The sequence below is a fragment of the Macaca fascicularis genome, chromosome 19 (assembly GCF_037993035.2).
Source record: "Macaca fascicularis isolate 582-1 chromosome 19, T2T-MFA8v1.1".
Taxonomy (NCBI): Eukaryota; Metazoa; Chordata; class Mammalia; order Primates; family Cercopithecidae; genus Macaca; species Macaca fascicularis.
In genome coordinates, this window is record NC_088393.1 from 47401287 (window position 1) to 47523182 (window position 121896).

Sequence of the window (121896 nt, forward strand, 5' to 3'; positions counted from 1 at the left end):
CATGCCTGTTATCCCAGCACTTTGGAAAGCTGAGGCAGGCGTATCACTTGAGGCCAGGAGTTCGAGACCAGCCTGCTACTAAAAATACAAAAAATTAGGCCAGGCGCGGTGGTTCACGCCTGTAATCCCAGCACTTTGGGAGGCCGAGGAGAGCAGATCACCTGAGGTCAGGAGTTCGAGACCCGCCTGGCCAAAGTGGCGAAACCCCATCTCTACTAAAAACACAAAAATTAGCTGGGCGTAGTGGTGGGCACCGGTAATCCCAGCTAATCAGGAGGCTGAGGGAGGAGAATCACTTGAACCTGGGAGGCAGAGGTTGCAGTGAGCCAAGATCGTGCCACTGTACTCTAGCCTGGGCGAGACAGTCAGACTCTGTCTCAAAAAACAAAGGTAGATTTGAAATAGCAAAATCCTCTCACGTTATTAGGAAAAACTGAAATAATATTACCACCACCTGATCTTTTTTTAGGTCATCAAGAGGAGAAAATTTTCACAGCTGCCCAGTGGATTTATAAACTCTATTCACACTTGCCACAAGATGGCGCCACATGAACTGGCCATCCGTGCAGAAACCCAGCTGTGTCTTGCAGGCATCAAGTCCTCCTAGAGCAATTTGGGGAACCATTCTATTTTAACATTCACTGTCTAAAAGGAAGCTCTTACACGACACCTAAATGCAACATGTTAAGTTACCTGGGTGTCTCGGAAAAGATAAATAAATAAACGCAACGTGTGATCCTGAATTGGATTCCAAGCCAGAAGAAAAAACAGCAATAAGGAACGTTATTGGGACAATTGATGAAATTGGAATGTGAATTGTGCATTAGATAAAAGTATCATGTCCATGTTAAATTTCTTGATTTACCTATCTGGCTAAGTTTTGTATTTTTTGTAGAGACAGGGTTTTGCCATGTTGCCCAGGGTGGTATTGAACTCCTGAGCTCAAACAATCCACCTGCCTCTGTCTCCCAAAGCACTGGGATTACAGGAAATTTCGGAGATAAAATTAGTATCAACACTGTATGCCAGGTACTGTTTTAAGCCTTTCACACTAATTGACTCATTTAATCCCCACAACCATTCCATGGGATAGGTGCTATTATTACTCTCATCTTGGTTTGTTTTGTTTTTTTTTTGAGACAGTGTCTCGCTCTATCACCCTGGCTGGAGTGCAGTGATGCGATTTAGGCTCACTGCAACCTCCACCTCCCAGGTTCAAGCAATTCTTCTGCCTCAGCCCCGCCCCCCCACCCCCGCCGCAGGCCCTGTAGCTGGGATTAGTCACCCACGACCACGCCCAGCTAATTATTACTCTCAGTGAAGAGGAAACAGAAGAGAGGTTGAGTAAATTGTGGATCACAGAGCTGTAAGATCAAGCTCTTCATAATAACACACAATCAAGAAGGTCTAAGGATCGCCAGGATATGCTCTACTGATAATTTAGGACAAAGTACTCCGTAAAATGTCCGGAGGGAGGAAAGGCAACTTTATTTATTTAATTTATTTATTTTGAGACGGAGTCTCGCTCTGTCGCCAGGCTGGAGTGCAGTGGCGCGATCTCAGCTCACAGCAACCTCTGCCTCCCAGGTTCAAGCAATTCTCCTGCCTCAGCCTCCAGAGTAGCTGGGATTAAAGGTGCCTGCCACCACGCCCGGCTAATGGTTTGTATTTTTAGTAGAGATGGGGGTTTCACCATGATAGCCAGGATGGTCTCACTCTCCTGACCTTGTGATCTGCCTGCCTCGGCCTCCCAACGTGCTGGGATTACATGTGTGAGCCACCGTGCCCAGCCAGAAAGTCAACTTTTTTTTTTGAGATGGAATCTTGCTCTGTCACCCATGCTGGAGTGCGGTGGTGCAATCTTGGTTTACTGCAACCTCCGCCGCCCAGGTTCAAGCGATTCTCCTGCCTCAGCCTCCCAAGTAGCTGGGATTACAGGCACCTGCCACCACGCCGGGCTAATTTCTGTATTTTTAGTAGAGACAGGGTTTCGTCATATTGACCAGGCTGGTCTCGAACTCTCGACCTTGTGATCTGCCCACCTCAGCCTCCCAAAGTGCTGGGATTACAGGTGTGAGCCACGGCACCCAGCCCCAGAAAGGCAACTTTAAAGGACAACTTTGCTATGATGAATTTAGGTGTTTTTGTTTTGAGATGGAGTCTTGCTCTGTCACCCAGGCTGGAGTGTAGTGACGCAATCTCAGCTCTGCAACCTCCAGTTCCCGGGTTCAAGTGATTCTCCTGCCATAGCCTCCCAAGTAGCTGGGAATACAGGCATGCACCACCACACCCGGGTAATTTTTGTATTTTTAGTAGAGACGGGGTTTTGCCATGTTGGCCAGGCTGGTCTCGAACTCCTGACCTCAGTTGATCCACCCACCTCAGCCTCCCAAAGTGCTAGGATTATAGGCGTAAGCCACCGCACCCATCTGAATTTAAGTGCTCTGAGCCCCCTGCCTCAACCTGACACTGAAACTGATTCAAAACTCAGTCCTGAATTATGTAGTTTAACCAAAATAAAAGGGAGACATAAAGTGGCTGCTGACCATGTGGCTGAACCTACCAGCCATTATCACTGGAGGAGAAATCAGAATGTTCTTTAAACAAACCTGATTATTATTCTCAATACCCACTTTTATTTATTTGTTTGTTATTTGTTTGAAACAGGCATATAAATAAAACAGGGTCTCTTCTGTCTCCCAGGCTGAAGTTCAGTGGCGCTATCAGGGTTCACTGCAGCCTCAAACTCCTGGGCTCAGTCAATCCTCCCACCTCAGCTTCCTGAGTAGCTGGGACTACAGGTGTGCACTACCATGCCTGGCTAATTTCTTGTATTTTTTGTAGAGAAGGGTTTCATCATGTTGCCCTGGCTGGTTGCAAACTCCTGGGCTCAAGGGATCCACCCACCTCAGCTTCCCAGAGGGCTGGGATTACAGGCGTGAGCCACCGTGGCTAGCCTCAATATCCGCTTTTAAATACACAAATGTTACAAATTCAAACTTATAAAACATACAGACATTCCCTGTAACCCTGCAGTTTTAGTCCTAGGTATTTACCCTATGGATATGTTCACAGATAAGCAAAATATGGTATATACAAGAGGGACCATTTGTGATAGAAAAGGTCTTGGAAAACACTTAAGGGCCCATAATTATAAGACTGGTTAAATACATCATTATATAGCCATGTAGGAATAGAACATAACTTTTTTTTTTGACAGAATCTCACTCTGTCATCCAGGTTGAAGTGCAGTGGCATGACCTTGGCTCACTACAACCTCCGCTTCCCAGGTTCAAGCAATTCTCATGCCTCAGCCTTCCAAACAGCTGGGACTACAGACGTATGCCACTACACCTGGCGAATTTTTGTGTTTTTAGTAGAGACAAGTTTTCGCCATGTTGGCCAGGCTGGTCTCAAACTGCTGACCTCACGTGATCCGCCCACCTCCGCCTCCCAAAGTGCTGGGATTACAGGCGTGAGCCACCACACCCAGAATAGAACATTTTATAACAAGAATACACAACAAAGGCACAGCGGCTCACGCCTATAATCCCATCACTTTGGGAGGTCAAGGCAGGCAGATTGTTCAGGCCCAGGAGTTTGAGACCAGCCTGGGCAACATGGCCACATCCTGTCTCTACAAAAAATTTAAAAATTAGCCAGGCATGTGCCTGTAGTCCCAGCTACTTGGGAGGTTGAAGCAAGAGGATCACCTGAGCCCACCCAGGAGGTCAAGGCTGCAGTAAGCTGTGATCATGCCACCGCACTCCAGAGTGAGACCATGTTTCAAACAAACAAATACAAGTGGATATTGAGAATGATCAGGTTTGTTTGAAGAATATTCTGATCTCTCCTCTAGTGATAATGGCTAGTAGGTTCAGTCACATAATCAGCAGACCCTTTTTTTTTTTTTCCAGACAGAGTCTCGCTCTGTCGCCCAGGCTGGAGTACAGTGGCTCGGTCTCAACTCACTACAACCTCCAACTCCCACGTTCAAGCGATTCTCCTGTCTTAGCCTCCTGAGCAGTTGGGTTTACAGGCATGCGCCACCACGCCTGGCTAATTTTTGTATTTTTAGTAGAGATGGGGTTTCTCCATGTTTCCATGTTGGTCAGGCCAGTTTCGAACTTCCGACCTCAGGTGATCTGCTGGCCTCAGCCTCCCAAAGTTCTGGGATTGCAGACGTGAGCCACAGTGCCTGGCCTATTTCTCTCTTTTATTTTGGTTAAACCTTGCATAATTCAGGACAGATTGTTGCATCATTTGAGTGTTAAATTGAGACAGGGGCTCAGATCACTTAAACCTAAATTCATCATAGGAAAGTTGTCCCTTGAAGTTGCCTTTCCTCACCAACATTTTACAGAGTACTTGCTCCTCGGTGGCAGAGCGACCTTATCTCAAAAAAAAAAAAAAAAAAAAAAAAAAAGAATATGCAACAAAATATGCAGTTATTTTCAAAGGGAGCTTTTTCCAATAAGGACACTAAATAAAATATGCTTAACATCATTAGCTATCAGGAAATGCAAGTCAACACCACAGTAAGATGCCATTTAACACCCACTAGGACAACTATAATCAGAAAGTCAGATACTAGTTAAGTGTTGGTGAGGATGTGGAGAAAATGGGACCCTCATATACTGCTGGTGGAAATGAAAGATGATACAGCTGATGGAAAACAGTCTGGCAGTTCTTCAGATGGTTGAAAATAGAATTATCATATGACCCAACAATTCTACTCCTAGGGCATATACCCAAGAGATTTGAAAACATATGTCTATACAGAATACTTGTACATGAATGTTGATAGCAGCATGATTCACAATAGCCCCAAAGTATAAACAACCCAAATGTCCATCCAGTCATGGATAAACAAGTGTAATATCTCCATACAATGGAATATTATTTAGCCAATAAAGGAATGAAACTCTGATACATGCCTGGTGACAGAGCGAGACTCCGTCTCAAAAAAAAAAAAAAAAAAGGAATACAGGCCAGGCACAGTGCCTCACGTGTATAATCCCAGCACTCTGGGATGCTGAGGCAGGAGGATCACTTGAGCACAGGAGTTCAAGCCCAGCCTGGGCTGGAGTGCAGTGGCGCGATCTCAGGTTCAAGCGATTCTCGTGCCTCAGCCTCCCAAGTACCTGGGATCACAGGCATGTGCCACCACACCCCACTAATTTTTGTATTTTTAGTAGAGACAGAGTTTCACCATGTTGGCCAAGGTGGTCTCGAACTCCTGACCTGAGGTGATCCGCCCACCTCGGCCTTCCAAAAGTGCTGGGATTAAACGCGTTAGCCACCGTGCCCAGTGAATTGTCCACTTTAAATGGGTGAATTGTCTGACACATGAATTATATCTCAATAGAGCTGTTTTTCTAAAAGCTCTTTATGTACTAATATAAAACAATCTCCAAGGTATATGAAGTGAAAAAAGAAAAGTGTAAAACTATTAGATATGTAACCATCTGAGTAAGAAAATACAATTATGTTTGTAAATATACAACATATTTCTGGAAGAACTCATAAAACACGAGTAATACTGACTGCCTCTGGAGAGGGGAACTGGATCACTGAGGGACCCAGAGTAGAAGCAGAATTCTTATTTTTAAAATGAGATGCCCAAAAACACATAAAAAATAACACAATGAACACCATGTGCCCACCGCTCAGCTTTAAAAACCATTACGCCAGACGCAGTGGCTCACACCTATAATCCCAGCACTTTGGGAGGCCGAGGTGAGTGGACTGCTTGAGTCCAGGAGTTCAAGACTAGCCTGGGCAACATAGCAGACTCCTTCTCTACAAAAAACTGCAAAAATTAGCCAAGCATGGTGGCACACAGCTGTAGTCCCAGACACTCAGGAGGCTGAGATGGGAGGATCACTTGAGCCCGAGAGGTGGAGAGTGCAGTGAGTTGAGATTGCAGCACTGCAGTCTAGCCTGGGCGACAGAGCAAGATCCTGTCTCAAAAAATAATAATAAATAAAAATAAACACAAGACGCCCCACTGTCTCACCCCACACCTTGCTCTTTCACAGGCTCACACATCCTTCAGGTGGCAGAGTCCCTCACATGATACGATGAAGGGAGATGTGGAGTCTTGCTGGGTCACCCAGGCTGGAGTCCAGTGGCATGATCCTGGCTCACTGCAATGTCTGCCGCCCGGGCTCAAGCAACTCTCCTGCCTCAGCCTCCTGAGCAGCTGGGACTACAGGCCTATACCATCACGCCTGGCTAAGTTTTTGTATTTTTAGTAGAGATGGGGTTTCACCATGTTGGCCAGGCTAGTCTGGAACTCCTGACCTCAAGTGATCCACCTGCTTTGGCCTCCCAAAGTGCAAGGAGTACAGGCATGAGCCACCATGCCCGGCCCAATTTGCTTTTTTCACTGTGTTTAGGTTTATTCATATTGATATGTGCAGCATTAGTTCATTTTCACTGATGTACACTATCCCACATCCAATACGTAAAACATAATGCATCCAACATTAGTGTCTTATTTTCCAAGATGACCACAATGCACGTTCTCATCCCACATGCTCTTCTTACAAGGAGATGTTGACTTCCTCTTATTGAAAAATGGGATCTATCATGCCTCCTCCTGAATCTGGTGAGCCAGCGACTGTGGCAGATATGAAGCCCTGTGGCTTCCAATGCTAGGTTAGAAAAGGCCACACAGTTTCCTCTGGCTCTTGAGAAGCTCCTTCTTGAAACCCAGCTGCCATGTTGTAAGGAAGCACAGGCCACAGGGAGAAGTCATGTGTAGGCATTCTGGCTGGCAGCCCAAGCTGGGCCCCAGATAAGTGCCAGTACTGGTTAACCACTAGGTATCTGAGGAAGTTTTAAGAGGACACCAACCTCAGCAACATCTTACAAAAATCACATGAGCGCCCCCAAGTGATAACAGCCTAATTGAGTCCAGTCAACCCCTGAGACTGTAAGAGATAATAAAATGATTGTTAATTTAAGCCACGAAGTTTTGGGGTGATTAATGATGCATTAGGTAACTGGAACAACTAGGCCACAATCTGCCCATTCTCCAGTTGCTGGATATTTGTTTCCACGTTTATGCTATTACAAACAGTACTTCTATGAACATTCTCATACACGTCTTTTTGTGTGTACGTGGAAGTTTCTCCAGGGTATATTGCTAGGAGAGTAATGGCTGGGTTGGAAAGTGTGTCATCTTCAACTTTTACCACAATCTAACAAACTATTTTCCAAGATGGCGGGTACCAACTTACATTCCATCAGCAAAGTATATCCTCCCATTACTCCACATCTTCCCTAACACTTGAGACTTAAGGTTTTTGCCAGTCAACTAGGTGCACAATGGTCTTATTTCATAACCTTTTAAGGACTGGAATTTGGTACTGTTTGCATGAACTAATCCAAAATAAGTGCTTAAACCTATAGTAATAAGTTGCTTTTTTTATTTTTAATTTTTTCGAGTCAGGGTCTCACTCTGTCACCCAGGTGAGAGTGCAGTGACATGATCATAGCTCACTGCAGCTTCTTACCTGTTGCGCTCAAGTGATCCTCCCGCCTCAGCCACCGAAGCAGCTGGGACTATAGCCGTGTGCCACCATGCCTAGCTAATTTTTAAATTTTTTGTAGAGATGGAGTTTCACCATGTTGCCCAGGTCTGGAACTCCTGAGCTGAAGAGATCTGCCTGCCTGGGCCTCCCCAAGTGTTGGGATTACAGGCATGAGCCACCATGCCCAGCCCACTTTTCCTTTTTAAGGATGATTTACACATTGAGGTTCCATATTAAGGCTTCATTTTCTAAAATGGAGTTGTCACTGGGTATGATGGCTCATGCCTGTAATTCCTACAATTACAGGCAAGAGGCAGGAGGATCATTTGAGCCCAAGAGTTCAAGGCTACAGTAAGCTATGATTGTGCCTCTGCAATCTGGCCTCGGTGACAGAGCAAGACCCTGTCTCTATAATCCCAGCTACTTGGGAGGCTGAGGCACGAGAATGACTTAAACCTAGGAGGCGGAGGCTGCAGTGAGCCGAGATTACAACACTGCACTCCAGCCTGGGCAACAGAGTAAGACTGTCTCAAAAAAAAAAAAAAAAAAAAAAAAAAAAAGGCCGGGCGCGGTGGCTCAAGCCTGTAATCCCAGCACTTTGGGAGGCCGAGACGGGCGGATCACGAGGTCGGGAGATCGAGACCATCCTGGCTAACACGGTGAAACCCCGTCTCTACTAAAAAAATACAAAAACTAGCCGGGCGAGGTGGTGGGCGCCTGTAGTCCCAGCTACTCGGGAGGCTGAGGCAGGAGAATGGCGTGAACCCGGGAGGCGGAGCTTGCAGTGAGCTGAGATCCGGCCACTGCACTCCAGCCTGGGCGACAGAGCGAGACTCCGTCTCAAAAAAAAAAAAAAAAAAAAAAAAAAGTATTAAAAAAAAGAAGGGAGGCTCCAGTAGCAAACAAACACATCGCATGCCTAGATCTTGGTTTCCACCACTGTTCTGCAATTAAAAGGACCAGGCTCCTTGGAAAAATGGTTGCCTCCAGGACTGGGGCAGGGAATATACAAGATGAGCCTGCAGCATCTCCAGAGCCTGAAAGTAAGGACACAGTAAAAGCAAAAACAAGGCCGGGTGCGGTGGTTCACGCCTGTAATCTCGGCACTTTGGGAGGCCGAAGCAGGCAGAACAACTGAGGTCAGGAGTTCAAGACTAGCCTGAACAATATGATGAAACCCCATCTCTACTGAAAATACAAAAATTAGCCAGGCTTGGTTGCATGCACGTGTAATTCCAGCTACTCGGGAGGCTAAGGCAGGGGAATCACTTGAACCCAGGAAGCGGAGGTTGTGGTGAGCCGAGATCGCTCCATTGCACTCCAGCCTGGGTAACTAGAGTGAAACTCTGTCTCAAACACAAAAACAAAAACAATGGGGGTATAACAAGTCAAAGGGGCTCTGGAACCAAGTGAAAGAGCTCCCCATGGCCAAAGTCAGACTAATGTGAGTGACAAAACAAAGAAAGTAACATTGGACGATAACCTCAAGTACAAAGTAAATATCCCTGAGGCCAAACTCATAAAAATAAATGACTGAATAAGTTACTAGATGAGGAGAAGAGACACATTTCCTTTGCAGAAGAATTTCAAGTAATTTATGTAAATTCCTTGCCCCCAAGGAGGTGGAGCATAAACCACCCAACTCCTCACATGCGGGCTGTGCAGTGAATTCCTTCCAAAGAGCACAAGGTGTAAAGGGAGAAAGAAGAGTAGCTTTACAAAGTGGAGAAACTTGACAAACAGGTGATCAAGGTGAACAAAAACAGTGGTGAATCATGTGAAGAGTGTATACCCCAATATGTGATGAAACGACACTTCCCCTTTGAGGTCTTCCTCCAGAAAACACGTAACTCCACTGTAATCATGAGAAAAGTATCAGACAAATCCCAGCTGAGGGGCATCCTATGTCTGACCAGAACTTGTCAAAACTATCAAAGTAGGCATCAAAACCAAGGAAAGTCTGAGCAACTGCCCCAGCCAGGGGGAACCTAAGGAGACATGACAACTCCTTATTTGTCGATATAAGTGTCTGGAGCTAGAATGTTATCAAATTTGACAACATAATGTTATATGAGATCCTGGAACAGTAAAATACCTTAGGTATGGCCGGGCGCGGTGGCTCAAGCCTGTAATCCCAGCACTTTGGGAGGCCGAGACGGGCGGATCACGAGGTCAGGAGATCGAGACCATCCTGGTTAATACGGTGAAACCCCGTCTCTACTAAAAAGTACAAAAAACTAGCCAGGCGAGGTAGCGGGCGCCTGTAGTCCCAGCTACTTGGGAGGCTGAGGCAGGAGAATGGCATGAACCCGGGAGGCGGAGCTTGCAGTGAGCTGAGATCTGGCCACTGCACTCCAGCCTGGGCGACAGAGCGAGACTCCGTCTCAAAAAAAAAAAAAAAAAAAAAAAATACATTAGGTAAAACTAAGGCAACCTGAATAAACTATAGACTTTAATTAATACTAATGGATCGATATAGTTTCATTAATCTGTGACAAATGTACCACTCAGGAGTAACTGAGTGTGGGGTATACGGCAGCTCTTTGCATTATCTTCTCAATTCTTTCTGCAACTCTAAAACTACTCTAAGGCCAGGTGCGGTGCCTCATGCCTGTAATCCCAACATTTTGGGAGGCTCAGGTGAGTACATCGCTTGAGCTCAGGAATATTGAGACCAGCTGGGGCAATATAGTGAGACCTCATCTCTACAGGTAAAAAAAAAAAAACAATTGGCCGGGCACGGTGGCTCACACCTGTAAGCCCAGTACTTTGGGAGGCCGAGGTGAGCGAATCACCTGAGGTCAGGAGTTCGAGACCAGCCTGGTTAACACGGTGAAACCCCATTTCTACTAAAAATTAAAAAATTAGCTAGGCGTGGTGGCATGTGCCTGTAATCCCAGGTACTCAAGAGGCTGAGGCAGGAGAATCGCTTGAACCCGGGACGCAGAGGTTGCAGTGAGCTGAGATCACCCCACTGCACTCCAGCCTGGGCGAGAAAGTGAGACTCCATCTCAAAAAAGTTAAATTAAAAAAATTAGCTGAGCATGGTGGCGTGTGCCTGTAGCCCCAGCTACTCAGGAAGCTGAGGCAAGAGGATCACTTGAGCCTGGTAGGTGGAGGCTATAGTGAGCTGGGATCATACCACTGCACTCCAGTCTGGGTGACAGGGCAAGACCCTGTCTATAAATGAATAAATAAAGCTGTTCTAAAAATAAAGTCTATTACAAAAAAAAAAGAGAGAGAGAGAGATAGATTTAGCCCTGATTTTGCAGAGAAATGTCTCCTCTGCTCCAGGACCCCGACAGGCCTTCAAAGTGGGGTCTATAGTTGTAGCACTTACCAAACTAAGTTAGGTCAGATGCCCAAAGGAGGAGTGGAGATGGCTGCAGCTCAACTCTTGGCTCATCTCAGCAGCAGGGGCTTGGGCACTGGAGAAAGGGGTACTGGGGCTGGCCCGGGCCTTGGCCACCTGCCACAGGTACTGCTAGTTTGCATCTGGCTTTAGTATCCACTGATGTGGGCTACCAGAGGAAGGGATGTGTCCAGAGGTGGCCTTGTCTCAGGACGACCATTCACACAGAATCACTCTGCTGGGCTGCTGCAGGTCTGGTTCTGCAATTCAGCATGAGCCCTGGGCTCGCTGCACCACCATTTCCTCATCTGTGGTTTTTTTTGTTTTGTTTTGTTTTGTTTTTGGGGCGGAGTTTCACTCTTGTTGCCCAGGCTGGAGTGCAATGGCACGATCTCGGCTCACCGCAACCTCCGCCTCCCAGGTTCAAGCAATTCTCCTGCCTCAGCCTCCCTAGTAGCTGGGACTATAGGCATGTGCCACCAGGCCCAGCTAATTTTGTATTTTTAGTAGAGACGGGGTTTCTCCATGTTGGTCAGGCTGGTCTCGAGCTCCAGACCTCAGGTGATCCACCTGCCTCGGCCTCCCAAAGTGCTGGGATTACAGGTGTGAGCCACCGTGCCCGGCCTTCCTCATCTGTTTATGGGACAAGAATAGGAAGATCCTGCCTTTCACGGTGTTGCCTCAGGATTCAACAAGTCCAACAACTTGGCCAAGCGTTGATTTAGCACTTCCTGGCACACAGGTGGTAGTCAACGTTAGCTCTCAGCATCCCCTGACCCAGCAGTCTCCAACTGGAAGAGTCCAACTTCCTTTATGAAATGGGGTGGTCACTGTGTAAATAAATCACCTGAAGGACGCCAATCATCTTGGAGGAGAGGCTAGTTCAGATCTGCAATGGACTCATTATCAGTATTTGCACTTAAATAATGTAATGTAATAATATGTTCTTCAAATTCACCCCTGAATTGATCCCATGTGTAAGGAAAGTTGTTCGTTCTAGGACTACTTGTAATAGCACGAGGTTGGAAACAACCTAAATTTCCTTCAAACAGGAACTGGTTAAATAAATTAGACTGCTAAGACACATGTATGCTTGTACACGGGTCCTACATGCTGTTCTGTTGTGTGTTTGTGTGTGTGTATGTGTGTGTGTACTTCACTGGAAAGATTACACAAGAAATTGGTAACATTGGTAGCCTCTGAGGAAGGGTCTAGGGGGCTAGGAGAGGTGGGAAGATACTTTTCACTGTAGAGACTTTTGTATCTTTTGCATTTTGAACCATGTGAATGTATTCTTACTTTTTTTTTTTTTTTTCCCTGAGACAGAGTCTTGCTCTGTTGCCCAGGTGGCGTGCAGGGATGCAATCACAGCTCACTGCAGCCTCAACCTCCCGGGCTCAAGGGATCCTTCCACCTCAGCCTTACAAGTAGCTGGGAATACACGCATGAGCCACCAAACGTGGCTGTGAATGTATTATTTATGCTCAAAAATGCCTAACAGACAGGGCATGGTGGCTCATACCTGTAATCCCAACACTTTGGAGGCTGAGATGGGAGAATCACTTCAGACCAGGAGTTTGAGACCAGCCTGAGCACCACAGAAAGACCCTGTCCCTAAAAAACTAAAAGTAAAAAGTGCTTAATAGAGTCGGGGGGAAAAAAATCTACCCCTGTGGGTCACAGCTGTTGGGGCGAGCGTGGGAGAACTGCCAAGTCAAATGTATAACGGGTGGGCCACTGTGACTCCGGAGCAGCTGGGAGGTGGACAAGGATGTGGCTCTCAAGGCCTGCATCATCTGAGCTGCAAATGCTTTCTAGGACAAGCCAATAGGGTTGGTGCGGACTCTACACATGGACAACTCTAGAAAGTCCAAATCCACTGTCTTTTTTTTTTTGAGACAGTCTCACTCTGTTGCCCAGGCTGGAGTGCAGTGGTGTGATCTCTGCTCACTGCAACCTCTGCCTCCCGGGTTCAAGTGATTCTCGTGTCTCAGTCTCCCAAGTAGCTGGGGTTACAAGCATACACCAACACACCAATTAATTTTTGTATTTTTAGTAGAGATGGGGTTTTGCCATGTTGGCCAGGCTGGTCCCGAACTCCTGACTTCCAAGTGATCCGCCTGCCTCAGCCTCCCAAAGTGCTACGATTACAGGCGTGAGCCACCATTCTAGGTCCAAAATCACTGTCTTAAGACCCTGTCCTGCCCCTTCTCCAAAAGGGCTATGCTTCAAATCTGCAATCAAGGCAGCACAGGTGGCTGGGAGCAGTGGCTCATGCCTATAATCCCAGCACTTTGGGAGGCCAGGGAGAGAGGATCACTTGAGCCCAGGAGTTCGAGACCAGCATGGGGTACATAGCGAGACCTCATCTCCATAAAATATAAAATAAAATAAAAATTTTAAAAGGCAGCACAGGGTAGGGATTAAGGGGCATGGATCCTGAAGTCTGCTCCCTGGGGTCAAATCCAGTCCTGCCACCGCCGGCTGGGTGAGGCCTTCAGCAGTTAACTCCCCTCTCTGTGCCTCTGTAAAGCACAACAATAAGAGACTCTCCCTGGCACAGCTAAGCCCTATGTGGTAAATGACCTATATATGTTTTTATATCATTGCAGTTCCTATTACACATTGAGAAATTACCATGGCTCTTAAATTGAGCAACTGGAACTCTTCCAGTTCACCCCAGCCATTGTTAAATTTTTTTTTTTTTTTTTTTTTTTTTTTTTTTTGAGAAGGAGTCTCGCTCTGTCGCCCAGGCTGGAGTGCAGTGGCCGGATCTCAGCTCACTGCAAGCTCCGCCTCCCGGGTTTACGCCATTCTCCTGCCTCAGCCTCCTGAGTAGCTGGGACTACAGGCGCCCGCCACCTCGCCCGGCTAGTTTTTTGTATTTTTCAGTAGAGACGGGGTTTCGCCGTGTTAGCCAGGATGGTCTCGATCTCCTGACCTCGTGATCCGCCCATCTCGGCCTCCCAAAGTGCTGGGATTACAGGGTTGAGCCACCGCGCCTGGCGCCGTTGTTAAAATTATGCATGAAGTGGAATCAGAGGAAATTATTAGGAAACAAAGAAAGCTGAAGCTCAGCAGGGAAAGTGTGCATGTGTGAGCTCCTCCTGGTGGCAGTGACCTGAAGGGGTGGCCCCTGGAATCTGAGGGCCAGTATTTGCCATCCTTTGAGGTCAGGCCTCAGCCTGTCTCAGGAGGGTCTAGCCTGGGACCCCACAGGGAAAGGGGTCTATCACTCTCTCTACAGCTGTCCCTTATCCTGAAGTCCGGCCCTTCACAACCCATCCCCAGTACCTGGGACGCTGCCTGACACACAGTCGGTCTCCAATATGACATAACTGAAAAACTGAAAATAATGGATTTGGGGAAGATGAAAGAAGTTCTAGAGATGGATGGTGGTAATGGGTACACAACAGTGTGAATGTACTTAATGCCACTGAACGGTACAGTTTAAAATTGTTAAAATGGGCCAGGCGTGGTGGCTCACGCCTGTAATCCCAGCACTTTGGGAGGCTGAAGCGGGTGGATCACCTGAGGTCAGGAGTTTGAGACCAGACTGGCCAACATGGTGAAACCCCATCTACTAAAAATACGAAAATTAGCTGGGAGTGGTGGCAGGCGCCTGTAATCCCAGCTACCAGAGAGGCTGAGGCAGGTGAATCGCTTGAACCGAGGAGGTGGAGGTTTCAGTGAGCCAAGATCACGCCATTGCACTCTAGCCTAGGCAACAACAGCAAAACTCTATCTCAAAAAAATAAACAATAAAAATAAAATGGTAAAAATGGTAAATTTCACAAGATGTATATTTTCCCACAACGAAAATAAACGGATGAGATCTAGTCTCATCTTTACCTGCTCTCTCATTAGTTCTCCTCCAACCCCCGACCTTTCCTAGGCTGTCTCTTTTTGTCAGATCCTGTTCTCTAAACAGGGAAAGGGCCCCAGATTCCATCCTGGGTCCCCTCCAATCTCTGTTCCCTTTCCAGCTGGTATTACCAGGCCCTTGGCTTTTTTTTTTTTTTTTTTTTTTAAGATGGAGTCTCGTTCTTGTTGCTTAGACTAGAGTGCAGTGGCACGATCTCAACTCATTGCAACCTCTGCCTCCCGGGTTCAAGCGATTCTCCTGCCTCAGCCTCCTGAGCAGCTGGGATTACAGGCATCTGCCACCACACCTGGTTAATTTTTGTATTTTTAGTAGAGACGGGGTTTCACCATCTTGGCCAGGCTGGTCTCGAACTCCTGACCTCGTGATCCACCCACCTTGGCCTCCCAAAGTCCTGGGATGACAAGCATGAGCCACTACGTCCAACCAAGGCCCTTGGCTTTGATTCCAGCTGTACCCTGCACACTGTCAGCAGCCATGAACCCCCAGTCCAGGTGTCCCCCTGAGCCCCAGCGTGGACCTTAATTAAAAGGCACAATGTGGTCAGAACACAGCTCCCTCCTCCTTGACCTGCTCCTTCCTCCTGTCTCCCCTTCTCTGTTAACAGCTGTTCCCTCAGATGCTCAGGTCTAATATCTAGGCGGGCCCTGTGATTCTCATCTTCTCTGGCCCCAACTTCCAACACATCAGCACATCCCACAGCTCTTCCTCCAAAGTACACCCTAAGCAGCCCAAGCAGCCCTCCTCCCTGCTCCCACTGCCACGCCCTCGCGCAGCCGCTCTGGCTTCCTGCCCGGACTGCTGCAGTGGCAACCGCCCCAGCCCTCCCAGCCGTTCCTTCTCCTCGCAGAAGCCAGAGCGATGATCCTAAACGAAACTCAGCTCAGCACACCCCAGCTCCAAATCCTCCCGATCCAGCACTCCTGGGTCACTGTGCACATTCCTCCTCCTTGGTCACGACGTCCCCAGCCACCTAGCTCCTGCCCACCCCCCTCTGCCTCGTGCTGGACGTAGGACCCGCCCTCACTCACAGCCATCAGCCTTCTTCCTGTTCGTTTTCCCACCTCAGCACCTCTGCTCCTGGCTGTCCGTCTGCCTGAAAGCTCTCCTCCTGAACTTCACGAAGCCACATTCCCAGCTCAGCCTCCATGTCACCTCTTCTGAAAGGCCTTCCTGTCCCCAACCCCTGAAGTGGCCCTGGCCACTTTCTCCCACTCCTCGGATTCCTTGGCCAGCACCACCGCTTTACCTACACCCCATCCCTGGAGAGGCCCTGCTCACTGCCTGCTACCAGCTCCTAGGACAGGCCTGGCTCAGGGGCGCTGTGCAGCAGGGAGGGGTGAGCGACCGAACCAGTGGAAATTTGTGGTCTCACAAATGGAGCCCATCATTTGGAAAGATGCCAACAGGCAGAGTGGCAGAAGCAGGTGAAATTCATGGGGGGAGGGGACAGAGTGAACAAAGAACCACTACGGCTTATTGGGGGTGGGGGCAGCCTAACTGAATGGTGACCGTGGCTATTACTCCCCTCCACTCAGGGCTTGCAGCAGGGATATGGGCCACGTGTGTGCAGGAAGCCTGACCTTTAGAGACACAGCCCAACCCTTTGCCAGCACCCCCAGCCCACACTGCGCATAGTGTGAAACAGTCCTGCAACTCACCCTGAAGGAGGGGGGGAAATGATTTGAAAGTCACAAAAATATATTAAAACAGCAGCTGTCTTCACTCTAGGCACTGGCCTCCCTTCTCAGTGCCCGTTGCCCACCACCCGCCATAGACTTTCAGAGACAAAGACGCCCAGGGCAGGAAAACGGATGCGCCTCAGCCGCAGCCCAGGGTCTGGAGAGGTCCCTCCGGCCTGGGAGTGGAGGGCGGCTAACAGTCTCAACAGGCTCGACGCCACCGCCGACGAGGGGGCCGCTGGGAGGCCGGAGGTACAGGAGGGTCGGGCAGGACGCAGCGGACAGTCGGGCCTTGCCACGGGGACAGAAAACAGAAGAGAAATGAACAGAGTGAAGACAGGGAGAGAGAGAAGTCACAGCAGAGGCGCAGAGGAGTGAGGGAGGTCAGTGGGGAGTGGGGGAAGGGAGGCCCTCCAGGTGACACCCACTCAGTTGAGGGGGACAGGGAGGGCTGATAAGCTGGGGTCTGAGGCAGCAGACCGTGCTCGGGGGAGGAAGGGGAATATAGGAGAGGAAGAGGCCCCCTGGCACTTGGGAGAGGTAGAAAAGTGGGTTCTGCCAAGGCCACAGCCAGAGAAGAAAGCAAAGAGGACATGAGAGAAGGGGAGTCCTGGAGCGGGCCAGGCCAGCTGCGACGACCATCCCAGGCTAGGAGAAATGGGGTGATCCCCCGAATGCTCGGGCCTAGCTCTAGAGCCCGAGGGAGACAAGCTGTGTCATCCAGGAGCTGGTGGGAGGCGTGATGAAGCCAGGAGCCTGGGGCGGCCAGGGCAGATGCCCACGGGCTCTGCTGCCTGCACCCCGCCCACACGTGGGCTAGAAGGTCCTGCGGCCCAGTCTTTTGAACACGCTCACAGTGCCTGCGTGGTCCATCTGGGCACCAAGGCCCTCGCTGGAGCTGCTCCCCCGGGGCCCCACCAGAGTCCTCTTAATGGTGACCTTGACTTCAGCTGAGGACTTACTCTTGGTGCTGGTGACCTGGCTGTCCTGGGCCTCGGGCACAAGGGTAGCTGCGCCCAGTCTCTTGATGATGCTGACTTTAGACAAGGACTCCGGCTTCCTCTCCAGCCCGGACCGTGAGGAAAGCGCCAGGCGCCGCAGTGTCGGGGCAGCGGCCGTTGTCGCTGAGCTCGTGGCCTTGGCTTTGACAGTCAGTGCTGGCTGGGGACCGGCCTTGGCTGGGCCCCGTCCTAGCTTCTTCAGGACCCCGGCATACTGCAAGACAGAGCTGCTGCTGTCATTGTCGCTGTCCCAAGCCAGATCCTCGTCCGTTTCTGGGGTGGCCCCCAGGCGGCTGAAGACTCCTGTGGGCTGCGGAGGTCAGAGACAGGATGAATGAGTCACTGAGTCACTCAACACACATTCATGGAGAGCTGCTTCCTCTGTGCCTGGCCTCCTGGGACTCACAGTTGGGAGAAACACCCATCACTGACACCCCAGATAGTGGCGAGAGCCACGAAGTGGGGAGTCCAGGGGACTGGAGGAGCCCAGAGGAAGTACCTGACCTTCCTAGAAGTTCAGGGAGGGCTCCCTGAGAGAGGGCACATCTGAGCTGGAAGTGGGTCTAATAAAGAGGGAAGAGGAAGGGAATGCCGCACAAAGGGAAGGTCATTTGCAAGGTCAGTAGATGGGCATGAGTGGAGTGGAGAGATTAATCTGGTCATTCACTCCACAGATATTTTGAGTCCCAACTCTATATTGTAGCTGGTCCTAGGCCGGCAGTGCTAGGGACACAGTGATGACCAAGACAGCCTCAGCTCTGCCCTCATGGGGCTCACAATCCAGTGGGGAAGACAGGCTTGGCATCAGAAATGACACAAATAATTCTGCAAGAACAACAGTAACGCCTTCTAGATGGAGAAGGAGAGCTGGAGGGCAGAAGACAGGGGTGGCTCCTCATCAGTCCAGAGGAACTTTCCCTGAGGCACCAACTTTGAAGCCAGGCCCTCCAAGATGAATTAGCAAAAAAAAGAGCATATGCTTTGCCCTGAAGGCAGGAAGCATAATCCTATGTATGGAGCACTCACTATGTGCCCAGCTCTTCATAGGGCTGGAACTTCCAGCCACATGATCCCGAGTGTTCCCATTCTCCTCATGGTAAGATTCTTGGAAGTGAGCAAGCCAGAGTTGCTGCACCCTGTGGAGCAGGACAGGAAACACAGCTGGGGAGCTCTGCAATAGTTCACCAACAGGCACCGCACAGCCCAGTGCCATGCAGGGATGATCTTAACCCTGCAGCCGTCCTTGGAGGTGGGTCTATACAGATGAGGAGGCTGAAGTACAAAGGACCTAAGTGACATGGCCAAAGCCACGCAGTCAGGCCCCTGTGGGCTTCAGGGTGTACTCTGAACTACACACCATGCCTGGGGCCTGTGGAACTGCAGGCCGTGGCAGGAAGTGCAGGCTGCATCATGGGCACAGTGAAAAGCCTCCGCAGGCCTTCCAGTTGGGGGACAGGCCCTGTCCTGTGGGCCGCACACACTGCTGCTGTGGGGACAGGGGGCTGGGGTCCATGGTAGCTGTGCGAGACCGTTCAGGAGGCTACCGTCCTATCCGGACAGGGAGAGGTGGCAGAGGAGGGAGAGAACAGTAGAGTCATCAGACCCACTGACAGACTGCAATGGGGAGGGCAGGCAGCCCTCAGATGGGGGCCCAGGAGAGGACTAACTTGGGGAAAGACGCTAGGACCAGTTGGGGACATGGTGGGTGGGAGGCATCCAGGAGTCACTGGACCCCCAGGGCTGGAAATTGAGAGAGAAGCCAGGGCAGAAGACAGATGGGAAAGCCACCAGTGCAAAGCCAGGAACTGAGGCTGGAAAGGAAGGTTAGACGGCCCTGGGCTGAGTGAGGTCGAGATGTGTCAAGAGTCAGGAGCACTGCTCAGGGAAAACAAGAGCTCGCACGCCCAGGATCGCTCCCCCATCCCCACTCACTTTACTCCCCGTTGTGGTGTCTGCCTTGGTCTCGGCGCCGAGGCGGTCAAACACAGACGTCCTGTGGAGACCTGGGAGGGAAGTGAAGCCATCAGGGAGAGGCCCTGGTGGGCCAGGCCTAGGCTGAGCTCTGTACAGATACCAAGGCAGCCCAGACACCAGTAGCTCTGGGATAGGCAGGGCCAGACTGTGCTGAGTTGGGTGTTATGTCTACACTGTTGGCTCACACTGACCTTCACCCAGCCCTATCTGGCTCGAGTCAAATGTGGGAAAGACCAGCTACAACTGGCAGATTCCCTACACCTCAGCACTAGTTCATGACTTATGTGCACGGGAAGAGTTCTCAGTCCCTGCATGTTCCTTTCAATTCTTGGGGTCAGGGACCTCTGAGAGAATCCGATGAGCAGTAGTGCCTCCTCCCCTAAATTATAACCTAATAGCCATCAATAGAATGGTTACTAAATTATGGTATATAAATACTCTGGAAATAATAAACAACCATTAAAAAAAGAATGAAGAAGATCTACCTGCATTAATATGAGAAGATCTCAACAAAAAAGTTATAGAACATGGGCCAGGCGTGGCAAGGTGCACCTGTAATCCATTTGGGAGGCTGAGGCAGGTGGATCACCTGAGCTCAGGAGTTTGAGAACAACCTGGGTAATATAGCGAGACCCCATCTCTAAATATATATATATGAACAAAAAAGTTATAGAACAGGCCAGGAGTGGTGGCTTATGTCTGTAATCCCAACACGGTGGGAGGCAGTGCCGGGCAGATCGCATGAGCCTAAGAGTTAGAAACCAGAATTTAAAAATTAGCTGGGCATGGTGACCCACATCTATAGTCCCTGCTACTGGGGAGGTAAGGTAGGAATCCAGGAGGTCAAGGCTGCGGTGAGCCATGTTCGTACCACAGCACTCCAGCCCAGGCAACAGAGCAAGACTCTGTCTCAAAAAAAAAAAAAAAAAAAGAAAGAAAAGTTAAGTCCAGGCACAGTGGCTCATGCCTGTAATTCCAGCACTTTGGGAGGCCGAGGCAGGTGGATCACCTGAGATCAGGAGTTTGAGACCAGCCTGGCCAACATGATGAAACCCCATCTCTACTAAAAATATAAAAATTAGCCAGGCGTGGTGGCGCACACCTGTAATCCCAGCTTCTTGGGAGATTGAGGCAGGAGAATCGCTTGAATCCAGGAAGCGGAAGTTGCAGTGAGCCGAGATTGTGCCACTGCACTCCAGCCTGGGTAACAGATCAAGACTGCGTTTCAAAAAAAAAAAAAACAAAAAAGTTGTAAAACAATACTTACATTTTAAACACAAATACTATTGTGTTACTATCCAAGGCCTAGCTTTGGACTGTATCTCCACTCGTCTCCTCTGGCTCATAGTAATGGTGCCACTTTGGGATAACTGCCCTTGGCCAAGCACAGCCACTCATTTTACAGCAGGCTATCACTCCATCCTTGCTCCTGCCCCTTAGGGAAGAGGTGCCAAGGAGACCAGCTACACTAACTGCAGGATCAGAGGGCAGAAGTGATGTGTTTCCCTCCTCTGTGGCCACCATCACTGTTCCCTTGGCCTATGGCTCCTGCATCCCCGTTAAAGCCTGCTTCTCAGCCACTGTAAGATATGATGGGCCCTGTGTGATGCAGAGGGAGGGACATGGTCCCCACAGGGAAGTGTGCCCCTGATGGGCCAGTACCTTTTGCAGCCTGCTGCTGCTCCAGGATCTTACGGGTACGGGGTGTGGTGCCTTTGGGCATGTTGATGACGTACTTCCCCTCCATCTCAGCAGTGACCCGGCGCCGCTTGGCAGGAACAGCCAGGCTCTCCTCCTCCTGGCAGGCCAGGGCTGCTGGGGGAATAAAGCAGGGGTATCGCACTCTTTGAGACAAAACGTTCTCTCAGGATGGAGGCTGGACACTAGGTATCCTTTATCTCCACACATTCACGACTGGAATCCCTTATCTTCCCAACCACCCACATCACCACTGACCGAACCACTGAGAAACTCAGGTCTGCGCAACATGAGGTCACAGAAGGTGCTCAGAATCCCCAGGTCCCCAGGCTGTGGCAGGCCTCCCAGGCTTTCTGTGGCTCTGTCCCTGTTCCAAGCAGGTTCCTGGCCCAGCCCAGCCCACGTCCCCTCGGATGGGGAACCTGCTGGGTGGTGGAAAGGTTCTAGAGCTCCAAGCAGGCAGTGTTTTATGGCTGCACTCACTTTTCAACAAGCACTTGAGCTGTGTGTACACTTATGAGTGGTGGATTGTGCATAAGTTACACCTCAATTTAAAAAATGAATCCCCCCCAAACGTGTTAAGGGTTAAAAGAGCCAATTCCTCCCGGGCTCACCATCTTTGCAATGCTTTGTTACACTGATTTTAACTTTTTTTTTTTTTTTTAAAGACCGAGTTTTCGTTCTTGTTGCCCAGTCTGGAGTGCAATGGCACGATATCAGCTCACTACAACCTCTACCTCCTAAGTTTGATTCTCCTGCCTCAGCCTCCCAAGTAGCTGGGATTACAGGCATGCACCACCACACCCAGCTAATTGCTGTATTTTTGGTAGACATGGGGTTTCACCACATTGGTCAGCCCGCTCTCAACCTCCCAACCTCAGGTGATGCACCTGCCTCGGCCTTCCAAAGTTCTAGGATTACAGGTGTGAGCCACCACGCCCGGCCAATTTTTTTTTTTTTTTTTTTTTTTTTTAATGTAGAGACAGGGTTTTGTCATCTTGTGCAGGTTGGTCTTGAGTTCCTGGGCTCAAGGGATCCTCCTGCCTCAGCCTCTCACAGTGCTGGGATTGCAGGCGTGAGCCATCACACCCAGCCTGATTTTAACTTTTTTGCTCATGGCACACAAATCAAAGGCCAGAAGAGGGTGAGGCATTTCCAAACCTGCAGGACAAAGGGGAGATTTTGTGATGGAGGTGCACGGGACGTGATGGTAGTGGATGTCAGAAACATGAAGTGCCCTGGGCCTCAATTTCTACATTTGCCTTATGACACCATGAAGTCATTGCTGTGGGGATGGGTCCAGCAAAGGCATAAAAGCATGGTGGATGGAAAGGCCTGGGAGCCCAGGGACTGCAGGCCCATTCCCAGCTCTCAAGCTGAGACCTGGAGGAGGACAGAGGCCAACATGGAGCAGTCTGGGAAGGGAGAGTGCTCAGGCCAAGGGGTCACCAGGGGCAAAGGCCCCATGATGGGAAGGAGGCTGAAGCGGAGCAAGTGGGCATGCAAAGTGGGGCGATGCAAGAGCTAAATCCACATGATGCAGGGCCCTACAGACCGTGTGGGGAAGATGCCCTTTATTACTGGAATAATGGGGAACCCCGGAGAATTACAGCCCAGGGAGTTACAGGATCAAACTGAAGGGTTTTCAAGGATCCCTTGGCTGCTAAGAGGCGGCAAGAGGTTCTTTACCTTTGACCCCAGGCATCAAGCACAGAGCTGGGCACAAGCTGGGGGCTCGGTGAATACTTGTTCACAAATCCTGAACCCCTGAGTGAGAAGGCAATGCACACATGCCTCAACATATCAACTCAGGTGCTTCTGTCCATCCTCCTGGGTGGGGTATCGCCACCCCCCATGCTACAGATGTAGAAAGTGAGGCCCACAGATGTATGGCAACTTGACCAAGTTTACAGAGGTAATTCAGGTTCAAATGCTTTGTATACCTTGTGGCCTTCAAAGCACTTTACAATATTGGAAGCATGACCCCCAGCACCTCCTACCAACCCATGTTCCCCTCCAGCTCCTCCTACTATCTGCCTGTGTTCCCTCACCAGTGGCCTTGGCACTCTTTGCTGCCATCTTGTTGGACACGGTGACCGAGATCTTGGAGGTGCTGGTGTCTGGGCGCCTGGGGGGTGTGCTGGGTGGGGAGTCATGGTTCAGGCTGTTGGTAATCATTCGGGAGGCAGCTGTGGGGAGAAAAGGAGAGTCCAGTGGGGTTGGGGCCTGGAAGACAGGCCTCAATCCAGCAGTCTCAGGATCAGGATGGACAAGGTGAGGCTTGGGACTGAATGAGGTCAGCAGGTGTCACCTGTGGCTGCACAGTCCTCGTGATGGGGATGCTTGGGGGCAGGGTGGGCTGCATCTCCCCAGGAACTAGCCCATCCCTCCCTACCCTGGGAGTCTTTCCTGAGGCTCTAGACCACACTAGTTCCCATCACACTGCACCCATCAGTCACCCAGCCTCGTGCTGAGTTCACTTCGCCTCTCGCAGAGCTGCTTCAGCTATGCTGGTCTCCAGGATCTTCCTCACCCAGCAAGCAGGCGCCTCCTCAGGGACCATGCTGTTCCTTCTGCCTGGCATGCAGTTCCCCGAGCACAGCAGGATTGCTGCGTCTCATCATTCAGGCCTCCTCTCTGATGGCAACTCCTAGAGAAAACTTCCCTGACCACCCCATTAAAAACAGCACCTCCTCGGCCGGGCGCGGTGGCTCAAGCCTGTAATCCCAGTACTTTGGGAGGCCGAGACGGGTGGATCACGAGGTCAGCAGATCGAGACCATCCTGGCTGACACAGTGAAACCCCGTCTCTACTAAAAAATACAAAAAAACTAGCCGGGCGAGGTGGCGGGCGCCTGTAGTCCCAGCTACTCGGGAGGCTGAGGCAGGAGAATGGCCTGAACCCGGGAGGCGGAGCTTGCAGTGAGCTGAGATCCGGCCACTGCACTCCAGCAAGGGGGACAGAGTGAGACTCCGTCTCAAAAAAAAAAAAAAAAAAAAAAAAAAACAGCACCTCCTCAACCTGTATCACCCTTACCCACTTTCATTTTCTTCACAGCCCTTACAACTGCTTGACATTAAACTCTATTTGTTTACTGGTAAACTCACTCACAAGAACGCAAGCTCCACGAGGAGGCCGTGTCTGTTTACTGCTGTATCCCAGTGCCTAAAGTGGTTTCTGAGGACAGGCACGAGGGCGCATGCCTGTAATCCCTGTACTTTGGGAGGCCGAGGAGGGTGGATCACTTGAACCCAGTTCAAGACCAGCCTGGGCAACATGGCAAAATCCCGTCTCTACCAAAAATACAAAAAAATTAGCCAGGCGCAGTGGCATGTGCCTGTAGTCCCAGCTACTCAGGAGGCTGAGGTAAGGGGATCACTTGAGCCCAGGAGGTCAAGGCTGCAGTGAGCTGTGATCGTACCACTGCACTCCAGCCTGGGCAACAGAGAGAAACCCAGTCTCAAAAAAAGGAGGAAAACAAAAAAAAGAAAGAAAGAAAACTACATTAAACCATAACAGACCATTTAACAAAACATGACCCCCAAGTACCCATCACCCAGGTCAGGCATCAGGATGTTGTTGGAACCCAGAAGTCCCAGGACAGATCCTTCCCTATCAGACCTCCTCCCTCTCTGCAGGAAGAAATTCTTGGTGGTTTTTTTGTTGTTGTTGTTGTTGTTGTTGTTTGAGACGGAGTCTCACCCTGTGGCCCAAGCTGGAGTGCAGTGGCGCAATCTCAGCTCACTGCAAGCTCCACCTCCCGGGTTCACAGCACTCTCCTGCCTCAGTCTCCTGAATAGCTGGGACTACAGGCGCCCGCCACCACGCCCGGCTAATTTTTTGTATTTTTAGTAGAGATGGGGTTTCACTGTGTTAGCCAGGATGGTCTCGATCTTCCGACCTCATCATCTGCCCGCCTCAGCCTCCCAAAGCGCTGGGATTATAGGCGTGAGCGACTGCACCGGCCAATTCTTGGTTTTCAGGCCTGTTCTTTCTCCTCTGTTAATGATATACCCCAGTGCTTCTTCAGACATCTCTCAGGTTGGACGGGAGGCTTTATGTCTAGTGGCTGCAAACTCTCTGGCTATGCAGAATCTGTCCTGTGAGAGCCTCCATTCACAACACTCTTCACCTAGCTGAGTGCAGTAAGAGCAGGATTTTCTGCTATAAAAAGCAAGCTGTTAAGAGGGCCCTGCCTCTCGTGCTGTACCCAGAGGGAAATGTGCAGCTGAAAAGATGTCAGGAATGTGATGCTTTATTGTCATGACAGGCAAGCCCCATTTGGGTGGCGGTTAAGCAACCAACTCTGTCTTTACTCTGTTGCATTTGAGTTGCAGTCAGGATATCAGAGTACAAAGAACTGTGCTCTTTCCCCTTCCTGACAGACACACATTCGATGTTCTAAAGTGTGTAAAAGTGATCTCAGGAATGTTGTTTTTGGAGCATTCTTCCCATCCCTTTCCTTCTTTGCCTGTTTCCCCTTCTCATTTACTTGTTTTCATTTATTTTCTCTCGTTTTTTTTTTTTTTTTAGACGGAGTCTGGCTCTGTTGCCCCTGCCTGGAGTGCAGTGGCACGATCTCTGCTCACTGCAAGCTCCGCCTCCTGGGTTCACGTCATTCTCCTGCCTCAGCCTCCCGAGTAGCTGGGATTACAGGCGCCCGCCACCACACCCAACTAATTTTTTTGTGTATTTTTAGTAGAGACGGGGTTTCACCATGTTAGCCAGGATTGTCTCCATCTCCCGACCTCTGATCCACCCGCCTCGGCCTCCCAAAGTGCTAGGATTACAGGCGTGAGCCACCGCGCCCGGCCCTCTTTTTTTTTGAGACAGGGTTTCACTCCGTTGCCCAGGATGATGGAGTACATTGTTGCCATCATAACTCACTGCAGCCTCAAAGTCCTGGGCTCAAGCAATCCTCCCACCTCAGCCTACCAGGCCTCCCACAGCTAATTTACTAATTTTTGTAGAGACAGAGTCTCACTATGTTGCCCAGGCTGGTCTCAAACGCCTAGCTTCATGTGATCTTCCCATCTGGGCCTCCCAAAGCGCTGGGATTAAAGGCATGGGCCACCATACCCAGTTGAAAATTTCACTTATAAAGATTTGAAAGACTGGTAAAACTAATGTGTGCTGTTAGCAATCAGGGTAGTGGGTACCCTGGAGATGATGTGGTGGCTGGGAGAGGGTCCAGGAGGATTCTGGCAGGCTGGTCATGTTTCTGTTGCTGGATGTGGGTGCTGGCTACATGAGTGTCCCATCTGTGAAAGGTACCCACTGTACTATTATGATTGAACCCTTTTCTGAATGTACGTTATGGGGGAGCGTTGCAGAAACGAACCCTAATTTGCTCAGCCTCTTTACATCCACATCTTTGGGTAAGCCCTGCCCACAATGACTCTGGACTTCTCCATGTAACTTGCTTTGGCCAACAGGACGATAATAAATGTTGTGCAAGCAGTGGCTTAAGAGGTGCTTTGTACACTGGGGCTAGCCCTCTTTTGCTGCTTTTAGGAACCCTGCAACCACCACTGTGAACAAGCCCAGGCTAGCCAGCTAGATGATTATGGACACGTAGCCAAGTCACCCTCTGGGCCCAGATAACATCAGGACAACCATCAGATATGTGAATACGGCCATCAACCTGGCTTCAACCTAGCTGCCAGGTGACCATTAAAATCAGCTGAGCTGGCCTAGAGCAGAACTGACCAGACAACCCATAAAATCATGAGAAATAAACACTCATGTTTTAGCAAGGCATGGTGGCTTGTGCGTGTAATCCCAGCTATTCAGGAGTCTGAGGCGGGAGGATCACTTGAGTCCAGGACTTTGAGGCTACAGTGAGCTATGACTGCACCACTACACTCCAGCCTGGGCAACACAGCGAGACTCCCATCTCAAAAAATGAAAATATATGTCTGTGTTTTGAAGTACAGTTTTGGGCGGCTTATTTATCAGCAAAGGGAAGCTAATGTGTATATTAACATTTAAAAGTTTTTTTTTTTTTTTTTGAGACGGAGTCTCGCTGTGTCTCCCAGGCTGGAGTGCAGTGGCGTGATCTCGGCTCACTGCAAGCTCCGCCTCCCGGGTTCACGCCATTCTCCCGCCTCAGCCTCCCAAGTAGCTGAGACTACAGGCGCCCGCCACCACGCCCGGCTAGTTTTTTGTATTTTTAGTAGAGACGGGGTTTCACCATGTTAGCCAGGATAGTCTCGATCTCCTGACCTCGTGATCCACCCGCCTCGGCCTCCCAAAGTGCTGGGATTACAGGCTTGAGCCACCGCGCCCGGCCAAAAGTTTATTTTTAAAAAATGTATCGGCCGGGTACAGTGGCTAACAGCTGTAATCCCAACACTTTGAGGGGCCAAGCCGAGTGGATCACCTACGGTCAAGAGTTCAAGACCAGCCTGGTCAACATGGCAAAACCTCATCTCTACTAAAAATAACAAAAATTGGCTGGGCATGGTGACAGGCACCTGTAATGCCAGCAACTCAGGAGGCTGAGGCAGGAGAGTCGCTTGAACCCAGGAGGTGGAGGTTGCAGTGAGCCAAGATCACGCCATTGCACTCCAGCCTGAGCAACAAAAGGAAAACTCCATCTCAAAAAAAATATATATATATATATGGTATCATATGGCTTTTAAAAACCAAAAATAGCCAGGTGCAGTGGCTCATGCCTGCACTTTGGAAGGCTGAGGCAGGTGGATCGTTTGAAATCAAGAGTTCAAGACTAGCCTGGCAAATGTGGCAAAACCCTGTCTCTACTAAAAATATAAAAATTGGCTGGGCATGGTGGCACACACGTGTAATCCCAGATACTTGGGTGACTGAGGCACAAGAATCACTTGAACCTGGGAGGCAGAGTTTGCAGTGAGCTGAGGGTGCCATAGCACTCCAACGTAAGCAACACAGCAAGACTCTGTCTCAAGAAAAAAAAAAAAAAAAGGTCAGGTACAGTGGTGGCTCACGTCTATAAGGCCAGCACTTTAGGGGGCTGAGGCGGGTGGATCACCTGAGGTGTTTAAGACCAGCCTGGCCAACAGGGTGAAATTCTGTCTCTACCAAAAATACAAAAATTAGCCGGGCGTGGTGGCAGATCCCAGCTACTCAGGAGGCTGAGGGAGGAGAATTGCTTAAACCCGGGAGGCAGAGGTTGCAGTGAGTCGATGTCGCGCCACTGTACTCCAGCCTGGGCAACAGAGTGAGACTCCATCTCAAAAAAAATAAAGAATAAAAAAATAAATACAGTCGATACTCATCATTCATAGATTCCATATTTGCAAATTTGCCTACTCATTCAAATGCATTTGTAACCCCAAAATCAATACAGGCAGTGCTTTCACTGTCATTCACAGACACACACAGGGAACATTTTGAGTTGCTCCAGACATGTTCCCAAATGAGGACAGAGAAGGCATTGTCACCCGCTTGTTTCACGCCCCGCTCTATAAACAAGTGTCCTTTGCCCAGTCTACTTGATGTCATGAATGTGAACATTTTTCACATTTTTGTTGGTGATTTTTGCTGTTTAAAATAGCCCCCTGGACGGGAGCAGTGGCTTACGCCTATAATCCCAGCACTTTGGGAGGCCAAGGCAGGCAGATCACTTGAAGTCAGGGGTTTGAGACCAGCCTAGCCAACATAGCGAAACCCTGTCTCTACTAAAAATAAAATTAGCCAGGCGTGGTGGTGGGCGCCTGTAATCCCAGTTACTAGAGAGACTGAGGCAAGACAATTGCTTGAACCCAGGAGGCGGAAGTTGCAGTGAGCCAAGATCATGCCACTGTACTCCAGCCTGGGCAATCAATCAATCAATAAAATGGCCCTCAAAAAATAGTATTGAAGTGCTGTCTGGGTTCCTAAATGCAAGAAGGGTATGATGTACCTGATCAAAAAAAATGTGTGTGTGAGATAAGCATCATGCAGGAATGAGTTACAGTGTTGCTGGCTATAAGTTCCCGGTTACTGAAATCAACATGATATATTAACTACAGTGCCTTTAAAAGGAGACACACATAAAATAAAGCTATATATTTGACTACGGGCTTGCAGGAATCTAACCTAGTATTTTCCACAGGAGCAATGGATTCTCCACTGCTCTGTATTTCGTCTAGGAGCTAAGAATTCACTAAGTGTACACGTTGACTTTACAGAACTTAACGACTACGGATGACAATTGACTGTGTGTATATCCATTCACTACCCAGTTTATTTTTTCCCCTAAGAGAAGAGTAAGAGTGCCTCCAATGGCTTTGTTTCTACCTTTGCAAATTATGGGCAGGGATGGGACGGCCAGACGTGTCCCCTTCACTGACAGGGTAAAAGAATCAAGGAAAAGAGGCCTGAATGGTTAGGACTCACCACTAGTGCCACGGCGAATCTCGCCTGCAAGGGGGCTGGGGCTGCAGGGCACTGACTCAGTGGCAGCTTTGCACATGTCCTATAAAAAAAGAACAGGCACCTGGGTCACCACAGAAGAATCATGCATGGACCTAGAGATCTAAGCAACACCACGAGGATCAACACCTGACTGCTAGAGAAGATTCTAACACATTTTACTCCTAACCATAAGAAAGCATCAGACACCTCCAAACTGAGGGACACTCTATAAAATATCTGACCAGTACACTGCAAAACTATCACAGTCATTGAAAAAATAGGCCAGGTGTGGTGATTCACACCTGTAATCCCAGCACTTCGGGAGGCCAAGGTGGGTAGATCACCTGAGGTCAGGAGTTTGAGACCAGCCTGGCCAATAGTGAGACCCTTATCTCTAGAAAAATTAAAAAATTAGCCAAGCATGGTGTCACGCACCTGTAGTCCCAGCTATTCAGGGCCTAAGGTGGTAGGATCACTTGAGCCCAGGAGTTTGAGGCTGCAGTAAGCTGTGATTGTACCACTGCACTCTAGCCTGGGTGACAGACGACTGAGACCCTGTCTCAAAAATAGATGAAAGATGGCCAGGTATGGTGGCTCACACCTGTAATCCCGACCTTTTGGGAGGCTGGGGGAGGCGGATCACCTGAGGCCAGGAGTTCAAGACCAGCCTGGGCAACATGGCAAAACCCCATCTTTACTAAAATTATAAAAAAGAGCTAGGCATGGTGGCGCATGCCTGTAATCCCAATCACTCAGGTGGCTGAGGTACAAGAATCTCTTGAACTCAGGAGGTGAAGGCTGCAGTGAGCCAAGACAGCACCACTACACTCCAGCTTAGGCAACACGGTGGGATTCTGTCTCAATAAAAAAAAATAAAATATGCCGGGCGCGGTGGCTCAAGCCTGTAATCCCAGCACTTTGGGAGGCCGAGATGGGCGGATCATGAGGTCGGGAGATCGAGACCATCCTGGTTAACACGGTGAAACCCCGTCTCTACTAAAAAATACAAAAAACTAGCCGGGCGAGGTGGCGGGCGCCTGTAGTCCCAGCTACTCGGGAGGCTGAGGCAGGAGAATGGCGTGAACCCGGGAGGCGGAGCTTGCAGTGAGCTGAGATCCGGCCACTGCGCTCCAGCCTGGGTGACAGCGCGAGACTCCGTCTCAAAAAAAAAAAATAAATAAATAAAAATAAAAATAAAAATAAAAAAAATAAAATAAAATAAAATAAAATAAAGAGGCCAGGCGCAGGGGCACACGCCTATAATCCCAGGTACTCAGGAGGCTGAGATGGGAGAATCACTTGAACCTGGGAGGCAGAGGTTGCAGTGAGCCAAGATCGTGCCACTGCACTCCAGCCTGGGCAATGGAGTGAGACCCTGTCTCAAAAATAAATAATAAACAAGTGAAGGAAGGGAGGGAGGAAGGAAGGGAGGGAGGGAGGAAGGAAGGGAGGGAGGGAGGAAGGGAGGAAGGGAGGGAGGGAAGAAAGAAGGGAGGAAGGGAGAAAAGAAGGAAGGAAGGAAGGAAGGAAGGAAGGAAGGAAGGAAGGAAGGAAGGAAGGAAGGAAGGAAGGAAGGAAAGGAGGGAGGGAGGGAGGGAGGGAGGGAGGGAGGGAGGGAAGGAGACAGTGCCTGGCAGGCCACAGCAAGTACTTGGTAAGTGTTAGTTATTATATTAATCATTTAATGAGTCCAACACTCCAGGTCTGGTGCTCAGGGCCACATATACTATCTGGTAGGTGGCCACAGCCACACTAGCAACAGGGCTGTGTGAAAAGCCCATTTCAAAGAGATCCAGGAAGGGTCACTATAAGCGGAGAGGTCAAGACTGGAACATCCAGGTTGTGAGCCAGGCTGCCATCTGGGTCCCACATAGGAAGCTGCTATCCTGGAGATAATAATTATCACAAAGAAGATGTGAAGCAGCAATAAGTTATTATAGAGGGACCCGAATACAGGCAGTTTCCACTGTGCTAGTACTTCACATAACTTAATACTCACAATCAGGGCTGGGCGCAGTAGCTCATGCCTGAAATCCCAGTATTTTGGGAGACTGAGGCAGGAGGATGGCCCGAGCCCGGGAGTTCGAGACCAGCTTGAGCAACATGGCAAGACACTGTTTCAAAAAAAAAACAAAAATACAACCACCCTTTCAAGATAGGTTTGTCTCTCTTTCTTTTTTTTTTTTCCTCTCAAGACAGAGTCTCGCTCTGTCGCCCAGGCTGGAGTGCAGTGGCACGATCTCAGCTCACTGTAAGCTCTGCCTCCCGGGTTCATGCCATTCTCCTGCCTCAGCCTCCCAAGTAACTGGGAGCCTCCCAAGTAACAGGTGCCAACCACCATGCCTGGCTAATTTTTTGTATTTTTAGTAGAGACGGGGTTTCACTGTGTTAGCCAGGATGGTCTTGATCTCCTGACCTTGTGATCCGCCCGCTTCGGCCTCCTAAAGTGCTGGGATTACAGGCATGAGCCACCGCGCCTGGCCAGGTTTGCCTCTCTTTCACAGATGCAGAAAATACAGCTCAGAGAGGTTGGGCCATGTGCCCAGTGTCACACAGCAAATGGCCAAACCAGCCCTGGAACCCAGGTTGGCCTGCCTCTGCTGCCAGGCCTCCCATTGGCTCTGCAACTGAACCTCCACCTCCATGCCAAACCCAGAGACAGAGGGGCTGGGCACAGCACCCACCTGACGGTGCACCACTTTGGCATGCTTGAGAATGGCAATGATGTCGCCCACCACGGTCACGCCCAGCTCATTCATGATCTCCTTATTGAGATCCAGCAGCATGCTCTTCTGAATCCTGCAGGGGAAGGTCAGTGGTAAAGCCCCAGGCGGGCCAGTGGGTGGGCCAGTCAGCTCCCCACCACCCCATCCCCAAGTTCAGCCTCCTCACCTATTATCCACAAACATCACGGCATAATTGACAGCAGGTCCTGGAGGAATGCCAGCTTCCTTAAAGAACTGGATCCACTCGGAAGTGGCTGTGGGGTTGGACAGGGCTCATTATTCACACCATCCTCTTTAGAGAATAGCATTAGCAAAACCACAATCACAGCAGCTCCCACAAATTAAATGCTCCTCCCATGCCCGGCCCTGTGTGGAGTGCTCCACACACACATGATGGAACTGAGCCTTCCTGACCCTGTGAGTTAAGCAGTATTAAGACTCCCCTGAGTTGCCGAGGAAAATGAGGCAGGGAAAGGTTGGGCAACAATGCTAAATAAGGGGCAGAGCTCCCAAACCCTTACCACAGCCTTTCTCCTTACAGCTCCACCCCGCCCCAGGGCTGGCTCTCTGCATCACCACACATGCTGGGCCCATGACTGATGTAGGGTAACTGGGACTCTGGGTTCTCTGCCCTAGTCTCCATCAGCCAGCCTAGGCCCAGAGGATGACAAGATCCACAGGTGGTTGGAAAGAAGTGTCACAGAGACAGCCCATGAGCCTTGGCAAGCCCCCTACCCGCCACAGTAGCACACCTCCCTCAGAGAGAGGCACAGAACTTACTAACACGGACTTCGGAGCTTGGGTTTGAATCCTAACCCTGCGATTTCCCTATGGAGGGACTGTGGGTAAGTTACCTCTTGGTGCCTTGGTTTCCTCATCTGTAAACCCAGGATAACAGATTTGACAAGTGTTTACCCAGCATTTGGCAAAGGACAGGTCCTGTCCTACGCACTGGGGATACCACAAGGCACAAGATGAAGTCCCAGCCCTTGTGTAGCTGAGATTTTAGTGATAACAGCACCAGTGTCCTTGGATCACTGTGCAGACTCAATGAGAAACTCCATATAAAAGGCTTCAAATGATGCTTAACCCAGAGGATATCCTCAAACCATGTCAGCTATTATTATTATTATTATTACTACTATTACTCCCATCACCACTAAACACGGAGCCACAGCCAAGACCAGGCAGACCCCACCTATGAAACTTTATTCTTTCTAAATTTTCTTGGCTTCTTGGTGGGTTTGACCCTCAAACTGACCCCAGCCTGCCAGGCCAGGAGGTAGCTAAGATCACTGATTCAAAGCAGAACTTTTTTTTTCACATTTTGACATCTCTGAAACTAGGATCTACTTCATGACTGATGGTGTGCCATGGTTTAATTAGCAAACTGTTTTTCTTTCTCAGTACATCCAACAATCCATGCTATTTTAGAATAGAAGAAACCTGTTATTACCTCACCCATTTTGCTTTTAAGACAATAGAGACTCAGAGCAGGGAAACAGACACACTGTGGGTCAGGTGTTACATGAGTGGCAGTGCGGGGCTCAGGTGAAGCCCCATGGGTCACATCTCCAAGGAGGCCCCTGCCCAGCCAGCCACAGGCCAGATACCCAGGGTGCTGATTGGCCCTTGGGGACTGAGGTTGGCGAGGAGCTCATGTCCTTAGGATTTCCTCTGCCAGGCCACAGGAAAGAGGTACCATTTCCCTATGTTGCACAGGCACTATCCACCTGCTAAGCCATAGGGCCCTGGGTCCCACTGGCCAGAAGCATGCACCTCTAACTATCAAAAAGCACCACATAATGATTCCATGTATATGAAATGTCTAGAATAGGTAAATCTAAAGAGAAAGTAGATTAGTGGTTGCTAGGAGGACAGGGGAAGTGACTGCTAATGGGTATGGGGTTTTAATTTTTTTGAGACAGGGTCTCCCTCTGTCGCCTAGGCCAGAGTGCAATGGCACAATCATAGCTCACTGCCGTCTCAACCTCCTGGGCTCAAGCAATCTTCCCACCTCAGCTTCCCAAGTAGTTAAACTACAGGTGCGTGCCACCAGGCCTAGCTATTTTTTTGTATATATACACATACAAGTTACACATATATACACACTTTTTTTTTTTTTTTTTTTTTGAGACGGAGTCTCGTTCTGTTGCCCAGGCTGGAGTGCAGTGGCGGGATCTCAGCTCACTGCAAGCTCCGCCTCCCAGGTTCACGCCATTCTCCTGCCTCAGCCTCCCGAGTAGCTGAGACTACAGGCACCCATCACCTTGCCCGGCTAGTTTTTTGTATTTTTTAGTAGAGACGGGGTTTCACCGTGTTAGCCAGGATGGTCTCGATCTCCTGACCTCGTGATCCGCCCGTCTCGGCCTCCCAAAGTGCTGGGATTACAGGCTTGAGCCACCGCGCCCGGCCATATACACACATTTTATTTTGAGATGGAGTTTCACTCTGTCACCCAGACTGGAGTTTAGAGGTGCAATCTCGGCTCACTGTAACCTCCACCTCCGGGTTCAAGCGATTCTCCTGCCTCGGCCTCCCAAGTAGCTGGGATTACAGGCACGTGCCACCATGCCCGGTTAATTTTTGTATTTGTAGTAGAGACGGGGTTTCACCATGTTGGTCAGGCTGGTCTCAAACTCCTGACCTCGTGATCCACACTCCTCGGCCTCCTAAAGTGCTGGGATTACAGGCGTGAGCCACGGTACCCGGCAATTTTTTATATTTTTTATAGAGACAGAGTTTCACCATGTAGCCTAGGCTGGTCTCAAACTCCTGGACTCAAGCGATTCACCTGCCTCAGCCTGCCAAAGTGCTGGGATTACTGGCGTGAGCCACAACACCCAACACCCTGCTAAGGTATGGAGTTTCCTTTTTTTTTTTTTTTTTTTTTTTTTTGAGACGGAGTCTCGCTCTGTCGCCCAGGCTGGAGTGCAGTGGCCGGATCTCAGCTCACTGCAAGCTTCGCCTCCCGGGTTCCCGCAATTCTCCTGCCTCAGCCTCCCAAGTAGCTGGGACTATAGGCGCCACCACCTCGCCCGGCTAGTTTTTTTTGTATTTTTTAGTAGAGACGGGGTTTCACCGTGTTAGCCAGGATGGTCTCGATCTCCTGACCTCGTGATCTGCCCGTCTCGGCCTCCCAAACTGCTGGGATTACAGGCTTGAGCCACCGCGCCCGGCCTAAGGTATGGAGTTTCAAGAGAGAGTGATAAAGATGTTTTAAAATTGATTATGGTGATGGCTGCACAACTCTGTGAACAGAGAATATAAAAACCATTGAATTGTACACCTTAACTAGGTAAAACGTATGATAAATGAATTATACCTAAACTAAGGTGTTATTAAGGGGAGAAAAAAGTACCACGTAGGCTGGGGGTAGCTCTCTGTGCCAAAGCCTGTGATTGATTAATTGACTGACTGATTTTAAGGTTAGTCAAGTGAAGCAGTGGCAAAAGAGAAGGAACAAATAAATCTGTAACTGGTTGTGATCAATTAGTTGTAAAGACCAATCAGTTCACAGGGACCAGCCAAAGCCTCTGAATTTAACCAAGAGATTACTGAAATCCAGTGTTTGAGGAATGGAAAGAGTCCCCACATTCAGCACACACCATCATTTCATGTATTGCTAAGGAAGGAAAATATGCAGTCAACTAAACTGTCATAAGGCACCGGCAGTAAAATATACCCCTACTTCAGAAATGTTAAGTTGTGCAATGATATGAGTCTTGGAATCAATGAGATGTGGCTTTTTGCACACACCAGGAGACACATACAAGAATATTCACAGTAGTTTGTCTGTGATAGCTCCAACCCAGTAATAATGCAATATCCACTGACAGCAGCATTGATAAACACATGGTGGTCACTCTCAAGGTGAAATACTATACAGCAGTGAAAAGAAAGTCAACACAGATGACCCTTAGACATTATGTTGAGCAAAAGAAGCCAGATACAAAAGAACACAAGGTATGATTTCATTCATGTAATTTCAAAACCAAAGTCTATAGAATAGGAATGTCCCATTGATAATACAACTATAAAGGCAAGGAAGGCCGGGAGCAGTGGCTTACACCTGTAATCCCAGCACTTTGGGAGGCGGAGGCAGGTGGATCACCTGAGGTCAGGAGTTTGAGACCAGCCTGACCATCATAGAGAAACCCCATCTCTACTAAAAATACAAATTTAGTGCGGCATGGTGGGACATGCCTGTAATCCCAGCTACTCGATCCGGAGGCTGAGGCAGGAGAATCGCTTGAACCCAGGAGGCAGAGGTTGCGGTGAGCCAAGATCACGCCATTGCATTCTAGCCTAAGCAACAAAAGCGAAACTCCATTGTAAAAAAAAGAAAGGTAGGTAAGGCAAGAAAAGACGTTCACAAAATGGTTTATTCCATATGGAGAAGGGAGGGGAGTGTGATTGGGGTAGGACTCTCATGGGGCTGACAATGTTCTCTTTTTTTGATCTGGATGGGTAACAGGGTTTGGATTTTTCAATCTTTTTACGGAACTATAATGTACATGCAAAAAAAGTGCACAAGTCAATAGATGTTCCTAAATCAGACACACCTATGTAAACAGCACCCAAATCAAGAAATGAGATATTTCTAACACCTCAGAACCCCTTATATTCCCTTTGGAGTCTCTACTCACTCCTTCCCGGATACAACCACCACCTTCTAACAAAACAGACTGATTTTGCCTGCTTCTATGCTTTATATGAATGGAATTATAAAGAATACAGACAGCTAGGCACGGTGTCTCCCGTCTGTAATCCCAGCACTTTGGGAGGCCGAGGCAGGTGGATCACAAGGTCAAGAGATCGAGCCCATCCCAGCCAACATGATGAAACCCCATCTCTACTAAAAATACAAAAATTAGTTGGGCGTGGTGGTGTGCGCCTGTAGTCCCAGCTACTCGGGAGGCTGAGGCAGGAGAATCACTTGAACCCGGGAGGCAGAGGTTGCATTGAGCCAAGATCGTGCCACTGCACTCCAGCCTGGTGACAGAGCAAGACTCTGTCTAAAAAAAAAGGAATACAGGCCAGGCGCGGTGGCTCACCTGTGTAATCCCAGCACTTTGGGAGGCTGAGGCAGGAGGATCTCTTGAGCACAGGAATTCAAGACCAGCCTGGGCAACATGGCGAAACCCCATCTCTACAAAAAATATAAAAATTAGCCGGGCATGATGGTGCGTCCCTCTAGTCCCAGCTACTCAGGAAGCTGAGATGGGAGGATCACCTGAGCCTGGGAGGCGGAGGGTGCAGTGAGCCGAGATTACACCACTGCACTCCAGCATGGGCAACAAAGTGTGAGCCTGTCTCAAAAAAAAAAAGGATATACTCAGACTTTGCTTCTTAATCACTCTTAAAACTATACAAATATATTTTATGGGCCAGGCATGATGGCTCATGCCTGTAATCCCAGCACTTAGGGAGGCCGGAGAGGGCAGATCACCTGAGGTCAGGAGTTCGAGGCCAGCCTGGCCAACATGGTGAAACCCTGTCTCTACTAAAAATACAAAAATTAGCTGGGCGTGGTGGCACACGCCTGTAATCCCAGCTATTTGGGAGGCTGTAATCCCAGCTATTTGGATTCTCAAGGAGAATCGCTTGAACCTGGGAGGTAGAGGTTGCAGTGAGCCGAGATCGTGCCACTGTACTCCAGCCTGGGCAACAAGAGTGAAATTCCATCTCAAAAAATTATATATATAAAATATATTTTTCTACATTATAATAAATGTCAACATTTTTCAAAGCCACCAACTAATATCTGTGCCTTAGCAATCCCCAAATACAGAGCTTAAGGCTTGTGATAATAACAACACCTAAGGTTTGTTTAGAACTACACCCAAGCTTTTACGTACTATAATCTCCTTAATCCCAGGATGTGGGAATATCATTTCCATTTCACAGGTGAGAAAACCAAGGCTCTGTGAGGCCACGTGGGAGACCTGCTGGACTTCATAACCCACGTTCTTCACAGCTAAACTATACAGTCAGGAGAGAGATCCGGCAAGGAGGCGGGTAGGCCTCAAGCAGTTCCAGCCCCACCCTGCCACAGTCCTCAGAGTACAGCTGTTCCTGCCAATGACCCAGCCCTCCCTCCCCCACCCCCTCGTCCCCCACCAAGGCCATACCTCAAAAAGGGCAGTGGGGAGAGGGGGCCCTGGAGAGAAGGCCACAGACTCACCCATAGTCACGGAGACCATCGTCTCCCTGGCCCTGACACTGCTCCCTGGAGCCTGAAAGAGAAGAGAGGAGAGGGCCCATGAGTTGCTGCCGGCTGTGAGTGTTTGTCCCTCTCCTGTGCCTGTCTGCCTGCATGCCAGAGGAACGTTCCTGGGCTACAGGCTCACCGCCCAGGAATAGCCTGGAGCAGCTGGCAGGAAGTCAGCCTGGGACAGAGCTGCCACCACCATCATCGCTTGTGCCTGAGACAAGGCCCAGGGACAGCAAATGTCCACAGTTCCATTCCCACACACCCCAAAAGGTTGGCTGGAAAAGGAGTGCAACAGAAATAAGACACTTCTGGCCAAAACTTTAACGATAAATACCAACCAAGCGTGCTGGCTCATGTCTGTAATCCCAGCACTCTGGGAGGCCAAGATGGGAAGATCAATTGAGGCCAGGAGTTCAAGACCAGCCTGGACAACATGGCAAGACCCTGTCTCAAAAAAAAAAAACAGGCTGGTCCAAAGGTAATGAATTATCTCAATTGACTGTTCATAGTCCCTTACAGAGGGAACTCCTTATTCTACTCTTTCTCCCTTTCTCACTACTGCACTTGACTAGTCTTCAAACAAATAAACCCAAAGCCCTATTCACTGAGAACCTACTATGTGTAAGGCACTCTTAGGGATACCAAGGTGAACAAAGCCATGGAACTTAGCAGCTAGCTGGGTACAGGCGACAGGGGAGACAGAGAGTAAACAAGCCAAACACTTAGTAGAGTACATTAGGAAGCCTTTAGTGCCATGGAGAAGACATGGAGGACCTGGGAAGGGAGTGGTTGTAATTTTCAACAGAGTGACCAGGGAAGACCTAAAGCAACATTTAGAGAGCTAAAGGGAGGGAAGCAATGAGCCATGTGGTTTTACAGAGAAAAAGTGTTCCAGAAGAAGGTACAGCAAGTCCAGCGCCCTGAGCCAGTGGCTCACCTGGCATGCTGGAGGGAAAGCAAGGAGCCAGCGTGGCTGCAGTGGAGCGAGCAGGGAGGACCTTGGGAGGAGACAGGTCACAGAAGTGGTGACCTGATCATGAGGCGTCCCAGAGAAGACATGGAAAACCAATTTTCCCTTACATTAGCAGATGGTAGAAAGGTGGTGTTAAAGACATTTTAGCACCAGTGGAGACTATCTCCAATAAAAGCAGTGCTGAATGGGAACTAAAGGAAGTAACTTTTTCATGTGCTGATTCAACGCTATCCGACTCCAAGATCACGGGGCCTACACTGCCCTGGCCAAAACTTCCTACTTAGCTCTCTGCCTCTTCCCTGACCCGGGTCCTCTGCCCTCTCCCCTCACTCTGCTCCCTTCTATCTACCGCAGTCCCCAGTACTGATCCTCCCTCACCCCTCCGTGAGGTGCAGAAGCCCTCTGTCCCAGAACCTTCCTGTTTACAACCCCATAAAATCTGTCCCATCCCCTAACAGATTTTGATGGTATAATGGAGTGGTCAAGAGTAAGAACTCTGCAACCAGACTGTAGGGTTCAAATCCAGCTCTACCACTTATGAGCTGTGTGATCTCGGCAAGTGACTTCACCAGTCGGGCCATGGTGTCCCCATTTGTGAATTGGGAGGGTGCAAACATGACTTACCTTAGAGGACTGCTGTAAGAGCTAGATGAGTTTCTATGAATAAAAGCACTTGAGACAGTGCTTGGTGCCTACTAAGCACCCTGGAGGTGTTGTGCCTGATCTCATCCTCCAGGCCTCCTTCCCCACACAGGTGCTTTGCCGGCCTCCCGTTTTTAGAGGATGTCACCTGTGCCTGGAATACCTGTCTCCTCCTGGCAACCTCTCCTTCCTTCTGCTCCACTGCCATCTACTTCGTGACCTTTCCCTAAGTCCCTACATATGAGACTCTCTTCTCTATCCTCAGCATTGTTAATCTTGCCCTTCCCTGGCTTCTGCTCAATTTTTTTTTTTTTTTTTTTTTTGAGACAAAGTCTCACTCTGTCGCCCAGGCTGGAGTACAGTGGCGTGATCTCGGCTCACTGCAACCTTCGCCTCCTGGGTTCAAGCGGTTCTCCAGCCTCAGCCTCCCAAGTAGCTGGGACCACAGGCACCCGCCACCACACCCAGCTAATTTTTGTATTTTTAGTAGAGACAGGGTTTCACCATGTTGGTCAGGCTGGTCTCGAACTCCTGACGTCAAGTGATCTGCCCACATCAGTTTCCCAAAGTGCTGGGATTACAGGCACTTGGTCTTCTGCTCAATCTCTTACTGATGAGTATGACCACAGACATCACTCTGTCCTGTACTCAACACTCTTAGATCCAATTTCCCTTCTGAATTTTACCACTGGCCAAAGACAACACAGGCCAGGCACAGTGGCTCATGCCTGCAATCCCAGCACTTTGGGAGATTGAGGCGGGTGGATCACCTGAGACCAGGAGTTTGAGACCAGCCTGGCCAACATGGTGAAAACCCATCTCTCCTAAAATACAAAAATTAGCCAGGCGTGATGGTGGGTGCCTATAATCCCAGCTACTCCGCAGGCTGAGGCAGGAGAATCGCCTGAACCCAGGAGGCAGAGGTTGCAGGGAGCCGAGATCGCGCCACTGCACTCTAGCCTGGGTGACAGAGAAAGACTCTGTCTCAAAAAAAAAAAAAAAAAAAGAAAGAAAAGAAAATACAACATGCATCTCTCAAAGAACAGAGCACGGAGAGGTCTCAGTAAGTCAGACAGAACATCTCACAAACCAAGCACTAACTATGCATCAGGACCAGGGCCAAGCATCATGCAGATGCATCCCAACAGCTCAGTGAGTGAGGACTATTATTAGCCCTGTTTTTACGGATGAAAAACCCCAACTCATTGAGGTGCAGTCATTTGTCAAATGGCACATCTAGCAACTAACCTTACTGGGATTCAAAAACAAGTTCTTCCTGATTCTGATGCCCATGGAGTAACTCCCATTGAGCGTTTACTATGCGCCAGGAACTGAGCATATACACATCTCAGTGACTCCTCACAACCACCCTCAGAAAAATGGAAAAATGAGTCCCAAGTTACAGATAAGAATGGCAGGTCCAAGATCACACAGCAAAAGGCTGGGCACAGTGGCTCAGGCCTGTCATTCCAGCACTTTAGGGGCAGGAGGATCCCTTGAGCCTAGGAGTTCAAGATCATACAGCAAGTAAAGGCAGCAGCAGGACTTGGACCCCAGGCAGTCCAATGGCTATGGTTCATGCTGATTGAGGGATTACTACAAGCCAGGTACTATGGTCTGTTTTTCAATGTCTCAGTTAATGCTAACTGGAATCCTTTAAGTACTGGTATTCTTCCCCAAGTGCTACAGACCCTACTGGATTCAATTTCCTCTCTCCACAATCCTAAAAGCCCATCTCCAGCACTGACTTTCTGAATAAGGAAAATTATAATAGTCATTTTAAAGACAGCAGCTCCCAAAACTCAAGGAATTACCACATAACAGGCTCCATGTGCTAAGCCCTTAGAAGACCTGTATCCAAATCCCAATTTTACCACATCCTAATCCTGACTCTGAACAAGTAGCTTAACCTTTCTGACCTCACTTCCTCAACTGCACAATAAGAATGCTAAGGCCGGGTATGGTGACTCACACCTGTAGTCCCAGCATTTTGGGAAGCCGAAGCAGGAGGATCTCTGGAGCCTAGGATTTTGAGGCCAGCCTGGGCGATACAGTGAGACCCTGTCACTGTTGAAAAAAGGAAAAAAAAAAAAAAAAGCCGGGCACGGCGGCTCATGCCTGTAATCCCAGCACTCTGGGAGGCCGAGGCAGGTGGATCACCTGAGGTCAGGGGTTCGAGACCAACCTGACCTCCTGGCCTGGCCAATATGGTGAAGGCCCATCTCTACCAAAAATAAGCCAGGCATGGTAGCGCATGCCTGTAATCCCAGCTACTCGGGAGGCTAAGGTGGGAGAATCGCTTCAACCCAGGCGGGGCAGAGGTTGCAGTAAGCCAAGATTATGCCACTACACTCCAGCATGGGCAACAGAGCGAGACTCTGCCTCAAAAAAAGAAAAAGAAAAGAAAAGAAAGGTGGCTGGGCACAGTGGCTCATGCCTGTAATCCCAATGCTTTGGGAGGCCAAGGCGGGTGGATTACAAGGTCAGGAGTTTGAGACTAGCCTGGCCAACATGGTGAAACTCCGCCTCTACTAAAAATACAAAAAATTAGCCAGGTGTGGTGGCTAATCCCAGCAATATGGTGAAACCCTGTCTCTACTAAAAATACAAAAATTAGCTGGGTGTGGTGGCAGGTGCCTGTGGTCCCAGCCACTTGGGAGGCTGAGGCAGGAGAACTGCTTGAACCCAGGAGGCGAAGGTTGCAGTGAGCCGAGATCACGCCACTGCACTCCAGAGGTTGCAGTGAGCCGAAACTGCACCACTATACTCCAGCCTGGGCAACAGTGAGACTCCATCTCAAAAAAAAAAAAAAAAGTGAGAGTACCCATTCCTGGCCAGCACGGTGGCTCATGCCTGTAATTCCAGCACCTTGGGAGGCCAAGGCAGGTGGATCACAAGGTCAGGAGTTCGAGACCAGCCTGGCCAACATAGGGAAACCCCATCTCTACAAAAATTAGCCAGGCATGGTGGTGGACACCTGTAATCCTAGCTACTCAGGAGGCTGAGGCAGGAGAATTGCTTGAGCCCGGGAGGCAGAGGTTGCAGTAATCCCAGATCGCACCACTGCACTCCAGCCTGAGCTACAGAGTGAGACCTTGTCTCAAAACAAAATAAATAAAATAAATAATAAAAAATAAAAATAAAAAAACACCATCTCAAAATAAAAAAAAGGTTTTTTTTTTTGAGATGGAGTCCCACTCTGTCACCCAGGCTGGAGTGCAGTGGTGTGATCTCGGCTCACTGCAACCCCTGCCTCCCAGGTTCATGCAATTCTCCTGCCTTGGCCTCCCAAGTAGCTGGGATTACCACCACCATGCCCGGCTAATTTTTTGTATTTTTAGTAGAGACAGGGTTTCACCGTATTAGCCAGGATGGTCTCGATCTCCTGATGTCGTGATCCGCCCGTCTTGGCCTCCCAAAGTGCTGGGATTACAGGTGTGAGCCACCGCACCCAGCCAAGGACCCATTCTTAATGGTGTTACAGGGATTAAACGAGTTAATAAACAGAATCCTTAGAACGAAGATGCACAGCAGGTGGTAAGTGCGATGTTAAGTGTGCATCAAAATAAAACAAATCTTCAGTGATCTAGGGAAACAGTGGGATGGACAGTCACTGACTTAATGCTAGTTGTATACAAAGGGTGAGCTGGGAACAAGCATAAGGACAACTTGATGGGGGTCGATGGGATCTGACAACAGGGAATCACACAGTACAAGTTCTGAACAGTATTCCTATTCAAAGGGAATAAGTAGTATTCCTTTTTCAATTATCTTTCCATTTCAGTGTACAATGTAACAGGCTGTTCAGTTTTCATTGTATTTTACCTGAACTTTTCCTTCCTCTCATGGCCAGCAATGCTAGTTTTTCATTGAAGACAGCAATGCGCCAGGCACGGTGGCTCCCAGCGCTTTGTGAGGCCGAGGCGGGCGGATCACCTGAAGTCAGAAGTTCGAGACCAGCCTGACCAACATGGAGAAACCCCATCTCTACTAAAATACAAAAAAATTAGCAGGGCGTGGTGGCGCATGCCTGTAATCCCAGCTACTCGGGAGGCTGAGGCAGGAGAATCACTTGAACCCGGGAGGCAGAGGTTGCGGTGAGCGAGATCGCACTCCAGCCTGGGCAACGAGAGAAACTCGGTCTCAAAAAAGAAGAAGAAGAAGAAGACAGCAATGCAAATTTGCCTTCTCAAATTAATTTACTGGGGGAAAAAATGCACTAGTCATGATCAAGAAAAAGAAAAAAACTAATACTTCAGGACTCAGCAAAATTGGTCAAATAGTAAGCGGCAGGATGTCGATTTTCTCAGCTCCAGTCCTAAGTTTTTCCTATTGCTGTCTCTGAGCTTTCTCCCCCTACTTCCATGGAATTCCCAGCTACACCAATGACTCTCAGAATCATTATCATTATACTCCCAATCCACGAGCTCTCACTGTGCCAGCCCCTCTGCTTAAAATCTCTACACACACACACTTCATCAGAATCCTCAAGACGACCCTATGATACTGGGACTATCTGCTCTCACTGTACAGATGAGAAAAAAAGGGGTTCAAGGAAGCGAAGACACAGGCCCCACTGCCTCACAGTGGAGCAGGACTTGAACCAAAATCCGACGGCTTCCAAACCCAACAATTTTTCATACTAAGCGCAAACATCAATACTAACAATAATAGTATAGTAACGAAGTGAGCGTTATGCGGAGGAGCTAAGGGATCCAACGTACACAACCTGACTTCTCACTCCCATTTATAAAGCCGATGATACAGTCAGATTCTAACCCCCATTCCACAGGGGAGGAAACTGAGGCTCAGAGAAACAAATCGTACGTCCGAAGCCGTACAGCGGAGCCCGAACTGAGTCCAGAGCCCTGGACGCCACCCGTCCCTACCGCAACCGGCCCAGTCCCACCACCCCCGGCCCGCGCCTCACCTGGCCCACCGGGCCCGCGCCCACTCGCGCCGCCCGCCCTCCCTCCCGGCGGCGCCAACTGTCAGACACTCCACCCCCGGCCCGGGCTGCCCGCCCCGGAAGCACCCCCTCACCGCAGGAAGCTGAACTGACCAGCCCGCGGCCGCTCTAGCCCACCAGGCCGCCACCAGCGAGAGTGCGGCCATAACCGTCACGTGACCGCCCACCGTCACCAGCAGGAGTGCGGGCGTGTACGTCACGTGACCGCCCACCTTCGCCGGGCGCTCTCCTCCGCCCGACGCCAGCGAGCGGCGCGACCAATGAGAAAGGTGCATGCCTGGCCCCCGCAGGCCCGCAGTCTAGCAGTAGTGCGCCTGCGCGCGGCTAGGGGGCGGTCAGGCGGGGATACATCCTGGAAGGTTCGTGTGGGGCTGGGTCCCGGAGTGGGAGACGTGGAGTGCAGGTACTGTGCGATCTAGGGGCGCGGCGCCTCGGCTACCCTCCTCGTGTTGTCCTCCCCGCTATAATGCATCGCCTCCCTTATGTCGTCCTCGGTCCCTTTATGTCACCATTCCTCTCCTTCTGTCTCGTCCCACTTAAATCGTCACAACTCCCCTTCTGTCGCCATCACCCTCTTTAAAGTCGCCATCAACGCCCTTAACTCACTTTCCTTCCCCTTAAGCCCTCTTTGCCACCATAGGTCGTAATCGCTCCCTTTAAATGCGTCATCGCCCTGTGTTACCTGCATCCCGCTTTTGTTGCCATTTCTCCTTTATAAAATCCTCATTTCTCTTAAACCCTCATCATACCCCCAAGTCACCTTCGCATGGCTACTGTCCCCATCGCTCTTCTTAAATCGCGCTAATGCAGCCCTTATGTCATCATTACCCCTTATGTCTTTGTCCCTCCCTTGGCATCACTGTTCCTCTGACAGTCACCATCCATTCCTCATGTTTCCAGCTTTCCCCATAAGGAGCCACCCAGCCTTACAGTTATTTGTCTTCCCTCCGTGTCTTCGTCATTTCCCTGTATCACAGCTCACATAACATACAGGGTACTGCAGCCCATTACCTGGGGAGTGTCAGAATCCCAGCCCCACCACTACACCTCTGGATACCTTGACTACCTTATGGCACCTTTCCAATCCCAGCTTCATCTGCAAAATGCACGTGGGGACATCCACATCAGGGCTGAGTGTGACAATTCTGCGAGTTTATTCTTGTGGCAGGCTGAGCTTGACATGGTGTTTTTAGCTAATATTGTTATTAACCATGTCACCCTCTGCCCGGTGCAGTGGCTCACGCCTGTAATCCCAGCACTTTGGGAGGCCAAGGTGGGCGGATCACCTGATGTCGGGAGTTCGAGACCAGCCTGATCAAAATGGAGAAACCCTGTCTCTACTAAAAATACGAAATTGGCCGGGCATGGTGGTGCATGGCTATAATCCCAGCTACTCCAGAGGCTGAGGCAGGAGAATGGCTTGAACCTGGGAGGTGGAGGTTGCGGTGAGCCGAGATCGCGCCATTGCACTCCATCCTGGGCGACAAGAGCGAGACTCAGTCTCAATAAAAATAATAAACCATGTCACCCTCACCCTCATCCAGTCACCTTCATCATATCCTCATGGTCACTCTCCCCCTCTCCCCAGCTGCCTCGTCATTCCCAGGGTGTCGTCATGGACCTCGTATCAGGACAGACACTCTGCCACAGCAGCCACACCACCTCACAGTCTCCATGTTGCCCTTACCTCTGCCACGTCACCACACCTGTGGCAGTAGCCCATCGGCCATTGTGAACCTTGCTTCTGTAAATACTTAATCCCTATCTCGTTACCTTATGGGATTGAGTGATTTCCTCCACTCCCCAAAATGAAAGCATTTAGCTAGTGCTGCAAGGGTTGAGGAGGACTTGATGAGGGGGAAACTGTAGGTAGCTTAGGCCCAGAATTCCCTGGACTTTTAGAATTAGGACTATGGAGAGATGAAGCCTGTTTCTCCCACATTTAAGTCACACCTCATCAGTCCTAGGCCGGACGAGGTGGCTCTTGCCTGTAATGCCAGCATTTTGGGAGGCCAAGACAGACGGATCACTTGAGGCAAGGGGTTTGAGACCAGCCTGGCCAACAGGGTGAAACCCCATTTCAACTAAAAAAAAAAAAAAAAAACTTAGATGTGATGGCGCATGCCTGTACTCCCAGCTAGCTACTCGGGAAGCTGAGGCAGGAGAATCCCTTGAAGCCTGGAGGTGAAGGCTGCAGTGAGCTGAGATAGCCCTACTGCCTTCCAGACTGGGCAACAGAGCGAGACTGTCTCCAAAAAAAGAAAAATGAAGCAAAAAACAAAACAATACAAAAACAGACCTGCCTGGGCAAATAGCAAGACCCCATCCCTACAAAAAAAAATTTTTTTTTAATTAAATGGACACAGTGATGTGCACCTGTAGTCGCAGCTACTCAGGAGGCTGAGGTGGGAGGATCACTAAGCCCAGGAGTTTGAGGCTGCAGTGAGCTATGATTGTGCTACTGCACTCCAACTTGGGTGACAGAGTGAGACACCATCTCTAAAAAACATTAAAGTGGTTGGGTGCAGTGATTGGCTCACACTTGTAATCCCAAAACTTTGGAAGGTCAAGATGGGAGGATTGCTTGAGGTTGTGAGTTCAAGACCTGCCTGGGCAACACAGCAAAACCCCATCTCTACAAAAAAAAAAAAAAAAAAAGGAAAAGCCAGACGTGATAGCTCACACTTGTAATCCCAACACTTTGAGAGGCCAAGGCAGGCAGATCATTTGAGGCTAGGAGTTTGAGACCAGCCTGGCCAACGTGGTGAAATACCATCTCTACTAAAAATAAAAAATTAGCCGGGCATGGTGACACTCACCTATAGTCCCAGCTTCTCGGGAGGCTGAGGCAGGAGAATCACCTGAACCCAGGAGGTGGAGGTTGCAGGGAGCCGAGATCGCGCCACTGCACTCTGGCCAGGATGACTGAGCGAGACTCCGTCTCAAAAAAAAAAAAAAGTGGCAGGGCACAGTGGCTCACGCCTGTAATCCCAGCACTTTGGGAGGCCAAGGCAGGCGGATCACAAGGTCAAGAGATCGAGACCATCCTGGCTAACACGGTGAAGCCCCGTCTCTACTAAAAATACAAAAAATTAGCCGGGCATGGTGGCGGGCGCCTGTAGTCCCAGCTACTTGGGGAGGCTGAGGGAGGAGAATGGCGTGAACCCGGGAGGTGGAGCTGGCAGTGAGCCAAGATCGTGCCACTGCACTCTAACCTGAGCGACAGAGCAAGACTCTGTCTCAAAAAAAAAAAAAAAAAAAAAAAAATTAGCCGGGCATGGTGGCACATGCCTGTAATCCCAGCTACTTGGGAGACTGAGACAGGAGAATCACTTGAACCCGGGAGGCAGAGGTTGCAGTGAGCCGAGATCACGCCATTGCACTCTAGCCTGGGCAACAAGAGCGAGACTCCATCTCAAAACAAAAAAAAAACAAAAAAGAACTACATGATCTTGGGCAACTGGCTTAACCTCCCTGCGCCTCGGTTACTGCATCTGCAATATGGGAATGAAAACACAAATTAATCATTTTGCACATAATTCTTAAGCATGTGCTGTCTATGTGCTTAACACTGCTAGGCATTGGGGACACCTTAATGAACAGTACAGACAAAAATATCTTGGCTGGGCGCAGTGGCTCACACCTGTAATCCAAGCACTTTAGGAGGCCGAAGCAGGTGGATCACCTGAGGTCAGGAGTTTGAGACCAGCCTGGACAACATGGTGAAACCCCATCTCTATTAAAAATGCAAAAATTAGCCAGGCATGGTGGTGCACCCTTATAATCCGAGCAACTTGGGAGGCTGAGGTTAGAATTGCTTGAACCCGGCAGGCGGAGGCTGCAGTGAGTTGAGATCGCACCACTGCACTCCGGCCTGGGTGACAGAGTGAGACCCCGTCTCCAAAAAAAAAAAAAAAATCTGGCCTTATAGAGTGTCCTAAACTCTAGTAAGGGTAAGAGGCAATAGGTAAATAGGAAAGTAGATTATTGGATGTATTAGAAAGGGCATGGGGAATGTGGGGTCAAGGTTGTAATTTTAAATAGGGTGGTCAAGGAAAGCTTTCTGAGAAGGTGACATTTGAACCAAAGACTTGAAGGAGAAGAGAGAGTGGGGCCGGGCGCGGTGGCTCACACCTATGATCACAGCACTTTGGGAGGCTGAGGAAGGCGGATCACTGGAGCTCAGGAGTTTGCAGCCAGCCTGGGCAACATAGCGAAACCCCATCTCTACAAAAATTAAACAGGTATGGTGGTGTGCACTTGTAGTCCCAGCTATGTGGGAGGCTGAGAGGTGGGGGGATCACTTGAGCTTGGGAGTTTGAGGCTTCAGTGAGCCATGATTTTGCCACTACACTCCAGCCTGGGCAACAGAGGGAGACCCTGTCTCAAAAATAAAAAAACAACAAAAGAAAATGGCTGGGCATGGTGGCTCATGCCTATAATGCCAGCACTTTGGGAGGCCAAGGCCAGTGGATCACCTGAGGTCAGGAGTTCGAGACCAGCCTGACTAATATGGTGAAACCCCGTCTCTACTAAAAATACAAAAAAATTAGCCAGGCATAGTGGCAGACACCTATAATCCCAGCTATTCGGGAGGCTGAGGCAGGAGAATCGCTTGAACCTGGGAAGCGGAGGTTGCAGTGAACTGAGATTGCACCATTGCACTCCAGCCTGGGCGACAGAGTCAGATTCTATCTCAAAAAAAAAAAGAGAGAAAGAAAGAATGGCGGCCCTCGGGGGGAAGAGCATGCTAGGCAAAGAGAACAGCAAAAGCAAAGTCATTGAGGTAGGAGCAAGCTTGGAATATTTAAGGAATAGCAAGGAGGTCAGTGAGAGAGGAGAGGGGCAAGAGATGATGTTGGAGGGGCGATGGGGCACATTGTGGAAGGCCTTGTGAGCCATGCAGAAGACTGACTTTTACTCCGAGTGAGGTGGGAGCCACAGGAGGATGTGGAGCCGAGGAGGGATGCGGTCCAGTGTGACATGAAGCCATCACCCTGAGCTGTGGCAGCTCCAGAACTTCTACCCAGGATCAACTAGTGAGAGGCAGCCTTGTTGGAAAGAGAGCCAGAATCTTCAGTCCGCACTCACATATCCTTTATGTTGGGAGAAAGTTTCAAATATCCCTGTCAAAGATCGAGGCCGGGCATGGTGGCTCATGCCTGTAATCCCAGCACTTTGGGAGGCTGAGGCAGGCGGATCACTTGAGGTCAGGAGTTCGAGACCAGCCTGACCAACGTGGTGAAACCCCATCTCTACCAAAAGTATAAAAAATTAGGTGGGCGTTGTGGTGGGTGCCTGTAATCCCAGCTATTCAGGAGGCCGAGGCAGGAAAAGCCCTCGAACCTGGGAGGTGGAGATTGCAGTGAGCTGAGATCGCGCCACTACACTCCAGCCTGGGCGACAGAGCAAGACTCCATCTCAAATAAATAAATAAATAAATATTAATAAAAAATGAAGGGCAGGCTGGGGAAATGCTAATGGAGTTTTTGAGAGGCCAGCGCCACCACGGGGTTCAGCTCTGTCCTGGAGGGTGGGGGGGCAGGCAGCAGGGGATCTACAGATGACGAACAACAGGAAAGGCAGCTGTCATCGGGCATCTGTCCCTGGAAGCTTGAGGCAGCTTGGGTTCAAATCCTTGCTCCATTTCCTCTCTCTCTCTCTCTTTTTTTTTTTTAACCAAAGTCCAGGTCCCAGGCTTACCCCATATCCTGTCTATGTCCCTTTGTACCTGTGACTTCACCTCTCTGGATCCTTAATTCCCTAAGTGGGATTTTTAAGAGGACTGTTGTGAAAATTAAACATATTAAGTCCAATTTAAAACAATAAAATGAATATATTAAGTGCTTTGAGGCCAGGCCCAGTGGCTTACGCCTGTAATCCCAGCACTTTGAGAGGCTGAGGTAGGCAGATCACTTGAGCCCAGCAGTTCAATAGCAGCCTGGGCGATGTGGTGAGATTCCGACTCTACGAAAAAAATAAAAACTAGCTGGGCGTGGTGGCACACACTTGTGGTCCCAGCTACTCGGGAGGCTGAAGCAGGAGGACCACTTGAGCCCAGGAGTTCCAGGCTGCAGTGAGGTGTGTTCCTAGCACTGCATTCCAGCCTGCAACAGAGCAAGGAGACCCTGTCTCAAAAAAAAAAAAAAATCAAAAATAAATGCAAGAAGCCCCACTGTCTCACTCCACACCCTGCACTTTTATAGGCTCGCGCCTCCCTCAGGTCGCAGGGTCCCTCACGTGATGTGATGAAGGGAGATTTTGCATTGTTTGTTCATGAATTGGTTCAACAGTATACTGCCCTGGAATACAACTGAGCTCTGAGTTCAAATTCCCGGCTGATGCCTATAATCCCAGCACTTTGGAAGGCTGAGGTGGGCAGATCACTTGAGGTCAGGAGTTCGAGACCAACCTGGCCAATATGGTGAAACAGTCTTTACTAAAAATACAAAAATTAGCCAGGCATGGTGGTAGCCACCTGTAATCCCACCTACGCGAGAAGTTGAGACCCAAGAATCACTTGAACCTGGGAGATGGAGGTTGCTCTGAGCCGAGAACCTGCCAGTGCACTCCAGTCTGGACAACAGAGTAAGACTCCGTCTCAAAAAACAATCTTCCAACTGACAAACCAATGCTGTGCAACTTAAGCAGGCAATTTCCCTGAGCTCTGCCACCTCATCTGAAAAACAGATGGTAACATTGCTTTGCCCTAAACTTACCATGTTACTATTTTTTTTTTCTTTTTCTTTTTGTTGAGATGGATTCTCAGTCTGTCACCCAGGCTGGAGTGCAGTGGCGCAGTCTCGGCTCACTGCAAGCTCCGCCTCCCAGGTTCATGCCGTTCTCCTGCCTCAGCCTCCCGAGTAGCTGGGACTGCAGGCACCCGCCACCATGCCCGGCTGATTTTTTGTATTCTTAGTGGAGATGGGGTTTCGCTGTGTTAGCCAGGATGGCCTCGATCTCCTGACCTCATGATTTGCCCACCTCGGCCTCCCAAAGTGCTGGGATTACAGGTGTGAGCCACTGCACCTAGCCCTACCATCTTATTATTTTTCTTTCTTTCTTTATCTTTTTGCGACACGGTCTTGCTCTCTCACTGAGGCCGGAGTGCAGTGGCGCAGTCATGGCTCACTGCATACCCAAACTCCCAGGCTCAAGACATACTCCTGCTACAGCCTCCCATGTAGCTAGGGCTACAGGCATGTACCACCATCCCCAGCTAATTTTTTAGCCTTTTTATTTATTTTTTATTATTTATTTATTTAGAGACAGTCTCGTTATGTCGCCCAGGCTGGAGTGCAGTGGCACGATCTCGGCTCACTGCATCCTCCACCTCCCAGGTTCAAGTGATTCTCCTGCCTCAGCCTCCTGAGTAGCTGCAATTACAGGTGTGCACCACCAGGCCCGGCTAATTTTTGTATTTTTAGTAGAGACGGGATTTTACCATGTTGGTCAGACTGGTCTCGAACTCCTGACCTTGTGATCCAACCGCCTCGGCCTCCCAGAGTGCTGGGATTACAGGCGTGAGCCCCTGCACCCGGCCTAGCCTTTTTATTTTTTTTTGTAGAGACAAGATATCAATTTGTTGCCCAGGCTGCCCAGGTCCCAAACTCCTGGGCTCAAGTGATCCTCCTGCTTTGGCCTCCTAAAGTGCTGGAATTACAGGTGGGAGTGAGCAACTGTGCCCAGCCATGTTATTATTATTTTTTTGTTTTCCATTGAGACACTGTCTCGCTGTCACCTAGGCTGGCATGCAGTGGTGCGAACTCAGTTCACTGCAACTTCTGCCTCCCGGGTTCAAGCAGTTCTCCTGCCTCAGCCTCCTAAGTACCTGGAATTACAGGTGTGCACCACCACGCCTGGCTAATTTTTGTATTTTTAACAGAGACGCAGTTTCACTATGTTGGCCAGGCTGGTCTCCAGCTCCTGACCTCTGGTGATCCGCCTGCCTCGGCCTCCCAGAGTGCTGGGATTACATGCGTGAGCCACCGCTCCTGGCTATGTTATTTTTGGTTTTGTGTTGTTGTTTTGAGACTGAGTCTCACTCCGTTGCCCAGGCTACAGTGCAGTGGCGTGATCTCAGCTCACTACAACCTCCACCTCCCAGGTTCAAGCAATTCTCATGCCTCAGCCTCCCAAGTAGCGGGACTATAGGTGCACACCACCACGCCCTGCTAATTTTTGTAGTTTTAGTAGAGACAGGGTTTCACTGTGTTAGCCAGGATGGTCTCGAACTCTTTACCTCAAGTGATCCACCCACCTCCCAAAGTGCTGGGATTACAGGCATGAGCCACCACGCCCAGCCCTATTATTATTTTTGAACTGGGACATAAGCCTTTGGAAGTTGTGATGCCACTGCCTCCCTCCCCTGCTCTATTTTTTTCCAAGGCACATTCCATGTATTTCACTCATTTGTTCTCACTCTTAAGAATAACATCTTTAGGAATAATTTTTTTCCTTTTTTTTTTTGGAGACAGAGTTTCGCTGTTGTTGCCCAGGCTGGAATACAGTGGCGCAATCTCAGCTCACCGCAACCTCTGCCTCCCAGGTTCAAGCAGTTCTCCTGCTTCAGCCTCCCAAATAGCTGGGATTACAGACATGCGCCACCACGCCCAGCTAATTTTGTATTTTTAGTAGAAACAGGGTTTCTCCATGTTGGTCAGGCTTGTCTCAAACCGCCAACCTCAGGTGATCCGCCCGCCTCAGCCTCCCACAGTGTTTGGATTACAGGTGTGAGCCACCGTGCCGGCTCCTTTTTTTTTTTTTTTTTCGTCTGTAATCTCAGTTTCTGGAGCAGGGCTTGTCAGCAAGTCATTACTGATTAAATATTAGTTGAATTAATAGATTAACTGGCCACTGAGCACCTGGTACGCACTTTCCTATGTTCCATGGCACTGGGGACATGGCAGTGAGTTAGACAGCCTGGCCCTGCCATCATAGGGCTCCCAGTCAAATAGGACAGACGAACCCATCGCTAGGCATTGCCAGCATCAAGCACTGCCAGCTAATCACAGCACTGATTTTGAGCAGGAGTGGGACAGCTTAGATTTTTGTAGTTCCAATTTAGAAGTATTCACCATTCATGATACTTTTTTGGACCTATTTAATTGTTTTTCAGACTGATCATCTTCTCTCCCTAGGAGGCATAGGTAGAGGGATCAGGTCTGGGAAAGGGAGGCCCAGGGGACTGTGTGAGCCCAGAGGGCTTCGTGGAGGAGATGGTACGTGAGTGGATAGAAATGAGCAAGGTGTGCTCCGCAGGAAAAGCAGCTGTGGGAGGGTCCGGTGATGAAAATGTGGTTTTGGTTCAAGGAACTGAAAGATCATAACTATGGCTGGGGTGGGAAGAGCGGTGAGAGAGTAGACCAAAGAGGTCATTCGGGGAAGATCATTCAAGGCCCTGGCAGCCACAGTGAGGAGCTGAGAGTGTGTTTTTGAGCAGGAGAGGGATCCAAGGGAGGTGGCTGGAGTGGGGACCCAGGTGGGAGAGACTAGGTCAGACCTAGTGGGGAGGGTGATTTAGAGAGACCCTCACAGGGCCAAGTCGACAAGTTGTTGGGGTCCAGGACAAGGCCCAGGGCTGGGGGCAGTCAAGGAGAGCTTTTTGGAGGAGGAGGCACCAAGGCTGAGACCTGAAGGATGGGTTCGACAGCTCTCCTTGAAATGGGGAACTGGGGGAGGAAGATGGTAAGGACAATTGGGGACATAGTAGGTGTGGGAGTCTTGGGATACCTTGAAGGAGGTGTCTGGGGGGCCATGGGACCTCCAGAGCTGGAGTTCAGGGGAAAGGAGGAAACCAGATGAGCTTTGGGTGGAGAATGAGGGAACTGAAGCTGTAATGATGGAGGAAGGTCCACAGGAGCCTGTCCATGTAGGGCTCTGTAGGACATGGTAAGAAGTTTGTACTTTGTCCTGGGGGCAATGGGGAGCCACAGAAGGATTTTGAGCAAGAGTGGGACAACTTAGGGTTTTTTAGTTCCAGTTCAGAAGTATTTATCATTCATGATGCCTTTTGGACCTATTTAATTATTTTTTGGACTGACTGTCTTCTCTCCCTAGGAGGGGCACTTACTTTAAAGGGTCCTTTGAAATAAAGGATCTAACTGCTGAAAATGAAAAAACAGTTTGCAAAACCAGTATTCTGTTCTGTTTTCTGTAGACAATTGATGGTTCAGTCTAGAGAGGCCAGAGACAATTGATGGTTTAGTCCAAAGAGGTCTGCACCATCTAGTGAAAATCAGCACCATTAAACATGAGAACATTTCTGTTTTAAACCATTTGGAAGCCCCATGAATTTGTTTTTATTTTGTTGTTTTTAAAATTAGAGACAGAGGCCGGGCGCGGTGGCTCAAGCCTGTAATCCCAGCACTTTGGGAGGCCGAGACGGGCGGATCACGAGGTCAGGAGATCGAGACCATCCTGGCTAACATGGTGAAACCCCGTCTCTACTAAAAAATACAAAAAAAACTAACCGGGCGCGGTGGCGGGCGCCTGTAGTCCCAGCTACTCGGGAGGCTGAGGCAGGAGAATGGCGTAAACCCGGGAGGCGGAGCTTGCAGTGAGCTGAGATCCGGCCACTGCACTCCGGAAGCCTGGGAGACAGAGCGAAACTCCGCCTCAAAAAAAAAAAAAAAAAATAAAATAAAATAAAATAAAATTAGAGACAGGGTCTCGCTATGTTGCCCAGGCTAGTCTCAAAGTGCTGGGCTCAAGCGATCCTCCCACCTCGGCCTACCAAAGTGCTGGGATTACAGACGTGAGCTACTGCTCCTGGCCAGCCTGTGGATTTGTAAATGTCTCCTGCGGTGTGATCTGCCCCATGTTTCCTGTATGTAGGCTTCAGAAGCACACTCTGCATTCTCAGATGGCTTGAATCAGCCTTTTTTCCCCACCCTCTCAGCCTTAATCTCAGGCTGAGATGCCATTGTCTGCAGCCACCCTGTATGCTCTGGGCTTAGAACTGATAGCAGCTGGTTATCATTCTGTATAAAAGTGTCACTAGGTATAGAGAGACATCTAAAATAATCTCCTCTCAAATTTTTCTATTCTGCTGCTCCATTTCTTCTGCTTTCAGTATTTTTTGAGCAATTACAATGGCCTGGGCCCTAGAGCTAGAGGAATAAATCGGACACGGACATAACAAGGGACACATATAAATTGATTATGTGTGATTGAAGTGTATACAAGATACGAGGGCACACACAGATCTCACCAACCAGCATGTTTCAAGGGCTTACTCTGCTTCCTGCCTTCCATGGATGACCTCATTGACTTCCCAGCAAATGTGAGGTTGGTATTATTAATCTCCACATTGTTCAGAGAATGAAAGTGTGGCTTACAGAAGGGAACCTCTTTTCCCAATTCCACAGAGCTGAGATCTGAACTCTGAGCTGCCGGACTCTGAGACCCACCCCCTTAACCATTCAGAGATCCCCAGCCACCACCCTCCAGTGCATATAAGATGATGCTCATTTTATTTGTTGTTTTGAGATAGTGTCTTGCTCTGTCGCCCAGGCTGGAGTGCAGTGGCACAATCACGGCTCACTGCAGCCTCGAACTCCCGGACTCAAGCAATCCTCCCACCTCAGCCTCCCAAGTGGCTGGGACCATAGGCGTAGGCATGGGCCACCACACCTAGCCAATTATTATTATGATTTTTTTTGTTTGTTTTTTGTTTTTGTTTTTTGCGAGACGGAGTTTTGCTTTCGTTGCCCAGACTGGAGCGCAATTATGCAATCTCGGCTCACTGCAACCTCTGCCTTCCAGGTTCAAGCGATTCTCCTGCCTCAGCCTCCCGAGTAGCCTGCCATCATGCCCGGCTAATTTTTGTATTGGTAGAGACGAGGTTTCACCATATTAGCCAGGCTGGTCTTGAACTCCTGACCTTAGGTGATCCGCCCATCTTCGCTTCCCAAAGTGCTGGAATTATAGGCATGAGCCACCCTGCCCAGCCGCCTAGCCAGTTTTTTAAGCTTTTGTAGAGATGGGGTCTCACCTTGTTGCCCCAACTGGTCTCGAACTCTTGAGCTCAAGCCATCCTCCCGCCTTGGCCTCCCAAAGTACTGAGATTATAGGCATAAGCCACCGTGCCCTGCCAATATGGCTAATACCGGTTTATAGATGAGGCCAGCAGGGCTCAGAAGTAAAGCCCTATGCTCAACGTCACCTGGCAAGAAAGTGGCAGAGGTGGGATCTGAACCATAAACTCTCCAATTTAAAGGGCTGCTGTAGAGGAAGAATCAAATCTCCCACTGCCACCCTCCCCTGGGGGTGGGATGTTCAGGGATCTGTTACCCAGTGGGTTTTACTTCCTCCTCTTTGCGGGCTGTGGTGTCGTACCCCAAGGGGGGCAGGACCACAAGGCAAGGGGACTCGGGGGTATTTTGTGGGCTGGGAGATGGCACGCTTCCTGGCAGTGCTCTCTCCCAGATGAGACCTGATCTCTTTTCTTTTTCTTTTTGAGACAGAGTTTTGCTCTTGTTGTCCAGGCTGGAATGCAATGGCGCAATCTTGGCTCACTGCAGCCTCCATCTCCCAGGTTCAAGCAACTCTCCTCCCTCAGCCTCCTGAGTAGCTGGGATTACAGGTGCGCGCCACCATGCCTGGCTAATTTTGTATTTTTAGTAGAGATGGGGTTTCACCATGTTGGTCAGGCTGGTCTCGAAATCCTGACCTCAGGTGATTTGCCACGTCAGCCTCCCAAAGTACTGGGATTACAGGCGGGAGCCACCGCATCTGGCTGAGATCTGATTTCATCTCATGTCACACCAGCGGGGAGGCAGAGCATAAGTAACAACCTGGATGGGGCGTGCTGGGAGCCCCATGGGGGTTCTAGGGTCCTGAAAACACAGGCATTGAGACAGGCTGAGGAGGAACCCCAGGACCCAGCTGCCCATGCCCACCTTCCGTTTCACCCTGCCCTGCTCCCACAAGGATCTGAGCAGTGGGCGGGGGGGCCTGATTTCCTTCTCCAGCTGAGGCCACAGTCCTCTGGAGGCTAGGATCTGGTGATGGGGCACCCTACCTAGGAGTCTGAGCCTCTTTATAGTTTAGTTTCCATAGAAGTTATATGTGCATTTTAAAAAATTCAATGTAAGTATAAAGACCTATAATGAAAAGCAACCGTCTTGTCTCTGGGAGTGGGATGGGGGATGCCTTTGCATGGGGAGCTGTTAGGAGCCTTGACAGTCACCTTTACTGAGAGCCTCCTGCATGTCAGTGGCTCTTCTGTGCACATTATATGTGTGTTAATTCCTTTTTTAAAATTTAACTTTACTTTTTGTAGAGGTGAGTCCTGCCGTTGTGCAGGCTGGTCTTGAACTCCTGGCCTCATGTAATCCACCCCGCATCTTAGCCTCCTGGAGTGCAGGGATTACAGGTGTGAGCCACCTTGCCCAGCCTGTTAACTCCTTTAGTTCAGAGGAGTCAGTCAGATTTTAGACATCTCAAATGTTGTATGTTCAAAACCAAACTCCTGGTCTTTTCCCCAAACTTGTGCCTCCCTATGTTGCCCAATCAGCTATTGACACCTCTAATCCTTGTACTTGCTGAGGCCAAAACTCAGTCATCCCTGATTCTTTTACTGCTCTCAAACCCACATCCAGCCTAGAAATGCCATCCCCTCCACCTTCAAAATGCATCCGGGCCCCGCCCTTTCTTTGACACTTGGCTGCCCACACCCTGGTCCTGTCCACCCTTGGCTCCTGTCTGGATGCTCCCAGTAGCCTCCTCGCTGGGCTCCCCGGCCCTGCCCCAGTCTGTTCCCCACACACAGCCACCGGGGGATCCTGTAACACCTGTGTGTGTTTCTTCGGGCTGCTGTAACAAATTGCCACCAAGTTGGTGGCTTAACACAACAGAATGTATGGCCAGGCGCAGTGACTCCTGCCTGTAATCCCAGCACTTTGGGAGGCCGAGACAGATGGATGACTTGAGGTTGTGCCACTGCACTCCAGCCTGGATAACAGAGCAAGACTCCATCTAAAAAAAAAGACAACAAATTCATTCTCTCAGTTTTGGAGCCAGAAGTCCAAACTCAAGGTGTAGCAGGGACATGCACCTCCAGAAGCTGGAGGGGAGATTCCATTCCTCACCTCTCCCAGTTTCTAGTGGGTCCAGGTGTTGCTGGTTTGTTGTTGTTGTTGTTGTTGATGTGGAGTCTCGCTCTGTTGCCCAGGCTGGAGTGCAGTGGCGTGATCTCGGCTCACTGCAAGCTCCGCCTCCCAGGTTCACGCCATTCTCCTGCCTCAGCCTCCTGAGTAGCTGGGACTACAGGCGCCTGCCACCACGCCCGGCTAATTTTTTGTATTTTTAGTAGAGACAGGGTTTCACTGTGTTAGCCAAGATGGTCTCGATCTCCTGACCTTGTGATCTGCCAGCCTCGGCCTCCCAAAGTGCTGGGATTACAGGTGTGAGCCACTGCGCCCAGCCACATTGCTGGGTTTATGGCCACATCACTCTCATCTCAGCCTCCCTGTTCACATGGCCTTCTGCCTGTTCTATCTCTGAGGACAGTTGTGACTGGATTTAGGGCCCCTCCAGATAGTCCAGGATGATCTCATCTCAAGATCCTAAATCTGATTACAATTGCAAAGATCCTTTTTCCAAATAAGGTCACATGCACGTAAGTTCCGGGGATTATGCTTCTGTGGGACATATCTTTTTTGAGGCCACCATTCAACCCACTACAAAATCCAACTGAAACCCATTGAAGTGGCTCGTGTCTGAAATCCCTGCACTGTGCGAGGCCGAGGTGGGAGGTTCGCCTGAAGCCAGGAGTTCAAGACCAGCCTGGGCAGCATAGGGGGATCCTCATCTGTTTGCTTTTTGTTTTTTGTTTTTATTTTTGAGATGGAGTTTCGTTCTTATTGCTCAGACTGGAGTGCAATGGCACAATCTTGGCTCACTACAACCTCCACCTCCTGGATTCAAGCAATTCTCCTGCCTCAGCCTCCCAAGTAGTTGGGATTACAGGCATGTGACACCATGTCCAGCTAATTTTGTATTTTTAGTAGAGACAGGGTTTCTCCATGTTGGTCAGGCTGGTCTCGAACTCCCAGCCTCAGGTGATCCGCCCACCTTGGCCTCCCAAAGTGCTGGGATTACAGGCGTGAGCCATCGCGCCTGGTGGAGATCCCCATATCTTAAAAAAAATCTGAAGCAGATCACGTTGTCCTTCCCTGCTGGGAACCCACACGTGACCCCGTCCTACTCATCACAGTCCAGGCAGCCCTGCAGGATCTGGCCCTGTCACCTCTGTGACATTTCCTCTCCCTCACCCCCAGCCCACTCCACTGCAGACACACTGGCGTCCTCACTCTTCTCCATCCACACCAGGCACATTCCTCCCTCGGGGCCTTTGTACTGATCATTTTCCCCAAAGATGTCCATCTCACCTCTCCTTGAAGTTTTTCTTCAGGTAACCCCTTCTCAGTGAGGCCTTTTCTGACCTCCTTATTAAATATCACAAACGATTCCACCCCCACCCCTCTTCCCTGATCCTCTATGGCACTTACTGCCTTCTAACATTATATCATTTATTTATTATTTTGTTTATTATACCTCCCTCCTTTTTTTTTTTTTTTTTGAGATGGAGTTTCCTCTGTCGCCCACACTGGAGTGCAGTGGTGCCAACTCACTGCAACCTCCACCTCCCGGGTTCAAGCGATTCGCCCACCTCAGCCTCCCAAGTAGCTGAGATTACAGGCGCCCTCCTACACACCTGGCTAATTTGTGTATTTTTAGTAGAGATGGGATTTCGCCATGTTGGCCAGGCTGGTCTCGAATGCCAGACCTCAGGTGATCCGCCCACGTAGGCCTCCCAAAGTGCTGGCATTACGGGCGTGAGCCACCACACCTGGCCTCTGTTTTTCCCTCGTGTCTATTTTGTTCACAGCTGTATCCCCAGTGCCTAAAACAATACCTGATGCACACAAGACAACCAGTAAATGTGTGTAAAATTAATGAACAGCAAATGCTATTGTTACCATACCCATTTTGCAGATGGAGAAACCAAGAGCACAGAGGCGTTGTCACTTCTCCAAGGTCAAACAGTCACTAATGCTGAAGCTCAGATTCAGTCTCAGGTATCTGGCTCTAGCACTCACTGTATTGTCTCTCATCCAATCTAAATCGCTTCTCCAGTACTGATTTTTATTTGTTTTTTATGACAGGCTCTTACTCTGTCAGCTAGGCTGGAGTGCATTGGTGCAATCACTGCTCACTGCAGCCTCTACCTCCCAGATTCAAGCAATTATTCTGCCACAGCCTTCCAAATAGTAGGAACTACATGTCCACGCCACCATACCAGGCTAATTTTTTTTCATTTGTTGTAGAGATTAGGTCTCACTGTGTTGCCCAGGCTGGTCTCAAACTCCTGGGCTCAAGCAATCCTCCCACCTTGGCCTCCCAAAGTGCTGGGATTACACGTGTAAACCACCGTGCCTGGCCCTCCAATATTAGTTTACTTTTTAATCAAAAGTTAACACAATAAGAAAAAAATACAATTAAAACATACCAAAAGTTAAAATTAAACTAATCATTACAGACTTGTAATCACTGTACAATTTGAAAGCCAAAATATCACTGACAATTTGAACGAAGTCCATCTGTTTTCTTCCTATTTTTATTTCATTTTTGTTTTTCCTTTTTATTTTGTTGTAGAGACTGGGCCTTGCTATGTTACCGAGGCTAGTCTGGAACTCCTGGGCTCAAACGGTCCTCCCACCTCAGCCTCCGAAAGTGCTGAGATTACAGGTGTGAGCCACAGTGCCAGGCCCTTCTCCCTATTTTTGGTTTATTAGTGACCATCCCAGTTCTCCAGCCCTGACGCTGCCAGTCCTGTTACTTCAGATCTCCATGCCCCACCTCGCCTTCGGTTTTGTTTTGATTCATCTTGGCTTCCCTAATTTCACATTGCCTGCTGTTACAACTCCATATTCTTCAATAAAAATATTTTTCACCAAGACCGTCAAAGAAAACTGAAGGCAAGCATTTCCTGCCTCCTCCACCCACAATGCTGTGGTCAACCGCTTCTAAGACTGACGTTATCTTCTGCTTCTCCTGGTGACCTCTGGAGTTTCAAATAACCTTAGTCTGTTGCTGTTTCTTGCTAAATTTTTTTTTTTTTTTTTTTTGAGACAGAGTCTCACTCTGTTGTAACCCAGGCTAGATTGCAGTGGCGCCATCGTGGCTCACTGCAACCTCTGCCTCCCAGGTTCAAACAGTTCTCCTGCCTCAGTCCCGAGTAGCTGAGATCACAAGCACCCGCCACCACGCCCAGCTAATTTTTGTATTTTTGGTAGCGACAGGGTTTCACCATGTTGGCCAGGCTGGTCTTGAACCCCTCACCTCAGGTGATCCACCCACCTCGGCCTCCCAAAGTGCTGGGATTACAGGCGTGAGCCGCCACACCTGACCTGCTAGATCCTTTTTAGGCGTCCCTGTTTGTCTTCCTGCCATGGAAAGGGGGGGATCTCGCATGTTCTACCCTCACCAGTCTGGGATCTGACATTGGTAGGGAGAAGTTTGCAAGTTATCCCTACAAATCTAGGTTGGATCTTGGAGTAAGTGGAGAACCTAGCTGTCTTTGAGTTTTCTTTTTCAAAAAAAGAGTAATGCACGCCCCTGATTTTTTTTTTTTTTTTTTTTTTTTTTTTTTTTTTTTTTTTTTGAGACGGAGTCTGGCTCTGTCGCCCGGGCTAGAGTGCAGTGGCCGGATCTCAGCTCACTGCAAGCTCCGCCCCCCGGGTTTACGCCATTCTCCTGCCTCAGCCTCCCGAGTAGCTAGGACTACAGGCGCCCGCCGCCTCGCCCGGCTAGTTTTTTGTATTTTTTAGTAGAGACGGGGTTTCACCGTGTTCGCCAGGATGGTCTCGATCTCCTGACCTAGTGATCCGCCTGTCTCGGCCTCCCAAAGTGCTGGGATTACAGGCTTGAGCCACCGCGCCCGGCCACGCCCCTGATTTTTTAAAAGGTGATGAAACTGGCGACACCTGTGTGTGCTTTATAATTATTTCTCAACCTACACCGAGATATTTTCTATACTTCTCTGAAAATAGCTTATGTTTCACAATTTTAAAAAAGAAAATAGGCCAGGCACGGTGGCTCACGCCTGTAATCCCAGCACTTTGGGAGGCCCAGGCAGGCGGATCACGAGGTCAGGATTTCCAGACCAGCTTGGCCAACATGGTGGAACCCTGTCTCTACTAGACATACAAAAATTAGCTGGTCACGGTGGCAGACGCCTGTAATCCCAGCTACTCAGGACGCTGAGGTTGGAGAATCACTTGAAACTGGAAGGCGGAGGTTGCGGTGAGCCAAGATTGCGCCACTGCACTCCAGCCTGGGCGAAAGAGCGAAATTCTGTCTCAGAAAAAAGAAAATAGGGGCCAGGTGTGGTGGCTCATGCCTGTAATCTCAGAACTTTGGGAGGCCAAGGTAGGAGGATCACTTGAGTCCAGGAGTCCGGCCTGGGCAATAAGCAAGACCCTGTCTCTACAAAAAAAAAAAATTTTTTTTTAATTAGCTGCAGCCTGGCGCGGTGGCACATGCCTGTAATCCCAGCATTTTGGGAGGCCGAGACGGGCGGATCACGAGGTCAGGAGATGGAGACCATCCTGGCTAACACGGTGAAACCCCGTCTCTACTAAAAAAATTTTTTTTAAATTAGATGGGCATGGTGGTGGGCGCCTGTTGTCCCAGCTACTCGTGGGGGCTGAGGCAGGAGAATGGCATGAACCCGGGAGACGGAGCTTGCAGGGAGCCGAGATGGCGCCACTGCACTCCAGCTTGGGAGAGACAGAGCGAGACTCTGTCTCCAAAAAAAAAAAATTAGCTGGGCATGGTGGTACGTGCCTGTAGTCCCAGCTACTTGGGAGGCTGAGGCAGGAGGATTGCTTGAGCCTGGGAAGTTGAGGCCGCAGTGAGCTATGATCGTGCTGCTGCACTCCAGCCTAGGGAACAGAACTCTGACACTAAAAAAAAAAAAGAAAGAAAGAAAAAAAAGAAAAGAAAATAGGCTTACCATAAAAAGCAATCTTGACATACCCCAAAATCCCACTCCCTTGAAGACAACCACTTCTGCCCTGTTGCTTCTCTTAGTAATACTCCTTTTCTGCAGTTATCTCTTGACTTCCTGCCAAGCTTTGAGGGAAGAGAGTGTCCCTGTCTCATTGAGAGAGGTGCCACCCTGTCTCAATTAGGAGATGAGGGATGAGAGAGGAAAGGGGTCTCCAGTGTGTTTGTCCAGCCGGGGCCTTAAATCCCTCTTGGGAGACATGGGATGGGGTGGATCGGAAAATAAATTTTTTTAAAATCCCTATCAAAATATCAGCTGGCTTTTTTAAAAAAATCAAATACCGAAATCCAAGTAGACTCCAACAGAAAATTCACCATCTCCTCTGCCCCTTTCTTCCCATCTCATGCCGTGAACTGTCTTCTGTTGACTTTATCGCTACATTTCTTCATTCTATTATTCAACCTTGATCTTTCCGTTTCATTGTATAAGCGTTTTATTAATTTCATTTATGTATTTATTTTTGACTAGGTAATGCATGTCCATGGTACACAAATTCACAAGGTTTGTAGACAAGAAAAGATGTGAGGTTCCTTTTGTTCTCTGCCTGTGGCCTCCCTGCCCCACACAGGGACTCTAGGGTGGAATGTAGCAAAACCCATCCACCAGCCATGTACTACCCCTCAACCCAGCCAGTTTGGAGCGGCAGTGTCTGGGGAGCCGAGCCCCCCTTCTCGCTGCGGTGAGCCCGGACTGAGGCGCGCACTGCGCAGACTCCCCGCTGCAGTGGGCGGGGCTCCCGTAGGCCCCGCCCCCTCCTCCTCCCACCCCTGTTCAGCCTGTCCGGGCAGAAGCTGGGGCCCCGCGGAGGTAGCAGCAGACGCCTGAGAGCGAGACCGAGGCCCCTCAGGGGTAGGTGGGGGGAGGCTGGCTGGGGGGATGGGCAGGGGGTGGCAGGGAGGCCCCGATGATCCCCGGCTGAGCTGTGTGGTGTGGGGGTACCTGAGTGAGGGCGGAGGAACCACCTAGAATATACCCCCTGTGTAGTCCCAGGGCTGAGAAAAGCCGAGCACAAAGACCTGGGGCTCTGCTGACCTCATCCAGCGCTGTCTTTCTGGTGGTGGAGGAGAGAGAAGGGGGCTGCTAGAGGGGAGCTGCGTGGGTGCTGATGGGGGCAGGGTGGGCACTGCAGAGTGATGAGCAGGCAGCAGAGCCGTTGGATTTTGAGGGATTTCGAAATCCTGCTGACCAGTAACCAGCTTCCTCTTTTTGGGGTGGTGGGCAGTGTGCCAATGGCCCCCATGATTATGAATGGCCCCAAGACTAATCACCCTTCTGTGATGTCTGTCCCTCGAAAGCGTAGAACACCCCACACAGTGCCCACTTTTCTTCTGCCAGTTTGGAGACCCTGACACACCCACCTTCTCACCTGGGCTCTGCATATCCCCCAGCCTTGAGGGAAGATGAAGCCTAAACTGATGTACCAGGAGGTAGGTGGATTGGGGGACTCAGCAGGGTAGAGCTGGGTGAAGTGGGGGTGGGGGTTCCGAAGAGCCACCTGTCACCCCTGCTGTTGTCCCCATCCCCAGCTGAAGGTGCCTGCAGAGGAGCCCGCCAACGAGCTGCCCATGAATGAGATTGAGGCGTGGAAGGCTGCGGAAAAGGTAGGAGCCCTCCGCCACCCTCGCCCTGTCTCAGGGACAGGCTGGGCTGCCCCCTCGGGCTGGCTGACTACCTCCTCCTCCCCACAGAAAGCCCGCTGGGTCCTGCTGGTCCTCATTCTGGCGGTTGTGGGCTTCGGAGCCCTGATGACTCAGCTGTTTCTATGGGAATACGGCGACTTGCATCTCTTTGGACCCAACCAGCGCCCAGCCCCCTGCTATGACCCTTGCGAGTAAGTGGGGGGTGCTGCAGGTGGTGGGGGGAGGGGCCTGCCAGACCAGGGACACTTAAGCACACACTAAGCATGGCCTGCACTGAGCCCTACCCAGCGCTTGCGACAACTGAGGAGGTTGCAGGCTCCCAAGTGCTCGCCCGCCCCCTCCTCCTCCACACACATAGTTTCTATGGCAGCCACAGCGTCATCTTCTATCCGCCCGTGAAGAGACATAGCATCTTCCACCCACATCTGTGGACACACACACACATACACACACACACATCTAAATACATAATCTTCCTTCCACACCTCTAGACAGACACTCAGAGGATCATGAGTCCAGGCACACATTCAAATACACACAGTTTTAAAAAAAATTTTTAAGAGAAAATAAAAACTCAAATACAGTTTAGCCGGGCTTGGTGGCTCACGCCTGTAATTGTGACACTTTGGGGGGCTGAGGCGGGAGGATTGTTTGAGCCCAGGACTTCCAGACCAGCCTGGGCAACATAGTGAGTCTCCATCTCTACTAAAAGTAAGAAAAGTAGCCAGGCGTACTGGCGCACACCTGTAGTCCCAGCTACTCAAGAGGTTGAGGCGGGAGGATCGCTTGAGCCCAGGAGTTCGAGGCTGCAGTGAGCCGAGATCGCGCCACTGCACTTCTAGCCTGGGGGACAAGGCGAGACTGTCTCTGAAAAAAAAATATAGTCTGTCCAACACACCCATGGACGGACAGCTGAGCACTCACCTCCCAGCCATTGCTCTCCAGCACCCTATGGCTGATAGCATCCCCCACCCCCCAGAGCAGTGCTGGTGGAAAGCATTCCTGAGGGCCTGGACTTCCCCAATGCCTCCACGGGGAACCCTTCCACCAGCCAGGCCTGGCTGGGCCTGCTCGCCGGTGCGCACAGCAGCCTGGACATCGCCTCCTTCTACTGGACCCTCACCAACAATGACACCCACACGCAGGAGCCCTCTGCCCAGCAGGTACCTGCAACCTTGGCCCTGGCCAGCAGCAGGGGCAGGGGGTGGGAGGCAGCGGGGACTGTGGGGGATGAAGGGGTTTCTCCTGCAGCCCAGGAGACAGATGGGCGTGTCTCACACAGCGGATTGGACACAGGTGTTTGCAAGCAGCTGCCTTCACATGGTTCTCTGGACTGGAGGCGTTTGTCACGGTCATCTGTAGGCCTCTGAATGTCAGGGTGTGGGTTTGGTTACAAGGGATTATTAGGCTGGCGGATGTCACTCACCCACAAGCTGCCCTGACCCCGTCAGACAAAGAAATGGAAGAGTGGAGTAATTAACAGCCCAGCATCAAGACAGGGGCCACCTTCCAGCTGTGCGACCCCAGGCAGGTCACCTGTTCTCTCTGGCTTCAGTTTATCTGTAAAATGGGGTCAATTTATAGCACGTGCTTCTTAGGGCTCTTGTGAGGATGAAATGGACTAATCCAAGCAAATTTTAGCACAGTGCCTGGCACAGAGTTAACCTTTGTGTCTTCTGTTACTATATCCTGCTATGGTCTGCAGACAAACTTAAGAACGTAAAACTTCACAATTTGAAAAGGAACAGCCTACATGGATAACCTCTTCCACTGAAAAACCATGAATTTGTTCCTTCTGTTTTCTTCTCCCTACTACCTCTTTTTGTGAGAAGTTGTCTTAAAACTTAACTAAAATTACAAGGCTCCTTAAGAACTGCCTGAGGCCGGGCGCGGTGGCTCAAGCCTGTAATCCCAGCACTTTGGGAGGCCGAGACGGGTGGATCACGAGGTCAGGAGATGGAGACCATCCTGGCGAACACAGTGAAACCTCGCCTCTACTAAAACTACAAAAAACTAGCCGGGCATGGTGGCGGTGCCTGTGGTCCCAGCTCCTCGGGAGGCTGAGGCAGGAGAATGGCAGGAACCCAGGGGGCGGAGCTTGCAGTGAGCCAAGATGGCGCCACTGCCTCCAGCCTGGGCCACAGAGCGAGACTCCGTCTCAAAAAAAAAAAAAAAAAAAAAAGAACTGCCTGAAAAAAAAAATTATGCCAGGTGTGGTGACTCACATCTGTAATCCCAGCACTTTGGGAGGCCTAGACAGGAGGATCACTTGATCCCAAGAATTTGAGACTAGCCTGAGCAACATAGTGAGACTCCTGTCTCTACTGAAAAAAAAAAAAAAAAAAAAAATTAGCAGGGTGTTGTGGTGCGCGCCTGCAGTCTCAGATACTCAGGGGATGGAAGGCGGATGGCTCGAGCCCCGGAGTTGGAGGCTGCAGTGAGCTGTGATCATGCCACTACACTCCAGCCCAGGCAACATAGCAAGACCCTGTCTCAAAAAAAAAGAAAAAGTAATAATAATAATTACAAAAGTTGAAAACCAAAGCCAGGCATAGTGGTACACACCTGTGGTCCCAGCTACTTGGGAGGCTAAAGCAGGAGGATGGCTTGAGCCTAGGAATTGGAGGCTGCAGTGAGCCATGATCGTGCCGCTGCACTCTAGCCTGGGCAACATAGTGAAATCCTGTCTCTAAAAAAAATGTTTTTATGTTAAAAAAAAAAAAAAACCGTATGAGCTCCCACTCCCTACTGGCTCCCTCTGAAGTGGTTTAAAACAGATGTAGGAGGCAGATGGTCTGGGTTCAAATCCTGCTCCATAGCTGGATGTGGTGCACTCCTGAGGTACCAGCTACTTGGGAGACTGAGGCAGGAGGAATGCTTGAGCCCAGGAATTGAAAATCAGCCTGGGCAACGTAGCAAGACCTGTCTCAACAAACAAACAAAAACAAAATCCCACTGCACTACTGAGTTCTCCGTGGAGATTATAATTAAACCAGCCTCACCGGGTTGTGAGAATTCAGTGAGTTCACTGAGAAGGGGCCTAGAACAGGGCCTGGCACACAGTAGGTTCCAGGGCATCCTTGATCGTTGCTGTTGCTGGCACCATCGTGCCTCACCCGATACCTTCCGGGACCCCCTGCCTGAGGCTCGCCCCCACCCTCCTGGGAGATGCCTGGAGGCCCTGCCTTGATGCTGAATTTTGAGAAAGTCCTTGGAGGGGCAGGAGGGGTCAGGAGGCCTTGGAGGGGGATCACAGGGCAACTAATTATTAAAGCAGATAAAGATGTTTAAAACAGATAAGGAAGTCTTTTAATATTTTAATCTGTAAAGTCTTTATACAGGCTAATGTAAAGCCTGTTTACTCCTAATCATGTCTCAAAATAACTCCACTGGGCATTACCTTGTGGGGTTGGAGAGCTGGCTGGTCCAGCCCCTCAGACGCTCTCCCCTCCCTGCAGGGTGAGGAGGTCCTCCGGCAGCTGCAGACCCTGGCACCCAAGGGCGTGAATGTCCGCATCGCTGTGAGCAAGCCCAACGGGCCCCAGCCACAGACAGACCTGCAGGCCCTGCTGCAGAGTGGTGAGCTGGGGCCCAACTGGGGCTGGTCTGGGCCTGGGGGTACCCAACCTGGCCCCTGATCACTGCCCCTGCTGGTCACAGGTGCCCAGGTCCGCATGGTGGACATGCAGAAGCTGACCCATGGCGTCCTGCATACCAAGTTCTGGGTGGTGGACCAGACCCACTTCTACCTGGGCAGTGCCAACATGGACTGGCGTTCACTGACCCAGGTCTGCCTGCACCCTGTCTACCTTCCTTCCAGGCCACTCCCTGCCCCACAGGGCACCCAGCCTCTGACTGCCCCCTCACTCAATCCAGAGTCCTCTCCACCCATTCTCTGCAATGGCTTCCTTCTTGCCTACCAGGCCTCCCTAATTCAAGCTATGCACGGTGGCTCACACCTGTAATCCTAACACTTTGAGAGGCCAAGGTGGGAGGATCGCTTGAGCCCAGGAGTTGGAGACCAGCCTGGGCAACATAGTGAGACCCCTTATCTACCAAAAAAAAAAATTAGCCAGGTGTGGTGGCACACACCTGTGGTCCCGGCTACTTGGGAGGCTGAGGTGGGAGGATCACTTGAGCCCAGGAGTTTGAGGCTACAGTGGGTTGTATTCATGCCACCACACTCCAGCCTGAGTGACACAGTGAGACCCTGTTAAAAAACGAAGAATCCCCAAATGGAGCCCTCTGCTGCCCTGTCCCTGCTCCTGGAAGCCTGGGGCTCCCTCTGATCCCCAGTTGCAGCTACCAGCCCCTCTACAGGGCATTCAAGGACCTGTGCACCATTTGATCTTCATTGTACATCTCTGTGTGCCTGCTCTTAAGTCCAGCCCTGTCCCGGGTAATGTTGGGAACATGGTGGTAACAGGTGGACCTCATGGAACTCCCAGTCCAATGCAGACTGGCCTGTCACCTGACAGTGACAGCCCAGAGGGGTCAGGACCAGGGTTGGGGAGACACAGGCAGAGGGTCAGGGCCAGGATGGAGGGAACAGAGGGTTGAAAAGCTCAGAGACCCCAACCTGGGGTATTGGAGGGTTTCCCAAAGGAGGTATAACTAATCTGATCCCTGAAGGATAGGGAGGAATTAGCCCAAGATAGGGAACAGAAAACAGCTTGGGGAATGAGGTGAAGACACACATTAACTCATGAATTCATTTCCTCAACAGATAGCTCCCCTAACTTTTAATCTCAGCAATTATGCAGGGAGATGCTGCAGATACAGCTGTGACTGAGACATCCCTGGTACCTGTCCTCACAGCCCAGTGGGAAGACCAGTTTGTCACCAGAGAGAATGAGGAAGGAATCCCAAGGGACTAGGAGAGCCTGACACAGGCTGGGTAGTCACGGGAGGCTTCCTGAAGGAGGAAATGTGTCAGGCTAGTTCTGCGAATGAGTAGAAGCTAGCTCAGTGGAGGGTAGAAGCAACAGCAGATTGCAAATGTTCAGGAAACCTGGAGCTTTGGAATAACTCATTTTCTTCAAAACTTAAGTTGGTAATCATGCTAGGACTTTAGCTATTGGAGCTGGGGTGGAGGGGTACTGAGGGACAGGAGGATAGCCAGAGGCCAGACTGGGGAGTGTCCCTGTCATCTGTGGGCACCAGGCCGCCGTCCCTGAGCTCAGCACTGCCCTCCTACAGGTCAAGGAGCTGGGCGTGGTCATGTACAACTGCAGCTGCCTGGCTCGAGACCTGACCAAGATCTTTGAGGCCTACTGGTTCCTGGGCCAGGCAGGCAGCTCCATCCCATCAACTTGGCCCCGGTTCTATGACACCCGCTATAACCAAGAGACACCAATGGAGATCTGCCTCAATGGAACCCCTGCTCTGGCCTACCTGGCGGTGAGTCTGGGATAAGTGAGGCCTGTCATGTCCCAGCCCCATGCTGTCACTCACAGCCTCCATCCGTCCCTGTCTGGTGATGATAGGGAGGGCGTATCCTGACCATCAGTTCTCACCCCAGCTCATTCTGCTTGCTCAGGGGCCTAGAGTAGTTCCTAACATCCCTCGGCCTCTATTTCAGTTAGAAAATGGGTAACCTGTTAGTGCTGCTGGGAGAGGTACCCTGCGTTCATGCACAGCAAACCTTTGGTGCTCTGTGTCATCCAGTATAGCCACAGGTGGCTCTTTCAGTTTAAGTTCATTAAATGCAATTAATAATTTAGGTCAGGTGGGGTGGCTTATGCCTGTAACCCCAATACTTTGGGAGGTTGAGGTGACAGGATCACTTGAGGCCAGGAGTTTGAGACCAGCCTGGGCAACATAGCAAGACTCCATCTTCACAAAAAAAAAAAAAAAAAAAAATAGCTGGGTTGGGTGGTACATGCATGTAGTCCCAGCTACTCGGGAGGCTGAGGCAGGGGGATCACTTGAGCCCAGGAAATTGAAGCTGCAGTAAGCCATGATCACACCACTGTACTCCAGCCTGGGTGACAGCCTATTTCAAAAAAAAAATTTTTTTTCAAGGCATGGTTTCTCATCCCTGTGATCCCAGCACTTTGGGAGGCCAAGGCCAAGATGGGAGGATCACTTAAGGCCAGGAGTTCAACATAGGGGACATCATTTCTATTTTTTTTTTTTTTGGTCTTATTATTTATTGCTCTAGACAGGATACCAAAGAACTAGGGAGACACCATTTCTACAAAAACATAATATTAATAAAAATTAGCCGGGTGTGGTTGCATGCGCCTGTAGTACCTGGGGAGGCTAAGACAGGAGGATCACTTGAGCCCTGGAGTTCGAGGCTGCAGTGAGCTGATGGTAACACTGCACTCCAGCCTGGGCAAGAGGCTGCTGCTCTGTCTCTAAAAAAAGACAAAATTCAGTTCCGCATGCAGTAGCCACATTTCATATGCTCAGTAGCACCTGTAGCAAGTGGCCACCATATTGGACATTTCCATCACTGCGACACACTCTATTGGACGACACTAGCTCTCGCCCATGGCAGATACTGATCACTCTGGACAAGGCACTGATGTTTCTAGCTCTTAGATAGTTTCACTAGTTGAGGCAGGCAACCCAGGTCTCCCTAGGTCCCCCTGAGCAAGTCACCTGTCCAAGTCGAATCATCGTGGAAGGCATGACCCTAAGGTGTGGATACGGAAGCATGACTCATTGGGGTCTTTCACTACGGGGGCCTCCCACAGGGGATCACGGCTCTTCTCATTACCACTTCCCCATTTAGAGCCTCAGTTTCCTTCTCTGTTGAGCATTAAGGGAGATGGGGGACCAGGTGTGGTGGCTCACGCCTGTAATCCTAACACTTTGGGAGTCTGGGATGGATGGATCACTTGAGTTCAGGGGTTGGAGACCAGCCTGGGAGACGTGGTAAAACCCCATCTCTACCAAAAATACAAAAATTAGCCAGGAGGGGTGGCGGGCACCTGTAATCCCAGGTACTTGGGAGGCTGAGGCAGGAGAATCACTTGAACCCAGGAGGTGGAGGTTGCAATGAGATGAGATCATGCCACTGCACTCCAGCCTGGGAGACAGAGCAAGACTCCATCTCAAAAAAAAAAAAAAAAGACTTGAGCAGAGGTCCTCAAACCTGAACATGCCCCAGAATCAGCTGGGGGCTTGTTAAAACCCAGATTCCTGGGCCCCATCCCAGCACTCTGATTCAGTAGGCCATGTGCAGTGAGGCCCAAGAATTTGCATTTCTAATAAGTTCCCAGGTGATGCGGTTGCCGCTGGATCAGGGACTGGGTTCAAATCCTGGCTCCATTTATCCGCTGTGTGACCTTAAGTAAGTCACTTACCCTCTCTGAGCTTCAGTTTCCTCACCTGTGAAATGGATGTGGTGATTGACCCTCCTCTTCATGGAGGCTGAGGATTCGCTGAGCTCCACAGTGCCTGACTTGTGGTGAGCTGTCCGTACGTGAGATCCACTGTGACGATGCCCCTGGCAGGGCATGTGTCTTGACTGTCCCCTCGCCCTCAGAGTGCGCCCCCACCCCTGTGTCCAAGTGGCCGCACTCCAGACCTGAAGGCTCTACTCAACGTGGTGGACAATGCGCGGAGTTTCATCTACATCGCAGTCATGAACTACCTGCCCACTCTGGAGTTCTCCCACCCTCACAGGTACTGCCGGGCGTGGGGATAGGGAGCCACTGCAGGTGGCCAGGAGACAGGAGAGGGAATCATGGAGACCAGAAAGCTGGTGGGAGCTCCAGGCAAGGGGACAGATGGAAGAGAAGCCACAGGGAGGGACAGTCGCCAGGAGGTGACTGGGAAGAAGGTATCTAGGTACTTGAGACAGGAGAGATTACGGAGGAGACAGGGATGAGGTTTCAGGATGAGGTTTGAGGAAACAGAGAAAAGGATGAGAGGGCTGCGCCCGGTGGCTCACGCCTGTAATCCCAACACTTTGAGGGGCCGAGGTGGGTGGATCACTTGAGGTCAGGAGTTCAAGACCAGCCTGGCTAACATGGTGAAATCCCATCTCTCCTAAAAATACAAAAATTAGCCGGGCATGGTGGCATGTGCTTGTAATCCCAGCTACTTGGGAGGCTGAGGCAGGAGAATTGCTTGAACCTGGGAGGTGGAGGTTGCAGTGAGTTGAGATCGCACCACTGCTCTCTAGCCAGGATGACAGAGCGAGACTCTGTCTCAAAAAAAAAAACAACAAAAAAGAGAATGCTCAGAATGTTGGGGTTGAGGGCAGGAAGCCTGAGGCAGGGGTGCAGGATGTAAGATTTGGGGAGGTAGGAGGCATGCGCTGGAAACAGGATGAGGGGTTGGGGAATGGGGGCTAAAAGTATTTGGGTTTAGAGTAGCAAGCTTGGGGATTTGTGATTCTGGGATAAGAAGGATAACACCCGTACCCACTGCAATGTCCAGGTGGATGATGGCGCTTGTGGGGCTCAAAGAAGGTATTCTAGGGGCAGTAGATAAGACAATGGGTCCAAGGCATGGTGGCTTATGCCTGTAATCCCAACACTTTGGGAGGCCGAGGTGGGAGGACCACTAGGAGTTTGAAACCAGCCTAGGCAACATAATGAGACCTCGTCTCTACAGAAAAATGTGAAGATTAGCCCAGTGCGGTGGCACTCACCTGCAGTCCCAGCTACTCAGGAGACTGAGACAGGAGGATCATTTGAGCCCAGGAGTTGGAGGCTGCACTGAGCTATGATCGTGCCACTGCACTCCAGTCTGGGTGATAGAGCAAGAACCTGTCTCAAAAAGAAAAAAAGAGGATGGACCGGGTGCAGTGACTCAGGCCTGTAATCCCAGCACTTTGGGAGGCCAAGGCGAGCAGATCACCTGAGGTCGGGAGTTCGAGACCAGCCTGACAAACATGGAGAAACCCCGTCTCTACTGAAAATACAAAATTAGCTGGGCGTGGTAGCGCATGCCTGTAATCCTAGCTACCCGGGAGGCTGAGGCAGGAGAATCACTTGAACCCGGGAGGCAGAGGTTGCAGTGAGCTGAGATCGTGCCATTGCACTCCAGCCTGGGCAACAAGAGCGAAATTCCATCTCAAAAAAAAAAGAAAGAAAAAAAGAGGATGACAAGACTGGGTTTTGGAGAGCAGGAACGGGAGCCACAGCCAAAAGAGGAAATATTCCGTAGGATTTATGGAGGCAGGAACAGGGTCTGGGAGCCAGCGATGAGGAAGTCCTCTGAATAGCTAACGCTGGGCCCAGGCTTGGTTCCCCAAAGCTGAGGGCAGAGCCTGTGGAGACAGCCACCCTCTGCATCCTGCCCCACCTCCTACACACTCGTCCCCAGGTTCTGGCCTGCCATTGACGATGGGCTGCGACGGGCCGCCTATGAGCGTGGCGTCAAGGTGCGCCTGCTCGTCAGCTGCTGGGGACACTCGGAGCCATCCATGCGGGCCTTCCTGCTCTCCCTGGCTGCCCTGCGTGACAACCATACCCACTCTGACATCCAGGTGGTAAGCACCACCCCTCAGCCCCTGTGCGGGGCAGTCCTGGGGACACAGCCCTCATGGGGCTCATCTGTCAACTGACAAGGACAGCCCAGAGTAAGCCCTGTCACGGTGGGGAAACCACGGGTCAGGGCCAGGGTGGTGGGGGCACAGGGAGAGGGGCCGGGGCTGGGATGAGGGGGCACAGGCAGAGGGGCTGGGGCTGGGATGGGGGTACACAGAGAGAGGTGTTGGGACCGGGACTGGGGACGTGGGCAGGTAGAGGGGTCGGGGCTGGGATTTGGGGGCACAGGCAGAGGGGTCAGGGCTGGGATGGGGAGGCACAGGCAGAAGAGTTGGGGCCAGGGTGGGGGGCACAGAGAGAGGTGATAGGGCCAGAGTGGGAGGTACAGGCAGAGGGGTCGGGGCCAGGATGGAGGAGGCCCAGGCAGAAGGGTGAGGGCTGGAGTTGGGGGCACAGGTAGAGGGGTCAGGGCTGGGGTGGCCAGAGAAGGGTTTGGGACCAGGACTGGGGGAGTGGGCAGGTAGAGGGGTCAGGGCTGGGGTCGGGGGCACAGGCAGAGGGGTCAGGGCTGGGATCGGGGGGCACAAGCAGAGGGGTCAGGGCTGGGATAGAGGAGGCCCAGGCAGAGGGGTCAGGGCTGGGATGGAGGAGGCCCAGGCAGAGGGGTCAGGGCTGGGATGGAGGAGGCCCAGGCAGAGGGGTCAGGGCTGGGATGGAGGAGGCCCAGGCAGAGGGGTCAGGGCCCGGGGGGGTGCACAGGCAGAGGGGTCAGGGCCAGGGTGGGGACACCCAGAGGAAGCCCCTGCCCTAGTGAGAAGGGCCAAGGAAGATGTTCTGGCAATGGGGGCATCTGAGACAAGACCTCAGGAATGAACAGGAGCCATTCTGTAGGGAACAGTGTTTTGCAAATGAGACCACCGGGGCCTCCCTTTCAGGTTTCATTCTCAGAGCGCCCCTCCACCTGGCCCTGTTCTGGCCCCCAGGGATTCTGTGGGAAGCAGTGGAGTCCCACAGATCTGGCTCCATGCCCCGCTCCCTGATCCCGGGGCTCCTCCGACTCCCAGTGCCTCTCACACTCCTTCCCATCCGTCCCTCCCACTCAGAAACTCTTTGTGGTCCCCGCGGATGAGGCCCAGGCTCGAATCCCGTATGCCCGTGTCAACCACAACAAGTACATGGTGACTGAACGCGCCACCTACATCGGTGAGTGTCCTGAGCACCACAGGGCACTGAACAAGAGGGGGTTCAGACACCCGGGGCAGCCCCCTGAGGGCTCCCTTACGCTCCACCCATTCCTCTCTAGGAACCTCCAACTGGTCGGGCAACTACTTCACGGAGACGGCGGGCACCTCGCTGCTGGTGATGCAGAACGGGAGGGGCAGTCTACGGAGCCAGCTGGAGGCCATTTTCCTGAGGGACTGGGACTCCCCTTACAGCCATGACCTTGATGCCTCAGCCGACAGCGTGGGCAATGCCTGCCGCCTGCTCTGAGGCCCGGTCCAGCGGACAGGCCGAGGCCTGCTAGGCCCCCACAGACCCAGATGCTCTGGGTCACGGTCCCTGTCCCCGTGCCCCCGCTTCTGTCTGCCCCATTGTGGCTCCTCAGGCTCTCTCCCCTGCTCTCCCACCTCTACCTCTGCCCCCACCGGTCTGACGCTGTGGCCCCAGGACCCAGCAGAGCTGGGGGAGGGATCAGCCCCCAAAGAAGTGGGGGTGCATGCTGGGCCCGGCCCCCTGGCCCACCCCCACTTTCCAGGGCAAAAAGGGCCCAGGGTGATAAGTAAATAACTTGTCTGTACAGCCTGTGCCTGACTGAGTGGTGTGAGATGGGGTGCAGGGGTAGGGGACAGCTAGCATGGGCCTCAGGTGGGGACATCTTTGTGCTGAGCCCTCGATATGTCACTGGCATGTACTGAGCCCTCAGTGTGTGACTAGCGTGGGTTAGCATGTACTGAGACCTCAGCATGTGCTGGCACGGGTTGTCGTGTGCTGAACCCTTAACATGTAGCGTACATGGGCTGACCTGTGCTGAGCATGCAGTGTGCCACCCTGTGGCCTGGCATGGACTTCACACTCATGTAGCCAGCACGGGGTATGTGCTGTACAGAAGCATGTTCCCAGATTGATCAGCAGGGACCAAACCATTGCTACATCCCAAGGGTGAACAAGCATGGCTGAGCACCGGAGCGTGCACCAAGTGTGAATTTAGGCCTGCCAAGTGGATTTCCACCCAGCATGTCCCAAATGCGGATGAGTGCATGCCAACCCCATAAACATGTAGGAAGGACAGGTCAACAGATAAGGAGACCCCAGCGTCTGGCAAACTTGATTAACACATACTGAACACATGCATGTTCCGAGGGTGGATTCCCAGTGTGCCAAGTACATAGCATATTTAGGACATGGGTTAGTCAACCAAGCACAGCTTTTCCCTCGTAGTGTGACAGCAGCCCAGGCTCCAGCCTAAGCCAGTGGTCAACTGGGCCCAGCATCGCAGAGCGAGTCACTGGGTGCCAGCCTGGAGCCCCCATTCCCCCCAGGGCCAGTCCAAGCCCCAGGCAGTGAGAGCAGGCTTGAAGCAGGACTGCTGAACAGTTCTATATTGAAACAGACAGAGGCAGCAGGGCCGAGGGCGGTCGCAGGGCCAGCGGGGTGCAGCCCCCCCCTTCCTGCTGTCCCTCTGGCCAAGGAGCATGGGCCAGACTCCAAAGCTCTGCTGTGTTTAAGAGAAGTGTGCAGGCACGCACCGCACCGCAGACGGGGAATGGGAATTTCCAGATAACTATCTTTCTGTAAGAATAATTTGTGGGTTCGGGAGATGGCTCTGAGGAGCAGTTCAGGTTGGGAGGGGATGCCAGCTCAGCTAGCGCAGCCCTCAGTGATGGGCAGGGGTGGAATCACCATCAGTGGTGCCCGGTGACATGCTGGAGGAAACTGGTGGCCCCCCGGGGCGGACCATGCTGGTGGGAGCGGCGGGGTGGGAGCCCCTGAGCCCGTGGGCCCCTGACGCCCTCCAGGGTCCAGTCTGGCTCACTCAGCCATTCTCCGGGACAGCTGCTGGGGTCGAAGAGCTCAGGGTCTGGCCTCTGTGGGGGAAGAGGAGAGGGGCATCAGCCAAGCAGTGTTAGTGTGTTAGTGTCTGCTGAGCCTCTGTCAGCTCCGCCTGATGAGGGTGAGCACGTGCTAGGGTCTTACCAGTGCTAGGCCTTTATCGCCTCTGCAGTGATGCGATGACAGCTCACTGCAGCCTCGACCTCCCTGGCTCAAGTGATCCTCCCACCTCAGCCTCCTGAGTAGCTGGGACTACAGATGCATGCCACCAAAACCAGCTAATATTTCTAATTCTTTGGTACAGACGGGATCTCACTATGTTGCCCAGGCTCTTTATCACTTCTTATAAGTAGATTACTGTGCCCTGAGTTTTTGTCACAGCCTGGAAATAGCTGAGTATGTGCTGAGCCTTACCATATCTTGGCGGTATTAGGTGTGTACTGAGCCTCTCACACCCTAATCATATCCTGAACATGGGTAAGTGTGTGCTGAGCCTCCTCACACCCCAATCGTAACCTGAGCATGGGTGAGTGTGTGCTGAGCCTCTTCACACCCTAATCATATCCTGCATGAGCCTCCTCACCTCCTAATCTTATCCTAAGGTGGGTGAGTGTGTGCTGAGCCTCCTCACACCCTAATCGTATCCTAAATGCACCCGGCTCACCTCAGCCTCCATGGTCATGTTGTCAATGTTGGGCCCATCCCCATCTCGCTGCAGGATGGCCGGTGGCTCAGCAGAGGCCCCGAGATGCTCTCCTTCCTCCCAGCTGCTGCCCCGGCAGGGCCTGTCATCCTCAGGCGAGACCTGGCTCAGCCGGATGAGGTTGCTGAAGTTGGAGTTGGATTTGGAACCCGCAGGTGGCTTGCGGGCCTTGTGGCGGCCTGCCAGGCGGCTGCTATAGAAGGCCAGGATGGGCTCGGGGCCTGAGTCGGGCATGTGGCGGCCAGTGATGGCTGCCTTGAGGGGGGCCATCATGTCGGAGACCACATCGGTGCAGGTCTCACCCCACAGCCCATGCCCAGCCTCCTGCAGACTCAGGTCATCCAGCTGGTCGATGGCTCTTTGCATACCTGGTGCCTTCTCCTCTCGGAAGAAGGGGCTGCTGCTGGCCACACTGCCCATGCCCGCAGCCTCCTTCTCCTCAGCCAGACGGTAGTAGGGGGTCCCATCTTCTGCAGCCACGACAGGCGCGGGGGGCTTGCCCTCCACCTGCAGCGAGAGGCGGTAGCTGCGCAGCGAGAGCTGGTAGTAGTGGGTGGTCTCGTGGGCATTGCGCAGCTGCTGCATGGACACGAAGGGGTGGCGCAGGGCAGCACTGGGGCTGATGCGTTCATGTGATTCCCAGGTCAGCATGCGTTTGATCAGCTCCACCATGCTCTTGAGGTCGGCGTGCTCTGCCAGTGCCTCCCGGTCGGGGAAGGTCAGCCGACTGGCCACACTGCCACCATTCACTGTCTCGATCTGGTCCAAGGACTTAAGCATATACTTGCGGCGCTCCAGTGGGCGCACCTGGCGGGGCATGGAGAAGGGAGCAAGGTTGACCCTTGTGCAGGGCTAGGGCCCTGAGCACTCCTGCTGTGGCACCCACATGTAGCCCCAACTTCCAGGTCTGCCCATGATCTGTCTTGGAGCTCTCTGGCTGCTAGGAGGGCCACCCTGGATCCGTCACACCCAAGCCCCTCTAATCTAACCCAAAGCTTTCACTGGTCCAAGTTCCACCCCTTGCCCCAGACCTCCAGTCCACCCCAGCACCATGGGTGCAGCCCCTACCAGCAGCTAGCAGAGGGGCTGCCCGGAATCTCTAGTCCTCCCTGGAATCAAATCCAGGTCCCTCTTACTGCCACAGCTCCACGCTTGATCCCAGGCCTCCTGGTGGTGGAACCCAGACCCTTCTTGCTACACTAGTTTATGGAACTAGTTCCCTGCTATGGAACTGCCATCAACTTTTAGTCTCACCTGTGGTCCCATCCAGACCCTTCTTGCTGTGAAATCAGGACTTGTGACCTCAAACTCCTAGTCCCAGGCTCTTGCTGCACAGATTGGAGGGGCAAAGCCGTAGAGGTAGCAGACTGGCTGCTGCCCCAAACCTCTAGACTCACCTGAGGTCTCACTCAGAAATTTTTTTTTTTTTTTTTTTTTGAGACAGATTTTCACTCTTGTCATCCAGGCTGGAGTGCAATGGCACAATCTCGGCTCACTGCAACCTCTGCCTCCCAACTTCAAGCGATTCTCCTGCCTCAGCCTCCCAAGCAGCTGGAATTACAGGTGTCCACCACGATGCCTAGCTAATTTTTGTATTTTTAGTAGAGACAGAGTTTCACCATGTTGGCCAGGCTGGTCTCAGACTCCTAACCTCAGGTGATCCACCCGCCTTGGCCTCCCAAAATGCTGGGATTATTATAGGTGTGAGCCACTGCGCCTGGCCTCAGATCCTTTTTTTTTAAACAGGATCTTGCTCTGTCACCCAGACTGGAGTGTAGTGGTGCAATCACAGCTCACTGCAACCACCAACTCCCGGGTTCAAGTGATCTTCCCACCTCAGCCTCCCAAGTAGCTTGGAACTACAGGTGTGTGCCACCATGCCTGGCTAAATTAAAAAAATTTTTTTTCTAGAGACGCAGTCTTGCTATGTCACCCAGAATGGCTTCAAGCGATCCTCCTGCCTTGGCCCCACCAAAGTGCTCAGACTGCAGGTATAAGCCATTGCACCTGGCCTCTTTTGCAATTCTCACAGCCAGTCTCAGTCCTCATTTTTTCTCCGTGGTCTCATCCCTCTTGCCACACAAGTTGCTGACCCCAGAGCTGAAGCTGGCAGAGAAGCCGCCCCAATCTTCCTGTCACACTTGTAGTATGACCCAGATCCCTCTTGCTAGAGCAGCCTTCACATCTGACTTCCAAACATCCAATTCTCCCTGCAGTGTCTCCCCCAGATCTATCTTGCTGCAGTAGCTGAGTCCCACATTTGATCTCACCCAGCTTTTTCTTGCTGTGAAAATGCCCTACGCTGACCCCCAAGCTCCAGTTCTCACTGAGATTCAGCCCAGAAATAATTTTTTTCAAATATTAAAAAAATATTTTTTTGGCTGGGCGCAGTGGCTCATGCCTGTAATCCCACCGCTTTGGGAGGCCGAGGCGGGTGGATCATGAGGTCAGGTATTTGAGACCAGCCTGGCCAACATGGTAAAACCCCATCTCTACTAAAAATACAAAAAATTAGCCAGGTGTGATGGCGAGTGCCTGTAGTCCCAGCTACTCGGGAAGCTCAGGCTGAAGAATCCCTTAAACCCGGGAGGCAGAGGTTGCAGTTAGCCGAGACTACGCCACTGCACTCCAGCCTGGGCAACAGATCGAGACTCCCTCTCAAAAAAAGAAAAAAAAAAAAAAGAAGAAAAAATTTCTTTTATTTTGTTTTTTATTCTTTTCACTCCATTCTTCTGGTCTGATAGATTTTTCTTTTATTTTTCTTTTTGAAACAGGGTCTTGCTCTATCACCCAGGCTCAAGTGCAGTGGCATGACCACAGCTCACTGTAGCCTGGATCTCCCAGGCTCAAGGAATTCTGCCTCAGCCTCCCATGTATCTGGGACAATATGCCCATACCACCACGCCCAGCTAATTTTTTTTTTTCCACGTTTTATAAAGAGGAGGTCTCACTATGTTCCCTAGGCTAGTCTCAAACCCCTGGGCTCAAGGGGTCCTCCCACCACAGCCTCCCAAAGTGCTAGAATTACAGGTGTGAGCCACATCGCCCATCCTAGATTTTTTTTCATGTAACAGCCCCCACACTGACTGCCCTCACCCAACTTCTCCCTTACCTTCGTCTCGGCCAGGTAGTCAGCCGAGGACTTGAGCTGCCAGGGGTTGGCGGCGTCAGGGTGGGGGTTGCGCTTAAAGAAGTGGTGGGCCTTGCGGGCGGCGTGCAGCAGGTGCGGCTTGGGGAGGCCCTGGGTTTCGCAGATGTAGCGCACCTGGTCGTACTCGTTATTGCCGGGGTAGAGGGGCCAGCCCAGGTGCAGCTCAGCCATGACACAGCCCAGGGACCACACGTCCACCTTCTCGCAGAAGGGCAGCCCCAGCAGGATCTCGGGGGCCCGGTAGAAGCGCGACTGGATGTATGGCTCCTTCACGTAGCGCACCTCGCTGAAAATGCTGGCAGAGCCGAAGTCAATCACCTGTCGGGTGGAGAAGAGGGCGAGTGGGCAGGTCAAGTGCAGGGACAGCCCAGCCGGGCCACCCCCGGCATCTCTCACCTGGCATATTCCTGCATCTGCTATTTGACTCTGGCCGTCTCTGGGTCTGTGACTCTTTAGCCGCTTTGTTGGTTTTTGTTTGTTTGAGACAGAGTCTGGCTCTTGTTGCCCAGTCTGGAGCGCAATGGCACTATCTCAGCACACTGCAACCTCCACTTCCCCGGTTCAAGCGATTCTCATGCCTCAGTCTCCTGAGTAGCTGGGATTACAGGCGCCCGCCCCCACGCCTGGCTAATTTTTTGTATTTTTAGTAGAGTTGGGATTTCACTATGTTGGCGAGGCTGGTCTCGAACTCCCGACCTCAGGTGACCCACACGCCTCGAACTCCCAAAGTGCTGGGACTACAGGCGTGAGCCACTGCGCCCAGCCTTTGTTGTTGTTTTTTGTTTGTTTGTTTGTTTGTTTTTTGAGACCAAGTGCCACTCTGTTGCCCAGGTTGGAGTATAGTGGCACAATGTAGGCTCACTGCAACCTCTACCTCCTGGGTTCAAGTGATTCTCCTGCCTCAGCCTCCCAGTAGCTGGGTCTACAGGTGCACACCACCATGCCCTGCTAATTTTTGTATTTTTAGTAGAGACGGGGTTTCACCATGTTGGCCAGACTGGTCTCGAACTCCTGACCTCAGATGATCCACCCGCCTCAGCCTCCCTAGCTGGAATTACAGGCATGAGCCACCTCACTCAGCTGTGGTCATAGTTCTTAAGTCGCTATCTCTGTCTCTTCCAGTCTTTGTGTCTGGTTCAAGTGACTGACTCTGTCTCTGTTTCTCTCCACTAGAACTATGCATAGGAGGATTAGGACCCTACTCTTCCTCTTGTACCCCACACCTTGTCCATCAGCCAACAGATCTAGAATCTGCTCGCTCTGCATGCCATCCACAGCCCCCACCCTGGTCCTATCCCACATCCTCTCCAACCTAGACTGACACAGGGGCCTCCTCGCTGGTCTCCCTGCTCCTCTCCTCTGCCCCCTAGTCTGTCTCTCACAAACATCCAGGGGGATCCTGTGGTCGCCTGGGATAGATTGGGTCCTCCCCTGCTCACAGTCACATCCTGTGACAAAAGCCAGGGTCCTCACCGTGGCCCACAGGTCTCCAACGTCTGCTCTGTCACCTCTCTGCCACATCTCCCACTCTCCCCGTCACTCACCCTCCTCCAGCCACAAGGGCCTCCTCACTATTCCTTGAATAAATCAGACATTCCCAGCTCAGGGTTTTGCACTGGCTGTTCCTTCTGTCTGAAATGCTCTTCCCTGCATGAGCACAGGGCTCCCTGCCTCACCTCCTTCAGGTCTTTACTCAAATGTCACGTTTCTATCAAAAGCAGAAAGGGAGGATAAAAAAAAATGATCACCTTCTCAGTGAGGCTTCCCCTAATCATTCTGTTAAAGCATCAGCCCCCACCCTTCCTATCCCTCTGCCAGGCCCCTGTTTTTCCTTTTATCTTTTTTTTTTTTTTTTTTTTGAGATGAAGATTTTTGAGACAGAGTTTTGCTCATTGCCCAGGCTGGAATGCAATGGTGCAATCTTGGCTCACCGCAACCTCCGCCTCCCAGGTTCAAGTGATTCTCCTGCCTCAGCCTCCCAAGTAGCTGGGATTACATGCGCTTGCCACCACGCTCAGCTAATTTTTACATTTTTAGTAGACACGGGGTTTCGCCATGATGGCCAGGTTGGTCTCAAACTCCTGACCGCAGGTGATCCACTCGCCTCGGCCTCCCAAAGTGCTGGGATTACAGTCGTGAGCCACCGCACCCAGCCCCACCATCGCTCTTAATGCCATTTCACACACTATATCTTTTAATTTTTTATTTTAATTTTATTTTTAATTATTTATTTTTTGTGATGGAGTCTCGCTCTGTCGGCCAGACTGGAGAGCAGTGGTGTGATCTTGGCTCACTGCAACCTCCACCTACTGGGTTCAAGCGATTCTCCTGCCTCAGCCTCCGAGTCACTGGAATTACAAGCACTAATCTTTTGCATTTTTGGTAGAGATGGGCGGGGTTTCACCATGTTAGCCAGGCTGGTCTCAAACTCCTGACTCAGGTGATCTGCCTGCCTCGGCCTCCCAGAGTGTTGGGATTACAGGCGTGAGACACTGCACCCAGCCCTTTTTTTTCTTTTTAGAGACAGGGTCTTGCTTTATCACCCAGGCTGGAGTGCAGTGACTCCACCATAGCTCACTGCTGCTGCGAACTCCAGGGCTCGTGAGATCCTCCCACCTCAGACTCCTGAGTAGCTGGGACCGCAGGCACACACCACCATACCCAGCTAATTTTTTAACTTTTTGTAGAGATAGAGATGGGTCTCACTATGTTGCCCAGGATGGTCTTAAGCTCCTGGGCTCAAGTGATCCTCCTGCCTCAGCCTCCCAACATGCTGGGATTATAGGCATGAGGCCCCGCACCTGGCCCTAGTCTACTTCCTTATCAAGTTCAGCATTTCTCTCCCCAGCTAGGATGTCAGTCCCACGAGGGCAAAGATTATATCCACTTTGTTCAATACCGTATCCCTAGATGCCTAGAACAGTACCTGGCACACAGCAGGGGCTCAGTAAATAATGAGTGAATGAATGAATGAATGAATGGGCTTTGTAATCCTTCATTCTATTTCCATCTCTTGTTTGTATCTCTCTGTCTCTCTTCTGAGACAGTGGCTCACCCTGTCACCCAGGCTGAAGTACAGTCGCGCGATCTCGGCTCAAGGCAACCTCCACCTTCCAGGTTCAAGCGATTCTCCTGCCTCAGCCTCCCAAGTGGCTGGGACTACAGGCACATGCCACCATGCCCGGCTAATTTTTGTATTTTCAGTAGAGATGGGTTTTCACCATGTTACCCAGGCTGGTCTTGAACTCCTAGGCTCCAGCAATCCTCCCACCTCGGCCTCCCAAAGTCCTGAGATTCCAGGCATGAGCCACTGTGCCTGGCCATTTGTACCTCTCTTGTTCTTTCTTTGCATCTACCTCTCCATCACTTGCCTGTCTCTTGTCTCTCAGTGTCTCTCTCTCTTTCCATCTCTGTCTCTGTGTCGTCCACTAGGAAGACACCTCCCTGAAGTCCAGGTCCTCTTCTGTCTTCCTCATCAGGCACTGTTCACACCTGTCACAGGCCTTTGGCACATGACAGGTGCTTTGACCAACAGCTGCAGAACCAACACCGCGAATCGCCCAAAGCCTTTGTATCTCCCCATGCCTCTGGTGGAGCTGTCTGCCATTTTCACTCTGAATCTCCGTGACTCTCTCTTGGCCTAAGTTTCTTTTTCTTTTTCAGATGGTTTCACTCTTTTGTCCAAGCTGGAGTGCAGTGGCGTGATCTCGGCTCACTGCAACCTCCACCCCCACCCGGGTTCAAGCGATTGTCCTGCATCAGCCTCCCAAGTAGCTGGGATTACAGGTGCACCCCACCACACCTGGCTAATTTTTGTATTTTTAGTAGAGACGGGATTTCACCATGTTGGACAGGCTAATCTTGAACTTCTGACCTCAGTTGATCCACCCGCCCTAGCCTCCCAAAGTGCTGGGATTACAGGCTCAGGCCACCACACCTGGCCAGCCTTAGTTTCCTTCTCTGAGTTTTTCTGCCTTTCATTCAGCCATTTCTCACTTTTTTTTTTTTTTTTTTTGTGAGACAGAGTTGAGCTCTGTCGCCCAGGCTGGAGTGCAGTGGCGTGATCTCAGCTCACTGCAAAACCTCTGCCTCCCATGTTCAAGTGAGTCTCCTGCCTCTGCCCCCCAATTAACTGGGATTCCAGGGTATGTGCCACCATGCCTGGCTAATTTTCTTTTTTTTTTTTTTTCTGAGACAGAGGGACTTCCTCTGTCGCCCAGGCTGGAGTGCAGTGGCGTATCCTCGGCTCACTGCAACCTCCGCCTCCCAGGTTCAAGTGATTCTCCTGCCTCAGCCTCTGGAGTAGCTGGGACTACAGGCACCCGCCGCCACGCCCGGCTAATTTTTATACTTTTAGCAGAGATGAGGTTTCACCATATTGGTCAGGCTGGTCTTGAACTCCTGACCTCAGGTGATCCACCCGCCTCGGCCTCCCACAAGTGTTGGGATTACAGGCATGAGCCACCGCCCAGCCATCTCTCACCTTTTACTTGCCGAAAGCAGTATCATGAAATGGTTATTAATTGCAGTTCTGATCCCAGAGTGCCAGGGTGTCAGTACCCAAGAGGCTAAGTGACCGTGGGTACTTAATCCATATTTATGGAATTCATTCATTCATTCATTCATTCATTCATTCATTCCACAGAGACAGTGGGGGTGATAATGCTGGTCAGGTGCTGTGGATCTGTCCTTTCTGTCCCCTGCTGTGTTTGTAGAAGTCCCTGCTTCCCTGGGTCTCTGTCCTTCCACCTCTTGGGGCAGAATAATCCACCTTTTTCTGTCTCTGTGTCTCTGTATCTCTGGCAAGCATTCATTTAGCACTGGCTCCATGACTGCAGTGCTGGGAGATGTCAGGGAGACAGTGATGACTAAGTCAGCCCCAGCCTTGCCCTCAGGGTGCCCCTGGTTCAGACCCATCCAGACAGTATCAAACTCAAAAGCAGACAGAGGACTGGGCGTGGTGGCGCACACTTGTAATTCTAGCACTTTGGGAGGCCAAGGTGGGCAGATTGCTTGAGCTCAGGACTTTGAGACCAGCCTGGGCAACATGATGAAATCCCATTTCTACCAAAAAATACAAAAGTTGGCCAGGCGCGGTGGTCACGCCTGTAATCCCAGCACTTTGGGAGGCTGAGGTGGGTGGATCACCTGAGGTCAGGAGTTCGAGACCAGCCTGACCAACATGGTAAAACCCCGTCTCTACTAAAAATACAAAAATTAGCCAGGTGTGGTGGCAGATGCCTGTAATCCCAGCTACTTGGGAGGCTGAGGCAGGAGAATTGCTTGAATGTGGGAGGCGGAGGTTGCAGTGAGCTGAGATTGTGCCACTGCACTCCCCCCTGGGTAACAAGAGTGGAACTCCGTCTCAAAAAAAAAAAAAAAATGTTAGCTGGGTATGGGTGGCGGGCACCTGTAATCCCAGCTACTCAGGAGGCTGAGGCAGGAGAATCACTTGAACCTGGGAGGCAGAGGCAGTGGGCCAAGATCATGCCATTGCACTCTAGCCTGGGTGACAAGAGCAAGAGCAAGACTCTATCTCAAAAAAGAAAAAAAAAAAAATACAAAAATTAGCTAGGCATGGTGGTGCATGCCTATAGTCCCAGCTCCTCGGGAGGCTGGGGCAGGAGGATCACTTGAGCCCAGGAGGCGGAGGTTGCAGTGAGCCGAGAAGGTGCCATGGCACTGCAGCCTGGGCGAAAGAGCCAGACCCTGTCTCAAAAAAAAAAAAAAAAAAAAAGCGGACAGAGGGGTCAGCACCAGGGGCCTGTGACAGTACGGAGGATATGCCTCTGTGTGTCCAGCACAAGGCCAGACCCAAAGCAGGCATTCAGTAAATGTTTATTCATCGACAAACTGACCATGATGAGTAATACACATGCTTCCAGTTGCTCGACCAACAGGCTTTTGTCCCCCTCTACTCCTCTCTCGCTGTCACCTTCATGTAAGATCTATCAACAAATCCTCTTGTCTCTAGCTCCAAAATCTACCCAGAATCCACCCAAGTCTCCTGCTCCCACTGCCCTGACTCTGGTCCCAATCACCACGTCTCCCACCTGGACTAGCACAGTCACCCCTCTGCCTTCCTGCTCCTGCCCAACCCACCCCTGTCTGCCCCCCTTATGCAGCCAGAGAAACAAGGCTTAGGCTTGTTTCTCTGAGTCAGACCGAGTCCTCCTCTGCTTAGATTCCTCCTGTGGCTCCATCTTCCTCGGAATAAAACCAAAGTCCACCAACAAGGCCCTGCATGCCTGGCCCCATCACCTCCTTGGACTCATTTTTTCCCTCTTCACCTCATTCATTCTGCTTCAGCCACACAGGCCTCCCCGGTGTTCTTCAAATGCATACAATTGGCACACTCCTTGATATGGTTTGGCTCTGTGTCCCTGCCCAAACCTCATCTCTAAATGTCACCGAAGGAACCTGGTGGGAGGTGATTGGGTCCTGAAGGCAGTTTCCCCTATGCTGTTCTCATGATAGTGAGTTCTCATGAGATCTGATGGTTTAAAAGTGGCAGCTTCTCCTGCACGCTCTCTCTCCTGCCACCATGTAAGACATGCCTTGCTTCCCTTTCACCTTCCACCATGATTGTAAGTTTCCTGAGTCCTCTCTAGCCATGAGGAACTGTGAGTCAATTAAACCTTTTCTTTATTTATAAATTACCCAGTCTCAGGTAGTTTTTTTGTTTGTTTGTTTGTTTGTTTGTTTGTTTGTTTGTTTTTTGAGACGGAGTCTCGCTCTGTCACCCAGGCTGGAGTGCAGTGGCCGGATCTCAGCTCACTGCAAGCTCCGCCTCCCGGGTTCACGCCATTCTCCTGCCTCAGCCTCCCGAGTAGCTGGGACTACAGGCGCCCGCCACCTCGCCCGGCTAAGTTTTTGTATTTTTAGTAGAGACGGGGTTTCACTGTGTTAGCCAGGACGGTCTCGATCTCCTGACCTCGTGATCCGCCCGTCTCGGCCTCCCAAAGTGCTGGGATTACAGGCTTGAGCCACCGCGCCCGGCCCAGGTAGTTTGTTTGTTTGTTGGTTGGTTTGCTTTTGAGATAGAGTCTCACTCTGTTGCCCAGGCTAGAGGGCAGTGGCACCATCTTGGCTCACTGCAACCTCCACCTCTGTGTTCAAGTGATTCTCCTGTCTCAGCCTCCCGAGTAGCTGGGACTACAGACGTGTGCCACCATGCCCAACTAATTTTTGTATTGTTAGTAAAGATGGGGTTTCACCATGTTAGTCAGGCTGGTCTCGAACCCCTGACCTCAAGTGATGCACCCACCTTGGCCTCCCAAAGTGCTGGAATTATAGGTGTGAGCCACTGTGCCCAGCCTACAGGTAGTTCTTTATAGTAGCATGAGAAGAGACTCCTACCTCAGGGCCTTTGCACTGGCTGTTCCCTCTGCCTGGATGCTCTCTCTCCAGATGGCTACACAGCTTTCTCCCTCCTTCAGGATTTCCCTCAAAGTTACCTTCTCGGTGAGGCCTAGCTGACCACCATGTCTAAAAGCTCACTCAGCACCACCCATCTCTATGAACACCCAGCATCCACTTCCTCCCTGCTTCTCACTTACTTATCATATTTCACTCATTTATCTTGGTGACCCTCTCTGTCTCCCACTAGAATGTCAGCCCCACAAGGACAGGACCAGGCCAGAGAAGCTGAGCTGAGAATGGAGCAGGACAGGGAGACCTCAGGGCCTGGAAGGGAACAGGGGAGACCTCAGGTCTGGGACAGAGAAGACATCAGAATTGGGACAAGAAGATGGGGAGGATTTGGGGGCCAGGAGCAAGGCAGAGCAGAGCCGTTATGGACAGGGCCTTGGGAAGACCTCAGGCCCCAGAGGTAGACAAGAGAAATCTTAGTGTCTGAAGAGACTGGGCACAGTGCCTCCTGCCTGTAATCTCAGTGCTTTGGGAAGCTGAGGCAGGAGGATTGCTTGAGCCCAGGAGTTCAAGACCAGCCTGGACAACATAGCAAGGCCTCGTTTCTACAAAAAAAAAAAAAAAAAAATTTAATTTGCCAGGCACAGTGGTGTGTGCTTATAGTCCCAGCTAATTGGAAGGCTGAAGTGGGAGGATCGCTTGAGCTCAGGAGTTTAAGGCTGCAGTGAGCTATGATTGTACCACTGCACTCCAGCCTGGGCAACAGAGCAAGACCTTGTCTCTGAAACTAAATAAATAAATATCTTAAATTTTTAAAAAGTAGGCTGGGCACAGTGGCTCACGCCTGTAATCCCAGCACTTTTGGAGGCCGAGGTGGGTGGATCATTTGAGGTCAGGAGTTCGAGACCAGCATGGCCAGCATGGTGAAACCCCATCTCCAATAAGTACAAAAAAAATTAGCTGGGCAGCATGGTGGCGCATCCCTGTAATCCCAGTTACTCGGGAGGCTGAGGCAGGAGAATCACTTGAACCCATTTGAACCCAGGAGGCAGAGGTTGCAGTGAGCTGAGATTGTGCCACTGCACTCAAGCCTGGGCAACAGAATGAAAGTCCGTCACACACACACACACACACACACACACACACACACACACACACACCCCATCCAGGGCTGGAAGAAGCTGAGAAAAAGACAAGGAACTAGGGACACAGCCACCCTAGACGGCCCCTACTCACCTTGACCCTGAAGGGGCAGCGGGTCTGGTCCACCAGCATGATATTCTCAGGCTTGAGATCAGCGTGGATGATTGCCAGCTCCTTGAGCCGGGCCAGGGCTCTGAGCACCTGCAGGGTGACTGTACGGATGTGGCGGGCAGGGAGGGGCGCGAAGTTGTTTTCCTTCTGGAACTCAAAAAGGTTTTGCTCCAGCAGCTCGAAGACCAGGTAGAACTTGAGGGCGTCGTGGAAGAACTCGAGGAAGCGGATGACGTGGGCCTCCTCAGGGTCCAGGCCTCGCATGCAGTGCAGCAGCTTCAGCTCATTCTTGATGATGCGGTTGCGGTAGGCGTCGTTCTTGAGGATCTTGATGGCCACCATCTCGCCCGTGCTCCGCCGCCAGCCCTTGGCTACCTCCCCGAAGGTCCCCTTGCCCAAGACCTCGATGATGTCGTAGCAGTCGGTCTCTGACTGGATGGTAGCCATGGTGCCCCCGCTGCCAGACATCGCCCTGCCCAGGCCCCTGCGCCACTGGCTCTGCCGCCCAGGCCTCCCGCCTGGCCGCCGACACAGCAGGCCCCCCAGTGGGGGAAAGAGAACCGCACTCGTGCCTCCTCCTACGAGGTTGGCCCCTGCTTCCTTGGCACCCCCAAATCCCCAGGCCACACTGTCAGTCTGCCAGGGGCTGCGCCCCTCCCCAAAAGCCCTCCTGGCTTGGGATGAGGGGCCCCAGGCCCCACTGAATGGGTTCCAGCGCTGTTGAGTGGCTCTGGTTCTGTTGTTGGAGACCTGAGCCCTAGCTGGAGTGGGGGTGGGGTGCCAGGCTGGGCCCCCCCTCCCCCGCCCAGTCGTGGAACCTTGCAAAGACCAAACAGGTGAAGTGTTGACAGAGGGGAGTCTAATCGTGGGCCTTGGTCATACAGGAATGGGTATAAGGCAGGAGTGAGGAAAGGTGGGCTTCTTGAGCTTGGGAGATGTGATGTGTGGGTGTCTGTGTTCAGAAAACTCCTGTCCCAGCCTGTGACTGCTGTGGCATGAGGGATAAAAGGCCCTGAATGCCAGGCTAAGGAGTTTGGACTCTGTTCTGAGGGCACTGGGGAGCCACAGAAGGGCTTTGAGCAGGGGAGGACAGGGTCAGATATGAGTGTCAGAAAGTTACTGTATGAAAAAGATAGGTTGGAGCGGGTAACAGTGGAAGCCCCAAGCCAGGGAAAGAGTCCAGGACAGGGCACAGATGGGAGAGGTTAGGGAGGGCAGGGCGAGGCCAGTGAATGAGACACTCCCAAGGCCAGAAGGAGCAGCCGTGAGACTGACAGGTTGGGGGAAAGGCGGGAGCTGTCTAAGACCAGGCCCAAGGCTCTGACATGCAGAGGCAGTCCCTGAGAAATGGACATGGATAAGGAGCAGCTTGGGGGAGATGTTGAGGCCAAATTAGAAAATGTATTTATTTTTGGCTGGGTGCGGTGGGTCACACCTGTAATCCCAGCACTTTGGGAGGCTGAGGAGGGCGGATCATGAGGTCAGGAGATCGAGACCATCCTGGCTAACATGGTGAAACCCTGTCTGTACTAAAAATACTAAAAATTAGCCGGGCATAGTGGTGGGTGCCTGTAGTCCCAGCTACTCGGGAGGCTGAGGCAGAAGAACAGCTTGAACCCAGGAGGTGGAGATTGCAGTGAGCCGAGATCGCACCACTGCACTCCAGCCTGGGTGACAGAGCAAGACTCAGTCTCAAAAAAAAACAAAAAAACAAAAAAACAGTGTTTATTTTTATTTATCTTTTAATTTTTTGTAGAAATGGGGTCTCACCATGTTGTCCAGGCTGGTCTCAAATGATCCTCCTGGCCTCAAGTGATCCTCCTGCCTCAACCTTCCAAAGTGCTGGGATTGTAGGCATGAGCCACCACTCCAGCCAAATTAGAATATTTAACACTGGGCCGGGCTCAAGTGGCTCATGCCTGTAATCCCAGCACTTTGGGAGGCTGAGGCAGGTGGATCACCTGAGGTCGGGAGTTCCAGACCAGCCTGACCAACATGGAGAAACCCCGTCTCTACTAAAAATACAAAATTAGCCAGGTGTGGTGGCGCATGCCTGTAGTCCCAGCTACTCAGGAGGCTGAGGCAGGAGAATCGCTTTAACCCCGGAGGTGGAGGTTGCGGTGAGCCAAGATCGCGCCATTGCACTCCAGCCTGGGCAACAAGAGGGAAACTCCGTCTCAAAAAAAAAAAGTAAAAGAAAACTTAACATCAAAACATTTAAACAAGGATGAAGTGCTTTAGAAGTCTTATCTGATCCTTACAACATACAAAGTAGGGATTTTATGGAAGAGAAAATCAAAGTACAAAGAAGTTTTTAAAGTGCCTGGCCAGGAGCGGTGGCTCACGCCTGTAATCCCAGCACTTTGAGAGACCAAGGTGGGCAGATCACCCGAGGTCAAGAGTTTGAGACCAGCCTGGCTAACATGACGAAACCCCATCTCCACTAAAAATACAAAAATTAGCTGAGCATGGTGGTGCACACCTGTAGTCCCAGCTACTCTGGAGGCTGATGTCAGGAGGCTGAGGTATGAGAATCGCTTGAACCTGGGAGGCGGAGGTTGCAGCGAGCCAAGATTGCACCACTGCACTCCAGCATGGGCGACAGAGTGAGACTCTGTCTCAAAAAGTTAAAATAAATACATAAAAAATAAAATAAAATGCCTAAGGTCACCCAAGTGACTGCCAGAAACAGCCTCTGACCCTGAGCAGCCTGGTTCCAGCACCAAGCTCTGAACCACCACCCACACAACCTCCTAAAGACCGGGAGACCTCCCGGGAAGGCGTGCAGAAGCTGCTGGGTCCCCAAAGGGATGCAGGAGAGAGTCTGGGAGTTGTCAGCACAGAGAGGAGGCGTAGAAGCCATTGGGGGGGGTGGTGACGCACCCCAGGGAGGGTGTGGGGGCGGACAAGGGCCCGGGAGGAACCTCGAGTGCCCAGGGAGCACGGGGAGAGAGAGGTGTGGGGAAGAGAGGAGCAGGTGTCAGGAAGATCGAAGGGGCCTTGAAGAGTCAGGACAAGAGAGACAAAGGAAACCCCCAGGCATGGCCACGGGGAGGTCACTGCTGACACAGACAAGGTAGGAGGAAAATCCCAAATGTTGGGATCTTGGAAATGGGTGTGCACCATGAGCGTAGATAACTCCCGCCATATTTGGTGGGAGCAAAGGAGAAGTGTGTGGTGAGACAGTGACCCGAGGAGGGCCGGCTTGAAGGGACAAGGTACTCAAGTGAGTGGGGGATTCTGCCAGGCCCCTCATCCAATGAGACAGGATAGGGAGATGTGACGAGAGTGGGGGGCTGTCGGGGTGAGACTCAGGACTGGATGTTGAGTCTCCTTAGTCCAGTGTGGGACATCAGAGAGAGGACGTGGAGGAGGCTGGAGGCCCTGGTGGGAGCCTGGGGACTTAGATCCTGAATTGGGATGACAGGGATGGATGGCCCATGGTCCCTGGGAGCTGAGACCAGCACTGACGGGTGCTGAGGACCCTGGGACCTAGTTCCAAGAGGCAGCTGTGTGTTTGGGGTAGAGGCTTTGAACCCAGATCCTAAAGAGGGGAGCAGGAGCCGCCTTCCTGGGTGGGGCCAGAGTGGACAAGGCAGTCAAACCAGCCAGACAGCAAACAGAAGGCCAGGATGTGCAGAAGTGCCCACGCTGGCAGAGGGCAGGTGGGGAGCAACCAGCCTGGTAGGAGTGGGTCCCCCAGGACAGGCAGGCTCCCTGGCAGAGGGATCCCGAAGCTGTGCTCTGCCAGGGAATGTCCCAGAGTCCTCTTTAACAACCCCTGGGAATTCTCAAGGGCTAGGGACGTCTCCCCTCCCACCAGGGCCTGCCCCAAGGCCACCCTGACTCTTTGTTGTTGTTTTTGTTGAAACAGAGTCTGGCTCTGTTGCCCAGGCTGGAGTGCAGGGGCGCCATCATGGTTCACTGCAGCCTCGACCTCCCGGGCTCAAGTGATCCTCCTACCTCAGCCTCCTGACTAGCTGGGATTACAGGCACAGGCCATCATGCCTGGCTATTTTTTGTAGAGATGAGGTTTCTCTGTGTTTGCTGGTCTTAAACTCCTAGGCTCAAGCAATCCTCCTGCTTTGGCCTCCCAAGTGCTGGGATTACAGGTGTGAGCCACTGCGCCCAACCCGCCCTGACTCTTCTCAGACCAGGTATGACCTGTTTTTCCCCTCACACCAGAGGTTCCCCTCAGGCCAGGCTCAAGTGACCCCTAGAACCTCCTCTTTGGAGACTGCCTTCTCTGCATCTTCCCTATACCCACTCCTGCCCCTCCCCACCCCCATGCACACAGAGGAGACGAATACACAGCTACTTCCGGATTATTTTATTCACATGGCTTGGTGGGGTACAGGCACTCCTGCCAGAGAGACAGGAGCAGGCCTCCCCGCCGGCCATGGTCAGTCACCCACCTCCCAGCCCTCTTAGGGTTAGTGCTAGTTATCACACACACAACAGCGAGGGGGTAGAGAAAGGAAGGCAAGAAGGGATCCCCATCTGCCCAGGGGCTTCAGACGGCCGCAGCCTGAGCCCCCTCCATCCTGGCCGGGCCTGGAGCCCCTGTCTCTGAAAACCCCACACTGGGCAGCCGCACCCGGAATCCACCTTCTTCCTGGTCCCCACTCCCACTCCGGGCCTTGGGGCTTAGGGACACCCTGGGGAAGCGGAACTTGGGTGACTTCTCTCTGACGGGGCACTTGGGAGCTGCGTCGCCCTCCTGCCCCCGAGAGGCTTTAGAAGGGGCCGCCAGGCCTACACGTGGCAAGCGGACCCGGACCCGGCCCCGGCGCCCCAAGGCCCCTTCCCCACTGCCCTCTTCCTCCTCCTCCTCCTCGGGGCTTGGGGAGCCTTCCCCAGTGACCATCTCACTTTGGCTGAAGCCCACTCGGGGCAGCCTGAGTTTGGGGCTCTTGGCCTTCTCACCCTCCTCGGCCCCCTCTTTGGCCCACGCCAGGCCAAACCGGGGCAGCCGTACCTTGAGCTTGTGTCCAGCCTCCCCCTCCCCGTCTGCCACCTGGTACTCGGCGTGGTTGCCCCCGGGTGGTGAGAGCTCCACGTCGGGCAGTGAGAGGCGGAAGGTACGCTCGTCCCCTGGGGGCTGCTCCTCAGCACTCTCGCCCCCCACCCCAGCTCCAGTCCCCAGTGTGGGCAACTTCAGCCTCAGCCCACCCTTGCCTGTGGCCACCTCGCCTGCCTGTGCCTCTCGGCTTAGCCCCACGTCCAGCTCAAGCTGGGGCACTGTCACGGTGGGCATCTTGAAGACACCCTCACCCACCAACAGCTCCCCACCTGCAACCTGGGCTCCAGGCAGAGACAGGGTCACCTGGGGCACCTGAACCCTGCAGCCTGCTGTGTCCTCTGCTGAAGGGGCCGTACTCTCAGCTTGCTGCCCTGGGGTACCCACCTCCCCAAAGCCGGTCAGCTCCACCTGGGGCAGGCAGATGCCCAGCGGAGGCATCCTCAGCCCCGCCTCATGGCCCTCGGTGACCACCTGCCTGGCTGTGGACACCTTCAGGCCTGACAGCTGCATTCCACTGACGGCCACAGCCCCCTCTGCCTTCCCTTCCTCCTGGGCGCCCAGTGTGACCAGCTCCACCTCGGGGATCTTAAGCTGCACAGCCGTGGACTCAGCCTTTTCCCCCGGGCTGGCACGCTCACCTTGAACTTCTGCTTCCTTCCCTCGAGCCAGCCCAAAGGAGGGCATCTTCAGCTTGGGCATCTTCACCCTCCCATCCCAGCCCCAGCCCTTGCCCTCCAACTCAGCCATCCCCGGCACTAGTTCTGCTGCCTCAGTGTCCCGGCCTCTGACCCCAAACTTGGGCAGAGCAAACCTGGGCCCCTTGACCTTGAGGTCGGCCCCTGCCACCTCTGCCTTGCCTGAGGGCAGGTGGGCATCCAGGCTGAGCTGTGGGATGGACAGATCGAGGGCAGGCAGCAGGCCTGCCTCCCCAGCCCCTTTGGCCTCAGCCTCAGCCCCCACCCGAGCCTTGGGGAGTGAGATGGCAAACTTGGATACCTTCAGCTTGGTGGCTCGCCCAGGCCCCTCAGCCTCTGCCTTAGCCACCTTTGGCCCTGAGAGTCCAAACTTAGGTAAGGAGAACTTGGAAGAGGGCTTGACTTTCATCTCCATCATCTCCAGCCGCCCTTCCTCAATTTCCACAGCGGGCAGCTGTGGAGTGACAATTTCAACAGAGGGCACTCGGAAGCCCACTTCCCTGACCTCGGGGCCCTCCACCCGCTCTACCTTGCCCATTTCAGTGGCTGGGACCTGCCTCTCCAGGCCAAGGGCTCCTGGTAGGTCTAGCTCCACTGAGGGCAGAGTGAGAGAGGGGACACCCACATGAGCCTCACCATCCACCTCTGGCTGCAGACAGGGAAGTGTTACCAGCTTCCCTGAGACCTCAGCACCCGCCTCGCCTGGCTTTCCCCGTGACGGGGACTCTGCCCTCCCTAGCTTGGGCATGGTCATCTTGGGCATCTTGAAGCCAAATTCCATCCCTTCTGCCTGCTCTGCCTTGGCGGCCTTTAGCTGCACCTCTGGAGCCCTAGGCAGCTTCACCTCTGGTGCCTTCGGAAGATGCACATCGGGAACCTTCGGTAGTTGCACTTCCGGCATCCGAATCTCTGACACTTTCGGCAGCTGCACCTCGGGGAGGTGCACATCGGGCACGGCCATCTCAGGCACCTTGGGGAGTTTTACCTCCGGGAGCTTCACGTCAGGGACTTTCATTTCGGAGACCTTGGGCAGCTGCACCTCTGGGAGGTGTACATCGGGCACGGCCATCTCAGGCACCCTGGGGAGTTTCATCTCTGAGACTTTTGGCAGCTGCACCTCGGGGAGTCGAACCTCTGGCACAGCCATCTCGGGCATTTTAGGGAGTTTCATCTCTGGGGCTTTCGGCAGCTGCACCTCTGGGAGGTGCACATCGGGCACGGCCATCTCAGGCACCTTCGGGAGTTTCACTTCGGGGAGTTTCATTTCAGGAAGTTTCATCTCAGGCACCTTTGGAAGCTTCATCTCAGGGACTTTCATCTCTGGGACTTTCGGCAGCTGCACCTCTGGAAGCCGCACCTCCGGCACAGCCATCTCTGGCACCTTTGGGAGTTTCATCTCTGACACTTTGGGCAGCTGCACCTCTGGAAGCCGCACCTCTGGCACAGCCATCTCTGGCACCTTTGGGAGTTTCATCTCTGACACTTTGGGCAGCTGCACCTCTGGAAGCCGCACCTCTGGCACAGCCATCTCTGGCACCTTTGGGAGTTTCATCTCTGGGACTTTCGGCAGCTGCACCTCTGGAAGCCGCACCTCCGGCACAGCCATCTCTGGCACCTTTGGGAGCTTCATCTCTGACACCTTGGGGAGCTCCACCTCTGGGAGTCGAACCTCTGGAATAGCTGCCTCGGGCACTTTTGGAAGCTTGACCTCAGGAGCCTTGGGGAGCTTCACTTCAGGTCCCTTGGGCACCTTGACCTCAGGCCCTGACACTCCGATGCCAAGGGAGGGCATCTTGATGGTGGGCAGCTTCAGCTTGCTCTCTACAACTTCAGGAGCAGCAGGCCGGGGCTCCAAGAGGGAAAGCCCAAAGGTGGGCATTCGAAGTCTGGGACCTTTCACCCTGGCCTCAGGGATGCCCTTGGCTACCTTGGCCTCAGCAACTTCCTTTGCTCGAGCCCCAAATCGGGGGAAACTAAGGCGGGGCATCTTCAGGGCCACCTCAGGTGCCTCTCCCCGGGCCTCCACCTCTGCACCCGGCAAGGCCAGGTCCACCCCCACAGTCGGTGCTGCCACATCCAGGGTGGGCACTACTACCGACACAGCCCCTTCCCGGGTCTCTAGGCAGGGAAGTGGAGGCAGAGCGGGCAGTGAGGGTAAGGCAGGCAGCTCCACCTGGGGGACCTGGATCCCCACGGCTGGGGCCTCCACAGCAGGCGGAGCCGGGGCTCCGAGCCCAAGGGTTGGTAGGTGGAGGGCAAAGCCACCAGCTGCCTCTGCAGAGGGGGCAGCCTTGGGGGCTGAGACCTGGGGGACACCCACCTCGGCCCCTGGCAGCCGGGGCCCAACCAGCTCCACCTGAGGGGCTGTGAAACGAGCCCCTGCAGCAACCTCGGCCTCCACCTTGGCCTTCCTGGGGGGAGGAGCAGCAGCGGCCAGCCGGGCTGCCTGAGCCTCTTCAGCCACTTCTCGTACACGCAGCCGAGGCAGCTGGAGGCGCCGGCGGGCAGGGGCAGCCGGGACAGGACCCTTGGCAGCCTCAGCTTTGAGGCCTCGGCGCAGGCGGGAGAACTTGGGAAAGGAGAACTCGACGTCAACAGGGGCCAGGTCAGCGGGGACCCCCAGAGCCCCAGGCACCATCTTCTTCTTCTTCACAGGGGACAGACTCTGGATGTTCTGGGGAAAGAGGAGAGAGGCGGGAGGCGGTGGGACAGTGGGAGGCTGGGAGTGGACAGGAAAAGCCCCACCTGGTATTGGACCAGGCTGGGGATACCCTGGGTCAAGTATCTTGTCCCCCAAGCATCATCCCCACTTCTTGCCTGTCTTTTCACCATGAGTGCCCAGGAAGGCAAGCAGCCATCTAGAATCTCCAAATGAGTCAACAGGAGTATAGGGACTGGGACCCAAGACTTCTAGGTCCTGATCTGGGATCTTCCCCAACATCCTCATTCTAGAGATGGGGAAGCTGAGGCCCAGGGAGGGAAATAAATTTGTCCAGGGCCACTCAGCCGTAATTGGGCCGCACTCAGGCTGGAATCTGGCTTCCCTGGTTCCAAGTAGCCTAGTCAGGACCCCTAGCAAGCCTGGATCCGATGGTGGGGACGCCTCTCCGAGGTGGGTGAGGGCCCTGGGCTGGGGTGGGTTTGTCCCCCTCCCCGGGGAAGAGTTTGGGGCAGAGAGGAAGGGGCAGAGGGTGGGATTAGCTTGGGTTAGTGACAAGACAGAGGGCAAGGCTGGCCCATGGTGGCGGGGAATGGGGCTCACGGCGCAGAGACCGGATCGCTGGGGCAGTCCAGGGCCGGGGCCGGGCTAAGCACGCGTACCAGCTTGGCCACCTTGGCCCGCGGGCCCTTGATCTCGTAGCCAGACACGGTCCCAGGCCGCAGCGCCAGGTCCCCGGTGGGCACAGTGCGCTTCAGGCAGAAGGAGACTTTGTAAGGCTCGGCGCATTGCAGCAGGCGTAGTGCGTCCTCGTACTTGAAGTTCTCGAAGAACACTCGGGCACTCAGCAGCTGGTCCCCTGCGGGCGAGGTGGAGGTGCGCAGCACGTGGGCATCTCCCGGCTCCACCCGGGCCTAGTTCTGCCCACTTGCGGGGAGCCCCCCGCGGTGAGGCTCCGCCCCAAATTTTAGTCTCTCCAGTCCCCAGGGCAGGATTGAGTCCCAGTTACGCTAGTCCCGCCCTATGACCTTATCCCCGCCCCCTGCAATGAACAAAGCCGCGCCCTCTCAGGTCACGCCCGCACCTGGTCGCTCCCCTACCCATCCTTACGTTTCAGATACTGACTTTGTTTCTTTTATTTATTTTTTTTTTTTGAGACGGAGTCTCGCTCTGTCGCCCAGGCTGGAGTGCAGTGGCCGGATCTCCGCTCACTGCAAGCTCCGCCTCCCGGGTTTACGCCATTCTCCCGCCTCAGCCTCCTGAGTAGCTGGGACTACAGGCGCCCGCCACCGCGCCCGGCTAGTTTTTTGTACTTCTTTTTAGTAGAGACGGGGTTTCACCGTGTTAGCCAGGATGGTCTCGATCTCCTGACCTCGTGATCCGCCCGTCTCGGCCTCCCAAAGTGCTGGGATTACAGGCGTGAGCCACCGCGCCCAGCCCTGACTGTTTCTTTTACCGAGAGAACAGAATCAGAAGAGAACTTCCAGAAGCTCCCACATTGTCTGTTCACCCCCTTTCTCCTTCCTGTTTCTGGGGATGAACTAACCCCACTCCTAGCTCAGGGCAATCCCTCCACCGCCTTCTCAGGGACATCCTCCAGCAATTCTCTCCTCTTCCCATATCATCAGTTGTCCTTCTCGTCTACATTATTCCCATCAGCATACAAACATTATTATTTCTCCCATAAGAAAGGATGTCGACTGGGCGCGATGGCTCACGCCTGTAATCCCAACACTTTGGGAGGCCGAGGCGGGCGGATCACGAGGTCAGGAGATCGAGACCATCCTGGCTAACACGGTGAAACCCCGTCTCTACTAAAAATACAAAAAAAAAAAAAAAATTAGCTGGGTGTGGTAGCGGGAGCCTGTAGTCCCAGCTACCCGGGAGGCTGAGGCAGGAGAATAGCCTGAACCTGGGAGGAGGAGCTTGCAGGGAGGAGGAGCTTGCAGTGAACCGAGATGGCGCCACTGCACTCCAGCCTGGGCCACAGAGTGAGACTCCGTGTCAAAAAAAAAAAAAGGTTGTCATGGCCTCACTCCCCTGGAGCTCCTGCCCTATTGATCTGTTCACCTTAATAGGCAGAAGGTATTGAGTTCTCCAGTAGCATTGTTACCAGTTCTTCAATCACACCTCTGACCCTACTTTCCCACACACACATCTGAACTGCTCCTCTTAAGGTCCCAGGCAGTGACCTCTGTGTAGTAAGTTTAAGGGTCAAGTCCCAGGCCTCATCTGCTTAAACCACTCAGCATCTGATCTAACTTCATTCTCTCTCTCATACACTTGCTTCCCTTGGCTTCCAAGGTGCCACACCCTCTGGAGCCTCTCTGGGGGTTCCCTGTCAGTCTCCATAGATGTTTGCTTTCTCTCTCCCTGATTTCTTTCTTTCTTTTCTTTTCTTTTATAAACAGTCTCACTATGTTGCCCAGGCTGATGTTACCCAGTCCAGTCTCAAATTCCTAGGCTCAACTGATCCTCCCACCCCAGCCTCCAAAAATGCTGATATTACAGGCGTGAACCAATATACCCAGCTTGCTTGCTTGCTTGCTTGCTTTCTATTTTTCTTTCTTTATTTCTCTCTTTCTTTCTTTCTTTCTTTCTTTTTCTTTCTTTCTTCTCTCCCTCCCTCCCTCCCTTCCTTCTTTCTTTCTTTCTTTTTTGAGATGGAGTTCCACAGCTCACCACAACTTTTGCCTCCCAGGTTCAAGCGACTCTCCTGGGACCACAGGCACGCGCCACCACGCCCGGCTAATTTTGTATTTTTAGTAGAGACGGGGTTTCTCCATGTTGGTCAGGCTGGTCTCAAACTCCCTCCCGGGCTCAAGCGATCCTCCCACCTTGGCTTCCCAAAGTGCTGAGATTACAGGTGTGAGCCACCCCATGCTTGACCATACTCTACTGTTAATGCAGCAGTTCAGCACAGTCAATTCATGTTTCTCCTCTGCTCACAGCCCTCACAGAATAAAAGCCAAAGTCCTATAAAGCCCTCTAAAAAGTCCCTACCTCAGGGGATCTGCTCACCTTGGCCTTCCAAAGCGCTGGGATTACACGCGTGAGCCACCATGCCCAGCCTCTTTTTTTTTTTCAAAGACAAGATCTCGCTCTTTCGCCCAGGCTGTAGCACACTGGTGCAATGACAAATCACTGCAGCCTTGAACTTTCAGCCTCAAGCGATCCTCCTGCCTCAGCCTCCTGAGTACCTGCGACTGCAGCCCCGTGCCACCACACCCAGCCTCTCTGGCGTCTTAAAGACACACTACCCCAGACCTCAGGACTTGGACCTCCTCTCTGTCTACATGCTCAAGCCACCCCTCGGGAATTCTTGGAAAGCTCATCCATATTGAGGAGTTTAAAGATCATAAATCTGCTAACAATAGCTGAGCATATCTCTGCAGCCCAGCACTCTCTCCTCCACGCTAGACTCACATCCAACATCTCCATCATATCTCCACTTGGGTGTCCAACACCACACCTCTCCTTTAACAGATTCAAACTGCACTCCTGGTCTTTTCCAAATGAGTGCTAGTCTCAGTGTGCTCCTTTTGAGAGACCAGCAACTCCACCCTCAGTCAAAAATCCCTGGATCCAACCTTGACAACTTTCTTTCCATCATACCTAATATCCAGCCCTCAAAGCTCCTCCTTCAAAATATATCCAGAATCCAGAATATATATATACATACATACCTCCAAAACCTTTTGGTCCTGAGCATCCTCATCTCTTACCTGGATAATCACAGTAGCCACCTTGTTGGTCTCCCTGCTCCTAACCCTGCCCTACTGTTTGATGTTGTTGGCTTTGTTTTTGAAACAGAATCTTGCTCTGCTGCCCAGGCTGGAGTGCAGTGGTGTGATCATGGCTCATTGCAGCTTCAATCTCCTGGGCTCAAGCGATCCTCCCACCTTGGCTTCCCAAAGTGCTGGGATTACAGGTGTGAGCCACCCCATGCTTGACCATACTCTACTGTTAATGCAGCAGTTCAGCACAGTCAATTCATGTTTCTCCTCTGCTCACAGCCCTCACAGAATAAAAGCCAAAGTCCTGTAAAGCCCTCTAAAAAATGCCCTCCTCTTACCTCTCTGGGCTCCTCTCTTACTCCCCTCTTCACTAACTCAATTGCATAGACACTGGCTTCCTCACTGTTTCTCCCACAAGCTAGGCATGGTCCCACCTTGGAGCATTTTTGCTAGCTGTTCCCTCTTCCAGATGGCCTCATAGCTTGTTCCCTTATCTCATTTAGCCTTTTCACCCTTTCCAGTCCACCCCATTTTTTTTTTTTTTAGGCGGAGTTTTGCTTTTTCACCCAAGCTGGAGTGAAGTGGCACGAACTTGGCTTATTGCAACCTCAAGCAATTCTCCTGCCTCAGCCTCCTGAGTAACTGGGATTATAGGCGCCTGCCACCACATCCAGCTAATTTTTGTATTTTTAGTAGAGACAGAGTTCAAGGCCAGACTGGCCTTGAACTCCTGACCTCAGGTGATCTGCCCACCTTGGCCTCCCAAAGTGTTGGGATTACAGGCGTGAGCCACCGCACCTGGCCAAACCCACCCCATTTAAAAATGCAGCTGTAGCACATTTTGTCCTCCTGGCAACTGTAGCACTTATTGCTTTCTAATTTACTAGATATTTTACTTAATTTGCTTAAATATGTCTCTCCCCACTGGAATGTAATCTCCATAAGTGCAAGGACTGTTGTTCACTGTTTTGTTCACTGCTGTAGCCCAAGCACCTAAGATAATGTCTGAAATAGGGCAGGGTACAGTGGCTCACGCCTGTAATCCCAGCACTTTGGGAGACCGAGGCGGATGGATTATTTGAGGTCAGGAGTTCGAGACCAGTCTGGCCAACATGGTGAAACCCCATCTGTACTAAAAATACAAAAATTAGCTGGGCATGGTGGCCCGTGCCTGTAATACCAGCTACTTGGGAGGCTGAGGCAGGAGAATCGCTTGAACCTGGGAGGCGGAGGTGGCAGTGAGCCGAGATCGCACCATTGCACTCCAGCCTGGGCAACAAGAGACAAACTCCGTCTCAAAATAAATAAATAAATAAATAAATAAATAAAGTCTGAAATAGAAGGCACTAATAAATAGTTGTTGCATGAATAAATCACGTCAGCTTCATCTATGTTTCCTAAAACATCCTTCACTTACAAAGCTTCTCTTCCCAACCCCTCCAAGTGACTCACTCCACCCTTTTCTCCTGCCCCAACAACAAAAACATTTACTAGCACTCACGTAGTTAAGCACTATGTGCCACTTAGCTATGTGCTAAGTGTTTTCACATACTGACTCGTTTAATCTACAATACATAATAACCCCATACTAGAATAAGTCCCATTTCAGAGATGAGAAAACTGAGGCACAGAAAGATCACAAGCTAGTAAACGGGATGTGGAATTCGCACCCAGACAGTGAACCTCTGGAGTTCGCTGTGAAGTCAGCAAAGCCCCGCCCCAAGCCCTTAACCCCGCCTCCTGGTCGCCGGTCACGCCCCCATCCCCTGGTCAGTTTCAGGTTCTCTTTGGACCCAAGGCAGATTCCTAACCCCGCCCCCGCAGTTCGACCCCCGCCCCATATCCCGGGCCCGCCCACCTTCCTGCAGGCTGAGGCTCCTGGCGGCCGGTGAGTCCTCGCGCAGCTCCCGAACGAAGATTCCCTCTTTGCCGCCGCCAGCTACGTTGATGCCGCTGACCCCGGTCTGCGCCTCTGTCTCCACGATAATTTCCACCAACTCCGCCCGCCTCAGCTCCTGCAGAGGGCGGCGAGGTGTAGTGCTGGGGCTCTAGGGCCAGACCTCGCCCAGAGCCCACCATTGCGCTCAACAGTGGCTCCTATACATATATTATATACATATATATGTATATATTTATATAGAGAGACGGGGCGGGTCTCGCCACATTGCCCAGGCTGGTCTAGAAATCCTCCTCGGCCCAAGCGATCCTCCCGCCTCGGCCTCCCAAAGTGCTGGGATTACAGGCGTGAGCCACCGCGCCCGGCCAGGAGCGGCTGTTCAACGGGTCTTCAGGGCACACGCCCCTCGGCGCCGCGACGTCGGGACACACCCACTCCGGCCTCTCCCCTTTAAGCAAGCCCGCGGGCGACTGGCTTTCTAGGACCCGCGGAACCGTTAAACAGCTCCGCGGGCCGGCTGGCCTCTCTGAGGCTCTAGAGCTGCAGTCGAAAGGGATTAGGGGAGGAGACGGGGTTGTAAGGGGATGGACTGCGTCAGAGTGGTCTGGAGAGAATTTGAGTTGTGATTGAGAGATTGGCCCAGGATCGTGGGGGCGTGGTCAGGTCGGGAGGGCGGGGCTGGGGGTTGGTGCGGGTAGGAGGGGTAGGAGAGCACAGGCCTGGGAGGAAGAGCCAAATGGGGTATAGAAGCGTGCCAAAGATAGGACTGTGGCCGGAATTTATGGGGGGTTATTTGGAGCTGGGATTGGAGACCCATATTATTTTTTTGTGGGGGGAGACAGGGTCTCTCACTCTGTCCCCAGGCTTGAGTGCGGTGTGATCATGGCTCACTGCAGCCTCGACCTCCTAAACTCAAGCAGCCCTTCCGCTCCAGTCTCCCAAGTAGTTGGGAACACAGGCACGCGCCACCATGCCCAGCTAATTTTTAATTTTTACTTTTTAAGAGACAGGGGTCAAGCCTGTAATCCCAGCACTTTGGGAGGCCGAGACGGGCGGATCACGAGGTCAGGAGATCAAGACCATCCTGGCTAATACGGTGAAACCCCGTCTTTACTAAAAAAAATACAAAAAACTAGCCGGGCGAGGTGGCGGGCGCCTGTAGTCCCAGCTACTCGGGAGGCTGAGGCAGGAGAATGGCGTAAACCCGGGAGGCGGAGCTTGCAGTGAGCTGAGATCCGGCCACTGCACTCCAGCCTGGGCGACAGAGCGAGACTCCGTCTCAAAAAAAAAAAAAAAAAAAAAGAGACAGGGGTCTCACCGTATTTCCCAGGCTGGCCTCAAACTCCTGGCCTCAAGAGATCCTCCTGTCTCAGCCTCCCAAAGTGCTGGGATTACAGGCATGAGCCACTGCATCTGGCCCCGAGACCCATATTCTCCAAGCCGGATTGAACTATGGGGGAGGGGCTTTAATTATAGCAGAACAAGAGAATAGTTGAGGATGGGATTCTGAGGAAGGGGCTGGCTGGACCTTCAAGCTGTCTGGGATTCGGGGGACAGGGAGTGGGATTTGCCTCCCTGCAGGCTTGAATCTGTGTGAGAATGTGCTCTATTGTAAATTCAATGACCCAAAGACCTGCGAAACGCCCACAGGAGAGGGAATCCAGTGAAGGGGGTCTGCGTGGGTAATGAATGGGACTGGCAGACATGGCATTCCCGGTATTTACTGTAAATGATGCAGATTGGACCTGGCCCAGAAGCCACTGTGGGATTCACAATAGGGCTTCCCAGAAGAGGCACTGACAAACCTGGATCCTGTCTAGGAATCCAATCTGCTGTGTGTCTTAGGAAGAATCTTGCCCTCTCTGGACCCACTTCTCTGCTGCAAAATAGGGTGACATAGGCATACTGGAAGGAGGTTGCAGCAGGGATCTGAGAGGATGCTGTCACTTCCAGCGCATCAGGGCCAGCACAGAGTGGAATTGAGCCCAGGACTTGGAGGGAGAGCGGGTCTAGGCCAGATGCCCCACAGCAGTGGCCCCAAGGGACTAGGGGGCTGAGCAGGGCAGTGTGGGTAAGAAGAGTTGTGGCTGGGGCTGCAGAAAACAGCATGACCACCAAGTACCACCCTTTGGCTCAGCAGGCCCTGGACTCAGCATTTTATGTGCAGGATCTCTTTTTTTTTTTTTGAGGCGGAGTCTCGCTCTGTCACCCAGGCTGGAGTGCAGTGGCACAATCTCAGCTCACTGCAACCTCCACCTCCCAGGTTCAAGCGATTCTTCTGCTTCAGCCTCCCGAGTAGCTGGGATTACAGGCACGTGCCACCACGCCCAGCTGATTTTTGTATTTTTAGTAGAGATGGAGTTTCACCATGTTGACCAGGATGATCTTGATCTCTTGACTTCATGATCCACCCACCTCGGCCTCCCAGAATGCTGGGATGACAGGCATGAGCCACCGTGCCCAGCCTCTTTATTTTTAAGAGTTGGAGTCGGCCAGGCACGGTGGCTCAAGCCTGTAATCCCAGCACTTTGGGAGGCCGAGACGGGCGGATCACGAGGTCAGGAGATCGAGACCAGCCTGGCTAACACGGTGAAACCCCGTCTCTACTAAAAATACAAAAAACTAGCCGGGCGAGGTGGCGGGCGCCTGTAGTCCCAGCTATTTGGGAGGCTGAGGCAGGAGAATGGCGTAAACCTGGGAGGCAGAGCTTGTAGTGAGCTGAGATCCGGCCACTGCACTCCAGCCTGGGTGACAGAGCGAGACTCTGTCTCAAAAAAAAAAAAAAAAAAAAAAGAGTTGGACTCAGGCCAGGCGCGGTGGCTCATGCCTATAATCTCAGCACTTTGGGAGCCCAAAGTGGGCGGATCACCTGAGGTCAGGAGTTCGAGACCAGCCTGGCCAACATGGCAAAACCCTGTCTCTACTAAAAGCCCTAAAATTAGCCAGGTGTGGTGGCAGGTGCCTGTAATCCCAGCTACTCAGGCGGCTGAGGCAGGAGAATCGCTTGAACCTGGGAGGCAGAGGTTGCAGTGAGTCAAGATTGCACCACTGCACTCTAGCCTGTGTGACAAGAGAAAGACTCCGTCTAAAAAAAAAAAAAAAAAGAGTCGGTCGGAGTCTTACTGTTTTGCCCAGGATGGTCTCCAATTCCTGGGCTCAAGGGATCCTCTGGCCTCAGCCTCCCAGAGTGTTGGGATTACAGGTGTGAGCCACCGAACCCAGCCTGCAGGATCTCATTTCATCCCCTCCCCACGGCCTTGGGCAGTCACAGAGGTGGACACTAAGGCCCAGAGAGATAAAGTGACTTGCCTAATGCCCTGTAGCAAGTTAAGTGGCTGGGCCTTAACCTTAGGTCTGTGACCCCAGAACCCATAGGCCATCCCGTAGGCAGAGAACTCCTGGCGCTCTACCTACTGCCTCTCACCCCTAGTATCAGCTTGGCCCCTATAAGAGTAGACCCGCTCTGTGCCTGGCATACAGTAAGACACGGTCGATGCCAGTCCACCATCTCAGTAACAGTGACAGCAGCTGCCATTCAAAGAGGCTTCCTCAGCACCAGACTCTGCAAATGGCTCAAGCGTGAGTTCTCAGAGGTGGAGATCATTACCTCCATTTCTTTTTTTTCTTTTTTGAGACGGAGTCTCGCTGCAACCCCCAAGCTGGAGTGCAATGGTATGATTTCGGCTCACTGCAACCTCCGCTTCCTGGGTTCAAGCGATTCTTCTGCCTCAGCCTCCTGAGTAGCTGGGGCTACAGGCGTGCACCATCATGCCCGGCTAATTTTTGTATTTTTAGCAGAGACGGGGTTTCACCATATTGGCTGGGCTGGTCCCGAACTCCTAACCTCAAATGATCAGCCCGCCTTGGCCTCCCAAAGTGCTGGGATTACAGGTGTGAGCCACTGCGCCCGGCCCCATTACCTCCATTTCACTGATAGGGAAACAGAGGCTCAAAGAGGTGAGATCATCTGCCCAGGGCCACACAGCTGAAGTGGTAGGGTTGGGATTTAAGCCATGGGTCCAAGCCCATGTCCTTAATCCCTACATTATATGCCCTTGTTTTGTTTTTGTTTTTGTTTTTGTTTTTGTTTTTTTTTTTGTGTGTGTGTGTGTGTGTGTGTGTTTAGACAGGGTCTTTTTTTTCTTTTTTTTTTGTTTACTTTGTTTTTCTTATTTGTTCTTTCCACACAGGAGACTTAATGCAACAGGATCTTGCTCTTTCACCCAGGCTGGCAGGCAGTGGTTCAATCATATCTCACTGCAACCTCAGCCTCCTGAGTTCAGGTGATTCTCCTACCTCAGCCTCCTGAGTAGCTGGGACTACAGGAATGCACCACTAAACCTGGCTAATTTTTTTTTCCGGTAGAGACAGGGTCTCCCTATGTTGCCCAGGCTCGTCTCAAAACTCCCAGGCTCTAGTGATCCTCCTGTCTCGGCCTCCCAAAGTGCTGGAATTCCAGGCCTGAGTAACTGCACCTGCATTTACTGCCTCTTCTGATGAAGGGTTTCTGCTGGATTTTCTTTAGCTCCTTATTAACTTAGCTCCTTTATGCACCAATGAATTCACTGCTTTGAGTCTTAGTTTGTGCCAGACACTGCAGTAAGGACATTACATATGTTAATTTTCTTCCCCTCACAGTGAACCATAAAATGGACCCTGTTACTATTTCCATTTCACAGATGGAGAGAATGAGGCACAGAGAGGCCAGAAAGTACCTCCTTGCTGCCCTAGTCTGTGCCTCCCCATTGTCCTCAAGTGCGCCTTGCAGGACATGTGGGCACTCACCTCTGCACTCCGGCTCCTGGCCTCCATGGCGTTGCTGGGAGGCACCTGCACCCCAGGCTCCTGTGTCCTCTCCCCTTTCTGCTGCAGAACCAGCTTCAGTTCTGCATGGAGCAGCTGCCTCTGAGCCTGCGGGAGGACAGCAGTGGAGGCTTGAGGCCAGGAGGGGATGAGAGGTGGAGGCCATGCTTACAGGGAGAGAGCAGGGTGGGTATTGGAAGGGGAGAAGGGCCCCACCCCAGCTGTCCTCTCACCGCTGCCTGGGCGCAGGCACTTCCTCCTAACAGGAGCCCAGCCCGAGGTGCCGCACAGCTGTCTGCAGGGCTCACGCCCTTCCGCGGGGTTCTTGCTGCCTGCCAGGGAAAGACCAGGACATGAAGCTCTAGGCAGGCGAGGGAGGGGTGGGGAGGGGCATGTGGCACCAGCCAGCACTCACCTGAGGGTCACCTCCAGCTCCTTGGGCCTCCTGGGTCCGGGGCTCTAAGAAGAAGAATGAGAGCAGTGTTATTGGCTAACACCCACTGATGGCTTCCTGAGTGCCTTACCCTGCTGTGTTCTGCTGATACCCTATCCCCATCGTGCAGGTGGGAAACTGATCCTCAGAAGACCTTTACCCAGGATGACTCAGCTGGACAACACACAGTAAAGCCAAAACTGACTCTGAGGCTTCTCTGGCAGCAGGGCCCCTGTGCCAAAGATCTTGGCCAACTGAGGGGGCCAAACTCACTAAAAAATAATTGGTTTTTGAGACAGGGTCTAGCTCTATTGCCCAGGCTGGAGTGCAGTGGTGCAATCACAGCACACCGCTGCCTCGATCTCTGGGCTCAGGCGATCCTCCCACCTCGGTCTCCTGAGTAGCTGGGACCACAGGTGCAGGCCACAACACCTGGCTACGTGTGTGTTTGTTTGTGAGAGAGTTTCAGGATGCGGTGCAATGGCGTGCTCTTGGCTCACTGCAACCACCAACTCCTGGGTTCAAGCCATTCTCCTGACTCAGCCTCCCAAGTAGTTGGGGCTACAGGCACGCACCTTGGGACTACAGGCACGCACCACCATGCCTGGCTAATTTTTGTATTTTTAGTAGAATCGGAGTTTCACCATGTTGGCCAGGCTGGTCTTGAACTCCTGACTGCAAGTGATCTGCCCATCTTGGCCTTCCAAAGTGCTGGAATTACAGGCATGAGCCACCGCACCTGGCAACACCAGGTTAATTTTTAAAATTAATTTATAGAGATGGGGTCTCCCTAGGTTGCCCAAACTGATCTCCAACTCCTGGGCTCATGTATCCTCCTGCCTCAGCCTCCCGACACTATAAAATAATTATAGCCACTCCCATGTACTCCCAGTGGGCAAATCATAGCACCTCTCTGTGCTTCAGTTACCTCATCCATAAAATGGGGAGAATAAGAGCTCTTACCTTGCAGGGCTGTTCCGAGGATGAAATGAGTTAATAAGTATAAAGTGCCAGGCACCTGGCAGGTGCTTTATAAATACTTGCTGCTATTATCATTATTATTATTATTATTACTATTATTATTATTTTGAGACAGAGTCTCACTCTATTGCCCAAGCTGGAGTGAAGTGGTACGAATTCAGCTCACTGCAACCGCTGCTTCCTGGGTTCAAGTGATTCTCCTGCCTCAGCCTCTCGAGTAACTGGGATTACAGGCGCCCACCACCACGCCTGGCTACTTTTTTGTATTTTTAATAGAGATGGGGTTTCACCATGTTGGCTAGGCTGGTCTCGAACTCCTGACCTCAGGTTATCCACCCGCCTCGGCCTCCCAGAGAGCTGGGATTACAGGCATGAGCCACTGCACCTGTCAGGCCATTATTATTACTAAGAACTTCCTATGGCCTTGACCTTGTGTCGAGCGCCCCACAGGCACCACTGCACGTGGCCCTCAGCACAGCCTTGTGCAATCAGCTACTACTGAGCCCATTACAGAGGAGACAACTGAGGCTGGGGGAAGGGATATCAGTAGCCCAGATCACAAATGGTCGAGCCAGGACTTGAACTTGTCTGAAGGCTCCAGCCCTTTATCTGGGTAATAATAACTGATGGGTACTGAGTGGTTAGTATTTGCCGGTCCCCGTGCTAGACCTTCACCTTCTATCTCACCTCAGAAAACCTCATTTCCTGAGAGGCCAAAAGAACTTGCTCAAGGCCTCATAGCTGAAATTCACATATAGCCATCCGCCAGTCCCATCTGGGAAAATGGAGATGAATACTGTCTCCCCCAACCCCCGACTCTGGGCTTGTCCCCACAGCCCCCACCTGGCATGCCAACCCGCCAACCCCTATTGCACAGGGAAAGGTCAGGCCTCACGCGGCACATTCCCTCACACAATGGCCCGTCTGCTGTTCACTTGCATTCCGCCCCTGCCCACCCACCCTGGCCACACAATGGCCCTTCATAGCCCATCACTAGGCAGGACAGAGGACATGCGGACCCCTTAACACTCCCACGGCACCCACGCCCCCCACAGTGTAAGAGGGCTTCTTTCTGCATCTCCTGGGGTCCTGGTCTCTGTGGCCTTCCTGTGAGCCCCCTGCCCCTTCCAGGCTGAGCCAGGACTTGAACTTGTCTAAAAACTCTAGTGCAGGCCGGGCACGTGGCTCAAGCCTGTAATCCCAACACTTTGGGAGGCTGAGGTGGGTGGATCACGAGGTCAGGGGTTCGAGACCAGCCTGGCCAACATGGTGAAACCCCGTTTCTACTAAAAATACAAAAATTAGCCAGGCGTGGTGGTGGGCGCCTGTAATCCCAGCTACCCGGGGGGCTGAGGCAGGAGAGTCGCTTGAGCCCAGGAGGCGGAGGTTGTGGTGAGCTGAGATCGTGCCACTGCACTTCAGCCTGGCGACATAGCGAGACTCCATCTCAAAAAAAATAATAAAGATAAAAATAAAAAAAGCTCCAGCGCTTTAGCTGGCCAATCATAATAACAACTGATGGGTATTGAGTGGTTAGTATTAATATTAGCTGGTCCCGCACCGAGACCTTGTCTGCCATGTCTAGGGCATTTCCTCTGAATTGGACCATGTGCTAGCAGCCATAGTCCTCAAAATCACCCTAGATGTTGTGGCTGTTACAGGGGTGGAAACTGAGGCTCACAGAGGGGTCACTCAGCCAGAAAGGGGCAGAACTAGGACCCGTGCCTGCCCTTCACCCGTGCTTCACCTTAGTTTGCATTGTTGGCCCTGCACACTGGGGCAGGAGCTGGGTTGGGCAGGAGGGGGTCAGCGGTGCTAGAAGCACACCCAGGCCGGGTGCCGGGCCTGGGCCAGGCAGGTGCTTTACATACTTGACCTCGTGGGACCCCATTTAACCGATGAGCCAATAAGAGTTAAGAGACCAGTGATCACGGTGACAGAGTAGACTCTTGAGCCCAGGTGCGAAAGCGAACTCAGTTCCCTTACCCAGGACTGAGACACAGCACAGAGTCCTGAGCTGGGGGCATGAGAAGCCTGGACCTTGGTGGTGGTAGTGGAGGGGGTCTCCTGGGTCACAAGCTGTCTGTCCCAGGCCCGTGGCTGTGAGGGTCATGCCCACAGCCTGGCACAGGAAGTTCAGGCGGGGCAGGACAAGAGAGTGTACCCTCCTTCTTCATCCCTCTCTGGGACAGGCACCCAGCCCAGGTTATATTTAGCCCAACTGTGCCCTTCCTGAGCCACGTACCCAGCTCCTGGGGTAAGGTGGGGGCAGCTTCGGAAGGAAACCCACAGAGAGGACTCTGTGTTCCCAGCTCTGCCTATCCCACGAGGGAGGGAAAGGAGGGGTGGGGAGTCTCCTGGCGGGGCGGTCCCTGCCTTGTGTTAGGAGCAGATCTACCGGGACCAGGCAGACACTCCAGGTGCCAGCAGCCTATTTCTTGGGCGGTTACTGTGGCGTGACCCTGGCATATGCCAGAGTTTTCAGAATCCCCAGGGTCCCCATTTCTTGAGCACCTATGATGTGCTAAGTAAGATCCTTCCTGTCTTGGCTCCTTAAATCTTTGTAACATCTCCCTGGAGTGGGTACAACTGAGATATCCATTTCAGATGCGACTCATGCCCTTCAGAGCAGCTGGGAGCGAGGGGTTGTCATTGGAGGCTGCTGAGGGATCGGCTGAGGGCATTGCCCTTCTGGCCCTCTTTCCCTGGTGACTGCCACCAACTTCACTTGGGAACCCTGCCTGCTCAGAGCCTCAGCTTTCCCCAGCCACCAGCGTGATCTCCCATAGTAATGGGGGTCGGGGGTTGAGCTGACTCATCCAGACCTCTAAACATTATCCGAGGTCACCTAGGGAGTCAGGGGGAGTTAAGGCGGTGACCTCTGGCTGCCTCAGTTAGTCCCTGCTCCAGCACTTCACAGGTGTGAGGACTTGGGCAAGATCCTTCATCTCTGGGGCCTCAGTTTCTCCATCTGTAAAATGGAGCCAATAAGAATGGCTTTGAAGATTTGTGAGAGAACAGCAGGTGCTTAGAATATCCCTCGTATATAGTAAGTGTTCAATTAATATACACTCGTCTCTGACAGCAATAGGGAGAGTATGGAGGGAGGGGGCTGTGCATCTCACAGTGTTGCACATCCAACCTTTGCTCCTCAGTGGCCCCCACTTTCTCTGCTACCAAAGGGGAGCTTTGGCTGAGAGACAAAACCCAGCTCAGGCACCAGCCTCCCACCAACAGGATCCATGCTGCCTCCCCAGCACCCTACTCCAGGGAACCACCCCAGACATTCTGCCCCAGCGCTGGTGTTTGTTAGTTTGTTTGTTTGTTTGTTTTTTGGAGACAGGGTCTTACTCTGTCACTGAGACTGGAGTGCAGAGGTGTGATCACGGCTCACTGCAGCCTCAACCTCCTGGGCCCAACTCATTCTCCCATCTCAGCCTCCAGAGTAGCTGGGACCACAGGCATGCAACACCATACCCAGCTAATTTAAAAAAAAAGAAAATTTTTTTTTTGTAGAGATGGGGCCTCTCTATGTGGCTCAGGCTGGTCTCGAATTCCTGGGCTTAAGCAGTCCTCCCGCCTCGGCCTCCCAAAGTGTTGAGATTATAGGCATGAGCCACCATTCCCGGCTGCCCTAGCTCTTTAAAAGCAGCAACTCATTTATTCTGGTGCCAGCCTTGTGAGGTGGCCTGGGGACATAAGCCCATTTTAGAGATGGGGAAGCAGAGGCACAAAGGATGAAGTATCTTGCCCAAGGCTGCACAGCCAGAAAGGAGAGGAGAGGGGATTTGAACCACTGGCTCCAAAGTCTGTACCTTTCACACACCTACAACACATGGCTTCCTGAGCCCCCAGGCCCCCTCCCAGCACCTCCCGGGACCCTGAACCTCATTCCCACAGTGTCTCAGCCTGGCCAGGGAAGGGACTGGCCGGCTGATGTCTTACCGCTGAGCCTCCAGACACCTCAAGAGCTCCTGGTCCCGTCTGTCAGCCCCAGCCCTAGGCTGGGGGGGAAAAGGAATGGGGAGGGGGAGGAGAGAGCGATCCCAGCCATTGGCTGCGGAGGTGTGACGTCACCAGAGGGTGGGTGGTGGAGAAACAAATATCCCCCTCCTCCAGCAACATCTATCCGCAAGCGGTGGGGGCCAAGAGACAGCCACCAGCCGCCTCTCTCTTGCCTGGGCCGAGACCTCTGCCATGAGCTCAGCTTCAAGGATTTGCACGTTGACTTCCTCGACTTGGAGAATCAGGACCCCACCCCAGCCCCACCGTTTCCTGGCTCCAGGACCCCGGTCTGGCCAATGGCCTCTACCGTAAACTCCTTCCACTCCCTCTCCCTGTCAACTTGGGTTCAAATCACAGCTCGACCACTTCCTGGCTGGGTGACCTGCCGCCAGTCACAGCTTCTCTCTGTGGATAGTAAGAGTACCTACCTTATGGGGTTGTGGTGAAGATTAAATGAGTCAAAAGAGACTGAAAATGTAAAACAATGCCTGGCACAGAATGAGGGTTACTAATAAGTATTTGGTATTATTTTTCACACAAATTAAGTGGCTGGCTGGTCTTGCTGGGGGGTTTTGACCCTTTTTGAGTGAAACTGGGTACAGGGGACCCCCAGTTCTCTGTCTAATGGAGTTACTGTTTAGGGGGACACCTATTATATACTAAGTGCCATGCTCAATGCTCAAGCCCTGCTTTTGAATCAAGGGTGTAAAATGGGGTCCTTATGCTCCGCACACTTTTTTTTTTGGTCTTGCCCTGTCGCCCAGGTTGGGGTGCAGTGGTGTGATCATGGCTCACTGCAGCCTCAACCTCCTGGGCTCAAGCAATCCTCCCGACTCAGCCCCCTCAAGTAGCTGGGACTACAGGCATGCACCACAATGCCCAGCTAATTTTTGCATTTTTTGTAGAGACCAAGTTTCACCATGTTGCCCAGGCTGGTCTTGAACTCCTGGGCTCAAGCGATCTTCACACTTCAGCCTCCCAAAGTTCTGGGATTACAGGCGTGAGCCACCGCATCCAGCTATGCCCAATTTATAGCTATGTGGCCAGGAAGTGGTGGAGCTGAGGTCCAACCCCTGTTCTCCTGGACCAGAAAAACCCTGCTACACTCTTCTGCCCCTTCCACTTTGCAGACAAGAAGGCTCAGAGAAGGTAAGTGACTCTCCCAAGATCACCATAGCAGGTCATTGGCAGGGGCTCAGATTTGAACCCAGACCTGCCTGACTCCCAAGCCAAGGCTACCAGGCCTCACCCCCATCCCCTGGACCCTGGCCCAGCCCCCAGCCTGCCCTGACTCACCAGACCCCGGGGGGCGGCACAGGGAGCACAGGTACCCCCACATACCACTTGAACCCACCCGGCTGCTGCCTCGGAAGCTCGTCGCTCTCTGAACCCCGGCCCCAAGCCTGGGCTGGGCTGAGGCTGGGGGATTACCCCCAAAGTGCGTGTCAGCAGCTTCTGCCCCATTGTCCAGCCAGGCACAGACACCGAGCCCTGGCCTCCATCGGCACCCTCGTCCCTCACACCAGCCTGGGTGGCCCCTCTGCAGACCTGTCCCCCATCTCACACCAAGGGGTTGGGGCCTACTTCGGAGGGCATGGGGGACCAGGCCAGGATGGCAGGATCCCGGAATGCTGGGGGCCTCCCTCCCTTCTCTCTGAAATGCCCCCTGCCCACTCTCAGCCACCGAGGAAGGCAGGAATGTGCTGAGCTCGGGGAAATGCCTTCCAGGCCTGGCAGCAACCAAAGGTTGGGGTGTGGCCAGAAGCCAGCCAGAGCCCTCCTCCTGGGAGGGGTAGAAGGGATGGTATGGTCGGGGCTCCCGATGGGCCTGAGGAGACCCTTACCTCGTTGCATTCTCTCTCCTTCATTGATTCACGCAAACGTTCTTTCGTTCCTGTATTCATTCAACAGACACTCACAAGCCCTGTTTAGTGGTAGGTCTTTTGCTGGGCACAGGGGACATCAACAGATCTAACTCCACCCCAGCGGGGAAGGGGCAGACTCAGGAAAGGAGCCTGCAGCAGGTGATATCTGCAGTCAAACTGAATGAGTGGGGCGTGGTGGCGGGCACCTGTAATCCCAGCTACTCGAGAGGCTGAGGCAGGAGAATTGCTTAAACCCGGAAGGCAGAGGTTGCAGTGAGCCGAGATTGTGCCATTGCACTCCAGCCTGGGTGACAGAGTGAGCCTCTGTCTCAAAATAATAATAATATTAAATAATAATAAAATGAAGTCAAACTGGAAGATTGAGGAGGAGGGAGCTAAGGAAATAAGGAAGGAAGGGGGTTCCAGGCAGAAAGACAAATGTGGGCAAAGGACGAGGTGAGAAACAGAGCAGGCCTTCATTCACCGTCAGCAAACATTCAGTGAGCACCTGGTCTTGTGTCCAGTCCCAGGCTGGATGGTGCTGGGGACACAGTGTGACGGGGACAGCTCAGGCCTGCGTCCACACCATTCACAGTCCAGCAGGGAACAAACCCAGAAAGAGGAGGGTTGTGATGGGGCAACCATAGGCAGAGAGGTCAAAGCATTGATGGGGAAGTCCAGAAAAGGTGCCTGCCCCAGCCTAGGAAGAGAAATCAGAGAGGGCTTCCTGGAGGAAGTGGCATTTGAGCTTGCACCTGGAGGATATATAGGAGTTAACCCAAAGCCATGGGTGGTGAAGGAATGACAGTGTGTTTCAGGTAGCAGAAACAGCCTGTACAAAGGCCCTTTGGGGAAATGGTTAAGGTGAGAGTGTGAGGGAAAGGTAAGAGGAGGTCCAGGGGTCAGCAGGGCCATGAGGAGGGCCCTGAGGAGCTATTGGAGAGACATAGTATTAATAGCACTGAGCTTTTAGGTACGTGAGGGCAGAAAGAGGCTGAGCTATCAGCCAGGCTAGGGTGGGGAAGCCCCCTCTCTCTGCTCAGGGTCAAACAGAAAAGGGAGGCTGGTACATACCATCCCCTCTCTTCCCTTGTCTCAGAGAGCAGACATCTTTGCTTGTTCTTCGTCTTAGGAGAGAGCATTTAACCTTTTGACATTAAGCAGGACGTTAGCGGTCCGTGTTTTGTAGATACGGTTTATCAGGTTAAGGAAGCTCCTTTCCCTAGTTTGCTGTGAGTTCTTTGTTTTCTTGTTTTTGAGAGATGCAGGTCTCACTATGTTGCCCAGGCTGGCCTCAAACTCCTGGCCTCAAGCGATCCTCCTGCCTTGGCCTCCCAAAGTGCTGACATTACAGGTGTGAGCCACTGTGCCAGGCCCCGGCCTGCTGTGAGTTCTTTTCTTTTGTTTTCTTTTTCTTTTTCTTTTCTTCTTTTTTTTTTTTTTTTTTTTTTGAGACTTCAGTTTTCCTTCTCTCTCGCCCAGGCTGGAGAGAAGTGGCGTGATCTCGGCTCACTGCAAACTTCGCCCCCCTGGGTTCAAGAGATTCTCCTGCCTCAGCCTCCCGAGTAGCTGGGATTACAGGCACCTACCATGATACCCAGCTAAGTTTTGTATTTCACACTTGATCTTAGCCAAAAGGCCAAGAAGCGATAATTTTGTATTTTTAGCAGAGATGGGGTTTTGCCATGTTGGCCAGGCTGGTCTTGAACTCCTGACCTCAGGTAATCCACCCGCCTCGGCCTCCCAAACAGCTGGGATTATAGGCGTGAGTCACCACACCTCACCTGTTGTGAGTTTTTATCACGAATGGTGTGTCTCTCTGTGTGTCTCTATCTTTGTATCTCTCTGTTCTCTTTCTCTCTGTCCTTATTCTCTCTTTCTGTGTCTTTCCCGGTTTCTTTCTGTCTCATTCTGTCTGTGCATTTCTCTCTCCCTCTCTCTCTCCCTCTGTCGTGCTTTCCCTTACCCGAGGGGGTGTGGCCATGGGAAGCTAAGTTGGGGGTGGCACCGGTGTCCTGGTTCCGGCTGTGGCCACCGCAGTAAACACAGGACATCCTGTGAGGCTAGGGAAGGAGGTGGACGCTTCTCCTCAGGGACCACCCTCTCCGGACCCAGTCTGAGCCAAGCAGGAGCCTTGGCCTGCCCTGCCTGGCCTAGCCACTCCGCCTCACCCAGTCCAGCCAAGGGACACTGGTGTCTCCCTCGAGCCCACCCTTCACGCCCACCCCCGCACCCCAGTCCTCTCTCCTGAGCTCCTGGCCCAGGGCCCCAGCAGCTCCATGCCTTCCCTTGGGTGTCTCCCCAGCCTCTTGCACCCCCTGGGTCCCTCCCTAGCCTCAGCCCCAACCTCAGACTTGCTTCTCTCCCCAGTTGCCATCTCAGGGATGGCCCCACTGTCTCCCAGTCCCCTGATTAGAGCCCTAAGCCTGGTCTGAGACCCCTCCTCCATGCCTCGTCAGTCCCACAGCCTGTCTGCTGGGCCTCCTGAGTGCCTCTTCCCTCCTAATAGCTGCTCCGTCCCTCCCCAGATTCTCCACCCCTGGGCTTCTGGGCTCCTGGCCTCCAGTGTCACCTCCCCGACGATGCCGCCCACCTAGTGAAGGGATCCTTTTACTTCATGGCTCCCCAGTGTCTTCAGAGTTAAGTCCCCCATCCACAGTCCTGTATGCCCTGGCCCCTGCGGACCCTTCCAGTCTTGTCATTTACCTTACTGCTTTCCTCCTCCTTCCAGCCAAACCCAGCAGCTAAGAGATCCCCGAAAATGTTGTAGGGTCTCTCTCTCAGTGACCCTTGCTGTTTCCTTGCCCACCAGAACAATAGTTCTTTGGGGTTACTGTTCAGATACTGTTCAGATACTGTTACTGTTTCAGTTTATAGGTGAGGACCCCGAGGCTCAGAGAAGTTAAGTACCTTGCCTAGAGTCACACAGCCACAGAGGGGCAACTCTTTTCTTTTCTTTTCTTTCTTTCCCTTCCTTTTTTCTTCTTTCTCTCTCCTTCCTTTATTTCTTCCTTCCTTACTTCCTCTCTCTCTTTCTTCCTTCCTTCCTTCTTTCCTTCCTTCCTTCCTCTCTCTTCCTTCCTTCTTTCCTTCCTTCCTTCCTTCCTCTCTCTCTTTTCCCTCCTTCCTTCCTTCCTTCCTCTCTCTCTTTTCCTTCCTTCCTTCCTTCCTTCCTTCCTTCCTTCCTTCCTTCCTCCCTCCCTCCCTTCCTTCCTTCTTTCTTTCTGACAGGGTCTTGTTATGTCTCCCAGGCAGGAGTGCAGTGGTACAATCATGGTTCATTGCAGCCTTTAACTCCTGGCCTCAAGTGATCTTCCCACCTCAGCCTCCTGAGTAGCTGGGACTACAGGCACGAGCCATCGCATCTGGCCAAAGCTGGGGTTCAAACCCAGCCAGTCTGGCTTTCAGGAACAAACTCTTCTCACCAGCTTACTGCTTCAGTAACATCTCTGTTAGATTTCTGCAATGTGCTAGGACTGCATACCATAGGTGCTCAATAATTGTTTTAAAAATTTTGTTTTGTTTGGTTTTTTTGAGATGGAGTCTCGCTCTGTCACCAGGCTGGAGTGCAGCGGCGCGATCTCGGCTCACTGCAACCCCCGCATCCCGGGTTCAAGTGATTCTCCTGCCTCAGCTTCCTGAGTAGCTGGGACTACAGGTGCGCACCACCATGCCCAGCTAATTTTTGTATTTTTTAGTAGAGACAGGGTTTCACAGTGTTGGCCAGGATGGTCTCCATCTCTTGACTTTGTAATCCACCTGCCTCGGCCTCCCAAAGTGCTGGGATTACAGGCGTTAACCACCATGCTCGGCCGCCCAATAAGTGTTTAACGAATAGGGACAGAGATAGAAGGTGAGCCTTGGAAGGTACAGAGTTCAGACCCCAGATAATTGCGGTAATAAGGGCGCAGGGGCAGGGGAGAGATGTGCTCAGATTTACCCTTTACATATGGATAGGCACACAGTAGGTGTGTGCTCATACATTTTTGCTGAACGAGGGACAGGAAGAAGGGAGGGAGGAAAAGGAGACCAGATAGCTGGTCACAGCTCTTCCATGTGTCATTGTGAGTGTGTGTGTGTGTGTATATGTGTATGTTTGGGGGGCATTCCTGTGAATGCCATGGAGGAAAGCTGGCCTAGGGAGCGCCATGCGGGCATACACAGAGGCTCTGTGAAAGGTGGCAGCAGCGCCAGGGCTGGTGGCTCAGCTAGGAATGGTGTGGGCCCTGGAGTCTGCTGGCCAAGGTTGTGTGGCCTCCTGGGGTTGAGCCTGAGGGTGGAGCAGCACACCAGAGCCAGGGAGCCTGCACAACCCATCTGGGGGTCAGATATGGGGAGAGAGGGGAAGGTCCTCACGCATGAGCCATTCATAAACCTGAGGGCACCAGGCAGATGGGACCAGGGCTGATGTAGCTCATACGGTACTTTTGTGTAAAAGACATGCCCCTTTCTGGAGGCACTTGACCTCCATCTGCTGGGAAACTTGTAATAAATATGTCAATGCAGGGTACCTGGAACATGTGTGGCAGCCCCCTACATATAGAGTCTAAATGCAGTGCACAACCTATGCAACTGTACCTAGAGGCTCTGGGGAGAGGGGCCATCACTGGCAAAGCAGGCACAGGGGCAGACGGAAGGATCAGTTCACTGCATATTGGGCCTTGGAGACATCAGAAACAGGTCCTTAGCTGGGCATCGTGGTTTGTGCCCATAGTCCCAGCTACTCCGAGGGCTGAGGCCAGAGGATCCCTTGAGCCCAGAAGTTCAAGGCTGTACAGCACTATGATCACTCCTCTGTACAGACGCTGCTCTCCAGCCTGGGCAACATAGTGAGACCCAATCTCTTTGAAAAAGGGGTTAAAGGAAATAATAAGAAACAGGCCCATGGGAATCCCAGCACTTTGGGAGGCTGAGATGGAAGGACTGCTTGAGCCTAGGGGTTCGAGACCAGCCTGGACAACATAGGGCGACACTGTCTCTACAAAAATTTTTAAAACTCGGCCGGGCGCAGGGGCTCACGCCTGTAATCCCAGCACTTTGGGAGACCGAGGCAGGGAGGAT

At 51.9% G+C, this 121896-nt stretch overlaps 4 protein-coding genes across 103 annotated transcripts; 1 reads left to right on the plus strand and 3 right to left on the minus strand.

Annotated features, from left to right (window-relative positions):
• Positions 1-16459: 16459 nt before the first annotated feature.
• On the minus strand, positions 16460-45205 carry C19H19orf47 (chromosome 19 C19orf47 homolog). Of its 50 annotated transcripts, none has more exons than XM_074023578.1 (12): positions 44999-45095; positions 43894-44004; positions 38424-38475; positions 37294-37388; positions 32403-32490; positions 32195-32309; positions 29493-29571; positions 23183-23320; positions 21096-21245; positions 19392-19462; positions 17421-17769; positions 16460-16749 (listed from the first exon to the last, which is right to left on the minus strand). In XM_074023578.1, exons 5-12 carry the CDS (start codon positions 32417-32419, stop codon positions 16661-16663), a joined length of 1008 nt encoding a protein of 335 aa, XP_073879679.1. In that variant the 5' UTR covers positions 32420-32490; positions 37294-37388; positions 38424-38475; positions 43894-44004; positions 44999-45095; the 3' UTR covers positions 16460-16660. The 50 variants fall into 50 exon arrangements, with proteins under 50 accessions (XP_073879679.1, XP_073879675.1, XP_073879680.1 ...); XM_074023574.1 differs by having other exon boundaries at positions 21096-21248; XM_074023579.1 differs by lacking the exon at positions 43894-44004.
• Positions 45206-45365: 160 nt separating this feature from the next.
• Positions 45366-77005, plus strand: PLD3 (phospholipase D family member 3). 50 transcript variants are annotated; one of them, XM_074023532.1, is made up of 16 exons: positions 45366-45440; positions 49082-49281; positions 56112-56326; positions 61040-61122; positions 64584-64964; positions 65451-65542; positions 65642-65716; positions 65804-65946; positions 66735-66918; positions 69214-69334; positions 69416-69543; positions 70955-71155; positions 73254-73393; positions 75044-75209; positions 76311-76410; positions 76511-77005. In XM_074023532.1, exons 6-16 carry the CDS (start codon positions 65516-65518, stop codon positions 76696-76698), a joined length of 1473 nt encoding a protein of 490 aa, XP_073879633.1. In that variant the 5' UTR covers positions 45366-45440; positions 49082-49281; positions 56112-56326; positions 61040-61122; positions 64584-64964; positions 65451-65515; the 3' UTR covers positions 76699-77005. The 50 variants fall into 50 exon arrangements, with proteins under 50 accessions (XP_073879633.1, XP_073879644.1, XP_073879636.1 ...); XM_074023543.1 differs by having other exon boundaries at positions 64584-64616; XM_074023535.1 differs by lacking the exons at positions 49082-49281; positions 61040-61122 and adding an exon at positions 46626-46783.
• Positions 77006-77792: 787 nt separating this feature from the next.
• Positions 77793-91598, minus strand: HIPK4 (homeodomain interacting protein kinase 4). Its single transcript, XM_045380221.3, has 4 exons — positions 90720-91598; positions 82074-82430; positions 78923-79768; positions 77793-78293 (listed from the first exon to the last, which is right to left on the minus strand). Exons 1-4 carry the CDS (start codon positions 91203-91205, stop codon positions 78111-78113), a joined length of 1872 nt encoding a protein of 623 aa, XP_045236156.2. The 5' UTR covers positions 91206-91598; the 3' UTR covers positions 77793-78110.
• A 3454-nt stretch (positions 91599-95052) lies between these two features.
• Positions 95053-116356, minus strand: PRX (periaxin). Of its 2 annotated transcripts, none has more exons than XM_045380231.3 (7): positions 116267-116356; positions 109967-110010; positions 109785-109883; positions 109534-109659; positions 104710-104866; positions 99777-99973; positions 95053-99129 (listed from the first exon to the last, which is right to left on the minus strand). In XM_045380231.3, the coding sequence occupies exons 1-7, from the start codon at positions 116307-116309 to the stop codon at positions 95251-95253; spliced, it is 4545 nt and encodes a 1514-aa protein (XP_045236166.2). In that variant the 5' UTR covers positions 116310-116356; the 3' UTR covers positions 95053-95250. The 2 variants fall into 2 exon arrangements, with proteins under 2 accessions (XP_045236166.2, XP_005589329.3); XM_005589272.5 differs by lacking the exon at positions 116267-116356 and adding an exon at positions 114911-114954.
• Between the last annotated feature and the right edge of the window lie 5540 nt (positions 116357-121896).

Excerpts from the sequence above, each read along its gene's own strand:
- C19H19orf47 (XM_005589252.5), bottom strand. The coding sequence starts at position 45,183 with ATGGCCGCACTCTCGCTGGTGGCGGCCTGGTGGGCTAGAGCGGCCGCG. Across the intron at positions 32,491-38,423 it reads GATGGTCTCCGTGACTATGG|CCACTTCCGAGTGGATCCAG; the intron begins GTGAGTCTGTGG and ends CCAACCCCACAG. Across the intron at positions 32,310-32,402 it reads GTGATGTTTGTGGATAATAG|GATTCAGAAGAGCATGCTGC; the intron begins GTGAGGAGGCTG and ends CTTCCCCTGCAG.
- PLD3 (XM_074023535.1), top strand. The coding sequence starts at position 65,516 with ATGAAGCCTAAACTGATGTACCAGGAG. Across the intron at positions 65,543-65,641 it reads CTAAACTGATGTACCAGGAG|CTGAAGGTGCCTGCAGAGGA; the intron begins GTAGGTGGATTG and ends CCCCATCCCCAG. Across the intron at positions 71,156-73,253 it reads CTGCTCTGGCCTACCTGGCG|AGTGCGCCCCCACCCCTGTG; the intron begins GTGAGTCTGGGA and ends CCTCGCCCTCAG.
- HIPK4 (XM_045380221.3), bottom strand. The coding sequence starts at position 91,205 with ATGTCTGGCAGCGGGGGCACCATGGCTACCATCCAGTCAGAGACCGAC. Across the intron at positions 79,769-82,073 it reads ACTACCTGGCCGAGACGAAG|GTGCGCCCACTGGAGCGCCG; the intron begins GTAAGGGAGAAG and ends ATGCCCCGCCAG. Across the intron at positions 78,294-78,922 it reads ACATGACCATGGAGGCTGAG|AGGCCAGACCCTGAGCTCTT; the intron begins GTGAGCCGGGTG and ends CTTCCCCCACAG.
- PRX (XM_045380231.3), bottom strand. The coding sequence starts at position 116,309 with ATGTGGGGGTACCTGTGCTCCCTGTGCCGCCCCCCGGGGTCTG. Across the intron at positions 109,660-109,784 it reads GTGCCTGCGCCCAGGCAGCG|GCTCAGAGGCAGCTGCTCCA; the intron begins GTGAGAGGACAG and ends GTCCTCCCGCAG. Across the intron at positions 99,130-99,776 it reads GGGCCAAGGTGGCCAAGCTG|AACATCCAGAGTCTGTCCCC; the intron begins GTACGCGTGCTT and ends CTCTTTCCCCAG.